The sequence below is a fragment of a genome, unplaced genomic scaffold (genome assembly GCF_019419815.1).
Source record: "Pyrus x bretschneideri cultivar Hongxiangsu unplaced genomic scaffold, Pyrus_bretschneideri_v1 Contig53, whole genome shotgun sequence".
Taxonomy (NCBI): domain Eukaryota; kingdom Viridiplantae; phylum Streptophyta; class Magnoliopsida; order Rosales; family Rosaceae; genus Pyrus; species Pyrus x bretschneideri.
In genome coordinates, this window is record NW_025999791.1 from 1203269 (window position 1) to 1344391 (window position 141123).

At 36.3% G+C, this 141123-nt stretch overlaps 15 protein-coding genes, 1 non-coding gene and 1 pseudogene across 26 annotated transcripts; 11 read left to right on the forward strand and 6 right to left on the reverse strand.

The window, feature by feature from the left end:
- Window positions 1-644: 644 nt before the first annotated feature.
- On the forward strand, window positions 645-4230 carry LOC103959003 (zinc finger CCCH domain-containing protein 14). The gene is made up of 4 exons (XM_048570583.1): window positions 645-753; window positions 829-999; window positions 1571-1631; window positions 3248-4230. The coding sequence occupies exons 2-4, from the start codon at window positions 924-926 to the stop codon at window positions 4026-4028; spliced, it is 918 nt and encodes a 305-aa protein (XP_048426540.1). The 5' UTR covers window positions 645-753; window positions 829-923; the 3' UTR covers window positions 4029-4230.
- Window positions 4231-7839: 3609 nt separating this feature from the next.
- LOC103958993 (late embryogenesis abundant protein 46) lies at window positions 7840-8855 on the reverse strand. The gene is made up of 2 exons (XM_009371320.3): window positions 8654-8855; window positions 7840-8442 (listed from the first exon to the last, which is right to left on the reverse strand). Exons 1-2 carry the CDS (start codon window positions 8759-8761, stop codon window positions 8038-8040), a joined length of 513 nt encoding a protein of 170 aa, XP_009369595.2. The 5' UTR covers window positions 8762-8855; the 3' UTR covers window positions 7840-8037.
- Window positions 8856-20236: 11381 nt separating this feature from the next.
- LOC103958977 (delta(12)-fatty-acid desaturase FAD2) lies at window positions 20237-23880 on the forward strand. Of its 2 annotated transcripts, XM_048570514.1 has the most exons (3): window positions 20283-20397; window positions 20525-20661; window positions 22583-23880. In XM_048570514.1, the coding sequence occupies exon 3, from the start codon at window positions 22594-22596 to the stop codon at window positions 23740-23742; it is 1149 nt and encodes a 382-aa protein (XP_048426471.1). In that variant the 5' UTR covers window positions 20283-20397; window positions 20525-20661; window positions 22583-22593; the 3' UTR covers window positions 23743-23880. The 2 variants fall into 2 exon arrangements, with proteins under 2 accessions (XP_009369579.2, XP_048426471.1); XM_009371304.3 differs by lacking the exon at window positions 20525-20661 and having other exon boundaries at window positions 20237-20397.
- An 8249-nt stretch (window positions 23881-32129) lies between these two features.
- On the forward strand, window positions 32130-33064 carry LOC103959508 (VQ motif-containing protein 17). Its single transcript, XM_009371860.3, has one exon. The coding sequence runs from the start codon at window positions 32390-32392 to the stop codon at window positions 32921-32923; it is 534 nt and encodes a 177-aa protein (XP_009370135.2). The 5' UTR covers window positions 32130-32389; the 3' UTR covers window positions 32924-33064.
- Window positions 33065-37177: 4113 nt separating this feature from the next.
- LOC103958967 (probable plastid-lipid-associated protein 13, chloroplastic) lies at window positions 37178-42129 on the reverse strand. 2 transcript variants are annotated; one of them, XR_007253221.1, is made up of 8 exons: window positions 41787-42129; window positions 41277-41398; window positions 41109-41192; window positions 40869-40965; window positions 40052-40268; window positions 39606-39781; window positions 38483-38535; window positions 37339-37505 (listed from the first exon to the last, which is right to left on the reverse strand). XR_007253221.1 is itself a non-coding variant. In XM_048570541.1 (7 exons), the coding sequence occupies exons 1-7, from the start codon at window positions 42066-42068 to the stop codon at window positions 37419-37421; spliced, it is 942 nt and encodes a 313-aa protein (XP_048426498.1). In that variant the 5' UTR covers window positions 42069-42129; the 3' UTR covers window positions 37178-37418. The 2 variants fall into 2 exon arrangements, 1 of the variants encoding a protein (XP_048426498.1); XM_048570541.1 differs by lacking the exon at window positions 39606-39781 and having other exon boundaries at window positions 37178-37505.
- A 114-nt stretch (window positions 42130-42243) lies between these two features.
- Window positions 42244-42316, reverse strand: TRNAA-UGC. The gene has a single exon. It is a non-coding gene; the product is annotated as a tRNA-Ala (tRNA).
- An 18-nt stretch (window positions 42317-42334) lies between these two features.
- LOC103958951 (DNA polymerase delta small subunit) lies at window positions 42335-47459 on the forward strand. 2 transcript variants are annotated; one of them, XM_009371283.3, is made up of 15 exons: window positions 42335-42496; window positions 42753-42882; window positions 43343-43449; window positions 43529-43655; window positions 44125-44232; window positions 44820-44935; window positions 45024-45107; window positions 45372-45440; window positions 45523-45594; window positions 45682-45773; window positions 45884-46011; window positions 46223-46324; window positions 46460-46527; window positions 46671-46734; window positions 47152-47459. In XM_009371283.3, the coding sequence occupies exons 1-14, from the start codon at window positions 42431-42433 to the stop codon at window positions 46728-46730; spliced, it is 1329 nt and encodes a 442-aa protein (XP_009369558.2). In that variant the 5' UTR covers window positions 42335-42430; the 3' UTR covers window positions 46731-46734; window positions 47152-47459. The 2 variants fall into 2 exon arrangements, with proteins under 2 accessions (XP_009369558.2, XP_009369552.2); XM_009371277.3 differs by having other exon boundaries at window positions 47171-47459.
- Window positions 47460-48431: 972 nt separating this feature from the next.
- On the forward strand, window positions 48432-50216 carry LOC103958940. Its single transcript, XM_009371265.3, has 2 exons — window positions 48432-48912; window positions 49943-50216. The coding sequence occupies exons 1-2, from the start codon at window positions 48544-48546 to the stop codon at window positions 50030-50032; spliced, it is 459 nt and encodes a 152-aa protein (XP_009369540.2). The 5' UTR covers window positions 48432-48543; the 3' UTR covers window positions 50033-50216.
- Window positions 50217-54509: 4293 nt separating this feature from the next.
- LOC103958931 (probable protein phosphatase 2C 68) lies at window positions 54510-57629 on the forward strand. The gene is made up of 4 exons (XM_009371253.3): window positions 54510-55179; window positions 56052-56416; window positions 56576-56812; window positions 56919-57629. Exons 1-4 carry the CDS (start codon window positions 54879-54881, stop codon window positions 57159-57161), a joined length of 1146 nt encoding a protein of 381 aa, XP_009369528.2. The 5' UTR covers window positions 54510-54878; the 3' UTR covers window positions 57162-57629.
- A 2458-nt stretch (window positions 57630-60087) lies between these two features.
- On the reverse strand, window positions 60088-62942 carry LOC125470871 (actin-like). The gene is made up of 5 exons (XM_048570608.1): window positions 62857-62942; window positions 62257-62329; window positions 61753-62146; window positions 60588-61201; window positions 60088-60431 (listed from the first exon to the last, which is right to left on the reverse strand). The coding sequence occupies exons 2-5, from the start codon at window positions 62314-62316 to the stop codon at window positions 60366-60368; spliced, it is 1134 nt and encodes a 377-aa protein (XP_048426565.1). The 5' UTR covers window positions 62317-62329; window positions 62857-62942; the 3' UTR covers window positions 60088-60365.
- A 4817-nt stretch (window positions 62943-67759) lies between these two features.
- LOC103958912 lies at window positions 67760-72297 on the forward strand. Of its 2 annotated transcripts, none has more exons than XM_009371235.3 (6): window positions 67760-68031; window positions 69785-69877; window positions 70696-70825; window positions 71172-71451; window positions 71559-71613; window positions 72003-72297. In XM_009371235.3, the coding sequence occupies exons 1-6, from the start codon at window positions 67909-67911 to the stop codon at window positions 72078-72080; spliced, it is 759 nt and encodes a 252-aa protein (XP_009369510.2). In that variant the 5' UTR covers window positions 67760-67908; the 3' UTR covers window positions 72081-72297. The 2 variants fall into 2 exon arrangements, with proteins under 2 accessions (XP_009369510.2, XP_048426424.1); XM_048570467.1 differs by lacking the exon at window positions 67760-68031 and adding an exon at window positions 68156-68777.
- A 1140-nt stretch (window positions 72298-73437) lies between these two features.
- On the forward strand, window positions 73438-77588 carry LOC103958904 (nudix hydrolase 23, chloroplastic). Of its 3 annotated transcripts, none has more exons than XM_018650286.2 (8): window positions 73444-73889; window positions 74575-74706; window positions 76025-76101; window positions 76251-76386; window positions 76489-76629; window positions 76718-76776; window positions 76993-77060; window positions 77279-77588. In XM_018650286.2, the coding sequence occupies exons 1-7, from the start codon at window positions 73602-73604 to the stop codon at window positions 77051-77053; spliced, it is 894 nt and encodes a 297-aa protein (XP_018505802.2). In that variant the 5' UTR covers window positions 73444-73601; the 3' UTR covers window positions 77054-77060; window positions 77279-77588. The 3 variants fall into 3 exon arrangements, 2 of the variants coding, with proteins under 2 accessions (XP_018505802.2, XP_048426562.1); XM_048570605.1 differs by having other exon boundaries at window positions 77285-77588; XR_007253236.1 differs by lacking the exon at window positions 77279-77588 and having other exon boundaries at window positions 73438-73889; window positions 76538-76629; window positions 76993-77272.
- A 1056-nt stretch (window positions 77589-78644) lies between these two features.
- Window positions 78645-98309, forward strand: LOC125470866 (metal tolerance protein C2-like). 5 transcript variants are annotated; one of them, XM_048570579.1, is made up of 10 exons: window positions 78645-79209; window positions 79304-79412; window positions 79513-79552; window positions 80065-80141; window positions 80822-80910; window positions 81578-81647; window positions 81910-81943; window positions 82047-82190; window positions 82280-82369; window positions 82481-82770. In XM_048570579.1, exons 1-10 carry the CDS (start codon window positions 78792-78794, stop codon window positions 82580-82582), a joined length of 1173 nt encoding a protein of 390 aa, XP_048426536.1. In that variant the 5' UTR covers window positions 78645-78791; the 3' UTR covers window positions 82583-82770. The 5 variants fall into 5 exon arrangements, 3 of the variants coding, with proteins under 3 accessions (XP_048426536.1, XP_048426537.1, XP_048426535.1); XM_048570580.1 differs by lacking the exon at window positions 82481-82770 and adding an exon at window positions 98259-98309 and having other exon boundaries at window positions 78647-79209; window positions 81905-81943; window positions 82040-82190; XM_048570578.1 differs by having other exon boundaries at window positions 78653-79209; window positions 81905-81943; window positions 82040-82190.
- LOC103959501 (probable L-type lectin-domain containing receptor kinase S.5) lies at window positions 85369-87965 on the reverse strand. Its single transcript, XM_048570577.1, has one exon. It carries the CDS (start codon window positions 87784-87786, stop codon window positions 85786-85788), a length of 2001 nt encoding a protein of 666 aa, XP_048426534.1. The 5' UTR covers window positions 87787-87965; the 3' UTR covers window positions 85369-85785.
- On the forward strand, window positions 89076-91741 carry LOC103958879 (annotated as a pseudogene).
- An 8458-nt stretch (window positions 98310-106767) lies between the features above and the next one.
- LOC125470815 (probable L-type lectin-domain containing receptor kinase S.5) lies at window positions 106768-109424 on the reverse strand. The gene has a single exon (XM_048570471.1). The coding sequence runs from the start codon at window positions 108935-108937 to the stop codon at window positions 106955-106957; it is 1983 nt and encodes a 660-aa protein (XP_048426428.1). The 5' UTR covers window positions 108938-109424; the 3' UTR covers window positions 106768-106954.
- An 18472-nt stretch (window positions 109425-127896) lies between these two features.
- LOC103959475 (disease resistance RPP13-like protein 4) lies at window positions 127897-130524 on the forward strand. Its single transcript, XM_048570472.1, has one exon. It carries the CDS (start codon window positions 128350-128352, stop codon window positions 130306-130308), a length of 1959 nt encoding a protein of 652 aa, XP_048426429.1. The 5' UTR covers window positions 127897-128349; the 3' UTR covers window positions 130309-130524.
- The last annotated feature ends 10599 nt before the right edge of the window (window positions 130525-141123 follow it).

Sequence of the window (141123 nt, forward strand, 5' to 3'; positions counted from 1 at the left end):
TATTCGTAAGTCATACATGAAAAGAATTAGACAAATTCAAAACCATTAAGACATTTATTTGAAGTGAAGAAAATAGATGAATACGGCTCTAAAAATAACCGTGAAACCTTAATCCAATGATCATATAATTTTAGATTGTGTGATTTTTTATAGACATGATATTTAAAGGAAGACTTAAAAGATAGAGAGTTCGGATTGTGAAAATACATTACAAAATATGTCCCACAAAAATGTGTGTAAAATTTTTTGTAAAACAAATGGCGTCACAGATCCGTTCCATATATATATATATATATATATATTTAATGTTTTTACGTTATTAACTTGTTATACATTACCAATCTGTTTTATCATCTGTCAAAAACAAACCAGGAAAGGACTTGAATTTCATTAACCAAAATTCAGTGAATTTGTTTTAGATTTTTGTAAGTAATAAAATTAGAAAATGGGTAAGTAATTATCTTACTGCAAACCCAGCATATTGGCGGCAACAAGCGGAACCCTATTTTCGTTTTTTTTTTTTTTTCAAATTACTAAATATTTATTAAAAAATATTATCATGTACGAATATTTATTATGGTAATTTCTTGATATTTTAATAAAATAAAAATAAATAGTTAATAATATAATAAATAATATCCCAAAGCTCTGGACTTTCCCACTCTCATATTCGAAGCCGCTTTTTTTTTTTTTTTTTAATCCCTCCAGCAGCTGCTGTTCTTCCTCTTCCACTTCCAGAACCTTTCTTCTAAGGTTAGGGTTTGGGCTAGGGTTTTCCTTTCTGTGTCCCTTCTTCTCTAATCCTCTCTCTCGGGTTTTCTGTAGCAGGAATCTAGGGATTCTTTCATTGTTTCTGTGCTCTCTTGGTCGTCGTTTTGTGGTGGGTTGGATTCGTTTCGGATCTCGATCTGCGTTCTGGAATAATGGATAGTCGTAAAAGAGGTCGACATGAAGGTGGCGGCTTTCACTCTAATGGCGGCTTCAAGAAGAACAAGCAAGGTTCGCTCTTTGCTTTCTCACACTCTGTTTCTTGTGAATCTGGGGAATTCACTGTTTTTTTTCGTTAGTTTTATCTTCTTCTTTTTTGTTGTAGTTTTCCTACTATTTTTTTTCCATTTTCTGTTTGGTTGCTGAGAAAGTTTATGAAGCTTGAAATTCCCTTAGCTGCATAAAGATTCCTCATTCTTTTTTGCAATTTGGGTTTATTGGATGTGGAATGTATTTCAAATATCTATGATGTGTTTCTTAAATCTTGGTAATTTCTGAATTTTTATATTTTTGGTAGTTTGTGTTCTTTCATAATGACCCTAAGTTTGTGTCCTTCAAATGAAGTTGCTTTCGATGTGCTTGATAAAACACAGAATAATCGTCTTGAATTTGATGGTTAATGTATTTAAATAAAATCATGTTGTACTTGGATTATTTGGACTAGGATTATACAGGTGACTAATTTTAATCTTTCTATCGCTTTGGTTCAAACTTTTAAATGATTTTGAGATGCTCTACAACAATTGGATTAAGGATCAGGAGAAAATGTAACTGAGAGAAAGTAATTAATGTTTTGTAACAGAATTGGAGTCCTTTTCAACTGGTGTAGGAAGCAAATCGAAGCCATGCACCAAATTTTTCAGGTTCAAATCTTTCTCATCGAAGTAAATATCATGAAATTTATCTTATCAATTTTAAGGCCGTGGTACGATTTTATAAAATTTCAACTTATAGTTGTTACAAAATGAAATCTTATAATTGCACTAATGAACTGGGAGTTCATAGTTGTTATACAGGTACACACTTTGCTTTGGTCGAATGAAGTTGACAAATTCCGTGTAACAGAAAACTGATTTATTTATGAATTACATGGATAATCATTCACTAGACCACATTTCGCCCTAATGAAATATAATGAGATTGAGCATTGCATGTAAATTATCTGCACTGTACCTTGTAGCTCAATTAATGTTCTCGTTTTATCTCAAACATTGGTAAGATATAATTGAATGGTACATTTTCTGGATTTTTGTAAAAAATTTAAGCTGTCAATTAATGTTCTCGTTTTATCTCAAACATTGGTAAGATATAATTGAATGGTACATTTTCTGGATTTTTGTAAAAAATTTAAGCTGTCAATTAATGTTCTCGTTTTATCTCAAACATTGGTAAGATATAATTGAATGGTACATTTTCTGGATTTTTGTAAAAAATTTAAGCTGTTGTACCGTGCAACTCAGATATCACAACTTGCGCTGACCCATTTTTGCTAAATTGTGAGTTAATTGCCCATACCTTTTGTTTAAGCTCTTGATCACAACATTGGATAGATATGAAGATGTTTTCTTCTTATCGCATAGAAAACTTAGCTCATAAATAACATATTTCAGTCACAATGATATGAGGCACCTGTCCAATGAAAAAAAAAAAAACTTTTGATATTAGCTCCAAATATTATTTTGTAGTGGAGAGGCTTTTCTTTCTTTTTCCTTCTTTTGTCTTCATCTTTGTGTCTTTACAATGGGAATGGAGGGAAGATTGATTGGGGTTCTCTACAATCTTACAGAATCTCGGGTCTTTTGTTAGTGACTATCTTTTTTTCAGTTATAGGTACTGAGTTTGAATTACATGATTCTTGCAAATTGTATATATTCTGAAACGCTTTATAATCTTAGCCGTTTAAATAATACTCAAGGAATCTAGGAACCAAATTTTGAAATCAAAATGAGCCAACTATGAAAATTTGAGCACCTAAATAGCTTATGGGTTCCTGCAAATCAGTAATGTTTAGATTACAGGAGTCTTTGTAACACTTATAATGGGTTTGTGATCAGTTGCTTTACCATATCTTATTGTACTAAGATCTATAATTCATCTTATAATCTATATATATATATATGTGTGTGTGTGTGTGTTCCTGAAATTTTCTTGTTTGAATTTAGATTGAATTGCATTCTCAATTCGATGTCATTGGTATCAGGTTTATGGATTTGTGATTTTTGTGCAAATGGAGGGATGTGATTTGTCTGGTTAACTATTTTCTGTAATCTAAAACTTTTTATGAAATTCATCTTTACCTGTACAGTGATACTCTGTCAGTCCTTGACAATGCTAGGAGGAACTGTAGACTGTTCAACCTTATTACTTTGCTTCAAATTGAGTGAACACTGTCGGCCTGAGCTTCCATGTTTGTTTGTAGATAAAAGTTATTAATTGTTCGTAGTTATCTGAGTAGAGAACTCTATGATTCTGGTTGCAGCACTGCTGGATGTCCTTTTGGTGAGAGTTGCCATTTCCTGCACTACGTTCCTGGAGGTTACAATGCCGTAGCTAAAATGATGAATCTGGCGCCTGCTCCTCCACCACCTAGGAACATTCCTGGCCCACCATCCCATTCCAATGGATCCAATTCATCTGGAGTTAAATCACGCATGTGCAGTAAATATAATTCTCCTGAAGGCTGCAAATTTGGTGACAAATGTCATTTTGCTCATGGTGAGTGGGAACTCGGCAAGCCTCTTGCTCAGTCCCACGATGATCCACGTGCCATGGGACCTGGTCCAGGCCGTATGGGTAATTGGATGGAGCCACACCTGGCAGGCCCTGCATCTAGCTTTGGTGCCTCATCTACAGCAAAAATCAGTGTGGATGCTTCACATGCAGGAGCCATAATTGGGAAGGGTGGTGTGCATTCGAAGCAGATTTGTCTCCAGACAGGAGCGAAGCTTTCAATCCGGGACCATGAGTCAAATCCCAATCTCAGGAACATTGAACTTGAGGGGACCTTTGAACAGATTCAGCAAGCTAGTGCCATGGTAAGCGAGCTAATTGCGACTGTTTCAACCTCTGGCCCTGGAAAGGCTCCAGGAGCAGGAGGAGGAGGAGGAGGAGGAGGAGGAGGAGGCCGAGGAGCCCCAGCCCCTCCCAGAAGTAACTATAAGACGAAACTATGTGATAATTTTACCAAAGGGACTTGCACATTTGGAGAAAGATGTCACTTTGCACACGGGGCTGCTGAATTGCGGAAGTCTGGAGTGTGAGTGCTCTTTTTGAATATTTTTTCTTGCAGTCAGAATCGTGTTCCAGTGGGAGAGCTGTTTTGATTTGTCGATGTGCAATACCACCCAGATGAATTTACAGATAATGATATCTGAGGTTTTTGTAGGCATAAACGTTACTTTCTGAATATATGTCTTATGTGCTTGACATTTTCCTTGTGTTAAAAACTGGGTTAAAGGAACATTTTTATTTTGTTGCTCCAAAAATGTTAATAATTTTGATGAGATTTGAAGGTGGTGATATGATTTTACCCGTGTAATTCATTGGCTTGGAAAGTGAAAGACAAGCTTTGCTTGCAAAGCAAGCCAGTAAACTGCTGAATTAGCCATTACAAAAGAGCTAGAGGGGGAAACGTGGAATGAACGCGGCTTGCATCACGGAATCAGAAAGTTACGTAATTCTTTTTTCTTTTGATTTATTCAATCTATTCGGTTTAAAAAAAAAAATAATAATAATTATAACCTAGCTCAATAGTCTTAGGTGTCAGGTGTGAGTGGAGATTGGCAACAAGATCAGGAATCTGGACGGCAGAAGCTGTACAACTCTAACTTTTGTATACTAAATGAATTATTACCATTGGTTCAATGTAAAGTAAGGAAGAGAATAAAAACTCTTTATAAGAATAAATACTCTTTCATTGTCTCCACCATCATGAAGTTGACGTAAGTCTCGCAAATTTCATCCTGTAAAGATCTCAGAGACGAGCCAACTGTTTGGTATTATAAAACCAATATTTCTCTCCAACTTGTCGGATCTTCTCCGGATTTTTTAGTGTAAATTGTGAGAATTCATGAATCGTGTCCGTTCATCGTATATCGTGCTGTCATTTTTGGTCAGGTAATGTTTGTGTTTAATTTTAAATAAAAATATTTAAAATAATTTTTGACCGCACGATGTACGATAAATGGACATGATTCACGGATTCCTAGAATTCTCATAAAGAGGATCCGGCGAAGATCCGAATTCCTTACCACATATCAAGCACAACATGTGTGAGAGTGTTATCACAAAAAAGTATGTTGCAACTAGTAGTCTAGTAGGGAATTGGATCCGCTCCGAACCTTAGTGTCCGAAACCTAGGGATCAATTCACCTGGGCCACACAAATTCAATCCAACAGTCCCCATGAATTCATTTTTCTGGCCCACCACACAAAACCAACGGCTTTGATTTCTTTTACACACTAATCTGTAGCCCAGATGATTTGATCTCTAGGCTCCGAACATTAAGGTCTGGAGCGGATCCAATTTAGTTTAGCAGTGGAACCATTTAATTTATTAACATTTGTTAATTGTACAATTAAAGATATAAAATTCAAACTCTCTCTAACAACCAAGGACACAGTCTATGTGAAAGTTGTTGGAAAATATTAGTATTTTGGTTTATTTGAATGTTTGGTTTTCTGGTCTTAGCCCGTTAGCATTAAGGTTTTGATTTCTTACCTTTTAGGATTATGGTTAGTTTATTATAAATAGCATGTTTGTTATTCAGTCGAGAACAAGTTAGTCACAATGTAATATCTTAGGGTTTTGTAGCCGTTTCGGCATTCTTTGTTTGTTTAATAATATTCTTATTATTTTGTAGTTGTGTTTGTTTCACACTTTGATATTCAAATAAAGTCTTGTGTGCTCTTAAAGCACTACCGATAAAAAAAAAATTAAATAGGTGAGACAAGCGCCTATTAAGCAAATGAATGGCTATTCTCGCACATCACTTTCCCATAGTTTGTGTCACATCCCAGTCCGCCAAGATATTGTCCATTTTGGACCACGCCCTCACGAATTTATTCTTGGGTTTCGGCACGAGAACTTCCCAGAGGATCATTCATCCTAGGACTGCTCTTGCTCAAACTCACTTAATTTCGGAGTTCTTATGGGATCCGAAGCCAGTAAGTTCTCAAAATGCGTCTTGCAATGGGAGGTGAGCATGCACATATAAGGCATAGATGATCCTTTCCCTTGGGCGATATAGGATCTTAGAGCTTGTACCGCTTATTATAGAACCCACTATTTCAACTACTAAAAATACGCAACTTAATACTACGGTTTAGTGGTATTCCTCTTCAGTAAGTGAAAGGTCTTAGGTTCAATTTTTGCCAAAATCATATTTGAACCACATTATTGTTAACTATTGTGAGGCTAAACTCACCCCCTTCATTTTAGTATAGAATATCATTTGTTAAAATAAAATAAAATAAAATAAAAGTACACAAAAACCCACACAATCTCACCAGCGAGTCCAAGTTGAAATTTCAATCATATCAACTTTCCACCAATCTTATTATAAAATGAGAAAATGCTAAGAAACTATTTTAAAATGATACTTTTTATAATTTTTTCGCAACTTCATATTTTTAACATAATTTTCTTATTAACATTATAAAATAATGAGGTGGTGAAAATTTCATATAGGTTCCTATTTTCAGAAAGCCTTCTTATCATTTCTTTGATAAAAAAGCTCATCCGAATACACATTTATAATAGCTTTTTGTATTATTAAGATAAGGACATGTAAAAAATAGTCACATGTCTTTGTATTACTGACACAAATACCACGATAGCGCTATAACGTGTTTCTAACCTAATCGAATTATAATGTCAAACTTGAGGGTTTAGACATTTTTTTTTTTTTAAATGTTAATCATGAAATTTTGTTTCAAAATATCTGATTGCCAACCTGAAAAGATATTCGGCCAGTGTTGAAAGTAGACAAGAGAATATAAATGGAGGGAGAGAAACATGATCCAGAGCCCGACCGGTTGGTGTCATATCCGACTTTAGGAACCTATCAGAATATAAAGCATGCGCATTACAACAGGATACCTCAAAAGTTTTCCCAATTAATCTGATTTTTCTAAGGGCCATAAGTTAGCTAGATCTGAATATTTAAGCTTCTTGTCGGAGGGAGTTCATGCAGGACACGATTTCCATTTGAGTTTGTGGTTGGTGGGAGCTCCATCAAGAGTTTTATAATTTGAAATCGCTCAAAGCAGAAAGAAAGTAAACTTCTTTTGGTTTCATGACCTTACGTTGTGAAAAGCAATTAGTTAGATGATCGTATTCATAGTTTGTCTCGTCTAATTTGTTTAAGTTTTTTTTACTCATTATGTGTGTATGTTGTGCAAAGCAATTAGTTTGATGATCATATTCATAGTTTGTCTCGTCTAATTTCTGGTTTAAGTCTTTTTCACTTATTATGTGTGTGTTTTGTGATCTTTATCATTAATTAACACGTATTAAATTTATAACAACAGTTAAAATAATTTTTTTTTGTGAATTTTATTATTAATTGACACACGAATTAAGTTTATAACATAGTTAAAAGAATTAAATGTCTATTAATATAGAGACCACAAAATTAGCGCAAAACATTTGAACTTGTCTAAATCCTTCCAATCCAAGATTATAGAAATATCTCTCTTTAATTTTTTCAAACAAATAATATTATTGTAAAGAAACTAATTATACACTGATAAGAGGACTAGACTCATCTCACAATGAACTAGCAATAATGTAGTTCAAATTCTCTTTTAACGAAAATCAAACCTAAAACCACTTATTTACAAGTAAAAGAAATACAACTGAACTCGAATCTAAAACCTCTTATTCACCATTAAAAAAAAATACCACTAGTAGTAAATGACATATAATATCTCTCCGTTTATATTGGAATTTTTATTTATTATCCAATTATAAAATAATAATGAACCATAATTAGCCACATAGTCGGGCAGAGATCCAATCTACTACCCACACAATCTAAATCTAAAAAGTCATTGGGGTCCAAATATTATATAATGGTGCCAAATTTTATTCAATTCAAACTTACAAATATGAAGAAAAAGCAATTTCAACTCAACCCATTAAAGCCATTAAAAAAATAACCATAAAAACACGGCCTATTACATAATGACCCCCAAAAGAAAGGGTCCACACACGGCCGAACTCAAAGCCCACACCATGGCCAATAACTTGAAAATAAAGGGTCCGGCTCAACTGTAGGTCCCACCAGTCCCATAATTGGTTGCATTCCCACCTACGTTAGTATTATGGCCTGTTGTCCTACCCGTACCCGTGTTGGTCCCAATAGGGTGCGCCTCCGCCACCACACCCTCCGTCACTTGGCCCGCGGGCTGCCCGGTGCCGTGACCGGGAAGTGCGGACATCTGGTGAGTTCCAGTCGGCTGCCCTGCGGCCCCAGTAGTGGAATACGTGCGGGTCCCAGTGCCAGTTTTACCGGTTGCAGTATAGCCGGTAGACACTGCCACATCCCGCCTAGCCGCCGCGTTTTGCTCCATCGCTTCACGCTTGTTGACCTCGGCCTCGACGATTCTCTCCTCTTTCTTTCGGGCCGCCATGTCCTTTTCAACTGGGTCACTGGACTTCATCTTCTCCACCTACGCAAAACCACATCATCTTACAAAAAAAATAAAAAACAATAAAAAGTAACGCGTTGAGTGACTTCCAATCTTCGCGGCTGATGCAGATTTTTTCTCGATATTATGTTCAAATCCCATGGTAGCGAAGAAAGTGATTCACTTAAAAGTTAAAAAACTCGTTAAAACAAGGAAAAAATTACTACATGGCAGAGGTTATAATATATATAACCTTTTCTTGCACGGTGGCCTTGGTCTTTTCCATGCCAGACGTGGCAGAGGCTGCTACGTTAGCAGCTGCTTCTTTCATTGACTCCATCGTGTTCTTCCCACTCTGCATTTTCACTCTCTTCTTTCCTTTTTCTTAGAAATTCTTATATGTAGCAGCTGCTTGATATGACTGTTGAGGAGTTCTGGGTTACGACGCGTGTAGTAAGTACTAGAGAGCTGAGGTGGAGCTGGAGAAAAGTATCACGGTTTCTGTGTGGACACGTGTGCACACGTGTCGGATAGGCGCTGACAGTGTGTGTGATGCAGCAGTTTTGGAAGTTTGGTCAGTTACGTGGCGAAGAGGTGACGGGAGTAGATTAATAACGCGTTGCCTTTGGTGTATGAACGTCGGTATGGAGCGACTGCTGTCCGGATTTTATTTATTTATCTTCTTCTTTTTGTTGAAACGACTGGGTTTTATACTGTTATTGGATGCTGTAGAATTGTCAGAGAAACGGAGCATTGATCAACTTTCAACAATATTGATATTATCTTTAATTTGCTAATTATAACACAATCCATCAAATATATTTTATCATAAAAATTTTTAATATTAATTAAAATACGATAATTCTATTTAAATTGTTTTTCTTCTTTCCCTATAGCGGATGTGAGATTTAACAGATGCTCCAAGAGCGTCGCCGACATGTTTATTTCTTTTTCTTTAATGCAAAACTTATGAGAAATGTTGACATTTTTGCACTAGCTTTCACATGTTATTAATTTCTACCTAAAAAGATTAAAGGTCTTGTTTTTGTATAAGATATGATGTGTCATTTGAAGATGTAAAAATGTCCAACTACAGAGGTTGCTACCAGTGTCCAAAATTTATATTGTTAAACTTGTATATATTTTTAAAGTTTGGAAGAGTCGAATCGTATTAAACGCGATTATTTTAAACAAATTACGGACTTTGGGACATGTTCCGGTTGTTTGGTAGCCTCCAGTGCATCAATCATCCGAAACAATAAGGCAAAAGGATTAAATTTGACATGCTAAGTAAGACATAGAACATAATAATTGACTAGCTTGATTTTTTTTGTTTTTTGTTTTTATGGATGTAGGAAAATATTTTTTTTTGAAGATGCAGATATAGTAAAAATGCCTTTGATTCGTCATATGACGCTTAAGATTGCGGAGCATGCGCACAAAGAGTTTAGAAATAAGTTAAAAAAAAAAGTATTATACTAAAAGAGCAGAAGAGGTGCGCAGTCAACCTCCTCCTGATATGATTCCTGCCCAGTGGGATGATTTGTTGACATATTGGGATAGAGACAAAACAAGGGTAAACCTTACATGATTTATTTCGTTATAACTTTAAATTTGCCTAATATAATCCTTTTTTTTTTTTTTTCAGGAGGTTGCTGAAAAAAATAATATTAATTGGGGATTGAAATCAATGAACCATACTACTGGTACAAAATCCTTTGCAAGAGTGCGGGAAGAATATGTATGGATTGTACATTTTGAAGAAATGATTAATTTTAAATCATCTATAGTTATAAATTTTTATATTTAGTATGAGGTTTGCTTAAAATTGTTTGTATGAAATTTTATTTTTGATAAAGCGGAAGAAGCATGGGAAAGAAGCAGATCCTGTAACCTTTTTTTGTGAATGTCATACACGAAAAGATAAAACATGGATTGATGAAACATCATAGCGTACGGGGGTAATTGATTTTTTTGTGTTAGTATTTCATTTTATTAATTTTTATTATCTATAACTTATTTTTCTGTTTTACAATTGAATTTTTGTTTTTAAAAATTGTAATGCAAGGCAACAATGGAGAGCAATCTACAAAACGTTGATTAAGTTGGGCCAGGAAGATAATGAAGATCTTAGGACCCAAGTTTATGTTGATACAATGGGTCATTAGAGGCATAATAGAGTCAGAGGATACAGTCATGGTGTGACTCCTGATATGGTGTCCTATGCATCTTCTTCATCTTCTACATCAATTTCCTCCAGGAGATCATCTATGAGTTGAATGGCATTGCTGATGACTCAAAATAATGAGTTGAAAATGAGGGACGAAAATAATAATAAACGGATTTCGGACCTAGAGAACAAGCAAAATCAGTTGTTTGCGTGGTTTTTTCCAAAGATTTCAGCCACAACCACCGTATAGCCCGGGAACTTAACAGTCAGGCCAGAGTCAGCCTCCTCAACAGTCAAGCCAAAGTTAGCCTCCCCCTGCATATCCGTATGCTGGCCATAATCAGCAACCTCCATATCCTATGTATCCGATGCCTGCGCAGCCCATGACATACATGCAGCAGCCGCCTTATCAAGTGCCATTATATCGACCTGAGATGGCTACTCCTAATGGATTTTGTCCTAAAGTTCCAGCTGGGGGGTTTTCTGGAATGCTTGCGGGTGTTGGATTTGATGTGGACTTGTCAAGGATTTTTGGATCAGATAGAGGATCTCAAGGAGAAGGTTCTCAAGCAGAAGGATATGGACGACGTTCAGGCGCAGATTCGGTTGGGTAGTTTATTTGGTTCATTTTCTTGTCGGCTAAATATGACACTTAAATCGTTCTATCTTTTTGTTTTTTTTTATGTTATGTTTGTAATGTCGGATTTAGTGTTTCTTACGATGGATGACTTTTTGTATTTTATATGGAATGTTAGATGTACAGTACTTGTATGTTTTGGCACTACTGTTCTTGTTATTTATTTTCATTAATGTTTATTTAGATCTTGAAATTTATTATTTTGATTATATAATTTATTTTAGTTGGAATTAATTAAAATTGCATGCAGTTGTCCATCTATTTTTATTATTATTAACAAAGATAGTGTCGGTTAAGACCGTTACTAGATTTCATATTTTATTTATTTAATTGTTATCTAATGTCGGTTTAAGGGATATTTTATTTATTTAATTTTATTACAATGTCGATTAAAAGCGACAGTAGGTTGTATATTTTACAATTAAATTGCTGATGCACGTCGCTTTAAACCGACGTTAAATTTACTGTCGCTTTAAACCGACGCTGTGTAGTGGCGGATTAAGCCCACAAACCGACATTGAAGCCCTTTCGTGACGCTAGCAATAATGTCGCTATTCCAATGCGACATTACATTGTTTTATGTCAGATTTGCGCCAAATTTCCGACATAAATTTGATTTCTCGTCGGTTTTTCCTCCGCTGGTGATAGCATATATTGTAGTAGTGTAAGCTCTATATACCTAAAGGCCATCTTTAGTCAAAGAGTTATATATGCTACTTTTAGCTCGAAATATTTTAAAGCATGTCTTTATCAAGAAGCCTGTATGTATTCTAGTTAGTTAGCTGAACTGCTAGCTTTCACTCGGTCTACATTTAGCCACCTGAAAATCATTTTGTGGAGCATACTTTGGTTTCCTATCTCTTTATATCTCTCTAAATTTAATAAACTATTTAGGCGCGTTTGTTTGCCTTCATGAAGTTGAAGGAAATTTTTTGTAGATTAAAAGCATTTGAGCATACAACCATACATAATAACTCTTCAAGTAAGCTACTACCAAAAAAAGTTGTACATGACTTTCAGAGCAATGAATGGTGAATCACGACTCTTTAAAATTAAAACGAGGAGAGATACCCTTGAAGCTCATCATTGCGTTCACAAGCTGGTTATCACCCAGGTGGAGGGTCTTCAAGTTCTCTCCAAGCTCCTTGGATGCTTCCTTGTGGTTGATATTCTCTCCTTAAATTTTTACTCTTTTGTTTTTCCTTTGCTCCTTGAGGATTTGAGGAAAGAATTTGCAAAGGTTGCAAGGTTGTAAGCCCCTAAGTCCATCTCCAACCAAAGGAGGGCCAGAGGGTTCGTTTTAGCCCTCTGGCCCTCTAAGAAATTAATATTTTAGTGAACAGTGCATGAGCATATTCCTTAGGCCATCTCCAAACCAAAGGCTGGCCAAATGACTCGTTTTAGCCCTATAGCCCTCTAAGAAATTAATATTTTAATGAACAGTGCAAAGTCATATTTCTTAGGCCATCTCCAACCGAAGGCTGGCTAGAGGGCTCGTTTTAGCCCTTTGGCCCTCCAAGATATTAATATTTTATTGAACAGTATAGGGCCATATTTGTCTCCATCTCCAACTGAGAGCCAAAGGGCCAAACATAATTCATTATTTAAAAACTACAACTTAAATTCAAATTCAAATCCAACGGCTAAGTACTGTAAAAAACTACAACATAATTTATTATTTTAAAACAACAACTTAAATTAAATTCAAATTTTGTAAAATAGAAGTTATAGGAAAAAAATATAATTTAGAAAAAATATAAAACAAATTTTGTAAAATAAAAGTTATAGAAAAAAATTGTGTAAAAAAAAAAAAATTTCAAAAATAACGGCTAGCTAAAGCTAGAATTTCTGGCCCAACCCGGGGCAGGCTGGATTGGACCAGCCCTCTAGCCTTTTGGCCCTTTCAGATTCCGTAGAGCCCACGAGCACTCTGGCCTAGCCTTTAGTTAGAGACGATTTTCGGGTTATTTTCGGCCCTCTAGACCTTTCGGTTGGAGATGGCCTTACCATCTCCAACTGAGGACCAAAAGGCCATATGACTCGTTTTAGCCCTGCCCTAAAAAACTATCTCTAACCGAGGGTCAAATGGCCATAAGGTCAAACATAATTTATTATTTAAATTTAAAAGCTACAACAATTTAAATTTAAAAACTACAACTTATATTTAAAAACTACAACTAAATTTTAAAAACTACAACAACTTAAATTTAAAAACTACAACAATTTAAATTTAAAAACTACAACAACTTAAATTTAATATCTAAAATCATCATTATCTTCATCATATGCCATTGCATGAGTATAGTCGGAGGTACACACCTGCTGCTGAGTCATAATTTTTTTTTCCTATCAAAATAGGCCTTACTCATTGGAGTGTAATTCGAAGTGTTCCTTTCCATGTTCTTATCATCCATCTCTTATTGTATTTGTTTGGCCCGTTCTTCATGCCAACGGTTCATTTTTTTCGCGACAAAGGCATTTTGCTCCACCATTAATCACAATGAGACCTCCACTTCCTGTTGAGCGGTGTAATTATCATTTGCCTTGCCCTTTTCCTTCAACCTTCAGGCCCTGTTTCGTCCCATAACCCTAGGTATGGAACCTTCACCCGAAGACGGATTTTCTACTCTTATTTGTTGAATGGTAGGAGATCCATCTTCATCCATATCTACAACCGATGATGCAGTTCTAAACACCGGCGTAGGACCTACTTTATGTTGAGATGGATCTTCAAATAACACCCACCCCTTACAAATTTCTCAACAACCATGAAACTGAAAGGGTTTCGAGCTACCCTCCATATACAATTCCTCCGCTTTGCGTACCTAGAAAATATAACTACAAAAAATTAAAGGAAATTAATGTATGAAATTAAATGTAACGTAATTAAATATTTAAAATAAATTGTGAAAACACTTACTTCGTCGTAGTAATTAGCGCCGCTTTCACGTCTACTTGCTGCTGCTAACAGTGCTTGATGCCACTTGTTCAAACTTGGATGAAGATGTTTCTTCCATCTTGAAGAATAACTCTTGTGGTTTTGGGTATTCGGTGAAGTGATGTCTTCGTAGAACTCTAAGTATTTTTTGGACACACGAGTCCAAACACCTTCACTTGTCTGAGAACTCCCCCTCACACTATCTTTCGAGACCCATCTATAAGCCCTGCAAAGAGCTTCATCTTCGTTTCTGGTCCAAGCCCTACCTTTCATTGTAAATGAGGCCATTTGAAAATTATTGAAAAAATTGAAGGAAAGATTATTGGAAGAGGTAAGAAAATATGAGAATTGAAATGGTGTAGGAATGGTGAAAATTTTGTGACAAATGGTGCATGAATGGCTTAGGTATTTATAGGAAAAATTGAGAATTTTTTTAAATTTTTTAAACAAAATTTTGGCCCAAAAAAAAAAGAAAATTCAAACACAACGGTAACTAACGTCAGCTAGCTATTGGAGTTCAAATTTTAGCTCCGCCCAGGGTAGGTTGGTTGGCTCATTTGGGTCGCCCAGTTGGCCTTTTGGTCTTTTTTTTGTCGAGTGGGGCCCATGAGCCCTCTAGCCTAACCTTCGGTTGGAGACGATTTTCAGGTTATTTTTGGCCCTCTGGCCCTCTAAACCATTCGGTTAGAGATGGTCTAAGTATCCATGCCAAGGATGAGGTGTGAAGAGAAAATGGAATGAGGATGATGAAGGATTGCTAGCTAATCTTCAGCCAAGTGGCCGGTAATAGATAGAGAGTGGGAGATTTGTGCCTCCAAACTTTCTCTTAAAAGAACCCTAATGGAGGAAAAAATATAAAGTCACTTTTCTACCTCCCTTCATTTGAGAAAGGAGGAATTGAAGTGGGAAAGAGGGATATGCAAGCCGTTGAAAAGAAAGCTCGAGCACGGAGTTGGTGATGGAGTTGAGGCATGGATTTGGAGTCCATGAAAGCTTCCCAGGTTCAAGGGGAATTAAGTAAGGGGTGAATAGGAAGGGGGAAACACAGGCCTTACCGAAAAGAAAAGCTTGAGCGCGAAGTTAGAGATGGAGGTAAGACCTGAATTTGGAGACCATGAAACTTCCCAGGTTGAAGGGGAATTGAAGATGGGCGAAGTTAGCGCAGGTGGAATCGCCGAGCCATGTGCGCCAGACATTGCATGGTTTGAGTTTGCAGGCAAGCTTGTATCCATAACTATTGTCCCTGATTAGAGCCATTTAGGAAAGAGAGAGAGGGATGTACGACTTGAATGTTGTGTAAATACCTAAGGGGTACCTAAGTGTAATTGTTAGTGGACATGGGTTACCTTCATACTATACGACACATACTTATTGCTGATAGGGGATAAACTTGGTGTTATTTTAGATGCGGGAAGGTTAAAATAAGGAAGCAACATTTAATTAAGAAAAGTAATTAGAGAATTGGTAATTCACGAGTTAAAAAATTATTTGTTGCTACCATATCCCAAAACTGAATGTTTTGAACTTTTTCAGGCTATTCGGATTAGCGTTACTTTTGTTGAAGTGTCAATTTAGGACCCGCAATTTATAGATTTGGAAAAATCGACGAGATCTGCAAGACACCATATCCCAATTAAATTTGGGTGAATTATATCGTTTAATGTGTTTAATTAGGTTTTAATATTTTAATATTTTTTATTTATATTTTGTTGTTTGTTTAGTTCCTTTTCTATTTGGATTCTTCGGGTTTCCTGGGTTAAGTTACAATATAAATAGATCATCTTGACCTTAGGTTTGTAATCTTATGATATTATTAATCAACATTCGAGAGCTTTTTCTCAAATTTCTGGTGTTCCAAAATCCTATCCAAGAGTGGTTGTTCGTGATCCCTTGACCCAAAACAAAATAAAATAAAATGCTAGGTAGACCAACTTTCTTATTGACTAAATTATTATTAAGTGTTGATTAACGTATTTATTTTTTATGAATGACACATCATATATTTTACAAATTTAATTTAAAAAGTTGGTTTACCTAGCATTGCTCAGTACAAATTAGAGAAAAATAACTTATATTAAATAAGTACAAATTTATGGATTGGAGCATCAAGTTGCTGTTGAACCGGGGATGCTGTGGTTATTGTATTCTTGTTTTCAGGAAATCTTTAAGGGAATGGATCCCTATTTTTTTATTTATTATAAAAGTGGGGATTAGTTGTGGGATCCATACTACATCAAACTTTAACAATCCAAACCGTCTATTTTTCAAATTGCACATCATAGATCATCCTCGCAAAATATTGGCCAAATCAGAAATGTTTAAGACATCTAATTGAGTTCAAAGAAATTAACGAATACTTCATTATATAAGAAATAATGAAATTTTATCTTGATAATTAAATAGGCAAATGGTTTCAGATTGAATTGAATTTTTGCAATGATAATCTATTAATTGAGACTTACAAAATAAACTGTTCGGATCGTTGAAGTTTGATGTGGAGTGAGCCCCACACCTAATCCTTATTTTTTGAAAAAAAAATGGGGATCACTTTGCGTAAAGGGCTTTCTTGTTTTCATATGTAGGTGTTAAATGCAAGATTAAATTGTCTGCACTTAAAATTGGTGTAGTATTTATGTGACCCCAATCGACTGACACAAATTAAGTACATAATAACAAAGTTAAGAAAAATTAAATATAAAAACATGTATTAGTCAATAAGTGGAGTCACATAGTGTGAGTTTGTTGTACCAGACTATTTCGAACTAAACTAGCTTTAAGGACTAAATTGGATTGGATTGATATGAACTAAATAGGATAAGAATATTGAAACGTTTGGTATAGTATTAGACTAAGCTATCAACTAAATTATTTTGGAGAATCAAATAATTTTTAGTCATTTTTTTTCTTATTTTTTCCTTTCCACATTTTTTTTCTTCTTATTTTTACTTTCCACACACACACACACATATGAATTATCAATCCCATATGTTTCAGGCGGCCTAGCAAAGAACTGGTAGTGAAGGACTTAGTTTGGCCTGAGTTCGACTTAGTCCCATTAAACTTAATCCTTGTTCCAACCAAACACGGATTAGAAATCCCAACTAAGCTAATTCAATCCAGTGAAGCTTAGGCCATCTCCAATTGAGGGCTGGCCAGATGATTCGTTTTAGCCCTCTGGTCCTCAAAGAAATTAATATTTAACGAACAATACATGGCCATATTTGCCTCCGTCTCCAACCGAGGGTCAAAGGGCCATAGGGCTCGTTTTAGCCTTGTCACAAAAAACGGTCTCCAACCGAGGGCTAAAGAGCCATAGGGTCAAACATAATTTATTATTTAAAAACTACAACTTAAATTCAAATCCAACGACTAAGCGACGTCAACTAGCCGTTGGATTTGAAATTTTCTTTTGATATAAATAGGGTGGATATTGGGCTATAATTCACACAACTTTGAATTCAATCTATTTCAATTCAATCTCTTTCAATTCAAGTTTGCAATGAATTCTAGCTTTGGATCTTATTTGGATTCCAAATGGGGGTCCTCATCCAATTCCAAATTGGAAGCAAAATGGGCGCAAATGAGACGAGAAGATGAGGAGTCTGATGAAGCAGTTCAAGTAAGGCGCAACAAACAAAACAGAGCAGCAGCCATGGCTGCGGCCATGGTGTGTCAGCCAATTGATGAACAACCTCAATGGGGTGGCTCTATTGCTGGTCGCTCTTACAAACCACGAAACAGAGCGATGTCACATGCAATTGGATGAACAACTACTTCAACCCCAACTTGGTGTACACAGAAGAGGATTTCAGACGTCGCTTCCGGATGAGGTATCATGTCTTCGAGCGTTTACTTCGTGATGTCTAGCAGGTCAATCCATACTTTCAACAGAAGCGGGATAAAGCAGGCCGCCCTGGTTTCTCACATCATCAGAAGGTTACTGTTGCACTCCGAATGATGGCCTATGGCTCCCCAGCTGATTCGATGGATGAAACCCATAGTATGTCTAAATCTACATGCCTTGATACTCTTGAACAATTATGTGACACAATTGTTTAGGTTTATAAAGACAAGTACCTCTGCGAGCCAAATCAAGAATATCTGAATCGGCTCATTTGCAAAGTTGAAGACCGTGGGTTTTTGGGCATGATAGGGTCATTAGACTGCATGCATTGGGATTGGAAGAACTGTCCCACCAGATCGCAAAGAGGCTTTAGCGGAAGGTCGGGAAAGCCAACTGTTGTGTTAAAGGCGGTTGCCTCATCTGACACATGGATTTGGCATGCTTTCTTTGGAGTTCCTGGATCCCAAAATGACATTATAGTTCTTGGGCGTTCACCACTCTTCAATAACTTGACGGAAGGTAAAGCACCTCAACTTGACTACTACATCAACAACTGTCAATACAATATGGGGTATTACTTGACATATGACATCTACCCAAAGTGAGCGACACTTGTCCAAGCAATTCCAAACCCTAGGAATGACGCAGAAAAGTTGTTTACCTTACACCAAGAGGCATACCGAAAAGATGTTGAATGAGCTTTCAGTATTCTACAAGCACGGTGGAAGATCATTAGCGAACCGGCAAGAGGGTGGAGTTAGAAAATTTAGACTCCATCATGATGTCTTACATCATATTACACAATATGATAGTGGAGGATGAGTGAGATGGGTATATTGATGGAGAGTCCGATGACGACCAAGAAGATCCAAATAGGTCAAGAATGGCTCGTGCAAAAATATATGATGGGCCTAATTTGCCTTTCAATCCAAGAACTGGTAGTATATGAGGCGCTATAGAATGATACGTTCTTGTGTCACAAACAAGTAGGCGTTTAAGTTTTATGTTGTTAAATGTTTTTAAAAATATTGTAGAATTTGTATGTTGGTTAATTTTATTTAATGTTGTTTCATGTTACTTAATTTAATTTAGGGAGTTTTAATGAAAAACCCACGATATTGTTCACTTTAAAGAAAAACCACATTTTTACACTAAAAAATCAAACCTGGTACTATTCACTTTACCTTTTATTTTGTCCTTATCGTTAAAACTCAAAGTTTTCAAGCATTTTTCATTAATTTTCCTTTTAATTTAATGTTGTATAATGACTTAGGAAGTTATACGAAAAAAAAAATAATTTAAAAAAAATGAAATAAATTTTGTGAAATAGAAGTTGTAGGGAAAAAATAGAATTTAAAATAAAATGAAAGAAATTTTATGAAATAGAAGTTATAAAAAAAATTTTGTAAATAAAAAAAAAATAAAACTGTTAAAAAAAAATAATCAAATGCAACGGCTAGCTGACGTCAGTTAGTCGTTGCATTTGAATTTTAGCTTAAGAATTACTGTCGGTTATAACTGACAAGAATAATGATTTTTCTGGCCAGCCTCGGGCTGGCTGGTTGGTTGCATGCAGTCAGTCCTTCAACCCTTTCAGATTCCGTGGAACCCCCTCAAATTTTAAGAACCATATAATCTAGTTCTCGATTGAAAATGATTTTCGAACTATTTTCGATCTTCTAACTCTCTAAATCCTTTAGTTAGAGATGAGCTTAGCGAGCGAAAACAAACACCACCGAGTCGAGATATTTTAAGTCACCTGCATCACTGACATTGCCCACTAGTCGAGGCCACTGTTACAAGACATTCAAAATTTAAAATTTTCGGTCAAAAACGACTTCCGCTTTGTATTAATGAACTTCAAAGGGGGTTGTTTTCGTGATTAAAAAAGCTCACAATGCCCACGATGGTCCCACTCGCACGTGAAACCGTCAGAACTTAATTTTATTTTGTTTTCTAAGTGAACAGATTCCCTAGATATTTTTCACATAGCATAGGTAGAACATCCCATCGTCACCGTTGAAAGTACTAGAAAAAACTCCTTCCCTCATCAAAATCAACGGCCACGATCGCAGATAAAAATCTGTTAATTTTTAGTGTCGACAACTGTAAAAATCAGTTACTAGCCTGAGGCAGAGCATGGATAGAGTCACGCAAAGCGAGCAAAAGTAACTAAAAGGATCCAATAATCGGCGGCCACGTGTTCACAGATGAAACAGTCCGAACCTAAAACTGAAGCCTCTGAGCTTATATAGTCGTGTCCGCAGGGCTTGTAATCACTTCAAACGGGCCGGAGATTCCTGATCGAACAGGAGGCCCCGAGAGAGATAAAGCAAGAGAGAGAGAGAGAGAGAGAGAGAGAGAGAGAGAGAGAGGGTGTGAGAAGGTAGAAGAGCCTCTCGTTTCAGGTACTTTCCATCGCTTGTTGTTTTTTTTTTTTTTTTTTTTTTTTTTTTTCTGATACATTTTGCTTCTGGTATGAATTTCTGAGATTTTTACTTGCATTTTGCGTTTTGTGATCGAATGTGATTGGAGATATGTATGCTTGAGCTCCGTTTTCTTCTTCAATGGCGTAATCTAGGTTGGATCTAGCCGTTAATGGCGAAAATATTCTGACCGTTCGTTTCTCCTGAGATTCAGATCCTCCTCTGTTCAATCGATTTTTCTTTCCGGTATGGACGGCTAAGATTTTTTGAGCATTGATTCAAAAATATTAAAATCCCTTTGATTCGTTCGGTTATTTTTTTTTTATAAAGTAATTGAGATTTTCGGAATCCGATCCGGGTCATCCGAGCCTGACAGTCTGGATCTTTTGTCGCGTTCTTTGATTTGGTCCTTCCATGGCGCCCACATGAACTCTCGCTATTTCATTATTACATTTTTTTTTCATTTAATAAATTACAAATATCAGGAGAGCTTTTGGCACAACGGAAAGATTATTCTTATTTACGGAATTTTTGCAAGGCTGAGAAGTCTGATTAGCTTGGATCGACTTTATAATAATTTTCTTATAAATAAATATTATTTGTTGAGCCGGACTCAATTTTTTTAGAATTATGATTCTCTCCTGTTTCTCTTTCATCTCTTCCTTTCATGTTCTTTTATATTATTTTTCTCTTATTATAAAAATTAATATAAGATATTAACGTGATTTAATGTGATTTTTCAAATAAGAGAGGACACGAGAGGAGGGAAATAAAGAGGTAGAAAATCCTACTCGGTTTTTTAATGCCATGCGGCTCGTTTATTTTCCTGCATGCTTTTTCTGGCCCTTCCGTCTTCGTTCCGCCTGCAACGCCGCGTTTGACAATTCGTTAAATGGGTTGCGACCGAGTCCCGGCATGTATGCACGTTTTCTGACAAGCTTTAGTTTTATTTGCTGTAAATTTGGAAAAGGTGGGCGGCTTTTGGGTTGAAAATTAGGAAAAAAACCAACGAAAAACACGATGTATTGCAACAGTTTTTTGGGGAATGCTCTGAAAACGATGTGGTTTTAGCAATTTAAAATTGGTTGGCAACAAAACAATCTGGGTATTTTTGGTAATTGACAAGGCGAATGAGGTATAATTAGTCAAAATCAAAGCCTACTTGTAAAAGCGAATTATGCTTAGAAGATGGGTTCTCTGTGGTAATGGTCTTTTTTTATTAATTTAAAATTTCAAACTTTCTCACGTTTTATATATAGATTAAGATTATTATTTAATTAATCGTGTTTAAGGGTCGGCCACGATATTGGGAAGGGAATCAAATACATTTTCCGCAGGTTACGTGTACTTGATTTTGTTCAAAGATTTTTCGTTTGAATTCCTTGTCAATTGTAAGCTTTGATATTTTCTAGTATGGTGGATTGCTTTCAGGCGCACCAGCTTTGTTCCTTATGAATTTGATTAATTAAAGATGTGGGTCCTAATCACAACCGAACAATTCAAAAAGTGCTTTTGTATATAGTCTAATTTTCCCTTTTATTAACAGTGCGTTGTTGTTTTAAGTTTTGAATGTTGCATTTCCACAAGTGATTCCTGTTGCAATGATGCTTAAGGAGACAGAAGAAGTGCTCAAATAGTGATTAAACCTATAACAAGAAAACGAAATATGCGTTTTTCAGTATCTATATACCAAAAAATAGATGAAGTTATCGTTTTGGATTATGTGTTTGGTTCGTTTGAATTGGTTTAATGTGGCAGTCAAATTGCCAATTACGACTTAGTCAAGGAGTTTAAGCCCTCCGGAACTTGTATCAACTTGTTGGTCTTGCCGTCTCCGTCTTTGCTACTGAGAAACGATTTTGTCGTGGGTTTCTTACTGTTCTTCAAGTTGTAACGTTGGATTTTTTTTAATATTCCACCAGCCTGTCAACGTTTGTTTTGGTCCGTCTACTTTCGTGTTCAAATTTTGAGTGGTTGTCCTGTTAGGCTTCAAACTGCAATATCTTATAAATCTTGATTGGTTGGTCATATTTTTTCACGTAACTTTTGTTTTGTCGTCTTGTTTTTTGTATTATTAACTTTCAAGTGCTTAAAGGGAGGAATATTTGAGATCTGAAATTTGTAATTTTACATTATATTCAGTCGTTTCAATCTTTGTTCTTGGCAGATTTCGGAACAATGGGTGCCGGTGGAAGAATGGTTGCGCCCCCTGTGCTCAAAAATGCGGATGCTGACACCCACAAGAGAGTTCCGTACTCTAAGCCTCCGTTCAGCCTCGGTGAGGTCAAGAAAGCCATCCCACCTCATTGTTTTCAGCGCTCTGTTATCCGCTCCTTCTCCTATGTCTTTTATGACCTCACCATTGCCTTCATCCTTTACTACATTGCTTCCACCTACATTCAGAATCTCTCTCAACCTCTCTCCTTCTTGGCATGGCCGATTTTTTGGTATGTTCAGGGCTGTGTTCTCACCGGTGTTTGGGTCATAGCACATGAGTGCGGTCACCATGCTTTCAGTGATTATCAATGGCTGGATGACACTGTTGGTCTGATCCTCCACTCTTGCCTCCTTGTCCCCTACTTCTCATGGAAGTATAGCCATCGCCGCCACCATTCCAACACAGGTTCCCTTGAGCGAGATGAAGTCTTTGTCCCCAAGCAGAAGTTCGAAATTGGATGGTATGCCAAATATCTCAACAACCCACCAGGCAGATTCCTCACACTCCTCATCCAACTCACTCTAGGCTGGCCTTTGTATCTTGCGTTCAATGTTTCTGGAAGGCCCTACAAAGGATTTGCTTGCCACTTTCATCCGTATGGGCCAATCTACTCTGATCGCGAACGATTGCAGATATTTGTGTCCGATGCTGGCGTTCTTGCTGTCTTCTATGGGCTTTACCGTCTTGCCGCTGCAAAGGGGCTTGCTTGGGTTATATGCTTCTACGGAGGTCCTCTAATGGTGGTGAATGGATTTTTGGTACTGATCACGTACTTGCAGCACACCCACCCTGCATTGCCGCACTATGATTCTTCTGAATGGGACTGGTTTAGGGGAGCTTTGGCCACCGTTGACAGAGACTACGGAATCCTGAACAAGGTTTTCCACAACATCACAGACACTCACGTTGCGCACCATTTGTTCTCAACCATGCCGCACTATCACGCAATGGAGGCGACCAAGGCAATCAAGCCGATATTGGGCGAGTACTATCAGTTCGACGGGACTCCGGTTTACAAGGCAATGTTTAGGGAAGCGAAGGAGTGTATCTACGTCGAGCCCGATGAGGGTGCCAAGAAAGGTGTCTTCTGGTACAGGAAAAAGCTGTGATTCTGAAAGTTGCCGAAGTCGGTGAGTGTTTTGGGAGTTTTAGTTCTTTGTAATGGATCTGAGGTTCCCTTAAATTATGTTGTAGGTGTCTTGGTTTTTTGGAACTACTTAATATTAATTGAAGTGCTTTTTCAATAATTTTTGCATCTCTAGTTATCGTTGAAATTGAAACACAAGGGTGATCTCTGTTGTGTTCTTTTCTCTTAAGCACAAAGCATGCAAAGTGCTTAACCTAAAAGCCAAATCCAAAACGAATCTGCGTTGCCTGATTCAAAGTAAATTCTAAATTAGGCTGTCCCTGGAGGATGGCTCTCTCTTAAGCACAAAGCCTGCAAAGTTCTTAATCTAAAAGCCTAAGCCAAAACATAAGAAGCTTGCCCAAATTAGGCTGCCACTGAAGGGTGGCTGTTTTGGAGCATTTGAGAGTTAAACATCCAGATTTTTTTCTGTTCGACAAATTTTTTTATTTTTTTTATTTTTTGGGACAAAGTAACTTCACTACCAACAAACATAAAACATAATTATATAAAGAGGCCCAAATATGTTCACCAAAAAGAAGGGCCTAAATACAAGATAAGCACACAACCAAAAATGAACCCCAAAAGTACAATTTTGAGCCCAAATCAGAAAGAAAAAAATAATAAAAAAAAACACACCGTAGAAGGTTGTTTGTAGCCGACGCTGCAAACCAAGACCCCAACAACCGCTTGAAATCAAGCCAAGCAACGCCCCAGAAGTGGAAGAACAGAAGACTCGATCATCCTCCAAAGAGCACCCAACAAGTTGCAGCCACCAATCCAAGGACCAAACTAAGGAAGCCCGCAAGAAGCAACCCACGAGTAACAGTGCCAAAGAGGGCACACATATGGAACGAGGTGGTGTGAACACCCAAGCCAGAGTTCTACGTACTTTCCGAGATAATTGTGAAAATTCTTCGAGAAGATTAGTGGTTGCAAAAATAAAAGGAGGGATCGAGGAGAATTGGAAAGGGGAATATTAAAGTGAAGAAATATGTAAGGAGCTTGTAATCCAAGTTGCTTCGGAGTATTGTCTGCATTCAAGGCCATGAGTTCATTCTCTCCCTTCCCATATCAAGACATTCAATAGCAAGTGCCATCAACAGACATGAAAAAAGAGGAAGCAAAGCCTTGAAGGCTGGACTTGGTGGGTAAATATTGTGATTAAGAGAACCAAAAAAAATGTTCAAGCCCAACAAGGAAAACTAAAAACGAAACTGAGTGGGTTAGTTCGGGCAGCTGAATGTTCTAGGGCTGTTATCGTTAAAAATAAGCTTCAAACACAAGCCCGACCCATTGATTTGCATAACTAAGGACCTGTTGGAAGTGAATTTGAACTTCTGGAGAATCACCTATTACGTGCTTTTTTCAGAGAAGTGATTATAGCCCTCTTGAAATCACATTTAGACCAAGCTCTATCTGTTTTGCTAGTCTAGAACGGGCCTTAATTCATTCTCTATATTTCCACTTTCCAAACGATAAGCACCAATATAGTCCCTCACAATATTGCATATCAGTTACTTTTGTCTAAGTGTAGTAATTGACGCAAGGAGTTTATAATTTAGTTGCCTAAAAGCATTTAGGCTTGCACACCGAGTTTCCACATTTGATTCCCCCTCAAACTGTAATTTGTATGAAAAGAAAGTAGTAAGTGATAAGTGAAATTTCAAGGCCTTGTTTTGGAATGCTTCGATAAGCACTGCTTTTATTAGAACTATATGAATTTTGATTAAAATGTCAAATATTTCTTGAAAGCGCTTCTCGAAAAGCAATTTTCTAGATAATGCTTCATTGGAAAACAATAAAAATTTGTTATATATTTAACCCAACAATCATTTTACCTGTTTTAGTCCAATAATGTTATTATTACCATCTTATTATAAATTATACTACATATAGTGTACCACATGATGTGACAGCTGAGGTGTACATCTTAACGGTAATTTGTATTTATTTTATTAATATTTTTTTCTTAAACCCTTCTTTCACGTTCCCTGTGAAACAGATGATAATTAGGTGGCATAGCAGAACAATCACCATGTGATCGCCGAAGGAGGGGGTGGAAGCACCATCATGTCATCATGTGGTTATACAGTGGAGGATGATGATATTGGAGAGAGTAGGGAGGAAAAGCCAAGACAAATGGAACATTCTCATCTACTGAGTTACAAATACTATCAATCAAAACAGGAAACGCTAGTAGAAAATAAGAAAAGAATTTCTAATTCTTAAAACAAATCAACATCAAATCTCAATGAGTCCCTGTTTGTTCACACACGTTAGTTAATTAGTTATTACTTGTTATTAATTAAGTCGTATAATTAAGTTGGTAGCATACACAGGGGGGATGCTGCCATGCATGTCAAGGATTTGCCTTGACGAGAACATTTGGGTAATCCTGCAGGACCGCAAATCGACCATGAAAGCAACTGATAACAGACATGCAAAGGTTTACTGTTTGAATGCAATACTTCTCTACTGAAGCAGTCGACGACCTTTGACACACGGCATATAAAAAGGAAACGGTAAAAGTAAAATTATATTAAAATCTCAAGTGAGTTGTTGAAAATGTAGGCAGTTACGTAGGACTTGATTTGCTGCTGCAAATGTTTGACAGATAATATAAAAACATGCCATGAACTGTTCTCTAAAAGTAACTGATTAGATATTGTTGATCGTTAACCATTGAGATTTGAGAAAATCTTGCGTGGGTCAGTAATATACGAACTATATGACTAATTATACATTACATGGCGCATGCATGCTCACGTAGCCTTAGTAGGGGGTTTGGATTTTCTCTAATAACTTATTGGCCTAAATCTTTTGATTTGTTGGTCATGTTTTATTTTATATAGATACGCGCGCTAAAATTATTATTTTTTCCCTGATTATGCTATAAAAACCTAGGGCTTCAGTCAAATTACCTTGGTAGGAAGTACATACTCGTATTTAATTATGTCGGTTGTTTTTTTTTGTTTTTTCTAATTTGATAGCTAGAAATAAAAAGAGATATACATACATATAAGAAGAAAAGAGAAGATGTGTAGTTATTATTTCCGTACCTTATGTAGTAATTAGCTTATGGGGCTAGAGACGTAAGGAAAGAAAAAAAAAAAGTGTGTAGTCATCATTTCCCGTATGAATATGATATTAGCGGAGATAAGAAAATTATCAGTCCAGTAGTAGTACCATAGACACTACACTCTCAAAATGCATGCAGTAATTCAGATGGAATCGTCAGATTCATACTCATGATCACATGGAACAACTTTATTTCAAATTTAATGTATACATATACAGGCTGTTTGGACTGAATTTTGCATTGGGCCTATTCGATGCCCAATTTGCTCAGTTTTGTCGTGGATCCAAGAAGCCCTCCTTCACACACTAACGATGGCAACTCAGCCGGTTTTTTTACAGAAGGAAGATGCTTTCAGATGACAGTTTGGTAGTTTCACAGGGATAAAGTTGAGAACTTATTCTCTGATAGTGGTCACATCAGCAACTGGGATCAGAGAGGAATGATCTAAGAGGAAAAGCTTAAACTCGAAGGAAAGCTTGTTCTATAAAGGCAACATAAAGGTAGAAGACAAGAACATTCAATTCAACATACATAAAGACTTCAAAGCTCTGCAACCTACTTTTTAGAAAATCTTTATTAAACAAAATAAAAGAGTGAATTCTTTCACTTTCTTCCGTGGAATTAGTTAACAAGGTCTTGCATCTTTCTATATCTCCCGAAAATAATCTCCCACTAAGAATCATTTTTGTTGGATCGCATTATAACGAATTCTGTGGGAGTTTTTAGGAAATACATTTAATTTTTATTAAATTAATGAAATTTATAAGACAAGAAAAGATAATAACTACTAATACGAATAATAAAATGATGGATTATCGTATGTGTGTGTGTATATATATTATGTAGAAACATGTAGAAAGATGAATAGGTCCATTTATTTATATATTTATTATATTTTATTAATTAATATATATTTAACTTACTTACCGTCTTTTCTTTCTCATATAACTTGTTTTACATTCTGTCTAACGTTTACATGAGAATTGCAAACTGAGGTGAAATGAGATTCGATTAATTTGTGATTATCACTTGATATAACAAAAATAAAATATATGAAGGCCTTAGTAACAAGGCACAGAAAAGAACTTAATATATATTTATTCCTATGGTACAGTCTTTTAATAAAAAAATTGATTTACTTATGGCACAAATTAACGATCTAACAATAACAACATACAAATCGTTCCGTTCGTCTAAGCCAACGATGGCACACTAGGAAAAAAAAAAAAAAAAACAAAAACCTAACTCATTTGAAAGAGCCTAAAATCCTACTCAAGGCTTCAAAGAGCATTTTTTTATACGATCTTTGAACAAGATCATCCAGCTAAGCTTACAAGAGAAGAGGGATGTTGTGCAACCCAAGTTCTAATTTTACCTAAGACTAAATTGTAGCAAAGGTCCTTGATTGATACCATAAGTTTATTTTTCGTCTTTAAATTCTACTAATAATTTGTCTCGTCCTCAAATTATGTCACTTTGTTGCACCAGTAGTCATTTTCAGTAACTCTGTCAACTCATCTGTTAAGTTGAGGGGATAAAATAAGAATTTTATAAAAAAATAAGAAAATAATTTTTTTTTAAAGAGAAATACCTGGCTCTTCAAGGATTGAGGAAGAACTCCTTAAAATAATTTTTTGCAGAGATGATCTTTACATAGTGATTTATAATACGAACGGTTTTTTGTTAAAAAAAAAAACAAAATATGAACGGTTTCGATCATAAGTAAGAAATTTGGTGAATAGGCCACAAAGTATTTTGAAGAGAAACTCCTCCTTAACTTTACGAAGTCAAACTAATTATAAAGAATTTACAATAGTTGAGATAAAAAAATTCTAATTGCTCCATTTTTCTCATGTTATTATTTTGTTTTCATCTTTGGATAAAATACCCATCTTACCCCTTAACTTCATAGAAAATTTGACGGAATTATGAAAGGGACACACGTGCAACACATTACAAAATTCAAAGACGAGAACAATTATTAAAAAGTTCATAGACCAAAACTAAACTTATGGTATAGTTTAAGGACTTCTGCTATAATTTAACCTATTATCTAATTAAGAAGGATGTCAAGATTTTATTAAAATAAATAAAAACAAAAAACAAAAAAAAAAGTTCAAAATTCAAAAAAGTGGCCTCGCACTCTTTCTCGTTGGATTGGCTCCCACTTCGGAGCCACAGCACGCACGTCGCCACGTGGCAGTTGAGATTGAGTCTTCGCTGTGAGTGAAAAGATGCCATCACATAATATCGTACCATATCATGCATATGAGTTGGGCCGTGGGCCGGCCCAAGCCGGCACGCACGAGACTCGTGTGCTCTCCCCGATGACGCAAACACCATCATCATGGATTCAAGGGTGTCAGTTCATCACGTGCACATCCGACGGTTATTATTCGCCGAATCAAAACCGGAAGATCTTTCACCCGTACACTCAAATATCGAATAAATAGTATTACATAAAATATTTTATCTGCCGGCTATCAAATTATTTAAGAAAAACTAATGAAAAAAATTTGAAAATTTTGAGTTTTAATAATAAGGATAAAATAAAAGGTAAAGTGAATAGTACCAGGTTTGACTTTTTAATGTAAAAATATGGTTTTTCGTTAAAGTGAACAGTACCGTGAGATTTTCATTAAAACTCCCAATTATTTATCATGCTCTCCACCCGGAAAAAAAAAAAAAAAGAAGCTCTAATTAAATTCCTAATTTCTTTTATTGTACAAATTATTAATCTTTGATGAATGGGAGATCTCTCATGCATCTTGTTGATGCATATACTAAAAAACTGTGCAGTTTGATTTATAGACACGAGAATGTGTGTTTAGTGTCAGTTTTATACAACAATGTTATTCTACGAATAGAGCATAGAGACTTAAAAAAAAAGTGTTTCTGCCTAAAAACTTTTTTCTGCTTTACATGTGGTGCAGTATTCTAGTATAATAGGTTATTGAATTTCTATCATGCGTTCCCAGGTTCGAAACTCTCTCTCCTTTGAATTATTGTAATAATTTTAAAATCTTTCCCTTCTAACGGTAAGATTAAAAAGTAAAACACCATTTAAGGGTTGCGTTCTCATTGGCATGACTTCCTTTCCCTGCATGCATGAACGTGTAAAAAGGTCAAAAAGTTTAAGCAGTTGAACAAATTGTTCTGCAAGCAGTCATCCGCCACCGAGCAAAATTCTAACCTAAACATTTTGTTTATATGCCATGCATTCATGCATACCTTCTAGTAGCATTATCAACATTTCTTAGCAGGATGATTTATCGAATATGAATCTCGTATTCTTGAGCAAAACAAAAGAGATTTTATATGATGAATACTAAATCCTACAACGAATCATATGCCTATTTTGTTTTGTTACAGTAAAACGAGACCTCTGTTAAGAAAATACTGCTAATTAATGTATTTAGGCCTATCCTAATCTCACTTATGCCTAGTTACAAAATTCTACCGAATGTTTTCATTTGTCCATTACATGCTATTATATCGTTTTGCTTTCTTCATTTTATACATGATGCCTAGTGCGAGACCCATTCTTAAATCCAGTGCAAAGACACAGTCAATATAATTATCTTATGAATTTGTAAGATAATTAAGAGTTAAACAAATGAGTTTGTTTGGGTTTTGCCTAAGTGTTTGGGATCGAAAGCTCCGTAAGTGAGTAGTGACAATACTTAGAACCGGCCATGCATGGTAGGTACTCTCTGTACGTGTAGCTATGAGGTGAAAGCATATTGACAAAATTAATGGTTAAGAGATTGACATCCATGTCGGTTTTGCAATTTAGCAAGTGAGATATACCGCATGCATCCGTACAAGTTTGCTTTTATATACATAACTATGAAAGATAATTAGATTCTCTTACGTAAATAATCTTCCATTGTTTAAGTACTCAACTTAATTAGACCAATATTTAACAACGTCCATGTTATTACTGGTTCATATCGATAGTTTTGTAATATAACATAACTCACTATTCATGGGTAGATTGATCTGAATACGATGGAATAGTACTGTTGCCCTTATCAAAATAGATATCGTCTCAAAATTAATAAGTTTAATTATTGTCAAACTTAACTTTTGGATGAGGTAGCTTTCAAAATTAACATGGTCTTTCCTTAGTGACATGCATGATTTGAAGTCGTGATATGTGCTTACCCTCCTAGGTTACAGTTAACTGCATTTAAAGAAAATGCAGATATATATGTAGTCGATATGCTATAGGTATGCTGTCTTTATTGTTGATACTATGGATATCGATGTTGTGAAGTTAAAGTTGTCAATATATGGTCGTATAGAAGAACTGTATATACATACACACACATACTAGTATACACAGCTAATTGAATTATTTTCTTCGATTCTACCCAGCTACAGGCATCATGCACTCGACTATTGCCGCGTGCTTTGCTGGATTGTACACAGTTTATTTAGATTACTTTAACCTAAAAAATGTGGTTGCTCGTCGGTTTGCTTCTCATAGCAAGTTTTAGATCTTGTTGAATTTGTATTGGCCTGAAACGCGGGATTAGGTACCGCTGTCGTACGCTTGTGCAAGCCATGAACCGGCCATGACTTTGTTTTTCTTCTACCTACACGTACGGTTTTGTGTAATGATCCATATATAATCCATGCATAATGACATATTACCCATATGGAGATGGAGAGGATAAGTGAACTTTTTCCTCATAAAAAGTTTGTAGATACAGAGATTGGTCATTAGTATTACGATCTAGTGTTATTAGATATACACATACTTCTTAAAAAGAACCACTCCGACTACATTAATTTTCTTATTTTGTGGCCCTTGCATCTTCTTATTGGTTATCACTATTATTAGCTTGTTACATTACCACACTAGACCAAACTAGACTATGCCAAATGCGTTAAATGTGAATTTTATAAAGTATATCAGTTTTGTATATTTAAATAGCGTATTAAGTGATTCAACCCTAATTAACAAACTACATGCATTACAATTTTGCAATTGACATTTTTTTTTGGACAAATGATAGAACAATCTACACAAACTTTATTTTACGGGGGAGGGCGATTCAAACACAAGACCGTTGGCTTATTAATTACAAGTTGAAAGGAAAATTGGGATGATTTGGGGCATGTCATGTATGATAAAGATACATCATACAACTTTGCACATCGTCTACCAAAACATAACATACATATAATATACACATACAAATTATAATGAAATCCCAATTGGAAAAGAGGGGACCAATGAGTTCCATTAATCTCTCCATTGACTCTTAACGTTTTGCCACACAAGGATTCATCCAACCCCTCCCTCCAAAAGCCAGCCTTTTTCTCCCATCTTGTTCTTTTTCTTAGTTTTTTTCCATTTGTCCTCCCAATTTAAATTAATGACAACTAACCACCCCTTCTATTATTCTTTTCCCCTTACATATAAACCTCACCTTCACCACAATTCTGAACAAATATTACACCAACTTCCTCAATCCCCCTATCTCTCCCAAAGGACCCAGACCCCTCTCTTTCTTGTTTCTCTCTCTAGATATTTCCCATGGAGGAGGCTCAGACACTAACCAAGAAGCAAACTTTCTGCTTAAATATGCCAGAAGCACTTGCAATCCACAGACACTCACAAACAATATCAAAACCAAAGCCCAAAATCCGAATTATTCACATATATGCCCCAGAGATTATCAAGACTGACGTGGCAAACTTCAGGGAGCTGGTTCAGAGACTCACCGGAAAACCATCGGAAAACGGCGGCTGCAGCAACAGGAGGAACAACAAGAAAAACCCAACAAGTATACCCAACAGAGAAGAACCGAAACCCAGCAAAAAGAATGCATTGATCATGGCTGACAAGATGAGAGCTGGGTGCAAGGGATTTGTGGACCAATCGAGAGAAAGAATTAAGGGAGAAGAAGGGCTGATGTGGAATGCAGAAAAATCTGGTGGGTTTCTTGAGAGATTTGCAGATTTGGAGGGGTTTATTCAGGAATTTGGTGGTGAATTTCCTTTGCTGCCTACTATGGATGCTCCAAATTCTCACCTCCTTCATGGCTTTGAAGGAACCCAACTTGTCTAGAAGGTCAAAAAAATTAATATTTTCTGTGTAATTCAAGAAAAATCTCTGGTTTTCATTAGAGTAGTCTGAAACATTTTGTTTAATTTTCTTGGGATTTTAGAGGGTTTTAACTTAATTCTAGTGAAATTACTTGTCTATTCATCTGTCTTTGCATTTTTCTAATTTTGCTGATGTTCTTATCTCTCTCTATTAATTTCTTGTGTAAAGATTATAATATTACTTTAATAAATAATTTATTTGTTTTTTAGTTTTTAATTGAATAATTAATATTTAACCTTTTGGATGTGGGAGTTGCTACTTGTCGTATGTATGTGGGGTCCACCTGTTTGTCTGGATGGAGTGGACAATTAGGGTTTGGTAAAACCAGGACTTAAAAAGATTACCAAAGAAAAAAAAAAAAAAAAAAAAAACCAGGACTTAAAAATAGGAACGAGTTGAAAGGAAAACTATGGGTTTTAGTAACGGAATTGTTATAAGCATTTCGAAAATATTATCTTACATTTTAAACTTTCTATATTAGAAAAAAAAAATACATTTGATAAAAGTGTAGAATAAAAATTTTAAAGTATCAATAACATTTTCTTTTTGATAAACGTAATACTTTTCTTGCAAGAATCTTGTTGCAACTAATTAATTAATTATGATTAGCACAAGTCGTCTTTTGGAAATTAATTGCAGATGCACGCTCCTCCTAAGTTTAGTTACACTTAGACTTAGTCCTTCTCAGAAACTTCCAATTCTTTTATTGCCCATATGAAATTAAACACATTTCTTGATTCTGCATAACCCACTTGTTCCTCATCATAAATAAATAAATAAATATATATATATATACATATATGTATGTATGTATATATTACTTGATTTAATACACACGTCTGCCTAGTTGGTTAGTGATTAATAACTTGAAACCCATAAAATAGAGTAAGAGAAAAGTAGCGATGAGGGATGATTTAGATTAGGGCTTCATACCAAAAATCTCGAACCGATAATTTCGGTAGATGAATAAAATAACCGAACCCGAATTGATTTTTTCGGTTTATTTAAAATTGGGAGCACGGAAAAAAAAATTCAGTATTTGGTAGGTTAATTTAGGTAAACTGATCTTTGCATGTACCTTGGGCCAGCGCCGTAATCCACCGTCCCAAGACGCTAGCCATTTCTCCAAATCTGGCGCCGATTCCCGTCTGAGGCAGCTGGTATCCCTAGCCCTAAAATCAAATTCGAAATATCACCAGAAATCCCTAATCTTAGCAAAATCTTACCTTGAACGCCGGAGAGAGCACACATATGTGAGGTCGACGACGAGATGATAAAGTAGTTGGTGGTGGGGAATGACGCTGGAGAGGGTAAACAGAGAGGGTCGAAAGGATATAAAGAGAGAAGGTCGAAGGTGGTGTAGTGTGGCCAAAGAAGTTGCAAAATGAGTCGACAGAAAGAGAAGCACCCAACAAGGAGAGAGTTGATTCTAAACAGAGCTTTAAGATTCAATCTCAAGGAAATCCAACAATTAATATTAATTCATTTAATAAAAGAAACTTTAACGAAAAGTTCCGGGTACTGTTTACTTAAAAAAAAAAATTATATTTTTACATTAAAAAATCATTCCTGATACTATTCATTTTACCTTTTATTTTGTTATTTTCGTTAAAACTCAAAGTTTTCAAACCATTTTCATTAATTTTTCTTTTAATAAGAGCATTGTCGGTTTGGTTTGGTGTAGTTTTATCCAACAAACCCTTCATGGATTCCGAATACCATACTAAAATTTTCAGCAAGTCTCGGTTTTGATTACCTAACGGTTCGGGAGTACGAGTTTAGTTTTTATGGGGACAAGTTCAGTACGTTCGGATTGGATTCATTTTTCATTTTTCACCGTAATTTAGATGATTATGTTTATCTATTTTCTAATACTATTTTATATAAATATCCCATCTGCAAGTGTACGGACAATGTACATATGTCCTTATCGTAGGAAAAGGTGCATGCTTCCTTCTTAGGGCTTCCCCAAAATGTTATTTGATTAGAACTGTCTATATTCCAAGTCATTCTTCAAATGTTATAAAAAAAAATAAAAAATAGAATGTCTTTATGTATATAAATACTTACTGTAGATTAATCTGTTTTATGCCTATTTTCTAACGTTATTGTATATAATGTCTCATATGTAATTATACGGACAACCCTTGTGTATATATGTATGGGTTATGGATTTATCGACCTACTCTATGTCAACAATGTCCTTATTAAAAGAAGTGGCAAATTGTTTGGCCAAATTGGCCTTTATGTTTTGTTAAAGTTTCTTTGGATTGAGACCTTCTTAATGTTATCTCAAATGTCTTCATTGATATTTAATAAAATTGCTAATGCTATCATTTTCGTCTACATAAAAAGTTGCACAATTTATTATTATGGCTACTCCAAAATGCATTTATTTGACCGCAAACATTTGTATTTTAAGTCATCCTTCAATGTTGTTCCTAACTAGAAAAATCCTTCATTAATCTACTCTTCCACCCGCTTAGTGTTGATAATATACTTTATTCAAAAAAATATCCTCTGTATACGAACCAGTTTGATCGTCTATAATTGTGCGAGTGAACACATTTGGTTAGATAAACTTAAATTATAAGAACTAAAATAAAAAATAAAAAAATTTAAAAAAAAAAAACCCAATTTCACAGTTTATATTAATAGTTGACTTAAGACACAGCGGTGGAAAGTCAAGTTTTTGTTGAATTTATTATTTGCAAATAATTAAGATGGCGGTGGGACTGGGATTACTCAAGGCACCATTTGTGCCTCTGACGATGCTTTAATGTGTCATCACACAACGACCGTACACCAAGGGTCAACCATTAAACATATTTCCAAAATTTGTAAGCAGATAGAGAGCATTTACGACAAGTTCTTGTGTTCGATTTCTCTCTTTGCTAATTGTTATGTGGTTGTGGGAGAGGTAGAGTCAAACACAAGACCTCCGCGAGTGTAAGGATGAATTCTCTTGATGGTTGAGCAGCAAGCCCCGTTAACTTCACTTAAGTAGTTCAGAGTATTTACTGTTACAACTGAATAAGATGCTCAATTCTCACTAATCCCATATAAATTTGTTTATGCGATTTTGTTACCTCTAATTTTTATCTTATATTCTTCCGGTAATGTATTAGACCGGATTCAGAAGTAGAATCATGGAAAACCGAGGCAGTGGTAACATGGGGAGGCTTCAAACCCTAATGAACGGTTTAAAATCGATATCTAGTGGAAGGTGTTACAAGCCTACATCCTCATACCACAGACTTTTTGGCCGAAATGGTCCTTAAAATTGTTAGAACTCCTAATTCCGGTCCTTGAGATTTAAATTGATGAAAGTGATTACTGAGATTCCCCATCATCGATCATTATGGTTATTCTATGAAAAAACTCTGTTCAATTAAAGAAATCACCAATTCAAGTGGAAGGATTGATTTGACAAAAATATCTTCAATTTAATAGAAAATTTTCACAAAATGATCAAAATAATTGACGACGAACAATCTAAACAACCACTTCTATCAATTTTAAATCTCAGAGACCAGAGTCAGAAGTTATGCCAATCTCAGAGGCCATTTCAACTAAAAAGCCTACCACTAATCAAGCAGAATCATATTTGAATGCATATTTCCGAGTATACGGTATAGGAAGAAAATATCATACCATCCTATAGAAATTGATTTGAAGTTGAAGCTACACCACATATTATACACCTCCAAGGTTCCTTAAGTTTTAAGTCAATTCCGTAAGGATTAGAAAAAAAATTCTCATCACCAGGCCAAGGAAAACCAAACAGACTAATCAAACCAAAAAGAAAAAAGGAAGCGATTTTCACTCTCCTTTATCCTCTGCACCGTCCGCGGGTTTCTAGTCACAAGATTGAATAAATTAACGGTGGATTAAGGTGCAGAAACAAGTAGAGGAGTGCACGAGGAGTAAAACGGGAGCGTGAAAATCATTTTCCGAATTAAATATTGGAATGCCCTTCCGGGTGATGTAAGGTCAAGGCTGAGAGGCTGAGAGGCTGCGAGCCTTGATGTGAAATTAGCAAGACAGCAGAGAGCCCATCTTAGTCAAACAACGTGGTGCAATTTAGTCAAACATTCTCACACTTGACAGCAACCTTAATTTAGCAAATATAATCCCACTTCTTATCCAGTTAATCTCTAATTAGTAATTAATCACACACAACTAAAAATAAAACACATTAAAAATGCTCAAGACTTCCAGAGGACAACAAACCCGAACCCAACTCAAAGTTTGGTTCATTGACTTGACTTTTAGTATTTTACAAAGACGGAAACATTTCAACTAATTTTAATATTTTCATCGCCGATTATTTGGAAGAATTTCGGGACATAAAACGGAAATAGTAAGAGAGGAAGTGGTAAATATAGAACTTTTTTTTTAACTCAAATATGTGGAAAAAGTAGAAAAGTTGAGTTATCTTACATAAAAGCACCTTTTAGCTTTCATACTCTATGACGCTTTCTTCCAGCGGAGACTCCAACCTTGTAAGAACTTCAGGAACTCCAGCAGCATCTCGTATTATCTGTACCAAACCCAGTTAAAGAACTCAAAACGTGATAACATATAACGTGCTACACAGCAACTTCAATATATCGAACATTAAAATGATCTTATATGGTGATTACGAGTGAAAATGTTTCTAATGCACATACATTACTCACAGACCAAATACTTTACCACCTACAATTAAAAGTAACGAACAGCGTCTCACATATAGCCCCTAACGTATGCATCACTCCTCTCACTGTCAACCGTATGAGCAAAGCTTTTGGATGAGGTAAACCACTCAAAATTCAAATGTCTAAGTTTGACTCTACAAAACTTGTGTGCGGGGTTTGTGAAAATAGTGTTCAATCGTTCGTCTGTTGATGCAGACTTTAACAGTCAGAAAATCTTACATGCTAAGTAAGATTTATTTATAGCAATATCCAGAGATAGTTCTATAATAAAACAGCACAGACTAATGAAATTAGTCAAGGTCGTTATCTAGTGTCTAGTGAAAACAGTGGATTCTGAATACAAAAAAAAAAAATAAATAAAAACAGCATACATGATGCATTTATAAGTTTCACCCTCTTTACGAATGTATTTTAAAATTTAGAAAACTTTCTACCACACACATGAAAATGCATCAGATTAAATATTTTTGGAAAAACATGAGGACTCTCAGTTCTTTCCCATGGCAAGGAAAGGAAAATTTATTGCAGTTGCTACCAAGAAAAGGGAAATAACTTCATCTTCCTCTACAAATTAACTTCCTCATGCGAGATGTTTTCCCATTAATTTAGCTATATTTTAAAACTATTTAAAACATAAATGAACCACCTGTTTTAAGTTTCACCAAGTTTTGATATGTCAAACTAAGCAGATTAATTATTTTTTTGTAGCCCTGCAATTCTCTTAATCATAGTGAGATAGGGGTCATATTTTTACGAAGTAAAACGCATGTGAAACAAATTGAAACTGAACCACAAGATTAATACGCAGTATAATGCTTACAAGTATCTCCGAATCAAGATAGGAGATCATGAAGAGTCTCTCAAAAGCTCCAGCTGCATGCACAAAGTAAATGATCAGCATGGATTCATAATAAGAACTGGGTGAACATGGAGAGAAATCAGTATGGGATGAGGGTAGAAAGTTATGCTTTAATTTATCATCTTGGATAGAGCATTAGCAGGGAGCAGCACATACTAACACAAATAACACGTGAGCACATAACCACTTAATATGGAGCTAGGTTAGCATATAGGCAAAAAATGAGATAAGGCAAAACTGGGCGAGGGTTATCGGATTGAGCTTTAGCAAGGTGCAACATATGCTACTACAAAATTGAATGAGGGTTATTGGATCCATTTTTTTTGTTTTTGAAACTAACAAGTACTAAGCAATTTCACTACATTCATCATTTTAAAACTAAAAATTGGATCCAAGAAGGATACCAAACATCCCCTTAATATTCTGGATTCTAGACTGCAAACAGATCAAGCATATTCAGCAGTTGATGCCACAATGTTTGAATCTCAGTCAAAAGATTTATTCTCTGGTTATGGCCATGCTTTAGAGCACCTTAGTATTTAGGACAACCAACAAAAAAATTCTAACTGACAGAGAGTAACATGAGAGACTTACATTTACAGATAGAAAAATCTCCTTCAAGATATCGTACCACTACCCATAGTCACCATCAATGACTGCCCCTTCAGACTTAGGTATTTATCATTTTGAGAAGGAAGAAGAAGCAGCTCATCTTTCAAGGAAAGCAAATGTTTTATAGCTCTCTTAATTCCACCTAAATTCAATTAACAGGGAAATAAAGGGAAAACTTCTACTGTAAAAGGAAAGATTAACTATGGTCTAGTGGTATTCCTCCTCACTTGTAAGTGAGAGGTCTTAGGTTAGATTCTCGCCAAAGGAGAGTTTGAATCACATTATTGCTAGCCTAATGTGAGGCTTAGCCCACTCCCCCACCCCTAGTGTAGATAATATTGTTTGTTCAAAAGAAAAAAAAAATTGTATATATATAAAAAAATGAAATAAATTAAAAGACTTAAAGAACAGCAACAACATTTTCAGAAATTTTAAGGTAGGCATATGACGTTTGATCAAGTGCTAACAGTACCTCACAGAAGACTATTGGCACCCTTGGATTTACAGAAAGGAGACGTAACGGCTGATTAACATGCAGGGAGGGTTAGGATTCATAGGATAAAAGAACTCCCCAGCATCTTAGCATCTTTATCCCAAATAGTCAGTTTCCAACGTTCATATACTGTCTTAGTAAATACTAAATAGTACCTGACCACAAAAGAGCACATATTCTTCTGACTATGGCTTGATTGAAGTGATTCAAATTTCATAGACTGCAAAGAAATTCGCAAGCATCTTCTATCCCAATAGTTGGTTATCCATAATTTAATATACAAGTACTGTTTCATTGTGTATTACAAGCCCAAATCATGGCAGATATTATTCTGACAACACGTTTAAAGGAGTTTACTGGAGCTTGAGACTCAACCATGCAATTAAGATAAAGAAATAACTGGCTCAGAAAAGCATCACACTCACTTAAAGGAACTTTCAGCCCGCTGGAAAAGGCATCCCTAATAGGCAGAGGAAGTTGTTGCACTATGTTTACGGCCTGACCAAGTGCACCTTTTAGCTGGTCTGGTATTGCCTCTTCAATTACTTTTGGTGTCTCAAGAACCCCCTCAACATATTCCTCTTTCATTCGAACTGGTCCCTCCACAGTTAACTTGGTTGACAAAGTAAACTTGCCTTCTATCTGCACAGCACCAGCGCGAGTTTCATAGTGAATGCTCAGATTAAAAAATTATATCAGAATGCAAACAGAACAGACAAATAGAAGAAATGATAGGTAACATCATATCTAAATCAAAAGTATGGCTTCACTATTTCTTATCTTAGAAAATACTAGCAGACTAAAACCTTTACTTCTTTCTCCCTCCCTTTCTCACTTTCATTTGTATCTAACAACCATATTACATGAATTTAATTAGATGGGCTATTTGCTACTATTCCTAAGTTTCCAGGAAAAAGGATGAAAACAAGTTGAAAAATTTGGTTTACAGAGATCTACTGGCTGCTCTTGTGATGTGGTACCTCAACAAATTACACATGCAAGCCAAGGTTCTGGTGCAAACACAACCAACTTGCCCTAACCAAACACTGTTGTTATAGCATAAACCAACTTGCCTTAATCAAACGCTGTTGTTATAGCATAAATATGATTCATGTCAGTTCAATGTCCTTAAAATTGTGCTAGAGCTGTGATTTCACATGGATATGTGACAAGTGCGGTATTTACCCTCATATAATTGGACATATACAATGGACTGAGGACTTTTAAAGTAAAAATATATACCGAGTTCAACACTTTCAATTTTGCTGTAATCTTTGCATTCTCATCCTTGAGGACCACCTCCATTTTTGTCAAACTAGCCAAAGTTGAAGGAAACCTCCTGCGGCAATAGAAACATTGCTTAAATGCATCAATACAGTAAGCTACCTTTTAATTCAAACTTCAAATTAATTACATATAAAAACCCAGAAAAATTTCTAGACCAACCAAACAATGAAATAGATAAACGTGTGCAGCACTTACTCAAACAAAAATCTGGCAGCAAATAGACGTGGGCTTCCAGATCCAAACCACTCGAAATTCCATCGACCTTCCAAAAAAGGCGACCTGGGTAGCTGAACAAACCATTGAACATCTCATCCAAACCAAAAAGAAAAGGTGTTGTAATGCATTGTTCAGATATGCGCTTACGTTGTAGGACGTTGTGTTGGATTGACTCGTTCCAAAGCAGTTATCCTCTCATTCACATCAATCCGCTCCATGTCTGTTGTCTTCCCTGTGACTAACGCCTCAAAACCCCCAGCATCCTTAAACTGAAACAAAAGGTTTTCACATTAACTTTTTGACAGAGAAATTCTACAACAAGACCTTTTACTTTTAATACAAAAGGTTCTTAAAAATTAAAATCAACATCACACAATGAACTAGAAAATTTGATCGAAAACGAGAGTTTAATTGTTACTATATAGGTCTCATGAGTTTCATTCCTATAAAATAGTGGGACGCACATACGAAACTCAGTAATCCCGATCATTTTGAACCTGAATGCATCAGCACACTTGTAATTTGAAAATAGCAACCAAATAGTGCCTTACAATTGCCATGACTCTCATTACAACTTCCTAAACAACCAATTAGTGCAAAAAGCTAACTATTTCTCTTCTAATTAACAGAATTCTATGTAAAATTGCACAGGCTCACAGCGAGAAGCAGCGATTCTTTGGCGGAAAGCCTCTCCATTTCCTTAGCATACGCAGCAGAAGCGCCGGGCACGGCCTGCTGAACCATCGCTCGGCACACGGACCGCCGGAGCCGAATCATCCCCACTCCGGAACATTTCCGGCGGCACTGCGGCGACCGGCCAACGGGGACCAGCGAAGTGGCAGCGGTCGAAGAGAAGGACGACGACGGCGGTGAAGACGGAGACGAACAGCGCGAGGCAATCGAAGAAACGGCAGAGAGGTGGCTCTGCACGGACGCCATTGGAGAGAGGGAAACCCTAGGGAGAGAGCTGAGAGAGGAGAAGTGTAGTGGCGTTGAATAGTCTGATGCTACAGTGAGAGGCGTGGTTGAAGTGTGCGAGGGAAGCTCGCGTGCGTCCGAGGGAGGGGTACTTTCGTCATTGGATAAATACGAGGTTGACAAAAAAAGTGAAATTTGGAGATGCGGGGTATCGAACCCCGTACCTCTCGCATGCAAAGCGAGCGCTCTACCATGTGAGCTACATCCCCATCTTCACTTTTCGATATGATATTAGCAGATTTATCGAGAATAATCAGTGTTTAGTTTGCCCTACTTAGCTTCGGCCGGTGAAATTCTCTGCTGCTCTTTCTTATTTTCCCGCCATGGAAGCCATGGAAATCGATTCGGAGAAGAACCTCCACAGAAAGCATTGCGCCTACACCTTGCTGGTCTATACTCTCTCTCTCTCTGTCAAGAAATTTTACTTCTTACATCAACTTGTTTGTTTGCCGAGAAAGTATAAATTTTTTCTTGCTCATTCCGAAAGTTCAGTTCTTTTTCTAGGGTTTCTCAGCAACCGTTCCCAAATTACGAGCCACAACTGACATTTTCTGAGCAACTATCATGAAATTACTTCTTGATTCAAAGTTTGTTTATTGGGCTTTTATTTTCTTTGAGATTATGTGTTAATTAACTTAATTGTAGGACGAGAGGTTTGAGATTCAGAAGGAAATGTACAGGGGTCAACAGTACAGCCAAATATACTTCGCCCGTCTACATATGATGAGGACGCTCCTCTATTCACTTGTCCCTAACTGGAAACCCTATTTGCCAGGTTCTCAATTTTTTTTATTTACTTCAGCATTTTCTAAATTTTAGATTTCGTTTTCTTGTTAAATGGCGTTCTCGACGGAGTTGATAGCACATTGCCCGTAAATTTGTCTTTGAATTGGCTACCTGTGGAAGATAATCGGCTTTGTATAAATTAATTTAAAGTTTCAATCTTTTGCATCGATTGTCATGTTATTTTTTTATTTTTTTTAAATTTTTTTTATGATATCTGCATATCAAAATCTCTTCTTACTGAAATAGGGGTTTGCAGAAAGTTATAATTTTGATAGGAAGAATGGGGGTCAACTGTTCGTACGTGTCATTTGGTTAGAATGAAGGCAGGATTTTCTTTTGGCTACTTGTTGGGATTTTTTTTTCATTTATGTTAAGTGTGAAGTATCAGTGTTTTGTCTTTCTGTTAAAATCGCAATCTGAAATATTGGGTGTTCTGTATGGTGTTGTAGTTTGCACAGTTTTGGAATTGGAAAGGGACAAGGAATGCATCGTTGTTGGAACCCTCTACAAGGACATGAAACTCAAGCCTTGTGTCCTTGATGAGTACTCTAAGACGGTAGTGTACTTGTGCAATGTTAATTACTAAGTTCTGAGATTTTCTACTTTACTTGTTTATAATACTGTAAATTTTACAGAGAACTGTGACACCACTTGTCAAGCCTCATAATTTTGTGCACCCGGATGACCATCTGATTTTGGAAGATGAAAGTGGAAGAGTTAAGCTTTCTGGGAATGTGCTTTCACCTACTGTGTATGTAACAGGTCTGTGTAAAAAGATACTACAACAAAGAAAAATAGTTACTTGAACTGTTTTGATTATGGTCGGGAAGAGTCCAAATTGCTTAACATTCTACTATGAATCAATATATTTGAAGCATGGTAATGTAGGATAGGAATAGCTAGGAACATAGAAGATATCCAGAGTCACTCTTGCCTTCAGCATCAAACCAAAGCTGTATTGGAGTCACTTCCACCAATGGTGTATCCATTCCTTTTTTGAAAATTAGCCCTTTTTATAGGCTAATTGGTAAATGAATATGGAAAGGTCCACATAGTTAGAAATTCTAAAGACTAATATATGACACTTAATGCATTATTTTTATAACATACAGGGACTCAAAGGAATGAACGGTAAATGTGTAAACTGCATAAGAAACTTGAAATACTCTAATTTCTTAATTTCCGACTTGGCTTCTGTATCACGGCTCATTCTACATTAACATGTTGGTAGGGACTGTTGTTGGTTTACATGGAAAGGAGACTGATGCCGGTGACTTCTTAGTCCTAGATGTCCTTGAAGCTGGCTTACCACCCCAGATAGAATTGCCACTGAAATCAAGTATAATCTTTGAATTTTCTCCCTCTCTTTTTACTTTGCAAATTTTCTTCTTTGCAGAAATGTTTGTGCTTGGCCATTTGTTTCTTTAGACTTTCACCTTATTGTTTAATATTATTATAGAAGGGTCTAATAACTTTTGGAATCTAAACCAATTCATGCAAGTTGAATACGACAAACTGTTGCAGAGATTGAAAGAGAGTAATGCTAGAATTATAATATAGGTGAGAAATGTACATTTGAAAAAACGTCGAATTTATGCAAAAGTATGTTCGACAATTTTAGCTATAAAAAAATATGTTTAAGGGGGAGCTAAATTCACAGAAAGTGCAACTTAAAACCTTTGCTTGTTAAGTGGAGAGTCTTGGCTTTTAGTCCCCTTTATACTTGTTCAAGTTTTCTCAGTTCTAGGAAGTTACAATGCCATTTTCATTACAAGTAAAAAGGAAAAAGGAAGTTACTGTTTATATTTCTATTTTTTATACAATGTTTGTCTTGTATTTAGTTTCTCATTTCCTCTAGTATTCTTGTTCTTCCACTATTACCTTTACCTCAACCATTTTATACTAATTTTAATTTGTTTGACACAGGAGAAGGCAAATATGTTGTTTTTGTATCTGGACTTCGTGTTGGAAGCAGCTCTTTAAACCCTCTGCAGTTTCAGCTTCTTGTTGATCATATAACAGGACATTTAGGAGATGAGAAGGTTTGTGCCGTCTTATCCTTCATTATTGTGTGCTGTGCATTATATATAAAAGTGTCTTAACATGCTAACTTTGTATAACATTGAATAGGAACAAGGTATTGCAGCACAAATAGTTCATGTTGTAATTGCTGGAAATTCTATTGAGGTTCCTCGTGGACTTCTTAATGGACAGGTAAACCATTTAGATCTTTCTGATAATAAGGATGAATATGATTGTTTAACTTTAATGATTTCTTATAAACTGTTGGTGGAGAGGGCAATGTGAACAAATATAGTTTTGAAGTTTTTTAATCTTCATTGAAATAATAAAATGGAAACCTAAACCTTTTGTAGTTTAGTTTCTTAAGATTTTAATTGAGATGCCTGATAGGTTTATTTGCTACAAGCAAAACTTAGCAGTTTTCTTTTTAATAGTCGTTTTGTTCATTGTTGCTAGAATTTAGCGTTAAAGGACCAATCAAGGTTGTCTGAGCCAATTAAGGAGTTGGATATATTGTTGACTCAGGTTTGTTTAGTCATTTAATTAATCAATATACCTCATCTTTGCTCGCATCATGAACCACACTGCTTTAATCTACATATTCTAGATTGCTGCAGGTTTGCCTTTGGATATAATGCCTGGTCTCGATGACCCTGCTAATTTTGCCTTGCCACAGCAGGTTTGATCTATGTCCGTGAAAGTATATATATATCAACTATTCCGTGCTCAGCAGGTTTGTTTTTTGCTGATATGCTTTTCCTTTCAGCCTTTGAACAGATGCCTTTTCCCTGGATCATCGGCTTATAACACGTTTAGATCATGTACCAATCCTCATTGCTTTGATCTTGACGATGTCAGGTAAAATAAAATTGTAGATCTAATTTGACTTTGGCATTGTTGATCAAAATTTCTGTTTTGGCAATTCTTGTGGAGTAATTATTTTGACGTACTGGTATTGTGGTTTTCAGGTTTCTTGGAACATCGGGCCAAAATATAGATGATCTTGATAAGTATTCAGAAGCAAAGGATAAACTTGATTTTATTGAAAGGACATTGAAGTGGAGGCATCTGGCACCAACAGCACCTAATACTCTTGGTATGAATTATATCTTTTACTTGTGTAGTTTTGTTGGTCATCCAAATCAATTTGCTATGTTAAAGTGGTTGTCTGGTTTGGAAATTTCAGCTTGGCTGAAATTTGTCTCCAATTTGAGAATAAACAATGAAAATAATTAAGACAATCTTTTGTAATTTTGATCTTCCCATGAGTTTTTGTTTGAGTTTCTCCTGTTATTGTTATGTTTCAGGGTGTTATCCTTTCACGGACAGGGATCCATTCCTGATCGAGAGTTGTCCTCATGTTTACTTTGTTGGTAATCAGGATAAATATGATAGTCGCTTAGTAAAGGGTATTTTCTTGTAACTTCAGTAATCATTTAATAAAAATATTTTTCATGCCAAAAATGGATTTTTTTTATTTTTTATTTTTTATTTTTTATTTTTTATGTTCATCACTTGAATGGTCTACAAACTTCCAATTGCAGGATCTGAAGGGCAGATGGTAAGACTCATTAGCATTCCTAAATTCTGTGAGACGGGAATTGCTGTTGTGGTAAGCTGTTTGATATTTGAGCATGCTGAGAACTTCTCGAGGAATAAATTTTGATGTCTTCATGATGTTAGACGAGTTTTTGCGTACATCTGTTGGATAATTTCTCACATTCATGCTTATGTCGGTGTTTCCCAATTATACAGTTAAACTTGGGGAATCTTGAATGCCATACGCTCAGTTTTGGGACTCAATTCAGCTCATAACGAGGTATGGAGTTCATCAATTACAGTTCTGACTTCTTCGTAATTTGCCTCCGGTCAATGTTTTCTTTACAAGTGATAATCAAAGGAGATGTATAAGTATATTTTATCAAACTTTCAGTTTAGATTAGAAAGAAGGCTTTTCCTGTAAGATCAAGTTATAAAAACTCTGAAAGAACGCAAAATTATGATGCTTTATGGCACAACATGCTAATTGATTTTAGTTGAAATATCTGGAAGTAATGTCATAGAAGCACTGATAACTCAAAACTCGTTTCGATGGATTTTTAACTCATCCAACTTGCTTGAAAGAAGTCTATACTATTGATGTGTTGTCGAGATGTTGTCATGTACGGAATTTCTTGAACATATGGAAATGCATGTCCCAAAACCAACATTAAGATGCTTACTGAAATTTTCTCAGTTAAAATTCGAAATTTCAGACATCCGAAGACATCCTCTAACAGCGTTTGTGAAGATCCATTGAAAAGAAATCCGAATGGATGGAATATGCGGAGCCAGAGTGTGTATTTGTTTCTTATTGTAACATTTGCTTGTTGAATATCTTATATATGTTCTACAAATGGCTTTTGGTGTAATCTTTATGGTATTTATTTTCAAGTAGGCTTTCAAGTTCCAAACGTGGGATGTAAATTTTATCAACTGATACAATTTTTGACGATGTGGTGTTAAACATTATTCAGGCATTAGATTTCTTTAGTTACTTCTCTATCTTCATTGTGCAAATGATTTCACTGTACAAACGTCATAATTTAAACAGTTCATTCTCTTTATCAATCTCTAGAAAATTTCATTTGGTTTAGAAACAGTTAATATTTTGCTCCTAGTTCCTTCTTCCATAATCTGAGCTTGGAGAAGGAAGAGATAAGATGGCCCTGTGGAGAATGTGGTCAAAAATCTATTTTAGAGTCATATCACAACGACTGAATTGATTATCTTAATGCATTTAGATACTAAATTACGTAGTATAAAAGATTTTCAAAATCTTCACAAGCCTCCCTTAGTTATATGAATCAAACAAGGTGATGGTTGATCACGAGGATGTTATTTGTTAACCTAAACGAAAGTTGATTTGTTCGACACATGGATGGTTAAACAATTTTCAAATTAAATATATTTTTCTAGAGACGATCTTTAGATAAGGATAAAGAAAATCGGTTGGTACTATAAGATTTGTACAATAAAATAATGACGCAACTTCATCTAAAGAAAAACGGCACTTTACCTGCAGAGTCAACTACTATTCCTTAAAAAGAGAAGGGGCATTTTGTCTGAAAAATTATAATTTTGTGGTCCAAGGGGTTGAACAAGTTCATTCCAGGGGGCGAGAGTGGTACAAAAATTGGTTTAAACTCAAACAGAACTATCAAAACGACAGGTTGTGGCCTAATTTCTCACCAAACCCAGATTATTACCGTTGCTTGGTCCCAAACCCGGAATCAGATCCAACTTTCTCTTCGCCACATCCTCCGCATCCGCAACAACACTGCAAATGCATGTCAGGATTGAACGTGGGATTTTTGTCGTGGAAATATATATCTCATCAGATAATAACATACATACACTGCACCTCCAGGCTCCTCTTTGTCTCTTATAACGGCTATATTTCCCTCACTCCCCCAATTATTCAAATAATAATAATTCACTAACTCTAACGGTCCATTTCCATTTTCTCACACATACAGTGTACGTACATTATTAATCACCAAATTACGCCAACCCAAAAACATACATTATAATCCACATTGCAATTTTGCATGCTCTCTCTCTCTCTCTCTAATTTTACAAATTTACAATGGAATCTCTCACTACTGGAACCCCTACTACTTGTTCTAGTGTTCAACATGTGACCAAGAAGTCTTCAGACGAGCTGCTGAGGAAATTTGCTGATTCCGGGGACGAGGCCGATGCCTCGGCGAGGAAACAGCTGGCGGTGAGGATGTCGAAGCGCCGGAAAAGAAGCCGGTTGAACGGGGAAGGGGATCATCAGTGCGATAGTCCGTCGAACGGGAGGAGTACTGGATTGGTGGAGAGGAGGTCTCTGCTTCCTGCTGGGACTAAAAACAAGGCGTTGTTTAGGAAAATTGGGATTCATGGCGGCAGGGCTTCACACCTCAGGGCGACGGATATCAGGAACAAGTCCCTCTTCGGTTCAATTCGCAAGGTTAGATTTTTTATTTTTTATTTATTATTTATTACATTACATGAAATGTTTATTTTTATAAAATATGTGTCGAGATACAATCTACAGAGGAGAAAAAGATCCCGAACTCGGGATCTCAGGTGCAGGCGCAAATGCTTTTTAAGAGATCAGTTTATAATTATTTGTTTAATCTGTTGAACATAGTGCTCAAAGAGCCCCAACATTTCATAAAATAAATCAAAAATTAACTATTAGAAAACGTTTTCGAGACTTGTAGCTCAAGTAATTAAGAGTATTGAAAAGAATAGCGACATACAAAGTTACCATGGGTTGTAACTCAAATCAAACCTTGTAGCCCACCCAAACTAAACTTAGTAGCATTAAACTCATTAGGAATTCTCTATATTAGTAACGGATTAGGTAGCCCGCCCAATTGAAAATTTCTGGCCCTGTCCTTGTTGCACACTCACTTACATACGAGATTTTGAGGTCTTCCATTGATTATCCTTTCTCCAATATCGCTTGTGAAAAACTAATACGCCATTACTCCTTTTGCTCTAAATCGTAAACCCTAAGCCCGAAATAATACTGCATCAGTTCTTTTGTGATCTGAGGCTCATCTGTGGATTGTCCACTAGGGTTTAGGGTTGCAGCAACTCTGTGTTGCAGCGTTTTGGACCTGTTGGTAGAGCTGTCACTAGCTTGGTCCAATCTGCCAGCTAACCAAATTTTATTGGTACTGAGAGGGTAAACTTAGTGTTAATTTTCATTGATTGATAAGAGAAATTTGTATTGGTACTGAAACACAAATCACGAGAGTATTTTTTTTCACGTGTTATAATTAGATTAGACCTATAGTTGATATGTTCTACTTCTAGAGTAGATCAATACAAAAATAACTCTGGTCGTTTTTTGAGTAAAATAAACAATACACAGTTGATGAAGATTTGTGAATATTTTTAATACATTGTTTATTACAAGTGGAAATGAAAAGTCAACTTATATTGATGTTACTGGTTTTTCTGTGTGTTGTGATGATGTTATTGTGCAGACATGGAGAAGGACCATTGAAGGAGCTTCAAAGGTTTTCATGGAAAAGCATTACAATAGGCACAAGCGTTTGATCAATGACATTGTCTAGCTCAACACACAAACACTCTCTTACTTCAAATTTCAGAAATTTCTATGTTGAAACCCCAAATTTTTGCATCAAACTTGTATTCTTCATTCTTTTTCTAATTTATTATTTATGTATAAGGAATTGTAAGTGCTTTTGTTGTTAGATTATCAGTCGGAGCTATTAATCTAATCGTCCATTTTCTGAATGTGTCATTTAAAATCCTACTTCTTTTTTGTTTTTGTTTTTTTTTTTTTTTAACATTTCCGGTTGTTTTTTGTTATTAGGATAGGTGAATTATTCTAAATCCATCCCTCGAAAGAACCAGACATGATAATTTTTCATCATCCAGCTCGCACGAATCAAACAGGAATCAAATGGATCCATATAAAAATAAAAATCAATATGTTATTCATAGCCACACATATATGAATGATTCTATGTAAGAAAACAGATTTCCTTTTTCGCGTCCATTTTCAGAATGTGTCGTTTAAAATCATTGTCTATTAGTATAAATATGCTTCACAAATTTTACTCGTTTGGTATGTGGTTTTAGTTTCCTGACACAATCAGGTCAGTCTAGTTTCAACCCAAATAACTAGTCGACCCAAATCATTTTCGATAAAGCCAACACTCAATCCGAACTGTGTCCACCCCTGCTAGTAAAATTCTCCACCTCCTCTATATGGCAAAAATGGAGTTTCCAACCCAATTTGTTAGCCAAATAAAAGAGCAGCACTTGGACATGTGACATTGGCCACAAGGAGACAGCATAACCGTCTGATGGGATTGATGGAGTCAAATATGATCCCATCCGTGGCAAGGCAGATTGTCTGGCCTCCTGTTTGGATGTCTTTTCCATCTTCTTCTATTTATGCGGTCACGGTTAAGTTAACATTTTATATTCCAATTGTTTTTTGTCTTATTATCTCTATAAAAAAATTAATATAAAATATTAACATGATTTAACCGTGATCGTACAAAATAGGAAATGATGGAAATGACACATAAACAGGAGGGCGGACAATCTGCCTCCCATCCGTGGCAACTGCATCATCTTTTAATTTGCAACTGTACCATCATCCATCCCATGAATGCCTCCTTGTGTTGTAATGGGGATTCATCGTCTTTCTAGATTATGTTAGACACAGAGAGAGAGATGGAGAGGCAGCAGGCAACCTGAACAGTGAATGCTGTGACAGAAAGGCAAAAGCCAGGGTTGCTCACATGCGACATGTGTTTTCAGACCCTTTAATTTTTTTTAGTTTCTTGGAAAGCAACGTGCCGATGCCGTCCCTCCTACCTCTGCTGCATTTCCTCCGTTCATAATAAAAGGACAAAAGGGTTTTTGATAAACTTTACATTTCATGGTTACACCGACCCACATCACTCACACGTGTTCTCTAGGTTTGGATCTGATATCATCGTCTGATATGACCGAATATATTTGTCCACAAAAGTCTACTCAAATAAATATATAGAGGAAGTCGGAAGAGATTTTCATTTTTTTTTTAATAGGGATTAGTTGTGGAATCCATAACACATCGAACTTTAAAGATTTGAACCGTCTATTTTTCAAGTTGTACCTCATAGATCATTCTTGCAAAATATTAGCTAATCGAAAATATTTAAGATATCTAATTGGGTTCAAAGAAATTAACGAATACTTTGTTATATAAGAAACAATGAAATTTTATCTTGGTAATTAAATAGACAAATGGTTTTAAATTGAATTGAATTTTTGCAAGGATGATCTATGAAAATAGACAATTCGGATCGTTGAAATTCCATGTAGAGTGGGCTCCTTAACTAGAGAGAGATTTCATTTTTCTCAAAAAATAGGGATTAGTTGTGGGGACTAAACCACATCGACTTTAACTATCCGAACAGTTTATTTTATAAGTCTCGATTCATAGATTATCCTTACAAAAATTCAATTCAATCCGAAACCGTTTGCCGATTTGATTGTTAAGATAAAATTTCAATGTTTTTTAGACCATAATGTTCGTCAATTTCTTTGAACTCAATTAAATGCCTCAAATATTTCTGATTTGGCTAATATTTTGCAAAGATAATTTATGATGTGCAACTTGAAAAATAAGTGGTTTAGATCGTTGAAGTTCAATGTAGTGTGAACATCACCACTAATCCCCATTTAAAAAAAATATGGAGATCCCTTTCTTTAAAGATTATTAACAGAGAGCACACACTTTGTGTGTGAACAACCGTCCAACTCCTCTCACGTTCTCCTCAAGCGCAACCGCTTCAGTTCATTCAAACTATCCAAAAAAACATCATGATTTCACTTACCTGTATGAAAAAATGATGGTGGGATAATTTCTCTTAATAAGTGCGTATTTTTATCTTATGTAAATATTTTGATACAAAATTACTATTTTGCCCTCCTTATGTAAATATTGTGGATCAAAACTGAGGGCAAAATAGAAAAAAAAGGTAAAAAGTTCAAAAGATACAAAATTACTATTTTACCCTCCTCATGTCAAGATTGTGTATTCAAAAGTGAGGGCAAAATTGGAAAAAAAAAAATAAGGCAAAAAGTTGACAAACCCTCTTCTCTTAATAGAATAGATAGATATATATAATCATATATATTTAAGTTAAAAAAAATAATAATTGTGACTAGTTTGAAATAGTTGGATATAATTGGAGAAGATAAGTGGTATGGCTTATTGTTATTAGATGCATAAATTTTATAAAGTTGTAAAGAAAAAAAAAAAAGGTTTGCGCTTGCATTGCACATTCCACATTGCACATGATGAGGGATATAATATATTTCAATTTGTATGAATCTAAAGACATTACAATGCTAAAAGGAAGCTTCATACAATCTCTTTATTAAAGTTTAAGGTCAACAGGCAATCTGCTCCACCCAATTTATAATATTGTAAGGAAAAGAAAAAAAAATCACACTTTTGAAATTTATTGTGGCTAATCGATTGTACTCTCTTTAACGATTGTTTAAAAGTTCTTTTAAAATAACTGAAAGCGTTTTTGAAAAAAATATTTTGGATTCCAAAAGCACTTACAGTTTTACTAAATATTGGTTTCAAAAATATTTTTATCAAAAGTGCATTTAACTATTTTAAAAATACTTCTAAACGAACTATACAAGAGTTGATCATGAATAGAAAGTGGGGTTGTAAAAACTTTTGATGTTCTAACAATTTCATCTTCTAGTTTGACATAAATTTTTATAATTATTAAAATCTATCACGGAATTTCTTTTTGTCATATTGGAGGGTTTTAAATTCTATATCTAGTACACTCTTACTCATCAAAATATCCGCCCTTACCACTAGGCTAACCCCAGTAGCTTGTAAAAAATTTGTATGACAAAGCAAAATTGAATTTTTTAAACTACTCTAATTAGAATTTAAGTATAAAGAGACTTTACACTGCTACAATTAACTAGCATAACCCGTCTTAGCTCCTTATAGAGTACTTTTATTTTCACAGTGCGCGTGAAGAGCGGTTCTAATTGCACACTTCACATTGCTCAATGCCCCCATTACATTTTAAATTCATATTACTAAATGAGGTCGTCATCACTAAAAGCCTTCAGTCATTTTTTAATTTCAAAAAGAAATTAGAGAGAAATTTAGAAAAAGACATTTTTTTTTTTTTGAACAAATAGAAAAGGACAATTTGTTGTCGGGGAGATGAATCATGTGAGTGGTGAGACCCCACGAAAAAAATATATTTTAAATTCTAGCCAAAAAAAAAAAAAAAAGGAAAGAAAACAATTTGAAAACAAAGTTTTGCCAAATCCGCGGGCCGGTTATCATCCCAGTGTAGTGGCATACCTGTGGTTTAATCACTACACCAATGGCATTTACGTCAGTTTACAAACACCAATCGAAAAAACCCAAAAAAATGGGAAATTTGCGTAGATACCACCTGAATTTTCAAAGGTGTGTAAATTTGCAACCGAGAGGAACAGTTTGTCAATTACCCACTTAGACTTTAAGTTTGGTGCTAACTTACCAGTTCAATCTATTTTTGTTAACATTCCGTCAACTCAATGTATCACTTTTCAAATTTTAAAATTCTTCACCTTTGCGATTGGCTTTCACTTCAGAATCTCTCTAATCTGATCTCCCTCAAATTTTCGTTTTATAAGAATTTGCGACCCTAAATGCACGATCCGATTCTCGAAGCTCGGACTTTTCAACCCTATTTGACCCTCCATCGCAACTCCTCTTAATCAGCTCCCCCTCCCACACAGTGCAACTGCTGACTCCATGTGCCCTTGAACCTCCATGGGAGCCCATATCACCTCCTTCTCCCACATCATATCTCTCTCTGTTTCGTCCGCAACTTTTTATTTTCTAAATTTCTATTAGTTTTTTATTTCTTTGTTTTGAATAAACAAACATGCCCTTGAATTTATCCGTAAGTTTGACGGAATCAAACGGATGTGGTAGATTAACATCAATGCTAAAGTCTAGGTGGGTAATTGTCAAAAAAATTTCTTTAGGTGGGTAATGTATACACCCTGAAACTTCAGGTGGTATTTGCGCAAATTCCTAAAAAAAAAAAGGAAAAAAGAAAGAAAAAATAGAGTGCCTCTCACACGCTTTCGTCAACTTTCCCTTTCCACCCCGCAAGACCTCTCTCTCTGCACACCCAGGACAAAGGAAGACTGGAAAAACCCAGACCCTTTGAGCCTTTTGTCAACAACCCCTTTTGGATTTCTAATCCAAACCTCCAAAATCTTCCCAAATTTTGAACCTTTATCAACGCGACCCCAAATCTTTAATTTTCTCAAAGAACACCAGAAATCCACGAAAGGGTTGTCGGATTACAGAGAAAAGTATCAGTTGTTGGGGTTGTTGTTGGGAAATGAGGGATGTTTTCGTGGCTGGCAAGGATAGCGTGTACGTGTTGGAAGCCATTGAGGAGATATGCCCGTATGAACAAGGATGATGTCGAGGACTCGTCGTTGGAGGACCCTTTGCTGTGGTGCAGAAGCCTCGACAGGCACAGCTATGGAGAATTCTCCTTCGCTGTCGTGCAGGCCAATGAAGTTATTGAGGATCACAGCCAAGTGGAGACCGGCCGTGACGCCACCTTCGTCGGTGTATATGACGGACATGGTGGACCTGATGCTTCTCGCTTCATTAATGACCATCTCTTTCTTCATCTCATGAGTGAGTGAGCCATATCTTGGTTTTTGGATTTTTGTTCTTTATTGGGATTGTTGTCTTTCTTGTTTTGATTCGAACGATATTCTAATTTAATCTAAATACGGAGATTTGAACTTGTATGCATACCACTCTAGTCAACTTTGCGTGCGTAGGGAGTGCTTTTTTCTTGGGATTGTTGGAAATGTGCGTTTTGATGGATTGTTTGTGATTTGTGGATTTGTGTGTTTTTATAAAGGAGTGGTCTTGTTTTCTTTTTATGCTTCTTTTAATTTTGAATGTGAAGTGTGTGTATATTTGATGGTCAATTGGTTTCAAGCAGCATCTTGGTTTTTTCTCTTTTGAGTAAATTTTTTCTTCTTTTTTTTTCTTTTGGCCTAATCTGTATCCTAGACTCACCTTGTCAGTTGGGTTTGCCTTGATGGTGCCGAAATATACATCGCGATGTTATTTGCAGAAGTTTAATTTATTTATCTTAAAGAAAAGGCGGAAGAAAGAATCCGTTCCATTAATGGACTCATCAAAGGTTGAGCTATGTTGTTCATCTATTTTGTTCTGCGTAGTTGGAGTAGAGTTGAATGTTCAATCTGAAATTTGAAAATTTGTTTCTTTAATGCGGTTTAATATATCTTTCTCTACCGGTGTATGCAAAGAAATTTTTTGTTTCTTTGATGCATTGCCTCTTCCACTCCAGAGTCGAAGACTATTTTTGGTATCCCAGTAGCGAGAGCCTTTTAGTTATGTGCGATTGCCGCGCTTCTGTTGGAATACTGCTTATTTTTTGTATTCTAGGCTTCAGCCTCCAATTGCAATTGTTGCATACAGCAAGTACTTTTGGATTTTTAGAATTCCAACTGATTTAAGTGTTTTTGTGACAGGACATGCTCGAGAAAAGGGAACCATATCTGAAGATATCCTTAGAAGTGCCTTTTCTTCAACTGAGGATGGGTTCCTTACTCTTGTGCGTAGGACATGTGGAATAAAGCCATTAATGGCTGCAATTGGGTCTTGTTGTCTGGTTGGAGTTATCTGGAGGGGGACATTGTATGTTGCTAATCTAGGAGACTCCCGAGCAGTCATTGGTTCTGTAGGTAGATCGAATAAGATAGGTGCCGAACAGCTAAATAGGGAGCACAATGCAAGTATGGAGGAGGTTAGACAAGAACTCAGGTCTTTGCATCCAGATGATTCACATATCGTAGTTATGAAGCAGGGAGTTTGGCGTATCAAAGGCATCATACAGGTTTACTCACTTTCTGTCTCTTTAACTGAAGATATTTGATGTACTTTTTCAACTTCGTTCTGGGAAGGATGCCCACTTTATTGAAATGAGATAATCATTGACAAGTTATTAGTAATTACTTAAATTTCTGCTTTTGTGTGTTTCCTTGCTTGCTATCAGGTATCTAGATCTATCGGTGATGCATACTTAAAGAGACCAGAGTTTTCGCTTGATCCTACATTTCCGAGGTTCCACCTTCCTGAACCTCTTGGCCGACCTGTGCTAACAGCAGAACCATCTGTATGTGCTAGAGTTCTACAGCCCAATGATAAATTTGTAATATTCGCATCTGATGGGCTATGGGAGCACATGACAAATCAGGAAGCTGTGGAGATTGTACACAATAATCCTCGAGCAGTATGTTTTTTATTTGAATGCCTCTTTGGTCCTTTTTCCCCGTTACTATCTAGATACCAATTGTTCTTTCTTCTCTTTTTTTCTTTTTTTTTCCACAAATTGTCAGGGAATTGCGAAAAGACTTCTTAAAACAGCTCTGAGTGAGGCAGCTAGGAAAAGGGAGATGGGACACGATGACCTTAAGAAGGTTGAAAAGGGAGTTAGGCGGTTCTTTCACGATGACATTACGATTGTTGTCATTTTTATAGATCATGATTTACTGGGGAAGAACCAACCCGCGCCTGAGCTGTCAGTAAGAGGGTTCATTGACACTGTTGGACCGTCAAGGTTTAACATGTTCAAGGATTGACATAAATGTGAAGTCGGTATGGCACCCAGTAACTTCATTGACTGAGCCTGGTCTTAAGCAACCGGTATCAGTAAGTTTTATTCTCCTTAAACAATTTTCTAACATTGGCTTGTTTTCTTCTAGTGTTTTATCTTTGCTCCATTTGACTTTTCTTATATAAACCCATTTCTTTCCGTAAAACTATGCGCCCTCGGCAAAGATTATGGATAAGCTGCAGATTTTTTTCAGGGTTCATAAGTTGGAGTCTGTATACACCCAAAAGCTTTGCAATGTATTTCGTTTTAATAAATCCGTTCCTGTTACGCCTTATAAATTACTGTTAGTGTTTTGAGAATGTGGAGCTAGTGAAGTGACTTGAAACCTTATTGGTCCTCAAGTTGGTGGAAAACCAGTGGTGTAATTCCGAACTGCAGAATTCTTATGCTATCTTCTTTTACAATGCAAAGCCATTATTTTGAAGTCTTTCAATTTGTTGTGATCTCTTTTGTTCTTGTTTGCTTTATCAGAAAGAATGATTACTTGGGTTGCAAGTCAAGATATCTATATCGTTTATTTTGTTGGTTACCATCATTGGGTATTCAACCACTGCCACCATGAAAGTGTCGCCCACCTTTTGGCGGCTCCAAGTTGGTGACTTGAACCTCACCATGGGGAAAAAATTACATATTTCTCTGTCTGGCGTCACTGGCCCCCTCTTCCTATTGCTCATCACGTAGGGGGGGGCAATCACTACCATGAATTCGAGGCCTCACCATTGGCCATGACATAAAGACAGCAACAGAGATTAACAAAAGCTAATAAGAAATTGGAAACTTTTTGTGCACTTAATTTGATTCTCGCTTTCGTAATTGTCTTTTACAATGTATTTAAAATGTTTTCTTTCTTTTACTTAATTCGCCATAATCTAGAGATTTATCAAAAAAAACTATCATACATGAAAGAAGTTAAAAGTAAAAGCAAAAGCAGTTGTCAATTCTACAAATCTTCAAGCAAATCTCTACTGATGTTAATCTCGTACCACTAAATTTAATTCTAATAAAAAAACATTCAAAGTTAAAGAATTACCTGCACTTCCATGGTTCATTATTTTTTTCACTACTCTCTCTCTACTTCTTCTGAACTCTGGAGAGAGGCATGGCTTGAGAGAACGCCAACGACAGTGAGCATTGGGAAAAGTGGTAGCAAAATTGACGACAAAACACGAGAAAATTGAGCTTTCAGCCTTGTTATAATAAAATTCAATTGTCAAAAAATCTAGTGGTGCAGTTGATTACAATGAGCAGGCTTCTTCAAAAGAATTTCATGTTGGTGAAGAATTCATATTACTTACAAACATGATGATAATTTTGTTACGTTAGTCACTGAACAAGTGGTTTATGACCATTGCATTTCACCACACTTGCCCGGTTCGATTACCATAGCTTTACCACCTTAACTTTTAATAAACCAAACACCTCCTATGTCCTATGTTATTTGCGCCTTAACAGCACCCTAGGCAAGGGTGTTTTGACGTTTCTTATATAAACTCATTTCTTTCCGTAAAACTATGCACCCTAGGCAAAGGTTATGGGTAAGCTTCAGATTTTTTTCTGGGTTCATAAGTTGGAGTCTGTATACACCCAAAAGCTGTGCAATGTGTTTCGTTTCAATAAATTTGTTTTGTTACGCCTTTTTAGTTACTGTTAGTGTTTTAAGAATGTCGAGCTGGTGAAGTACGTGAAACCCTATTGGTCCTCAGGTAGGTGGAAAACCAGTGTTGTAGTTCTGAAATGCAGAATTCTTATCCTATCTTCTTTTACAATGCAAAGCCATTGTTTTGAAGTCTTTCAATTTGTTGTGTTCTCTTTTGTTCTTGTTTGCTTTATCAGAAAGAATGATTACTTGGGTTGCAAGTCCAGACATCTATATCGTATACTTTGTTGGCTACCATCATTGGGTATTGAACTATGCCCACCATAAAGTGCCACCCACCTTTTGGCGGCTCCAAGTTGGTGACTCGAACCTCACTATGGGAAAAAATTACAAATTTCTCTGTCCTGTGTCACTGGTCCCCTCTTCCTACGGCTCATCACATAGAGCGGGGCAATCACTACCATGAATTCGAGGCCTCGCCATTGGGAGAAATGCTTCTTTATCTGGTGTCATTGGCCCCCTCTTCCTACCCCTCTTGTCACGGCCAGTGACACCAAGGCAGGGACCTTTCTCTTGAAAATCAGGCAAAAAGTCAACAAGTCTTGTCTTTGGCCATGACATAAAGATAGCAACAAAGATTAACAAAAGGCTGATAAGAAATTGGAAGCTTTTTACGCACCAAATTCAATTCTCACTTTCGTAATTGTTGCTTACAATATTTTTAAAATGTTTCCTCTCTTTTACATAATTCATCATAATCTAGAGATTTATCGAAAAAGTCACCATACATGAAAGAAGAAGTTGAAAGTAAAAGCAAATCTTCAAGCAAATATTTACTGATGTTAATCTCGTATTACTAAATTTAATTCTAATAAAAAAAAGCGTTCAGTGGGTATCAGGAAAAGTGATAGGAAAATTGCTGACAAAACGCAAGAAAATTGAGCTTTCGGTCTCGTTATAATAAAATTCAATAGTCAAAAAATCTAGTGGCGCAGTTGATTACAATGAGTGGGCTTCATCAAAAGAATTTCTTGTCGGCGAAGAATTCATATTACTTACAAACATGACGACAATTTTGTTACGTTAGTCACTGAACAAGTGGTTTACGACCATTGCATTTCACCACACTTGCCCCATTCGATTACCATAGCTTTACCACCTTAACTTTTAATAAACCGAACACCTCCTATGTCCTATGTTATTTGCGCCTTAACAGTAAAAATTCTCAGACAATGTCAGCTTGCACTGTCAACTCCTGTATTGGCAAATCATGGTACAAAGTAGAAACCAAAAGGAGCAGTGACGGGGATTCTTGATTTCAACCAAACCAAATCGGTAACAATACATAATTTCTCTACAACAACACAGTAGTAATGAAAAAATTGAATCTTAATCATAATTTGCTCGCCTCCATGCTCATGTCCCAACATAACAAACACAGAGAAATCGACATGAATGAAATTCGAAAATGAATAGAAAAAGAAATTCTGCAACCACTTAAATAGAAGAAGCCTTTCTGTAATACAAAATCTGTTATGTATAAATTCTTTGTCCACCGCTTGCTTTGCGCGATTAGAAGCATTTCCTGTGAACAATTGAGGGACCAGACTCATCGTACTCTGCCTTTGCAATCCACATCTGCACTCAGAAATAGAAATATCGTTCAGTATAAATACGTTAAGTTACCAAGTGAATTGCCGCATCAGTATTCTGACAGAGAAGAAAAGGAACAAAAGGAGGTGTTTTAGCTGTTTTCGGTTGAAAAGACACGCACACACATACACGACACATTACCTGTTGGAAGGTGCTGAGGGATGCCAAAATGGAGCCTCCGATCCAGACACTGTATTTCCTCTCCGGCGGTGCTACAACCTTAATCTTCATGCTACTTGGAGCCAAGGCTGTAATCTCCTTGCTCATCCTATCAGCAATTCCAGGGAACATAGTGGAGCCTCCACTGAGGACAATATTTCCATAGAGGTCCTTCCTAATATCAACATCACACTTCATAATAGAGTTGTATGTCGTTTCATGGATACCAGCAGCTTCCATTCCAATCATGGATGGCTGGAAGAGGACTTCAGGGCAGCGGAATCTTTCAGCTCCAATGGTGATTACTTGCCCATCAGGTAGCTCATAACTCTTCTCCACGGATGAGCTGGTCTTTGATGTCTCTAGCTCTTGTTCATAGTCGAGAGCAATATAGGCCAATTTCTCCTTCATGTCCCTCACAATTTCCCGCTCAGCAGTAGTGGTGAAAGAGTAACCACGTTCAGTCAAAATTTTCATGAGAGCATCTGTAAGATCACGACCCGCCAGGTCCAAACGAAGGATGGCATGTGGGAGGGCATACCCTTCATAAATTGGAACTGTGTGGCTCACACCATCTCCTGAGTCGAGAACAATACCTAAACAGAAAAACATCCATGACTGCATTAGAATGCAAGTTTTACCACTATCTTTGAGACTCTAAAAACCAACATTGTTTTTTCTTTCAAGAATTTTAGAGCAGTAGTTTCACAAATATCATCTGTTACTAACTTACTCCTTAGCATAAATAATGAACCTTGGCACAGAGATATTTTGTTCCCTAAGCAAAACCATGAATACAATCGTGCAATAGATTAAGGGAATGGAATTTAGATGATATATTTGATAGACTGCTCGAACGGGTTGCCCATCAGAGAGCAACACATGACGTAGAAGAGCTCATGTTCTGAGCATGCATTCGATTCTTTTTTTCATTATAAGGACATTTTAATAATGAGGTGCATATAGTTGTCCGCACTTTTAATATAGCAAACATAAAAAGATAAAACGTTTGATTACTTCACCTGTATTTCTTCTTCTATGAGATCCAACGGAACTATTTTTGGTTCCAAAACATTTCTGATAATGATGATAATACATGATGCATCATACAGAGAAAACATATCAATTACTCAATTGAATTGCTCACCAGTTGTACGTCCACTAGCATATAGGGAAAGGACAGCCTGAATTGCAACGTACATAGCCGGGGTGTTGAACGTCTCAAACATAATTTGAGTCATTTTTTCACGATTTGCCTTGGGGTTAAGGGGTGCTTCTGTCAGGAGGACTGGATGCTCTTCTGGAGCCACACGGAGCTCATTGTAGAATGTGTGATGCCAGATCTTCTCCATGTCATCCCAATTGCTAACAATACCGTGCTCAATTGGATATTTCAAGGTCAAGATACCTCTCTTTGATTGAGCCTCATCCCCTACATAGGCATCCTTTTGGCCCATACCAACCATCACACCAGTGTGACGAGGGCGACCTACAATGCTGGGAAATACAGCCCTTGGAGCATCATCTCCGGCAAATCCTGCCTGCATCACCAAGATCAGCTCAAACATTCAGTATTTAAAAAAGCTCTCCATAAATTTAAAAGAGAAAGCCATCACAGGATCATAAAAGAATGGTGTTCCGGGACATGTACCTTGACCATTCCAGTACCATTGTCACAAACAAGGGGCTGGATGTCTTCGGAATCTGCCATTTTCTATTGCTTTCTGCAGAAAGAAACCAAATAATTGGATCAAATTATTGTAAAACAATAGTTCATCCCTCAGATCAGATTCATTTGCATCCACAAATGCTGGCAATTTAAAAATGATGGGAAATCAACATATCGAAATCAGCATCAAACAATGACATAAACAGCACCATCGTTGCCACATTCCTTTATTCCATAAAAGCAATCAAGTTGTGCAGACTATCACAGAAACACGAAAAATTGAAAGGCAATATCAATCCAATGCCTAACCAAGTTTGTGAACCTAAACCCACCACGGATACCAAACTACAAACACATAACATGCCTTCCCAAATCACAAATGCCGGTAATATTCCAGATGATCAAGCAAAACCCATCAATTTTTTCAAGAACCATATTCAACTTCGAATCCCCATTCTCGTAGTTTAAATTAGATTAGAATATCGCTTGAATAAACGAAAATGAAGCAAAACCCAGATCAAAATCCATCAAACGAAACGAAATCAATGCAAAAAACAAAGGGAAAATGAAAAAAGGTTGTACCTTTGAATGGAAATGGAAGAAACTGTTTGGGTTGTGTGTTTCTTTTCTCTCTCTTTGTTAAGAGACTGGCTGAGGTACCCGCCCTCTTTGTTTTAAAAAAGGAAGCTCTCCCAAATGAAATTCACCTTAAATGAACCCCAAATTCGCCATCGTCAGATCCTGACCGTCGGTTGGGAATATCTGATCAACGGACCCCATGACAAGTCACGTTGATGGTGGAAACAGCTGGCATCGCTTTCGGTCTTTGTGATTGTGAGGACGGATGTGCCCCTGCCATTACTGGTAATGGCCCACCTGTCCTTTGGTTTTGTTACCAAGGGTATATTGGGAATCATGGTTAATTTCATAACCCCCTTTCCTAAATTAATTACTAAAATCGTTACTTATTTATTTCTTTTTAAATTTGAATCACTAACAAATCGAATATAGTATATTAATAAGATTTTTTTAGGACCTAGCTTTGGTAATTGTAGTTTTATTCAAAAAAGTTTAACATGATTTTGTCCTTCAAATTTCAAATGGTATCTCGAATTGTGTTGTTGTATGTTATATGTCTTGTTAATCGTAACTATGTTGATGTGGGTTAAACTATTGTGAGAGCTTCATTAGTAGATATTCGTTTTGAGGTGTGACACCTAAGTGGCGAGCACTTCCTTCAATTGCAACATAGATTGAAGAGGATTTATGTTTAATATCATGCATCTTTTTTCTGTTCATAGAAAGATCACATCTGCTCTAGTTTATTTGGTTATGCCACTATGCCCAAGGCAATAAAACATCTGCAATATTTTAATAAAGTAAATAAGTACACTTACAAAAAGATCAAACCATACATCATTAGTTTGTTGCTAATTATCTCAATATGAACAACTATTGGTTAGGTATAGTAACAATTTGTAGAGTACAAGTATGGCATAAGTCAGTTGATCATACAAAAAAGGGAATTGTTATTGGCACTCCAAAAATCTCATTCTACACTCCAAACTTTATATATTTGGAAAGAAAAATACACTTGTGAGGAGTGTATAATGAGATTTTTGGAGTACCAATAACATTTCCCTACAAAAAAAAATGTTATCAGTGATTGGAGAAAAATTTCAGGCTCGTATTCCACATGACATATTCTGAGTTCAATTTCTGGAAATTAGGTGAATTACACGATAATGTTAAAGAAGGTTAAAATGATTCTATTAGTCTTTTTGGACTTCCAAAATATTGAATTGCCGCATCTGATCTTTTTTTTGGAGAAAAAAGAAATAAAAAGACGGCAAATAGGTACTACCAAACTTAGTTTCCAGGAATACCCTTGTACTTGTATGGTTGTCAAATTATAAAGGAGAGGAGGGCAAATTGGTCATGCAAAAGAGAGCGTTTTATTCAGCCAAATAGGATGCCCGTTGAATCGCTTTATCCAAGTGGGTGGGAGGTATGTGGGGTTGGGTGGCAGTAATCATACATGGGACGGTGCGTTTTTGCGAAAACAGCATATTGCCAACTCAGCAATTCAGTTTCCAACTGATGGGAGATCATGTCGGCGTGGTGTGTTCCCGTGCGGCCGCTTCCACGGACGCTCGCTCGTTTCGCCTATCTTATCGCTCCTCCTCGCTTAACGGAAACGTGGAGTTCGTCAACGGCTAAACTAACGGCGGATCAAACACATGTAATAAGACTCTCTCTTAACGGAAACGTGAAACGCGTAACTACCGGCGAAGCTCACAACGTGGTTACACATCTTTGAGCCAGTCTTCTAAAAAGGAAGATCTTTTCCAGATTCATTTTGTGAGGATTCATGTTCATCATACATTGTGCAATCAGTTTTCGTCAGTACTATTTATATTTAATTTTAAATATAAAAAATGATTTATGATTGCACGATACATAATAAATGGCTAAGATGTGAGAATCTTTAAGATCTCACAATTTGAATCCAAATGGGTTCCAAATCATTCTACAAAAGTTTTTTTTTTTCCTTTTAAAATTTCCTAAACATTCTTTAGTTTTCTTTTTAAATTTTATAATCCAATTAATCCTTTTAATAATTTATGAGTAATCCAATGAATCTTTAATGGATTGCGAAGGGTGTTAGCACAATGGATGTTAGAGAATTAATTTTATATACAACGCAAAGTTATCATCATAATAATTGATTACTTGACCAACATGTAAATAGTTAATTGTAGCTGTAATGTTACAACGAATAACAATTGGATACTAAATTTTATTGTCAAATGAAAAACGGTGGAGTAATCAAAGAGCAAGAAATGACTAATATTGCCTCATTTAGTTATTGACTATGTTTGCTTAAGAAATGGGGAGGAAACAACGCATTCGACGAAGTGGTTGAGTGACAACAAGTTCGTAATAAAATAAGAAGCAATGTAATGATATGGAATTCAAATTTATTTGAGAATGATTATTTATCTCGTCTTTGTGAAAGAAATTTACGATCTAACAGTCGAGAAATAGCATCGTTAATTGGTAATTAACATCAGAGCTGAGAATTACCCCATTGTCATATGATGAGTTAAGAGGTATACTTTTTGGTATAGTGATGTATGATAAAGGCATTGTTTAGTTGGAAATGGGATCTAATTGCACATCTTTATCCATGTGAAGAACATCTTTTGGAGCTGGCTATCATGGCTACTTTGGTCCCGCATGTACGCTACAGAAACTATTTTCATTTTAACAGTCTTCTTTTGGGCATGGCCACCTAGACACCTACTCATCAAACTATGTAATGCATCAATGCATGTCATGGGTCAAGTTCATTAAGAGGAGGTATGCTTTCTTTATTTAGAAAATTTTCTTTTCATACATTCCCTACTTATTTTGTTTCGCTATTTTTTGATTGAGGATCCTCTTCGGGTTCTCTTTGTGAGGATCTTGAGAATCCTCCAATTACATTCATTCATTATATATTGTGTGATTATAAATCATTGTAAATCTTTTTACTTAAAATAAATATAAATAATACCCGAAGAAAACTGATCGCACGATGTACGATGAACATATGTGATTAGAGAATCTCCAGGATCCTCACAAAGACGATCCGAAAAGGATCCTCATTCTTATTTTTCTTTTTGTTTTTGAAAAATTCATGGGTCCACATATTAGATAAATTAAAAGTATCCAACTTCCCCTTAAACTTCAATCCAAATGTCTAAGTGAACATTAGGATAGTGACATGTTGGCCGACATTTGGAAAGTGAAGAAGCCATTTGATAAATGATGACATAATAACACAAAAATTAAGGACAATTCTCTCAATAATTCGATAAAACTCCCTGATTTATAGGGTAGTTACTCTTATTCACACGTAAAAACAATACAATTTCGTTCATGATCCTAAAAAGGACACACCTAATAGGTCTCTAACCCTCATGAATTCAAGTTCAGAGCGTCATCATACCTCCTCTTATGTTTCTCAATTTGGTATAATTTAAGTTTGGATAATTTTGATATTTTACGTGTTAGATTTTTTTATTATTTTATGTTTGTTTAGAGTTTTTTTTTTTTTAGTACATCGATAATTTTACACTAAAGGGAGGGGGAGTTCGGCTAAGCCACACAAGGAGCAACCTAATTTGATATCGAATTTGCCATTCATGAGATTCAAACTTAAGACCTTTTACTTCAAAGTGAAGAGGAATACCACCAAACAGTAAGTCATGACAAGTTTGGTCCTTCCGTTATGTAGCAATCTCGGCAATTTATAGCTTTAAGATCTTTATGCATACACCTTATCTTTTTAAACTAATTAAGAATCACAGTTTGCAATAAGTTTTCCTTCTTTTTACATCCTTAATTGGTAACATGACATCATAGCGTATTCGATCACTCGTTGTGCATTCAGTTCGTCTCTTGTTTGGTTTGTGTATCACTTCTTTTAATCTCCTTCATTTCTCCTTTGGTTTGGTTTGGTTTGGTTTCTCTAGTTATGATATATGGAAAGTTGTCAATTTTATTTATTTGTTTTCGTCTTGATTTGGCATCCGCTTCTATTTGTCTTCCTTTTTTTTCGGTCAATCTGTTTGTGTTAAGTTTATTTGTAGTTTGTTCTTTATCACGTGGCAAGTTTTATGCGGCTAATAGTGTCACTCAACATGATCCCTAACAAGTTAGGCCTTACCCAAAGTGTTCTTCAAAGAGGCAGCAGTGTTAAGCGCATACAAGTAGTTCAGAGGGACCCAATTTTTATCCTTCTATATATTTCAAATGCACATGTTGAATTTCCTAACAACAAATTAATAAAAAAAATTTAGTTTAGATATCACAATTCATTTAAAAAGGGTAATTAGAGCCTACAATTATTATATTAACATATCATTGTTTCCTAACAATAACAAATTAAATTGTATATTACCTTTTTCCCACAAACACAAGTGGATTCTCTTATCTCTTTAGCAATCATGCACCTTTTTTTCACGAATGAACCTTAAACCATAACTTCATGGCAGATGAAGCAACAAATTATTTAGTAAGATTATTGATTAGTTGAAGTGAGATGTTGACGTTGATTAAGTGGGGATTTTATTTGTCAAAATTTGACATGGTTACGTTGTCCAAAAAAATTTATTAGAAGGCTAGGAGGCCCCTTTATATCATTCCCACATGGCCCTAAATTGTCAAAGACGACACTTGTTGTATTTTGGAAAAATTAACAATTTGGTGTATTTTAAATATATTTTTGGTATTTTATATATCAAGGTTTGCAATTGTAACATATTAAAAGGTTATATCTTTGCAAGATGTACTTCTTTCGTTTGGCAACTGTAGAAGCCTAATGGGTTTAGGTCCGGTGGGCCTGGAAACGCCCCGAAGAAAAATCGGATGGACGAGGGGCAGCCCCTCCCCGCCCCGCCACGTTGCCAACCCAATAAGATCGGTAGACATTGAAATGCCGACCCATAATCCTACCGAATAACGTTTGCGAACAATAATTACATCGGCGTAGCGTAAGCGTAGGTTCAGGGCCTTGGGCTTCACCTCTGCTTCTTCCTTTTTGATGAGCTGCCTCTGCCTTTCTGCGACAATCATATTTCAAGCAAAATGAACACCGCCATGAAAGCGGCTCTCACAATCTCCAATCCCAACTGCTGCATTTATGTGAGGGCCGCCCTCTTTCATTCCACCCCTGTCTTGGATCGTAAGCGACGATCCTACTCGGAACCTGTAATTCTCTCTCTCTCTTTCTATATATATATATATATGTATATATTCATCAGCTATGTGTATATGTTTCTGGGTCAATGTCCATTTTGTTTAATTTTGATAATTTCTGCTAAAGTTTGAAACTTTTGGTGATTTGGGTTATTGGGGATGCCCACTATGTGTTGATATAAGATAATTAAGAATCCGGAAAAATTGGTAATTTTGGTTTTTTTTTTCTTTGTTACGCTTAATGTTTGCCTTTTGCTTCTGTGCTTGGTTTGGCTGTGAAAACTTGGTGGAAGTGAGAAATCGATGGAATTTTGTGGGTTATGTTACATTTTGTTCTTGGGATTTGATAAAAGAAAGAATTTTGTTATCGTTGTCTGAAAAAAATGCGTAGTTGGAACTTCTGAGCTGAAGTTGATGGATTGAAATTTGAGTTTCCTCACCAATTAGGCAGTGCATTGCAGTAAAAATTCAAGCTTTCGAACGATAAACTAGGCCACAACTGTCTCCTATTGCATCCTGCAGGGTACTCACTTTTAATTGTTTGGAAATTATGAGAATTTTAACCCTGAATGCAAAAGGACCCTTGAAATGCTGTTCAGAATTTAGTAAGGTTCAATGAGATGCTATTCATCACTTGAAGGGCTGTAGAAACGCATAAGAACTCATGTATGGAAATTGAAATGAGATGTCGTATATTTTCTCTGGAACTGATAGGAACGTTGGTTCAAGGAGTTGACCCTTATCATCTCGACATATGTGTGTGTTGCATTTCTACCTTTTCTTGAAAAGTCAATGGCAATTCAAATTGTTATATTCTATCGTCATCCATCTTCTCTACTCATATTCAGTCCATATTTTGGGAATATTCCTTGCATAGTATTCTTTTATGAGTATCTAAACCATACCAATTATGTGCTGTATTTTCATCCCTGATTCTGGTTTTTGCCACTAAATATATATCTCCAAACTTGTTTGCAAATTATTGAATTTGGAAATGAGTCCATAGACATTAGCTTTTAACAAATGATTGGAAAATGTTACAGATTGAAAGCTGTCCTTATATCTTTGCTGCAATATAAAGAGAGAACACACATTACTTTAAGGATGGATAGTGTTAACAGCACACTGTAACACTCCCCCCTTTCTAGCCCACATAGCAGCCCAGGCTGAGCATACACATGCCTCAATCCTCTGCCCAGTCAGTAAAGTAAATTCGCGTAATAGTTTTTAAAATTACTTCCGTGTCCAGTACTCTTCTCAATTATGTGGAAAAAACAGGTACTTTTGGAACCAAACGTATTACATATGTATGTGTTATACCATTAGAGTATTTTAGGAACTATACTCCTCTGAAAAATAAATAAATAGGCGTCTTTGCCATAATGCTTAGCCTGCACAGGGTTAGGTCAAAGTGTTAAAACAATTTCAAGCATATGTTTTCTTTTCTCGTTGTCTAGTAAGTGGCCAGTTTGTGGCACGAAGAAGGACCATGTAATCGTCCTTAGGTTGTAGCTTTGTTAATTTTGTCTATTTTTCTGCATTTCAATTTTTATTTTATGTTAACCAAATGAATTTATTCAAAGTTCTGTTTCCATCTAATGTGATGCTGTACATTTCTTTACTGCACTAGATATGTAGGATGTGTCAAATTTTTTTGTTCATTTGCATTCTTTGTTTCCTTATCCCCATTCTTTCTCCTTTTGAGTCATAAGACCTTATATTCTATTTCTTAATTCTGACAGTGAATGCATCTTTTTATTTGCAGAGATTTAACAACTATGGAAGAAGGTCCAGAAGGTTCCATGGAAAGCAAACTTTAACGCGCAATGTCAATGCTTATGCAGATTTCTTATTTCAGGTTCTCCATTCTTGTTGTAATTTGTTTCATATTATATTATGAAATAGGTGCTTGTCATCACATTTAACTTTCACCTGTTAATAATCTTCTGCCGGAAATTTCCAAATGCTATGTTTAGATGAGGGACCTTAAACTTGAAGTACCAAGGAACTTTATACCAATTGTTGTTATAAATGCACTACAAGAACACTACCAATGAATTACTCAAGCACTACAAAGCTACCACTAAAACACTACTGATTACAACAAAGACACTAAATAAATGACTTTCAAATGTATTGCATCTAGTCATTTTCCAGTCCTCCTATCAAATTTCGGTAAAATAAAAAAAATGTCCCTCGATATCAAATTTTTATTTTGCATTCCTAACATATTTTACCTATATTCCATGGGACGTTAAAGTCCGTTGTGTGGATGATTCTTAAAGTTTCAGGAAAGAGCACTGTCTTTTTTAACCTTTTTCGCCTTTTTCCTTTGTAAAATACTTACACAGAAATGAATTTCACTGATATAGAACACCTTCTCTTGGTTTCCCACTTTTGATGATTATGATTTCCAGCAACAGCCTGTTTTTTTTTAGCAGTGTCTTCTTATATTGTCGAATGACTTTCTTTTTTATCCTAATAATGGTTTGATATATTTCTCTTTCTCATGGATTCCTCATCTTTGTACTTTTGTTGGCACTTTTAATTTATGCATGGGTGAACTTTTGAACTTTTTATCGTCATTCTATTTTGTTCTGTTTCAAATTTTTTAATTATCTTGGAATTATATATCTTTTTTTTTAATCGCAATTGTATATCTTTTGAATGTTGCAGAGTTGGCAGAATGAGTATGATGATGAGGAGCCATCTTCAAGCAGAGGCACCTCATGGTTTAAAAAGCAATATTCTGCCAAGGGGTCCAAAAAGAAGGCAGGCAATCAAGGAGCCTGGAAATACGGAAGAAGTAAGAAAGTAGTTATGCAGAAAAGGACATGTAGTAGATCTTGTTAAATTAGATATATGACCGGCGCATCTGTTAACCCGGGTCAGGGTGGGCGTGTATTTTAGTTGCTTCATTCAGGAAATATTCTGCCCGTATTCTTGGTAGAATTTTCATTGGAGCCTTTCTTGTGGGCTCAAGTGTTCCCTTTGTTCAACAGAGATCATTGGGTGTAAGTCTGCGGTATATAGTTTTACCTTTTGAGCATAAATTGTGCATTAGGGCACCTTACATATTCCTTGCATGATTGATGTTTGTCCTGATTTTTTTTAGTTCATTTTCATACGATCTCAGTCCGTCGCCATTTCAGGTGATTTCCGGTTTTGTGAAGAAGATGAAGACGTGGAGACCATTTTCCGATCCATGTTTGGTGGAAACAAATTTTATTATTGGTCATTCATTAATGAAGAGAATTCACAGTGGAGGAGCTCTAGTAATTACTCTAACTATGGGAGGTCTTGGAATTGGAGACATAACAATAAGGAAGAGTATCAATATGAATCTGAGCCTGAGAATATGGAGTCAGATGAAAGGTTGGCCCTCGGGTTGCGTGCTTCGGGTCCTCTAACACTTGATGATGTCAAGAATGCGTGAGTTCTTTTAGCTGGGTTGCATTTTTACTTCTCAATCACTCTTGTCCACTCATATATTACTATTCTTTATCATCTCACCCAAATCCTACGTTTAACAATTTCAGGTATCGAATCTGTGCGCTGAAATGGCATCCAGATCGTCACCAGGGTTCTTCCAAGGTAATATGATCTAACCGATCTTTGACACAGAATGCCATGAGTAGTAAAGTAAGAGTAATTTCGCTTATCATATTTAGGACGAGAAAATCATAGTATTTTTACCGGACTGTGAAGTGGTAAATCATTCACAGGTACTATACTACTATTTACCTAATATTTCCCAGCAAAGCTACACGTTGACGAAGCAATTGTAAGTGTTTACTGTATTCCGAGACCTGGGTCATTTACTATAAGTGGAATTGAATATCCGTTGCAAGTGGTTAAGATGATCCAACGCCTGGAAATAAATTGAGCACCAGTCGCTCAGGCGGCCTATTTTGCAATTTTAGCAGACTCGTATACACAAATCTAGTTGTACAGAGACTGATGATTAGGTTACATTGTTGCAGGCAGCTGCAGAGGAAAAGTTCAAGCTTTGCAGCGCAGCATATCAATCATTGTACTGTAAACTGGCTGCGGTGGGATGATGCTTCAAGCCGGCTTATTTAGTGTAACCAGAGGTAGCTAGAAGATGTAACATTTCATCACATTTTTATTAAAGTTTGTAGTTTTAAGCCGATTACTAGTCAAGTCAAGTTAATAGTTTTTTAGCCGGTTTACGTTGTACCGCATGTACAAAATGAAATTTACAACAAATATTTTATTTTCAACTTGATATCAGAGAATAATTTGTTCTTGATTGAACTATGTTGTGAGCGCTTCCCACGCACATGCCATGAACCAGGGTTCTTGGGTAAGCAAAGATAAAGTTTGCTTATTAGACTGCCAAAACAAGAGGCAACCACCACAACACAACATTGGAAGCTAAGCCTCAGCCTCAGGCAATGGTGGTGGGAGAAGAGCAGCAATGGTGGTTGACTTGCCAATCGTAGTTTTTTGAGCAAAAGAGAATTTGGGGGAGTGGGCTAAAGGCTAAGCCTCACAATGGGTTAATAGTAATGTAGTTTAAATTCATATTTGATGAGAATCAAATTTAAAACTTATTGACAAAAGAGTAATAACACTATACCGTAGTACTAAGTGAACTTGTCAATTGCAATTAGTTCACAAAACAAATAGCATTTTAAAAGGAAAAAAAAGCCTGATGTTAATTAAAGTTGACTTCCCAATCGTAAGACCATCTCCAACTGAAAGGTCTAGAGGGCCGAAATAGCTCGAAAACCGTCTCCAACTGAGGGTTAGGTCAAAGGGCTTGTGGGCCTCACTGGACAAAAAAGGGCCAAATGGCCAACCGGCTGGCCCAACTCAACTAGCCAGCCTGGGGCTGGCTAGAATTTTCATTATTTCTATCGATTATATTCGATAACATTGTACTTATTCCTATTCGTTATAGCCGACATGAATGGTAGGCTTTTTTCTTTTCTTTACAAAATTTTTAATTTGTTTTTTTAAATTCTATTTTTTTCCTATAAATTCCTAAGCCATTATACAACATTAAATTAAATTAAGTAACATGAAACAACATTAAATAATATTAAATTTAACTAATAAATTATGTTTGGCCCTATGACCCGTTGGCTGTCGGTTGGAGACGGTTTTTTGTGACAGGGCTAAAATGAGCCCTATGGTCATTTGACTCTTGGTTGGAGACGGAGGCAAATATGATCCTTAAAATATTAATATCTTTGAGGATCAGAGGGCTACGGTTGGAGACGGTTTTTTGTGATAGGGCTAAAATGAGCCCTATGGCCCTTTGACCCTCGATTGAAGATGAGGGGCAAATATAATTCTGTACTGTTATTAATATTAATATCTTGCCAGATTAGAGTATTATGGTTAGAGATAGCCTAAATAGTTCATAAAACAAAAAAGCCTGATATAAGAAAAAAATGAAAAATAAAAAGCATATTGATACTGTTGTTGTAACTCTGGTTTCAGAAACCAGCGTCTGTATAATTTTTTTGGGGTTGATTGAGTCTATCGGGTTTTGATAATCTTCTGGGTCAAAAAATTCAGGAGAAACATATATATGTGTGTGTATATATATAATGCTAAAGAACAGACAGATCTTGGGTTGTTCATCGGGCTTCGTTTCTCATCGCTGGAAGCCATATTCTGCTACAGGTGGTAGCCTCTCCTTCCTTTCTATCTCCACCTGCTCCAACCCATCATTATCTTATTCCTTTTCTTCTTCGTCATCAACGTTGTTGTCCACAACTACCACCACTTGGTCCTCTTCCACTCGCCGCCCTCGTTTTGGAGCTTTCAGCATGTCCTCAGCTCCTTCTGGGTCCAACCCAGATGGCCCTTCGTCTTCAGTTACGGTTCAGTCTGCTGTAAGCCTCTGTTTTCTTTTTCTCTTTTTTTTTTTTTTCCCTTTTTGTAATGATGGGTTTGATATGGATTTTTGGGAATTGGATGTTCAATTTATTTGGTGGGTTCTAGAGAAATTTGGTTGCTTTTGATGCTGGCGTTGTGGTTTTTTTTTTTTTTTTGTTAAATATTGAAAATTTGAAGTTAAAGCACTTGTTTGTATCTAGTTTATAATTGAGGACAGATTTGGTTGACCTCTTAATTTGAGTATATTGAGTAATTAGAAGTTTCTTTAGGCATCCCTTTATCATTTGTTGTATTTGCAAGCAAAATTGGTGGACAAAGGCATAGCTTGAACTCATAAGGACAACGTATTGTACCAAGTAAATAAGTCATGGAATCAAAGTGGGGTGAGTAGTACATTTCAGATTGATTAAAGATTGCAGCTTTTTCATTTGCGTGCTTGCGTATCTTTAACAAGTCATCATCTATGTTTTCTACGATAAGTACTCGATGTTATACATTATAGATTACCACCCATATTGAGAGTTTCGTGTAGTCATCATCTGTGTTTTCTATGATAAGTAGACGATGTTATACATTACAGATTATAACCCATATTGAGGGTTTTGTGTTTACTTGTCTACATTTTCTTTTCATTGGTTATTTCATATCTTCTTTACAAATTTAGTTTCTATTACTGTGAAGGGCAATGCTCGTAAGATTAATTTCTGCCAGTCGTGTGGTGGTCCAACAAAGTATGAGATACCCGATGGTGAGGAGAAGATAAGAGCTATATGCACAGTTTGTGAGAGGATTGCCTATGAGAACCCAAAAATGGTATGCTATTCAAGTTAGAGTTTGTTTTCCAGTTCAAATTATTGATTTGTGCTGTGCATGTGCCAATCCATGAAAAAATGATTCAAAGTTTTTCAATATAATGTAGGTTATAACATGAGTTTGAAACTTTGAGTATTAGTCGAAATATACTGAATTCTTTCCTTTAGTTGTTAGTACATCATCAGTCTGTTTATTAAGATTTACATTGGGTAAGTACATAGCAATTTAGCAATCTCATACATAATATCTTGTAGATTATTGTCTTTCCTTTGTATGACAGTATGAAGTTTTCATTGTTAGTCTAAAATGTATGATATCCATAGATGTAGTATTTATGACAAATGGGCAACTTTGATATTTGTCCCAATTCCAGCCAGGTGTTCCTCTCACTTACGCTTCAAATCTAGATCACATGATGCTTCCAAACTGGCATTAGTTGTATATTCTTTTTTCCTTTTGTAACTCTGCAACGTTTGGGATAATTTTTCACGTTACTGTAGGAGTTTTTGTTGATTCCAAAATCTGATTTTGATGGTAATGAAAAATAAGTTTAACTATGTTATTTCTTCACCTGTTGTTTTAGACTCAAACCAGATTGGATACTCGAAAGGCTACCCTGGTTCGTTTCTTCACAATAGTGCTGTCTAATAGATTTTCTATGCATGTGTGCCTTCGCATACTGACACACCTGTTCACTCTGACAAACATTTATTTATTTGTAAGAGTAAATTGGAGGTTGGTCCAACCCCCATCTCGCAGCCTCACCCAATCCTAAACCCTAACCCCCACCTTGAGCCTCGTCCCGCAGCCCCATTGGCCAGACTCTGAAAGCCAACTTGGCTTCGCTCCATGAAATCATATTGTTGACCAGTTGATGCATTTTGGTCAAAACGGTGTTAAAAGTGATATCTGGAACTTGCCTCCTCCCAATGTGAGAGTTGAGGACCAATGCTCCACGGTTATTTAAATTCAGATACAATTTGTTCAAGAACCAGTTCTCCAATTTCCTCTAATTGTAACTCTGCTTCTACTATTCAGTATTCACCAGTTTGTCCTGCTCACTTTTTCCTCTTTTCATCAACTGGAGTCAGTTTCTATAATTGTAAATCTGGAATAAATGCTATGGTCGAATTTGGAAAGGAGGAAGCTTTACAAATATTATGTGCTCAGGATTTGATTTTGAAGTTCCAGAGCCTATGGACACAGGATTTTGATTGTCTACATTTGGTCCTCCTTATGATATGTACTATGCATATTAGGAGTAATTGTTTTATTTCAAATGTGATTAATTTACATGTTGTTCAACTGATGCTTACAGGTTGTAGGTTGTCTGATTGAGCATGATAACAAGGTCCTACTTTGCAAAAGGAAGATTCAACCATCATATGGCCTTTGGTATGTTTGTTAATGGATAAAGTTTGTATTTGGGAAGGGTCACCTGGCTAGTCGTAATGTCTCAGCAACTGGGGTAGTAGATTTCATTGTGTTGAATGTACTATCTTGTATCTTTGATGTATATTTAATTGTTTGGTGTTGTCATTTAGGACTCTTCCTGCAGGTTACATGGAAATTGGGGAATCAGCTGCAGAAGGAGCCATCAGGGAAACTTGGGAAGAAGCATGTGCAGAAGTGGAAGTGGTGTCACCTTTTTCTCAATTGGACATCCCACTAATTGGCCAGGTAAGCGAGAAATCTTTAGTTTACCTTTTTTCTTCAAGATAAACAAATTCATGTACAGTTGATAAATATGTATTTGTGCTTGCGTTGTGTTTTTCGGAGCAGACTTATGTAATTTTCTTAGCAAGGCTCAAGACACCCCACTTTTCACCAGGTCCAGAATCATCAGAATGCCAGCTTTTTGCCCTTGATGAGATACCTTTTGATTCTCTGTCATTTTCGTCAATGGTTGTTACCTTAAAATTGGTATGGACGTCTTTCAGATGCTAACATCTATTCAATTTCTTGTAGAAATTTATCTTACGTCACAGTTTCTTATCTCTTTTGGCTGCAGTATATTGAAGACGTAAAGGCCGGAAAGCTCAATTTCCACTATGGTACCATTAATAAAAGGTAGGTTCAGTTTGTATGATCTTCCAATTACAAAAGAATAGTTGAACTCCCATACTGGAATGAGTGCAATTTCTGCTGTTTTAATGATCAAAATAATTCAACCACTTCTAGATTTGAATTATTCCGTTGTCAAGTTCTTCAAATTTGATTTCTGTTGAATGTTTCCAGTATCGAATATATTCTAAATGATACTACACGCTTGGTGTTTGTTTTCAGGCCCGGCACAAGTCCTTCTGACATTCACGCGTATACTTTAGATTATCATCTACAGTCATGACAAGATGGTGAGTGTCATAATATCTTTATCGTTTGGCATTCCCTTCCCCACCTACAAGTGTGATGTTTGTGCCACCAATTCATGGAGTAACGGGTCAGTCCGTTCCATTTATACATAAATTATAGATCCGAGCCATGTATTAAAATTTTCCAGCATCTACAATGCCCTTAAGTCTTAATCTATATGTTTGTTTAAGCTTTGTTATCTAATCTTGTTGCTTGCCAGTTGCAGAACCCAGTTGGTGTCTGAAAATTGGAGTTGAAACTTTTAAGCGCATCGGTGACGCAGGGAGTGTATCTTCGTAGAAAAATGGAGCCGGTATATCTTCTCCAACCTCAGAACCCGCTGTACCGATCGAAATTTGATGTTGGCTCTACTACTTGGCACTCTGCATAATGTCAAATTATTCAGCCGTACTGTCAGTAGATGTGCATATTTCTGGAGCTGTCTCAAAATGCCCACTTCTCCTGTAGAGAACCAGACTGTGTAAAGCTTGAACAGAGATTCAAAAACTAATGAATTTTTTTTCTCTCCATCTGATGTTTATGTTGGAACAAAGATTTCTTATTTTCCGGTGATAATTAATATTCCTCTTTGAAGAATTTTTGGGTACTCAGGCCATCTCCAACCGAAAGGGCTTAGCAAAGCCCTGTCTAGAATTATAGCCCTGCAACAAATTATTTTGTTAATGAACAATGTCAGGTTATACTCATGTACTATCTCTAACCGAAGGGGTTAAATATAACCCCTCTTAATAATTTATTAGTTTTAATTTATACTTTAAATTTATTGGCAATTTAGTTAAATTATTGTTGGATTTTTTCAAATATAGCCGTTGAATTTAAATGAATTATTGCAACATACGAGTTGAGTTCCAAAAAAGAGCTAAGAGGGGGGGGGGGTGTTTTATATTTTGGCTTTTGAACCTTTAACCCTCTCCATTGGAGATTGTGGTGTAAGGTTCACTCATACATATGTTATGATGTGGGCAAACAATACATTAATTTGAGAAATTGACACTGTACGAGCGTAGAAGGGATACCAATGTAAGCCCTTGAAGAACAACGTTTTGGAATCCTGAAAATTTTGGGAGCAAACCAAAAAGTTTATTTGAATAATTCTTGAATGATGATTACAATAGCAGCCATAAGGCTTAACTCGACCCTTGGGAGGTTCAGGGGAGTTTTAGGGAACTCAAGAAGTAAACTAGACGTAAAACAAAAAAAATTCTTTGATTTTATCTACCAACTATACTAAATTAGATTTGTGGTATCTAGTTATCTACCATATCAGCATATATAAAAATTGGGATGGAAATACATATTGATGTGCGACATCCATTTTTAGGGACTACAATATTGATCGATTTTTAATTTCAAAAATTATTTTGATGAAGTGAGTTAACTTCAGAGATTATTTGTGATAAAAACTTAAAATTTCATTAAAATTTACGACGGAAAACCAGGTGGGCATAGCAGCACTAAAAAGAACCACAATAAAAATCGTCTGATTCTCAAATGTACTCCGTTGATCCGAAATCAGACGGCAGGCAAATTCCACAAAAACGGGACCCCACATTTTTGAACAAGTCGTGTTCTTCAGCCTGGAGCTCCGTTTACTTGACTCTCAGTCTTCTCCTGTCCCTCATATTAGGGGTTTCTAAGCAAGTATGAATCTCAGACTTCGATCCTTTCAATCCAAACCCTAACTATTCAAATCAGATTTCCCATCAGTCTTCATGGACAAATCCAATTCCTTCAAAGCCTCTCAGAATCCATGGAGCGCCGACTTCGGACTCGGCGCCACCGATCGAAGATTGGCATTTTCCCGCCAAGCCTCGTTCCAGCCGCACCGCGAACCTCCGCACACGCCGGTCTCCATCAATCTCAACGACTCCGAGGCGACGCCGTTTCTCTCCCGGAGCGTGTCCAGCATCGACGTTCCGCCGGGGGCGTATCTGACGGAGGAAAGCGACAAGATTTTCGGGGGCCGGAGCGTTTCTGCCGAGAAGTTGTCGGTTTTGGTGGTTTTTGAATCGGTGTTTCGGATATTAAGGTCCGGAAACCGGTATATGAAGAGGTTGTTCTTGTTGATTTCGCTTAATGTCGCGTATTCGACAGTGGAGTTATTTATTGGACTCTTCACTGGACGTATAGGTTCGAAAAAAATCACTGATTACCTAAATTTATATGAAATTTTCGATGTTATCGTTCGAAATTTGGTTGAATTGTTTTTTTGGTTTGTTTTCAGGTTTGGTGTCTGATTCTTTTCATTTAAGTTTTGGTTGTGGCTTATTAACGTTTTCGTTATTCGCTATGGCGGCTTCTCGAAAGAAACCGGATGAAATTTACACTTACGGGTAAGATTGTTAGTAAGATGAGTTGGAAGATTAATGTCTTTGGGCATAATTTGGTTTGAGAATGATGTGTGTAATGAGTTCCTTTTATTCTGTAAATCAGGTATAAAAGGCTACAAGTTCTGTCTGCTTTTACCAATGCTGTAAGTATTTCACATTTCCCGTATCATGGCATATCATGGCAATTTGCAGCCTTTCGTAGTAAATTAGAAAGCTTTCTTTATGCATTTTAAGATATGTAGTTTCTCTATTTTTAGGTGACGATGTTTGCGTAGAGCATTAGTATTTTGAAACACTTTGATTCTATTACTTTTGTGTCTTGTTAAACATTACTTGTGTCTGGCGGAATTCTTGGCACCGGGAACAATCCATATTGTTAAAAACTCAAATTTTTGTGAATTTTTAGTACAGATTTTCTTGGTTGCAATCCAAATGCCTTTGTTTTATTCGGTTATAGACATTTTTAGATGTTGCCTTTCTGATGATGTATATATGTTTTCGCTTTTACATCTCTTATGTAGCTCAACTTGTTGCATTGGATGAGATTGCCATCCCTTTTCTTTTTATTTGATCGTAACTATTGAATTATTTCCTTCCATGTTTCTGCTTGGCTAATATATGGACTTTGTTTTGATTCTGCTGCACATGTAGACAGCTGTTTCTTTTGTTTATGTCATTCTCCTTGGCTGTCGAAGCACTTCATGCTTTCATACAGGATGAATCTGAACACAAGTAAGTTGGTTATGCAAACTACAATGATCTGACATTCAACAATTCAGGGTCCTTTTCCAATGATTGTGTCATTTGAACTTAAATTTTCTTCATATTATGTATTTTGCCATATACACTTTTCACTTCCGGGATCACTATTTCATTTGCCTTCTTTCATTGTTGTTCCAAAATATGTTATATATATTTATATTATTTCATGTGTCTTCAGATGGTTGTCTTTGTGGTCTATTATTATATGTGCTAGGCATCATGCATGTGAGAAATCCCCTAGGCTAGTGTGGTTCATTGACTTGCTAAGACATTACTGTTGAAGACTAATTCTGAGAAAGTTCATTTTGGTGTAACATTAAAGTGTAATTCTAATATTGTCTTCAGTAAGCTTTGTAGTTTAAAGCTCTGCTGTATCTTTACCAAATTTTTTGTAGGTCACATGTTTAATAAGTATCTCTGACTTAAAATGGGCAGTTAGCAAGGGTATCAGATGATTTTATTTGAAAGTGATCTCATGATTTGGTACATAGTAGATACTTATGTATTTTTCAAATAAATTGGACCTGGATTTCCACTGGTCTATTCATCATTAGGCAAACTACTGTGGTAGAAAATTTTTGGTTACTTGTTTTTGTGGTTGTAGTTTTTATTCTGATGGATTTTGTCTTCTGCCAATTATCTGGTTGTAGGCATTACTTGATTGTTTCGGCTGTGACAAATCTACTGGTGAACCTTATTGGTGTTTGGTTCTTCAGAAATTATGCTCGTGTAAATCTTGGTAAGTTTTCAGCTGTATTTTATGTTTTGGCATTGAGACCATTTGTGATTGACTTGACCGTCTATGAAATTCACCATGGTATTTGTTTTTGGGACTTCCCCTTAACTACTGAAAAATTCCCCAGGGTTAGTCTAATTAGAATATTTGCCACTGCTCTTTTGCATTCTTTTAAAAGTTCAGGATAGTGGAGTTAGTATATAACTTGGTGTGCAACTTAGTTAACTTGGCATCAAAGGCCAGAGAAATCATTCTGGTTTTTGCCGTAACCTAAATATTTACAGTAATACACGATCAGTTGAAAGATTTTGGCCTACAATCGGAAAGTAAAGTTTTCCATGACACATTGGAATGGTGCGGTCACGTTCCTTACACATACATTAGCCTCATGATATGTTGTATTTTCTGGAGACCACTGGTATTGGTGTATCCATCAGTGTTCCGTTTAGCCTTTATTATCTTTGTGCATCCTAATTAAGTGACTTCAGATCATCACAAAACAAATATAGAGGCTATTGGTAAATGTGTGGGATATGATTAATTTATGCACACTGTATCAATGTCTCATGCCCCTTTTAAGGGCTTTACTTCTGTGTATGAGCATTGGGAATGATATTTTTTGGTTTCCATCCTTTACTTCTGTTTTATGTGGTGCACATATGTTATGCAGTTTACAGACATGCAGAAGATATGAACAATCACTCTGTTTGTCTGCATGTTCTTGCAGATTCAATTCGCAGGTACAATATGCTTCCTCTCGTTATCTCTTTTTGTGAATACATGTAACAACAGAAATATTGTCTTCCCAGTCTGTCTGGCAGCATAAGATGATTATATTGCCAGACACTGAATCTAGACAGTTAAATCAGTTTATTCTTATTAGAATTCTGTTCCAGAATCGGTCTGCCAACATAAGTCGAGCGAGACCCTATGTAACTATATATATTTATCATGTGAACTTCTATCTGAAGCTGGTATATGGAAATTTGTTTCCCAGTGCAGGGTTGATATTGGCATCCTGGTTTCTGTCAATTGGGTGCGTAAATAATGCTTGATTTTCTGTCTATTTTTCTTCTATTTTGTTTGCCTTGTTTTTTGTTTCCCATTTTGAGATTCGTCTTCAACTATGTAGGGTTCAGAATGCAGAGGTTTTGTGTTTCGGATTAGTGTCAGTTGCAGTTTTTATGCTCGTAATGCCACTATTTAGAGCGAGTGGTGGTATTCTACTCCAAATGGCACCACCGAATGTTCCACCTTCAGCATTGAGCAAATGCTGGCGACAGGTGGTATATATTTATTGAAATATGGCGCAATACTAATGTTTTGTTAGTAATGGAGTTATTGATGTTTGATTGACAATATATTTCGTCAGATTACTGCCTGTGAAGATGTTTCTGAAGTTTCACAAGCGCGGTTTTGGGAACTGGTTCCTGGTCACGTTGTTGGGTCGCTCTCAGTACAGGTAACAATTATTGTAAATCAACTTCTGTACTACGTGCATTTTGATGCAGTCAATTGTCGATGAGGATATTCCACCTTTAGAGGGTCTGATTTTAGTCGATGATGGTAACAGGTAAAAAAGGGGATAGATGATCGCCCCGTTCTTCGATATGTTCACGGTTTGTACCATGATTTGGGAATACAGGACTTGACAGTGCAAGCTGACAGTGTTTGAGAAATTTTTGTTCGGCTTTCTGCGTTGTTTGGTAGTTGGTGAAGATGGCATTGGATCCGAGTCTAAGATTTAGATTTGTTCTAACTTTTTTCATTTGAAGCCATGGTGTAACCAGTGGGTGAAAAAAAAAAAAGTCTAATATAATTATACATTTATAATCAAATACATTTATGTTTTAACGACCTGAATTTTTTTCCTGGGTCTGCATTTGACATTCAGTTAAATGACGGTAGATACAACATGAAACCACAAACACTAAACGGTAACAGCCGACCCAATTATCAAAAAACTAAGAGCATCTCTAGTGGAGTCTTTAAATATGAACAATCACCGTATAAAAGGGTGTAAACAAATACAGGGGCAAATTGAATCTCCAATGGATTGGAAAGTGAGTCTATAGAGACTTATTGGATGCATATTGGATAGGGACAATCTTGAGTTGAAAATGGGGCTCACAATTTTAATGGAAGCTTTTAATGCTTTTAATTAATTAAAAAAAATGTCAACATTCACAAAAAAATGTGCACCTAATCAAAGTATAACATAAAATCATAAAAAAAAAATATTAACATTAGCAAAAAATATGCACCTAATCAAATTATAACATAGAAGCATGAAAACTTCAAATTTAGAGATTCTACTATGAGGTCCTTCAATAAGTACTAAAAAATGGTGGTGGAAGTCCCTAAATAGGGATTCCATTGGAAACGCTTTCAGAGTGTCCTTTTAGTTGAGCTTAGTGACATTGCTTCTTCAAAAGGAGAACCTGATGGTGTGGTTGGAGGAGAGGGGATTGGAATTGAGATTGAATTTTCTGGTTTGGGGGCATTGATCTTGATTTGAATCTTTTGTTTTGGCTTGGCAGTGATCAGGTTCAGCGCAAGAAACATATTAGGTGCCTGTTATTTTAAAAGTTAAGGTGGTAAAGCCAACGAATTGGATAGGGCAAGTGATGATGAAATGCTATTGTCATATTGTACTTGTTCAGTGATTAAAGTCACAAAATTCTTGTCATGTTTGTAATTAAATATGAACAAGCTTGGATAGGGCAAGTAACTAAATATGCAATGCCCTGTCACTCAGTACTACGGTCTGATGATATATCTCTTCGCTTAAAACTGACAAACTTGATGGTGTGGATGGAGGAGAGGGGATTGGAATTGAGATTGAATTTTCTGGTTTGGGGCATTGATCTCGGTTTTAATCTTTTGTCCGGTTTGGCAGTGATTAGGTTCAGCACAACAAGGAGATTGTTATTAGCACTTCAAAAATCTCATTATACACTCCTCACAAGTGTATTTTTCTTTTTAATTATAGAAAGTTTGAAGTGTCAAATGAGATTTTTAGAATGCTAATAACAATTCCCCGCAACTAATATATTAGGTGCCTGTTATTTTAAAGGTTAAGGTGGTAAAGCCAACGAATTGGATAGGGCAAGTAATGGTGAAATGCAATTGTCATATTGTACTTGTTTAGTGACTAAAGTTTCAAAATCCTTGTCATGTTTGTAATTAAATATGAACAAGCTTCGATAGGGCAAGTAATTAAATATGTAGGGGTGGGCACGGTACGATTCAGTGTGGTTAAACCGTAATTTTTTGTGGTGAGGTTCGGTGCGGTTTTGAAGCCAAAACCGAAATGAAACCAAACCGTTTGGTTTGGTTTAGTACGGTTTCAAACGGTTTCGGTTTAGTTTTGAGAAAAAAATGTATAATTTAAAATATACACCTATTTATGCATAAGACCGTCAAACCTGCATGACATCTCTACCCCTAATAGACCACTCTCCTCAGATTTAGCTTATAATTCTTGGGTGGTACGTTCTACTTCTAGCCATTTGGACTTAGTTGTGATCTTATGACAAATCTTGCCAAGTATTTTCCAACAGTAGTAATTAGTGGAAGGAGTAGAGATAAGGCAATGATTAAGTCATCAATATAAACTTGAGAAAATTTGAAATGTTCATCAATAAACACTGTATTGCACATAAAAGAATTTTCTCATCTAATTTGGTTCTACAGGTAAAAGGATTTGTACAGTTAAGTAATGTATATTATGCCAGAAGCCATGGGATGGATATAATGGTCCCACCAAGGCCACTAAAGCCTTGCGATGGCAAGAACCACACTACAACCATGGATAAAAAGGTCAGCCAGGTCGCATGCAGAGATGCAAGCAGCCAGGTCGCATGCAGAGATGCAAGCAGTGAGTTCAGGGTACTGATGTTGATTGTGGAAGAGATGAAGATGAGTTTTGAGAGAGAGAGATGAAGATGGGTTTTAAGAAAGAGAGAGACAGACAGATGCAAGCAGTGAGTTTAGGGCACCAATGTCGAATAATGGTGCAAAATTGGATGACTAGTCTAGTTGAACTAATTAAAACATAACATTCAATATATGGTGTGGTTTCAGTTTTGGTTTCGGTGCGGTTTTGAAAACCCAAAACCGAAACCAAACCGTTTTCTTTGCTACGGTTCTATTTTGAAATCGCAACCATTTCAAAATCGCAAAACCAAATTGTTCGGTACGGTTCGATTCGATTCATGTTTCGGTTTTGGTTTTCGGTTCCAAGTGCCCACCCCTATAAATATGCAATGCCCTGCCACTCAGTACTATGGTCTGATGATATATCTCTTTGCTTAAAAGTGAGATATCTTGGGTTCGAATATCGTGGATGGTGAATTCAATACCAAATTATGTTGACCATTGTGTGGTTTAGCCGAACTACCTCTCCCCTAATGTAAAAATATTGATGCACTAGAAAAAAAAAAAAAAAAAAAAAAAGAAAGAAGCAATACCCTGAAATAAATAAAATGCAAAATAGAGATAATTAATGTAGCATTGTCTGCAGCCTGCAGGGAAAGTAGCCCTTGGCTTTTCCTAAGCGGAATTTTTTTTAGTACAACGATATACACTAGGAGAGAGGGAGTTCGGTTAAGTCATACAATGATCAACCTAATTTGGTATCGAATTCGTCATCCACGAGATCGTACCAAAAACCTCTCACTTCCTAAGCGGATTTATTACAAGACCTAAGCGTAAAGCAGAGGGGTTATGAGTGAATCAAGTGCTTCGGTAAAACTTCTATCCTAATTAACTTGCGTGATACGATACAAATGAACACGCATAACATATACACATACATTATTTCTTACATTTCCAGAAGACAAAGGCTTCTCTTGATTTCTGATCTGGCTATATTAGTCATCTTCCGCTGAGTTCTGTGTGTGCAGTCAGTTGACCTCCAGCCACATTAGATTCTGTATCGTCTTTGAACGATGGAGGCATGGCCGGCCACACAAAAGCAGGTCGTTCTTGGGGCAAAGCTGGCAGATGAGCTTCCCTTGTAAGAACCATAAGGACGGTTCTCATAGACGGCCTCTCATGTGGATTAGGGTGGCAACACGTTAACCCCAACATCAGCACGCATGCCATATCATCCTCGTCGATGTCTCCATCCATTCTTGAGTCAACAGCTTCAAGGATCCTTCCTCTTCTATAAAGATCCCACAGCCAATACACTATGCTGTTGTTGTAGTTGTTCTGTTCGTTTTGATTACCAGGCCTTCGTCCACAGACAACTTCTAGCATAAGAACCCCAAATGCATAAACATCCGTCTCAACAGTTGCCCTTCCAGTTAGAAATGTCTCCGGAGCCATGTAGCCTGGCGTTCCTGCAATCTCATTTGTGGAGTGGTGAGTCAAGTTACTTTGCTGAATGGTACGTGCGAGCCCAAAGTCTCCCAGCCTCGCGATGAAATCTGAGTCCAGCATGATATTGCTGGCTTTGATGTCTCTGTGAAGCACTCTCTTCTCACATCCATTGTGAAGATAATCTAGCGCCTGAGCAACTCCAAATATTATGCTGCGCCTTCTTTCCCAGCTCAGTGTTGGTTTGCCCATCTCCGTGCCAACACTCTCGTCCCTGTATACAAATCTGTCTAGGCTTCCATTTGGCATGAACTCATAGACGATAAGAAGCTCATGGCTTTCGTAGCACCATCCAATTAGTTTGACCAGATTTTTGTGACGAAGGCTGCCGATTGTGGTGACTTCTGCTATGAATTCTTGCTTGCCTTGATGCGAATTCTTTGAGACTCGCTTGACTGCTATCTCTTTATCTCCCAGGAGTCCCTTATAGACGGTTCCAAAGCCACCTTTTCCGAGCTTGTTCTTGGGATTGAATCTGCCTGTTGCTCTTTGAAGTTCTTTCAGTTTGAATTTTGTTGGAGCCATGGAAGTTGTTTGGATCTCATCTTGAATCCTCGGAAGCACATCCTCGTTTTCACCTCGCCTTGTCCAGAAGAAGTAACAAGAAACTCCAGTTACCAAAAGTAGTACTACTACTGGGACCAGAATCCAAACCCACAGCAGGTTTGAATCTTCATCTATATGCGAAGAGTTGAACTCCCACGACAGGATGCAATTTAGCTGAGTGTTACTGCCCGTGGAAGCTGAGAATCCAACATAGACCTCCTGCGAAAGATAGGTTGAGAGATCGAGAGTGTGAGACAAAACCGGAGCATTCTCCATTCCTTCCGTAGTTTCATTGGTCTGGGAAACAAAGACGGTGATGTTCTGGTTGGCATACTCAATTCTCACTGTGTAATTCGTTCCGCTTGATAGATTAACACCATAGCCAAGCAAAGGCACTTGTTGAATCGAGTAAACGCTGTTTACGTCCAACCCCACATGGTTGTCATCCACATCTTCTGCGTAGCTCTTTCTTGTGTCGAATTCTACTGCCACTATTTTAGCTTCAGCAGATCCGTTTGACGCTGCATTTACAATTCCAAGCCATTCACCTGTGCTGTTCTCCGGAAGAGCGGAGCTTTCGGTTAAGATAAAGGCCAAGCCTTCACCACCTGGGTTGGTTTGCGGAGCGATGTTAAGTACAAAGGTAGAATTGAAAGAAGCTGTGCTGCGATCGGCGCCTTTGCCTTTCCCCCAAAGTTTGAATGGTTTTTTATACAAAAACCTTCCAGCTTTGTTCACGATGGAGGCCCCCCTAACATCATGAGTCACTTGGACGGCGTTTAAAGCTATATTTGAGTTGTTGAATACAAAATCCTCATCATCAACGTTGTCTCGAAATGTGGGATAGCTAAAATTCAAGCTTCGTGCTGGATTAACAGCACACAAGTGCAAGAGGGCCAGTAGGAGGACTGCAGACCTTCGTATCAAAGAAACTTGCATCCTACTCATGAAGGTTTTTCGGTACAGAGTTCGAGAGATCGAAAGAAATCCAAGGTAGAAGGTGAGGGTTAATTTCAAGGTTCAAGTAGGAGGAGGACACAGTTTTGCAATATATTTAAGCTAATTGAGGGCAGAGTCTGATGGCTTGTATTAGAAGGAAAAGTCGATCGATTCGAATAAACGGATTTAGAATTGTATTGTGTTCATATTATTCAGCATCATGATGGTTACTTGAGGATTGAAAAGTCAACAAAACTGGGGTTATTGAATTCCTTTTTTATACTTCTAAACCTGTTTTTTCTCCTAACGAAATTTGCATGGAAAGTTCACTCACAAGGAAGAAACCGAAAAAAAAGAAAATTTAGGAGGAAAAAGTAAAGTCAAGATGGATGTTAAAATACTTTAATATAAAATACATTCATGAAAGTCAGTTTGAGCACAAGAAACGAATAAAACATGTTATTATTTATAAATGTTTGAACCTGATAAAAAAAAATACTAAATAAAACAAAATTTTTATTAGTTTGAGCACAAGAAACTAAAAAAAGATATTATACATGCATGTTTGAACTTGATAAAACAATACTAATAAAACAAAATTTTCAAACTGGGCCCACATCAGCCCACTCCCTCTTCCAATTTCTATAACAAAAATATTATTTTTATCTATGTACCATTATTTGTACCATTTTTTTAATATAAATAGAATTCACATTTGTTTGTGGATAGAGATGATACAAATGATAGTAAATTAATGAAATAGAATGTACCAATATAAGTTTAAAAAATGGATTAGTGAAAAGATTGAATGAATTTTTAATAAAAAATGGTACATTTTATATTTCAAAAAGGCATATTTTTCATATAACAAATTGGTATATTTAAGAATGGGTGCATATAAGATTATACAAACTTATTGTAGTTTTATTTATATTTTGGAAATGTTTGAATTGAAAATTAATTAGGAATTTAATAAGGGTGTGAGTATTAAAACTCTAAATCAATTACTAATTTTTATTATAAAAATGATGTAACTTACATGTAATTCATTAAAAAATAATGTAACTTACTGATAATATCTTAACCAATAAACATTAAAAACTAGAGACCATATAATAATTTTTTCCTATTTTTATTATACACAACTTAAGTGGTAAATGTGGCATTTCCACCGTTTCCACCTTCAGCGCCACCGGCACCAAATTGAGAGAGAGAGTGAAATTTGGGAGAATGAGAGGCCACCGAATTTGTGAGTTGTGCCTAGTTGTAGGAGGTACTTCAACACACGAAACACACAGATGAACGTTGCACTTCCAACAACTGAATCGCATCCTTGGATGGATTTTAGCACAGTCCTCCGCAGCAGTTATCGCCCCATTCTCCGTCGAGTATGAGGGTGTGTTCAAGAGCCTCGGGTGTAAGAGTTTGGAAGAGTAAAGCGACACTTGCACAACCATAAGCGAATCCCCAGCATGCTGTCCATATGAGACGGTTTTGAGAGGAGTGTGAGTCAAATGAATGAAGCCAGTTTCTAGGTAATTCAGAAAAAAGTCATAAAATTGCGGTTAATGAATTCATTTTTTATACTTCTCTAACCTGTTTTTCTCCTAACGAAATCTACAAGGAAGGTTCACTGCCAACTGACGTGATCAGGAAGAAAATTAAGAAATATAAAATCCTCTTCTCATAGATTATTCCGTTGATTCAATTTGGAAATTCTTGAATTTTGTAGTATTCTCATGCAAGTTAAGGTCTTTCCACGGGAAATTCCTAGAAAATATAAAGTTAATTAGTTCCAATATTAAATTTAGGTCTGGTAGCACATGTCCGTCTTCACTGTGCAGATTAAATAGAATTGGTCACTCTGTATAAAAAATAATAGGTCGGCCACATTTCCTTTAGGCAGAACGATTTCTTGCGAGCAAGAGTAAGTGGACTTAAGTTACAAGATCATTGACAATGTGTGTGTGTGTATATTATATGCCCATTTAACCATGTCAAACTTCAAATATCCAAACTGTTTATTTTTTAAGTTGCATCTCATAGACCAAGCTTTGCAAAATATTAGCCAAATCGAACATGTTTGAGGCATCAAATTGAGTTTGTTTTCAGGTTTGGGGTCGGATTCTTTTTAGTTAAGTTTTGGTTGTGGCTTATTAACATTTTCGTTATTCGCTATGGCTGCTTCTCGAAGAAACCGGATGAAATTTACACTTACGGGTAAGATTATTAGTAAGATGAGTTGGAATATTAATGTCTTTGGGCATAATTTGGATTGAGAATAATGTGTGTAATGAGTTCCTTCTATTCTGTAAATCAGGTATAAAAGGCTAAAAGTTCTGTCTGCTTTTACCAATGCTGTAAGTATTTCACATTTCCCATTTCATGGCAATTTACAGCCTTTCGTAGTAAATTAGGAAGCTTTCTTTATGCATTTTAAGATATGTAGTTTCTCTATTTTTAGGCGACGATGTTTGCGTAGAGCATTAGTATTTTGAAACACTTTGATTCTTTTACTTTTGGTGTCTTGTGCAACATTACTTGTGTCTTGCAACATCTTGGCACTGGAAACAGTCCGTATTGTTGAAAACTCAAATTTAATTATGGGAATTTTTAGTACAGATTTTCTTGGGAAACTTGCAATCCAAATGCCTTTGTTTTATTCTATTAGGTCGTGTCCATATACACTTTTAGATGTTGCCTTTCTGATGATGTATATATGTTTTCACTTTTACATCTTTTATGTGTCTCAACTTGTTGCATTGGATGAGATTTCCCTCCCTTTTCTTTTTATTTGATCGTAACTATTGAATTAGTTCCTTCTATGTTTCTGCTTGGCTAATATACGGACTTTGTTTTAATTCTGCTGCACATGTAGACAGCTGTTTCTTTTGTTTATGTCATTCCCCATGGCCGTCGATGCACTTCATGCTTTCATACAGGATGAATCTGCACTCAAGTAAGTTGGTTATGCAAACTGCAATGATCTGACATTTGACAATTCAAGGTCCTTTTCCAATGATTGTGTCAGTTGAACTCGACGTTTCCTCATATTATGTATTTTGGCATATACACAGTTCGCTTCTGGAATCACTATTTCATTTGCTTTCATTTTTGTTCCAAAACGTTTCATATATTTATATTATTTCATGCGTCTTCAGATGGTTGTCTTTGTGGTCTATTTTTACATGTGCTAGGCATCATGCATGTGAGAAATCTTCTAGCGTGGTTCATTGACTTGCTAAGAAATTGCTATTGAAGACTAATTCTGAGAAAGTTCAGTTTGGTGTAACATTAAGGTATAGTTCTAAAATTGTCTTCAGTAAGCTTTGTAGTATAAAGCTCTGCTGTATCTTTACCAAATTTTTTGTAGGTTCACATGTTTAATAAGTATCTCCGACTTAAACTGGGCAGTCAGCATGGGTATCAGATAATGATTTTATTTTAAAGTGATCTTATGATTTTAAAGTGATACTTATGTATTTATCAAATAAATTGGACCGGGATTTCCACTGGTCTATTCATCATTAGGCAAACTACTGTGGTAGAAAGTTTTTGGTTCCTGCTTTTGTGGTCGTCGTTTTTATTCTGATGGATTTTGTTGTCTGCCAATTATCTGGTTGTAGGCAGTACTTGATTGTTTCGGCTGTGACAAACCTACGGTGAACCTTATTGGTGTTTGGTTCTTCAGAAATTATGCTCGTGTAAATCTTCGTAAATTTTCGGCTGTATATTATGTTTTGGTATTGAGAACCATGTTTTGGTATTGTGAACCATTTGTGATTGACTTGACCGTCTATGAAATTCACCATGGTATTTGTTCCCTTAAACTACCAAAAAAATTGCCCAGAGTTAGTCTAATTATAAAGTTTGTCACTGCTCTTTTGCATTCTTTTGGGAGTTTCTTCAAGATGATTTGCATAGTTTACATGCTGAACAGCTTTCTTGCCATGACAGTCTGTAGTTATGTGCCCAAACTTATCACAAATATGACATTTAGGCTTTCCATTAAACCAACACTCACCAAAATAAAGTTTATCATAGGATTTGCAATAATTTTTAGCTGTATCAGTAGCTGGTGCAGACTTTCCTTGTTGATATGTAGGCCTATTATCTCACTTTTTCCCTTTATTCTTCCAATTTTTCTATGGCTTGAAGTTCTAGTTTGCATTATATTTGTTCTGTTTTGGGAGTAACACTCAAACTAGCAAATGCCTTTTCATTTTGATTCTTAGAATGTCTCTCAATCCTTTGCTCATACCCTTTTAGAGTAGCAATCGCATCTTGAACATCTATAGTCTCCAAATCCTCAGTATTCTCTATTACAGACACAATACTATCATAGGACTTAGGCAAAATTATAAATAACTTCTGCACAATTCTTTGATTACCAATATCTTCACCATAACTTTTCATCTGAATAACTAATTCAAGCAATTGAACAAGATATATAGAAAATGATTCATGCTCACCCATTCGAGTGTATTCAAAATCACGCCTTAAGCCTTGAAGTTTTACAGATCTTACCTGTTTGTCTCCCACAAACTCTTGCTTCAACATATTCCAAGCCTCATTTGCCATTTATAGTGTAGCAATCCTTGGAAAGATCTGATCAGAGACTGCACTCTGAATAATGCCAAGTGCCTTCACATCTTTGGCTATATTATCCCTTAACAGCTTGCTCTCGTTCGCAGTAAGTTCATCCTCCTTCTTACTGGGCCAACGAAGCCTTTCTCAACCATATCCCAAAGCTTATGGGATCGAAATATGGTCTTCATTCGTATGCCAGTAATCAAAGTTTTCCCCATTGAAAACTGGTGCACAAAGATCTGCACCACTCAATCCAGCCATGTTAGACTTGTTATCGAGTAACCCAGAAAACTCAGAAACTTCAAATTCCTTCGTATTGAAACTTGATTTAGCTCACAATCCTCCAGTACCTTGATTCACAGATTCACGCCCAGATTTGGAAAGAACTTGGCCTTAAGGCCATGTTAGAATATGTTTGTTTTGATGATTAATGAAAAATAGTGTGTATGAGTCCTGCACAGAAGATGCACGTTGCTTGAAGATGAAGAAATGAGAGAGAGCTAAGAATTTTTGGATTTCATTTCAGTTTTCACACCGAACTTTTGTGAAGCATATTACCGTTACAACCATATAGGAGAGAGAGTGAGAGTTTTTCTTTCTTACATCAAGCAAATCTAGCCCTTCATTCATCTAGAGATAGTTACATGTGGCAAGATTAGTTACTTAACTAAATGAATCTAAGATGCGCACTTGGACTGTGATCCAAGGGCTTACATTTAATCGAAAAATAAAACAACTTTAAGAGCTTATTCAGCCATTCCATTCTTGCAAAACACTTATGCACCAACACTTCATTCTAAGTATTTGGCTGCCTTTACTCCAAGTGCATTTATGAGATATTCAAATCAATCTCGAGCAAGTGCTTTGGTAAATATATCTGCCAATTGTTCATTTGTCTTGCAATACATCAAATCAATTGTTCTATCTTGCAATGCATCTATGATAAAATGAAACCTTCTGTTGATATGCCTAGTTTTCTAGTGAAACATAAGGCTTTTAGTCATGGCTATAGCTGAATTATTGTTACAAAGTAGTGGTGTAGCATCAACTTGCTCTTCTCCAAAGTATGCTAACACAAACCTCAACCAAATGGCTTAAGCAGTGGCTTCTGTAGCACTAACATACTCAGCCTCTGCAGTGGATAAAGCCACTCTTTGTTGTTTGACTGATGTCCAAGAGAACACCCCAAATCCAAAACTGAAAGCATAACCAGAGGTAATGCTCATGTCATCCTCACTCCCTGCCCAATCACTGTCATAGTAGCTAGTTAGCATTGCAGATTTTCCCTTTTCATACTTAATTCCATAGTCTAGAGTTCCTTGAATGTATCTCAGAACTTTCTTTGTTGTTCCCATTTGTTTCTAGTGGGATTATGCATATATCTTGCCAATAAACATGTTGCAAACATCACAACATGTCTTCTTGTAGTTAATATAACAAACTGCCAACAATCTTCATATACAAACTTTTATTAGCACATTCACTTCCATTAGATTTGCACAGTTTCTCATTAACTGCAAGTGGAGTAGCCACTAACTTACAATCCTTGAGCCCAAATTTCTCCAGTAATGCCTTTGCATATTTCTTCTGGTTTATAAAGATACTCTTCTCAGTTTGAATCACTCCCAAACTAAGAAAATGATGCAAAAGGCGCAAATTAGTCATGTCATACTGTTTCATCATTTCTACTTTGAATTCTTCAATCGTAGCTTTAGAACTACCAGTATAAATGATATCATTCACATATAATAAGACAATTAAAATACCTGCATCAGTGGATTTAATGTATAGAGTAGCTTTACTTGGACTTCTCTTGAAACCAGATTTGTTGAAATAGGTGTTAATTTCATCATACCAAGCTTTGGGAGCTTGCTTTAATCAATACAACGATTTCTTCAACATGTAAAATTTGTCTTCGTAACCACTGATCACAAAACCCAAGGGCTGATCCATATACACTTCTTCATGTAGAACATTATTTAAGAATGCAAACTTAACATCTAGTTGGAATAATTTCCAACCCTTTTGAGCTGGCAATACAATCAAGGTCCTAATGGTATCCAATCTAGCAACAGGTGCAAAAGTTTCATTAAAATTGACACATGCTTTTAAGAATAGCCTTTAGCTACTAGTCTTGCTTTATTCTTTTGCACAGATCCCTCTAAGTTCAACTTTGTCTTGTAAGCCTATTTCACCCCAATAACTGGCTTATCAAATGGTTTATTAACTAAATCCCAAGTACAATTCTTCTTTGTCATTTCAATGTTAGCACTCATTGCTTGCTACCATGATTCATCCTTTGCTGCTTCTTCAAAGCACCTAGGTTCAATTATGTAGAGATTACATCTTTCATATACTTCATTCAAACTTCTGAACTTGAGAGAAGTGTGATCATACTCATGTGGACTTGTGTCTCCATGTTCAATGACATTACTTGCAGGAGAACCAAGTTCATCATTGCTTATATCATGAGATTCTTCTGGTGTAAACTGTATTATTTTAGATTCAACTATGCTCCCTTCTTTTCCATATGTTTCTTCAGCATTATTAGCACCAATTAAGACTTCCATGATCTTTGCAGTCCCATTCTTCCAATCCCAGATAGCATCCTCATTGAAAGTCGTATTCCTGGATATTATCACCTTTCCAGTTTCAAGATTATAAAGTCTATAACCCTTCTCACAATTTTCATATCCCAAAAATATACATTTGTAGCTGGTTTCAGCCAACTTTTGTCTTAGCTGATGTGGAATGTCAGCATAGCACAGAGATCCAAATAACTTCATATGCTTAATCTCACACTTGCTTCCACTATAGTTTTCAAAAGGAGTTTTCCTTTCCTAAGACTTAGTAAGACACCTGTTCAAAATGTACACTGCGGTGTTGACAACTTTTGCCCAAAATTCAAGGGGAATGCACTTCTCAATCATCATGCATTTAGCCATTTCAATTATGGTTATATTCTTCCTTTCTGCTATACCATTTTGTTGTGGTGAATATGCCACAGTCAATTGCCTTTCTAACCTTAAGCTTTCACAGAACTGTGTGAATTCAAGTGATGTGAATTCACCACACCTATCACTTCTTAATTTCTTTAACTTGTAACCACTTTGTAATTCCACAGTAGCTTTGAACTTCTAGAACACATTGAATGTTTTAGACTTGTTTCTCATAAAATAAATCCAGCATATTTTAGTACAATCATCTATAAAAGTGAGAAAGTATCTATTCCCAGCATTTGTAGAGGTTTGCATAGGTCCACATACGTTTGAATGGACCAATTCTAGTGGAAATGATGCTCTCTAAGTAGCTTCCCTTGGGAATGCATCCTTGCTATGCTTGCCAAGTGCACATCTTTCATAAATAACTCTAGCATACTTCAATTTTGGCATACCAATAACCATTTCTTGCTCTTGCAATTGTTTCAATGAATTCACATTTAAGTGACCCAATCTCCTATGCTAAATCTCTGCAGGCTGACACACATTAGCTCTCATTACAATTTGAGTTCCTAATTGCAGGTTCAGAGGAAAGCTTATGTTGCCTTTCATTGGAACCTTTACCACTAGATTAGTGAGAGAACTATCTTCATAGACTTCAACTTTATTCCTTCCAAAGATAAGAAAGTAGCCATGCTCCATCATCTGTCCCACACTTAGAAGATTTTCCTTTAAACCAGACACCAACATCACTTCTCTTATATATCTTTTCCCTAGTTTTGTTTACACCACTAAGTTTCCTTTGCCAACTACATCCACCAGTTGCCTTGTGCCTATCTCAACCTTGGCAGTCACTCTTTTATCAATGTCAACCAACAAATCTTCTCTACTTGTCATATGGTTTCTGCAACCACTATTTACATACCACATATTCTCAAGTTTCTTCATAGTAGCAACATGACAAGCATAAAACATAGTGGGAGTTCTTCAACATGATTTGAATAGTGTACATGCTGAACAACTTTCTTGCCATGACAATTTTTAGCTATATGCCCAAACTTATCACAAATATGACATTTAGGCTTTCCCTTAAACCAACACTCACCAAAATGAAATTTATTGCAGTGTTTGCAAGAATGTTTAGCTGTATTAGTAGCTGGTGCAGACTTTCCTTATTGATATGTAGGCCTATTGTCCCACTTTTCCTTTTATTCTTCCAATTTTTTTGTGGCTTGAAGTTCTAATTTGCATTATACTTGTTCTGTTTGGGAGTAACACTCAAACTAGCAAATGCCTTTTCATTCTGATTCTCAGAACGTCTCTTAATCCTTTACTCATACCCTTTTAGAGTAGCAATCACATCTTGAACATCTACAATCTCCAAATCCTTAGTATTCTCTATTATAGACATAATACTATCATAGGACTTAGGCAAACTTAGCAATAACTTCTGCAAAATTCTTTGATTACCAATATTTTCACCATAACTTTTCATCTGAATAACTAATTCATGTAATCGAACAAGATACACATAAAATGATTCATGCTCACCTATTCAACTGTATTCAAAATCATGCCTTAAGTCTTGAAGTTTCACAAATCTTACTTGTTTGTCTCCCACAAACTCTTGCTTCAACACACTCTAGGCCTCTTTCGCCGTTTATAGTGTAGTAATCCTAGGAAAGATTTGATCAGAGACTGCACTCTGAATAATGCCAACGGCCTTCGCATCTTTGACTATATTCTCCCTTAACAGCTTGCTTTCATTCGCAGTATGTTCATCCTCTTTCTTTGCTGGACCATCGAAGCCTTTCTCAACCATATCCCAGAACTCATGGGATTGAAATATGGTCTTCATTCGTATATGCTAGTAATCAAAGTTTTCCCCATTGAAAATTGGTGCACGAAGATCTGCATCACTCGATCCGACCATGTTAGACTTGTTATCATGTAACCCAGAAAACTTAGAAACTTAAATTTCCTTTGTATCGAAGCTCGATTCAGCTCACGGTTCTTCAGTACCTTGATTCATAGATTCACGCCCATATTTTGAAAGAACCTAGCTCTGAGACCATGTTAAAATGTGTTTGTTTTGATGATTAATGAAAAATAGTGTGTATGAGTCCTGCACAAAAGATGCATGTTGCTCGAAGATGAAGAAATGAGAGAGAGAGCGCTAAGAATTCTTGGATTCCATTTCAGCTTTCACACCAAACTTTTGTGAAGCATATTACCGTTACAACCATATAGGAGAGAGAGTGAGAGTTTCTCTTTTTACATCAAACAAATCTAGCCCTTCATTCATCTATTCTACGAGATAACTACATGTGGCAAAATAAGTCACTTAGCTAAATGAATCTGAGATGCACACTTGGACTGTGATCCAAGGGCTTACATTTAATCGAAAAATAAAACAACTGTAAGAGCTTATTCAGCCATTCCATTCTTGCAAAACACTTATGCACCAACATTGATTTTTGCTTTCCATTTGAGATGTTCTTTTAACTATGTAGGGTTTAGAATGCAGAGGTGTTGTGTTTCAGATTAATTTCAGTTGTAGTTTTTATGCTCGTAATGCCACTATTTAGAATGAGTGGTGGTATTCCACTCCAAATTGCACCACCGAATGGTCCACCTTCAACATTGAGCAAATGCTGGTGACAGGTGGAGTATATTTATTGAAGTATGGTACAATATTATTGTTTTGTTAGTAATGGAATTATTGATGTTTGATTGACAATATATTTCGTCAAATTACTGCCTGTGAAAATGTTTCTGAAGTTTCACAAGCACGGTTTGGGAATTGGTTCCTGGTCATGTTGTTGGGTCACTCTCAGTATAGGTAACAATTATTGTAAATTAACTTCTATACTAAGTGCATGTTGATGCATTCAATTGTTGATAAGGATATTCTACCTCTAGTGGGTTTGATTTGGTCGATGATGGTAATAGGTAAAGAAGGGGATAGATGATCGCCTCTTTCTTTGATATGTTCATGGTTTGTACCATGATTTGGGAATGCAGGACTTGACAGTGCAAGCTAACAATGTCTGAGAATTTTTGTTCGGGTTTTTGCATCTGTTTTTTTTTTTTTTTTTTTTTTTTTTTCATTTGAAGCCATGGTATTTCTAGTGGGTGAAAAAAATGTCCAATATAATTACACGAGAGAGGAATTTAATTGGATCCCATTTGTGTCATTGTAATTAAATATTTTTCTCGTTTATTGAAGGAAAATAATTGTGTTGGCAAAGGAGTTTTACGATTTTGTTCATGTTTCATTAGTTTGCATTTTGTTGTTATGTCTGATCTCATATTAAAAATCAAATAAATAATATATTACAAACAACTAGAATTAATGAAACATAGTACAAATTCATTTATAATCAATCCGAAGAAAATAAATTCAACTATTGCTAATACAAATTCATTCACAACTTTTACATTCAACCTGAATTTTTTTTTTTTTTTTTTTTGAATCTGCATTTGATATTCAGTTAAACAACGATGGTAGATAAAATATGAAACATCAAACACTAAAATCATGAGACCGGTAACGGCTGAGCTAGGCATCAAAAGGAGAACCTGATGGTGAGTGTGGAGTCAAAAATAATCAAGAAAAATATAGAGGTGACACATGGATTCTAGGGTGAAAATGACAAAATTACCCTCGAGGAACATCGGAACTCCTACGCGCGAGCAGTGGATAACCATCCCTCAATCAAGTCAAAAGTGCCCAAAATATGTATTTATTCAAAACCTATTTCATCCATCCTCATCAAATATCCTCCACAAGGTAACCCCCAAGTCTTTCCTTTCAAATTATATTAATTAGCTAATTAATTGATTTATTATTCAATTAATTTATTAATTAGCTACAAATCATGAATCTCACCTAAAAAGCCATCCAAGTGGCCGGTCCATCTCCTCCCAAAGGGGCCGGCCACACCTCTATATAAACACTCTCATTTTCTCCAAAACTCAATTCCAACTCTCTTGCAAAATTCTCTAAGTTCTCCAAACACTTTTCCCTCAAAATTCTAACTTTGGCATCGGAGGTTCTTCGGCCAAAGCCCCCCATTCATCGTGGGCGTGTGAGGCTCTTGGCTTTGACCTAAGTTGTTACTTGTTTTGTAGGTGCAATTTTGTCCAAGAGGAAGAAGACAGAAATTTGCATCCACAATGAGGATGGAGAAGAAGAGGGGATTGGACTTGAGATTGAATTTTCTAGTTTGGGGCATTGATCTTGATTTTAATCTATTGCCTGGTTTGGTAGTGATCAGGTTCAGCACAGATAACATAGTAGTTGTCTGGTATGTTAAAAGTTAAGGTGGCAAAGCCACCGTAATCAGATAGGGCAAGTGATGGTGAAATGTAATGATTGTAATCTACTTCTCCAGTCACTAATGTCAAAAAATCGTCTTCATGTTTGTAGTTAAGTACGAATTCATGGCCGACGTGAAATTCTTTTGATGAAGCCCACTCGTATTAACAACGCCACTAGAACTCTACCCTTCATCCCCACCAACTGTATAAACGGTAGCGGAACAAGCACCAAAGAAAAGCATCGTGATGATGAAACTAGGCAATAGTATTTCTTAGAGCCATGACTATCCTATAAACAATAAACAAGCAAGTATCGAGTACATTTTACTGTGAGTAAGCTTTAGAAATAGGAATGTAAATATTGTGTAAATATTAGAGTCTTTTATTAGGAAGGATATCTCTTGTGTCCTTTTTTAGTTTTCCTTTGAGAACAAGGATTGTATATATTATCTACTTAATTATGCAATACATGAAAAATTAAGCCATAAAATTTTATTTGGCATCAGATCCTTATTGTCGTAACCTTAAACCGGAAAATAATTTATGTACCATGCCGCTACTGCAAGGGTAGTGCTTGCTGCCTTGCTGTGAACTGTGTGTCCCCATCGTGTGCCTTGTTTCTGCTATTTGCAGGAAATCATTGGCCGTGAATCAAGATGACCCGTGTCAAAGACTCATGGCTGAAGTTGGATGGGGGTCTATGTACGACCACCGACAATTCAGTTATAAGGCTTGTAGTGATACATAATGATGCTTCAAACGTACCGAATACCGTAAAACTCAATGGATCAAATTATCCTCTTTGGTCCAAAGTATTGGAGATGTGTATTGTTGGGCGTGGTAATAAAGGGTTCATGACATGGAGTATTAAGGATCCCAAGGAAGGCAGTGTCGAGTATGAAACTTGGGAGACTATGAATGCAATTGTGAAATGGTAGTTGATTAATTCCAAGGATCCTACCATCATGGGGTTTTTCATCCATCTTCATACCGCTAAAGAAGTATGGGAACAAGTTGCTCGAACGTATTATGATGGGTCTGATATCTCTCAAATTTATGAGTTGAAGGTAAAGTCATTCTGACTTCGACAAGAAGGGCGGCCTATTGATGTATACTATGCTAATCTCAAGGCTATCTGACAATAATTGGATCAAAGAAGACCAATCAAGATGGAATGTGCTATTGACTTGAAGATACTTCGAGAGATCCAACTGGATTGTGTGTATGCTTTTCTAGCAGGACTCGATGATATCTTTAATAAGGTACATATATTTTGAGAATTCAACCTTTACCATCCGTTGAGGAAGTGTTTTCTGTTGTTAGGCGGGAAGGACAACGCCATGCTACTATGATGGGAAGTAGTGTCGTTGAGAATCAAGGAGGAACACCCCACGTGGCTATGGTATCACGACTACCATCTTCTGGCCGGTCCTATAGCTCATCTTCATCAATAAATTCTCACCCATTTACTCAAGAAAATAAAGATGATTTGAAATGTACTTTTTGTGGGCAAACTCGTCATATGGAAGATACATGTTTTAAAAAACACAGACTACTTGAATGGTTCTCGGAATTGAAGAAAAAATTACATGCAAATGAGCGTGCTACTAATGGGGCTAGTGGGAGTCGTGCATCCATAGCCGCTGCAACACCTTGTAAAAAGGAGGTCGTGTATACTCAAGGGGATTTGGGTCAAACTTTGTTGACTAAGACCAATCCTAGTAAATCCTCGTCCAATACAGGTACTGTTGGATGTGTTCTTTTAGCGTTCGGTACTCAGCACCATACATGTTGGATTCTAGACTCTAGTGCAACAGATCATATGACATTCGATAAAAAGTTATCTACATGTATGACAATGACTCATCAAAAGTGTGTAGCAACAGCGAATGGCACCACTGTCGTGGTGACTGGGGCGGCACGGTGGACATTACACCGTCCCTCTTTTTTCACCACTGTTTGCTTGTTTCGTAGTTGTCTTATCATTTATTATCTATTCCCTAAGTTACTGAGCAATTGGATAGTGTTGTACTTATGTATCCGTTTTTTTGTTTACTTCAAGATATTCAGACTAAGGAGATAATTGGGCGTGGCACTAAGAGAGAAGGGTTGTATTACGTGGATGACGTCATTCATGGCAGAGCTAATACAGTTCAAGCATCATGTACTAGTAATCTGTAAGAAGTTTGGTTGTTGCATCGTTGGTTAGGACATGCTTCTTTTAGTTATTTAAGGCGTATGTTGCCTAGTTTGTTTCATGAAATAAAAGAATCAGACTTATATTGTGAAGTATGTATTCTTGCTAAGAGCCATCCTGCTTCATTTTTTCCTAGTATAAATAAAAGATTGCTTCCATTTGAGCTTGTGCATTCAGATGTTTGGGGGCCTTCGCCCGTTAATACCGTTTCAGGGGTTAAGTGGTTTGTTACATTTGTTGATGATTGCACTTGTATGACATGGGTATATATGTTGAAACATAAAAGTGATTTTAGTATGATTATTCGGTCTTTCTCTCAGATGGTGGCTATACAATATTCCTCTATTATTAAGGTTCTTCGTTTTGATAACGGGGGTGAATATGTTAAATCTGAACTATCTTATTTTTTTCCATGATCAAGGAATCCTCCATGAGACAACTTGTCTTCATACCCCACAACAAAATGGGGTTGTTGAGAGAAAAAATCGTCATATTTTGGAAACTGCTCATGCATTGCTTATTGGTGCATCCGTACCTAAGAGTTTTTTGCCGGACGTTGTCACTTATGCAGTGTATGTCATTAATCGCATGCCATCACGGGTTGTAGAAATTAGAATTCCGTACTTCACTCTAAGTATTAACGAAACATGTTCTTGTTGTCTCTACCAACACTTTTACTCCTTGGGTGTTTGGATGTGTTGCTTATGTTCATATCCACAAGATTCATCGTAGTAAATTGGATCCTTGTGCTCTTCGATATGTCTTTGTTGGATATGCATCCTAACATAAAGGTTATAAGTGTTATCACCCTGAAACTCGCCACATGTATGTAACCATGGATGTGACTTTCTTTGAATCGAAATATTTTTATACTCCAGTATCATCACCTTCCAATCACAAGGGAAGTATGATATATGTGATCTTGATGGTGATTTTGGGTGGTTGGATGTACAAGACGTAATTGCTTCAGAGGGAGTGCACCATGATATTGACGGTGACGTGCTGGGTGATGTAACAGAGTCTCAGTCCCCTCCTGCCAAAACTGCTGCAGGTGGTTGGCCATTGATTGCTGAAGAAGGGTATGCCGAAAGTCCTTGTGCTGGTGTTTAGCCATCCACTGTCAAAGCTGAGCTAGCTTCACCGTAGGCTTTTGTCGAAACTAACAACCTTGAGACTTGTGCCGAAGATGTTTTCCCCCTCTCTCTAGCTCGATAGTGTCGTCGTCCAATACGTCTTCTCTGAATATCCCTGAGGTAAGTGCTAGTGATGCTTATATAACTAGTGATGTTATAAGTACATATAAGTTGCCACCACGGCAAAATCGTGGTGTACCCCCTGATAGGTTTTCTCCGAAAGGAAAAGTGAAGTATCCAATAGCCAATTATGTGTCATGTCAAAATCTTTCACTTGAATGTCAATCTTGGGTGAACAATGTGGAGTCAATTCAAGTACCAACTCGAGTAGAGGATGCTTTGAAGAATCGAGAATGGGCTGAAGCAATGGATGAAAAGATGATGGCACGGCAGAAAAATAATACATGGGAAGTAGTGGAGCTGTCGAAAGGAGAAAAACCAGTTGGGTGCCGATGGGTTTTTACAGTTAAATACAAGGCTGACGGATCACTCGACAGGTACAAAGCAAGGTTGGTAGCAAAAGGATATACTCAAACGTATGATGTTGAATATCAGGAAACTTTTTCTCTTGTAGCTAAGATGAATACGATACGAGTTCTTATCTCATTAGCTGCAATTTTGGATTGGCCATTGAAACAATTTGATGTAAAAAATGCGTTTCTTCATGGGCATCTGAAGGAGGAAGTGTACATGAATTTTCCTCCAAGATATAATACTAGAGGAAAAACGAGAGTGTGCCAATTGTGGAAGTCACTTTATGGGCTTAAGCAGTCACCATGTGCATGGTTTGAGATATTCACTCAGGCCATGAGGAAGAATGGGTATTATCAAAGTCATTTTGATCATACTCTATTGTGAAATGGAGAAACGGTAAAGTAAGAGCCTTAATTATTTATGTGGATGATATGATAATAATAGGTGATGATTTAGATGAGATTGTCAAACTGGAAAAAAAAACCTTGCTGCCGAGTTTGAGATGAAGAGTTTGGGTGATTTAAAGTATTTTCTTGGAGTTGAGGTTGCTTGTTCATCCAAAGGTAGTCTCAATGAAAATATGTTCTAGATTTGTTAAAGGAAACATGTATGCTTGGGTGTAAACCTATGGATACTCCTATTATGGAGAAACATCACTTGGGAATTTATTCGAATCAAGAACCAATAGATAAAGGCAGATATCAGAGACTGGTAGGAAGACTAATTTATTTAGCTCATACCCGTCTGGATATAGCCTATGTAATGAGTGTGGTGAGTCAATTTATGCACTCATCAAGTGTGGATCATATGGCTGCTGTTATGCGGATTTTAGCTTATTTAAAGTCGGCCCCGGGGAAAGGAATTTTGTATAAAAATTCTGATCATCTAAAAATTGATGGGTTTACTGATACTGATTGGCCATGTGATGTGACTGATAGGCGTTCTACTTCTGGATACTTTACGTTCGTTAGTGGAAATTTAGTTATTTGGAGGAGCAAGAAACAAAAGGTAGTGTCTAGGTCTTATGCAGAGGCCGAATTTAGGGTATGGTGCATGAAGTGTGTGAAGTTCTTTGGTTATGTAAGTTGCTTTGGGGTCTTGACTTCAAACCGAAAGAGGCTACAAATTTGTACCATGACAATAAGTCAGCACGAGAGATTGCAGAGAACCTGGCATAGCATGACAGAACGAAGCATGTGGAGGTTGATCGACACTTCATTAAGGAAAAGCTTGAGAAGAAGATTGTGTCAATACCGTTTGTGAATTCGGGAGAACAACTTGCGGATATTCTCACTCATGCCGTGTGTAGTAGGTTTTTTGGTGACTCACTTGTCAAGTTGGGCATGCGTGACATCTATGCTCCAACTTGAGGGCTAGTGTTGCAGTGAGTAAGCTTTTGAAATAGGAATGTAAATATTGTGTAAATATTAGAGTCCTTTATTAGGAAGGATATCTCTTGAGTCCTTTTTTAGTTTTCCTTTGAGAACAAGGATTGTATGTATTATATACTCAATTATGCAATACATGAAAAATTAAGTTGTAAAATTCTATTGTACATAGACAAAATTAAAACACCAAGTGAAGTGAATTGGGAGTGGAAGAATGAAGAAAGCCGATAGATAGCAGGAAAGTAGTAAAGTGAGTGAAAATTTGATGAAAGGCAGTAATGCCTCACCATGCGTATGTATAGATATAGATATACGCAATTAGATATAGCGTGCGTTCTAAGTAATTAGTATCCCGAACGGAAAATGATACCAAATCCAGTTGAAAAAATGGTTTTCCAAAATCAGATAAGAAAATGCATGGTTTTCGAATCCGAATTACTAGTATCAATTCTATATAAGAATTATAGACTTTTTTTACGATTCTATTTTATTGGAACAAGGCCGAAAGACCAACTTTCTGGCGTTTTGTCCGCAATTTTGCTAACACTTTTCCCGATGGTGACTGCCGCCCGCCATCCTTTCGAGTGATGCCTCCCTCCGGAGTTCAGAGAGAGAGAGAGAGAGTGCAGTGGGAAAGGTGAAAACCATGGAAGTGCAGGTAATTAGTAGAAAGGGAAAAAACAGTATCTCCCTGCCTTCTTTCAGTTTGAATTTCTTTCGAGCCTCAGCCATGGAAGTGCAGGTAATTCTTTACTTTCAATTTAGTTACCGTGCAAGCAATTCTTTACTTGCAAATAAAATATAAAAAAAAAGACATAGGCTGCGTTTGGTACAGCTTCTAGGGGCACCAAGGTGTTGGGTAAAAATGTTCTCTCCAACTAAATTTTACATGCATTTTTACTTTTGGTTTCTTTCTTACTACCATCAAGTAATTTACATTCGGTTTCTTACAACTACCAAGTAATATCTTGCTGAATTTTTACCTTCTGCATAGTTCATTATTCCGTATTTTATCAGTTCATCTTGTACTGTTTAAATGCTAATTGAACGATGTAACTTTTGTCCCCGAGGATAATCTAAATCTGCAGTGTTGGTGCCTACCTTCCTGGTCGTTCGTTTTTTATCAGTCAATCGTTCCACTGTAATTGTAGCCAGTTTGGGATGAATTTTAGTTTAATGTACGGGCTTTTAGGCTTTTAGCATCCTTGAAACCAGATGAGGTGTCCGGGATAGCTTAATAAGTTTCGATCTCATTGCACTTCAATGGCAGGCTGAAAATTTCGTTGGTGTTTGTGTTTGTACACTTGCGGTATATGGATTTTTTTTATTTCATGTAAAATTGTCTTAATCTCATAATCTTTTATGCAGCCTTCAACCAAGAATTTGCTTTTTAATTTTGTATGCCTTCTTGGTTATACATGTTAATCTCTCATCAGGTGAAGTGCTTGCGTTCTCATAGAATAGTACGCCACGATTTGAACCCTGATAACTTTTCTTTTCTGAGCATTCACTTTGAACCATGTTATCGTGTTGTATTGTACTACATCAATTTAGAGGTAACTCTAAAAATATGAGGAAGGTTTTCGAAGCTGCCTTCGGAAACCTACATGTGCTTTGCAACAGAGCTCAGATATGTGTTCCTCCCTTTTTGCATGGATCAAGTTTCTTATATATGCCATGCATGCGAAGGTTGATTAGTTTCCTGTTAAAATTTAGTTCTCGTGTTATACTTTAATCAGATTAACATAGTTTAAATGACTTTGATTGCGCTGAGATAACATAACCACGAAACTCCAGCGAATTCTAAGCCTGTAGAGTTCGATACGGCAGGAAGAAATGCAATGCCCTGAAATAAAATGAAAAAGAGTTATAATTAGTGTAGCATTGTCTGCAGCCTGCAGGGAAAGGAGCCCTTGGCTTCTCCTAAGCGGATATAATTACAAGAACGAAGCGTAAAGCAGAGGGGTTTTGGGTAAATCAAGTGCTTCGGTAAAACTTGTATGACTAATTAACTTGCGTGATACGATACAAATGAACAAGCATAACACATACACACTATTTATTTCTGTTACAGATTTACACTTCCAGAAGACCAAGGATTTTCTTGATTTCTTATCAGGCTATATTAATTAGTCATCTTCCGCTGAGGTCTGTGAGTGGAGTCATTTGACCTTCAACCACATTAGATTCTGTATCGTCTTTGAATGATGGAGGCATGGCTGGCCACACAAAAGCAGGTCGTTCTTGGGGCAAAGCTGGCGGATCATCTTCCCTTGTAAGAACCATAAGGACAGTTCTCATAGATGGCCTCTCATGTGGGTTAGGGTGGCAACACGATAACCCCAACATCAGCACGCATGCCATATCATCCTCATTGATGTCTCCATCCATTCTTGAGTCAACAGCTTCAAGGATCCTTCCTCTGCTATAAAGATCCCACAGCCAATACACTATGCTGTTGTTGTAGTTGTTCTGTTCGTTTTGATTACCAGGCCTTCGTCCACAGACAACTTCTAGCATAAGAACACCAAATGCATAAACATCCGTCTCAATGGTAGCCCTTCCAGTAAGAAATGTCTCCGGAGCCATGTAGCCTGGCGTTCCTGCAATCTCATTAGTGGAGTGGTGAGTCAAGTTACTTTGCTGAATGGTACGCGCGAGCCCAAAGTCTCTCAGCCTCGCGATAAAATCTGAGTCCAACATGATATTGCTGGCTTTGATGTCTCTGTGAAGCACTCTCTTCTCACATCCATTGTGAAGATAATCTAGCGCCTGAGCAACTCCAAATATTATGCGGCGCCTTCTTTCCCAGCTCAGTGTTGGTTTGCCCATCTCCGTGCCAACACTCTCGTCCCTGTATATAAATCTGTCTAGGCTTCCATTTGGCATGAACTCATAAACGATAAGAAGCTCATGGCTTTCGTAGCACCATCCAATTAGTTTGACCAGATTTTTGTGACGAAGGCTGCCGATTGTGGTGACTTCTGCTATGAATTCTTGCTTGCCTTGACGCGAATTCTTTGAGACTCGCTTGACTGCTATCTCTTTATCTCCCAGGAGTCCCTTATAGACGGTTCCAAAGCCACCTTTTCCGAGCTTGTTCTTGGGATTGAATCTGCCTGTTGCTCTTTGAAGTTCTTTCAGTTTGAATTTTGTTGGAGCCATGGAAGTTGTTTGGATCTCATCTTGAATCCTCGGAAGCACATCCTCGTTTTCACCTCGCCTTGTCCAGAAGAAGTAACAAGAAACTCCAGTTACCAAAAGTAGTACTACTACCGGGACCATAATCCAAACCCACAGCAGGTTTGAATCTTCATCTACATGCGAAGAGTTGAACTCCCACGACCGGATGCAATTTAGCTGAGTGTTATTGCCCGTGGAAGCTGAGAATCCGACATAGACCTCCTGTGAAAGATAGGCAGAGAGATTTAGAGTGTAAGACAAAACTGGAGCATTCTCCATTCCTTCAGCAGTTTCATTGGTCTGGGAAACAAAGACGGTGATGTTCTGGTTGGCATACTCAATTCTCACTGTGTAATTCGTTCCGATTGATAGATTAACACCATGGCCAAGCAAAGGCACTTGTTGAATCGAGTAAACGCTGTTTACGTCCAACCCCACATGGTTGTCATCCACATCTTCTGCGTAGCTCTTTCTTGTGTCGAATTCTACTGCAACTATTTTAGCTTTAACAGATCCGTTTGACGTTGCATTTACAATTCCAAGCCATTCACCCTCGCTGTGCTCCGGAAGAGTGGGGCTTTCAGTTAAGATAAAGGCCAAGCCTTCACCACCTGGATTGGTTTTGGGATCGATTTTAAGTACAAAGGTAGAATTGAAAGAAGCTTTGCCTTTCCCCCAAAGTTTGAATCGTTTTTTATACAAAAACCTTCCAGCTTGGTTCATGATCAAGGCCGCGTTACTAACATCAGGAGTTACCTGGACGGCGTTTAAAAATATACGAGAGTTTTCGAATAGAAAATACTCATCATCAACGTGGTCTCGAAATGTGGGATAGCTAAAACTCAAGCTTCCTGCTGGATTAACAGCACACAAGTGCAAGAGGGCTAGTAGGACTGCAGACCTTCGCATCGAAGAAACTTGCATCCTACTCATGAAGGTTTTTTGGTACAGAGTTCGAGAGATCGAAAGAAATCCAAGGAAGAAGGTGAGGGTTAATTTCAAAGTTCAAGTAGGAGGACACAGTTTTGCAATATATTTAAGCTAATTGAGGTCAATTTAATTACCTGTATTAGAAGGAGACGTCGATCGATTCGAACAGAGGGAGAGAATTGTATTTTGCTTACATTATTTAGCACCATGATGGTTACTTGAGGATTGAAAAGTCAACAAAACCGGGGTAACTGAATTCTTTTTTTTTTTATACTTCTAAACCTGTTTTTTATCCTAACGAAATTTACAAGGAATGTTCACTCACAAGGAAGAAAGTGAAAAAAAAAAAAAACAAAATTAAGAGGAAAAAGAAAAGTCAAGATGAATCTTAATCATGTACATGTAACAGGAGAAAGACTTATATGTACCAGGACGTCATCATGATGGTGAATTTATTTCTTGTAAGTTGCTTTCTTGTAATAGACAAACAACTAGACAAAGTACTCATACTCATGATCATTTGATTTAGCAGCACACAATCTCCACTTTGTTGGTTAAAACATACTTAGTCATCATGTGATATGGTCAGAGAAATAGAGTAATCCGGCCCGATGCTTTCCCCTCTTGTTTTTTCACCTCTTTTTATGATTTTTGTTTGTCAAAGTGAAACAGTAGATTTGTGTGAATGGGTGTTAACGAGTGACCTGTTAATTTAACAATTTGAGTTTGAATGACCTATTAGCTTAAAGTATAGATGCCAGACATTGAGTATGGTTCAATTTCTCAGTTCAGTTTGGGTCGAAATACGCTAGTAACCTATAATATCATTCGTCAAAGAATTAGCATAAACAATACAATTTTCAATTCTACTTGTTTTAAATTTATTAAAGAATATACTTATTTTAGGAAAATGTTATTAGCACTCCAAAAATCTCATTCTACACTCCCTTACAAGTATTTTTCTTTCTAATTATAGAAAGTTTGGAATGTCAAATGAACTTTTTGGAGTGTTAATAACTATTTCCTTATTATATTGTGAACATATTGTAATTATACATTTTAGAATTATATTTTGTAGTTATCATCAAAAGATGAAAGCACATCAAAAGTAAGTAATTTTCTTGATTGTTTACCCAAAATAATATAAAATGTTCTTAATTGATAAAACCAATGTTCCATTCTTATATTATAAACTATTTTTTCATATTGATAATAGCAATCTTATATTTTAATATAATTTTTTTGGATGTCAGTTTGAGCACAAGAAACCAATAAAACATGTTATTATTAATACATGTTTAACCTGGTAACAAAATCCAAATAAAACAAAATTTTCAAATTGGGCCCACATCAACCCACCAACATTCTTATAATATAAAGTATTTTTCATATTGATAAAACTAACGTTGTCTTTTAAGATAAAATATTTTCATGGATAAGTTTGCAAGAAACTAAAAACACATATCGTTTATACATGTTTGAACATGATAAAAAAAATACTAAATAAAACAAAATTTTCAAATTGGGCCCACATCAACCCACTCCCTCTTCCGATTCCTATAACAAAAATATTATTCTTACCACTTATTTGTACTATCATTTGTAATATCTCTATAATAAAAATAGGACTCACATGCGTTGGCAAGCCCCCTACATCTAGTAGAGAGATGATACAACTACGTGGTAAATGTAGCATTTCTACCGTTTCCACTTTCAGCGTCACCACCACCAAATTGAGAGAGAGATCAAATTGCGAGAATGAGAGACTACTGAATTTACAACCGAATCGCCACCGTATCGATACGATGGTACTGGTATCGAATTCGAATAGTGAAAGATCGTATCCAACAACTATTGCGTAAAAGATTGAGTTTACGTGATTCATTGACTTAAATGTTTAGAATGAACCCAACCCAAACACATAAAAACTAGGGAAATACCCAAAATTATGACAGTTTCTTAATCTTGTGACAGAAATAGGACATTTCAAATATGCACACGGTATGCACACGCAATCCACAACAATCGGAGAGAAAAATGATTTTTCCCACACTTTGAAATGACCAAATTTTTGTCTCATATAAATGGGCTATCTAGAAATTTCAGCTCTCATTTCTCATTTTGTAGAGAGAAACAGAGAGGAAGGAGAAAATCTATCTCCCCCAATTCTAGTTCAAAGAAGCCTAATACACCCATCTTCTTCATCTAAGAGCTCTCTCTTTCTCTCTCTCTCCTCTCTCTCTCTACACTTCAAATATGCACAAGAGCTCTCTCTCTAACCCACTCATCTTCTTTGATTTTTACCTTTTCATTCGTAGGTTTTGTGAAATGGGTTTACTTAATTTTGCTTTTTGATTGATAGATTTTTGGAGTTGAAGTGATTGGTTTGGTGTTTCTTAGAGGAAACTCAAATCCTTCAATTTTTATTTTTTATTTTTTATCATTTCTCTAATTTATATGTTGGTTTTCATTTATTCTGTCTTCTCCCTCCCTCTGCTCCCTCTTTTGATCCAAATTTATAAGCACTAAAATAAGGTTTGGCTTTTGCTGCAATTAAATGAAAAAACTTATTAAAAGTCAATTGCCTTTTGGAGAAGAGAAAATTTGAGGGAAAAGAGAGGAATCAGATTGGAAAGAAGGAAAATAGAAGGATATGGACGAAATTGTTTCATGTACTTGTTCGCTCTCATCGTATTAAGCTCGCTCATACACTGTATGTACATAACATGCATCGGACATGCACATAACATGCACATGTTATGCTCACATATCTGAGCTCAACCCAAAAACCCATAGCTCACAGTTCTCTATTTGAAATTAGAAAAATGACGCAATCAGATAAATGACCCTAAACTTTATATGAAGAATCAAAGATTTGATAATTTCAATTTGGTATCAAATTTGATTGGGTTCAAATATTTCAAGGATTTGAAAAAATTGCAGTTTGAATGGGCACATAAGAACCCAACTGAATCAAAGGAAATTGTTTCAAGAACTTGTTCGCTTTTTTCGTATTTGCCGGGTCTGCCTCTAAATCAAAGAAAAAGTAGCAAACTACATTAATGTGAAGAGTATCAAAGATGTAAATACGCATCATCTACACATAATACACTATATGCACACCACATGCACATAATATGTACAATACATGCACATGATATGCACAGAACGAGAAAAACTTTAACAGCAACGTATTGGTATAATGGATATAATTAAAACATAATTGTTATGTATATAAGGTTACAGTGATATCTTGAAAAGTCATGTTACATATATTAACCACCGCTTAACCGTGCACATGGAAAACATGATACTTGTTGTCGTTATTTCAAGGACATGCATAACCTTAACGTCCTCTAAGTTTTTTCTTAATTTTGTGTTTCACTGAGGACAACTAGGTTGTGGTCATACTCGCTAAATTATGAGGCACAACATACGTGCATCATAACTAGTGAACATTCCCACTTCTCATATTAAGATGTAGTCATGCACACCATATGCAAACCACATGCACATTAAGGAAAAATTTTCACAAATTTCTATAATTGAACACTTGAACCAAAAATTGTTCCATCCCCGTCTCATAGCACGTCAAAACTTGAAATTTATTCCACAACCCATACACCCTAACATGAAACACTAACCCTAATTTAACTTCTAAGTATTAATTCATCTTACAAACAACTCATTTATTCCATAAATCATTGATGAAGGAACTTGGAACTAAACACCCTACCTTACTATGCATGCCAAAGCTTCAAGCGCAGAAAAAACTAGAACTTTCCGGCCAAAATAGAAAATATGGTACAAAACCCAGCTTACTCTTCTCACCTCTCTCTCGCTTCCCTTTCTTCGAAATAAGAGGTATGAGGTGAACCTAAAGCCTAACTCACTCTTCGAAATCGGAGCTCAGAGATATAAGGAAAGGAGAGAGAGAGAGAGAGAGAGAGAGAGAGTAGAGAAAGAATCATAAAATGGGAGACAGAAAGTGAGGAATAGCCCGTTTATATGAGGGTATTTTAATAATTTCGGTTTTGTGCATGGTGTGCATTGCCGATTTGTTCTATTTCTGTCCCCAAATTAAGAAATTGTCCCATTTTAGTATATTTCCCTAAAAACTAACCCGTTTACAAGTCTACTTGATTGAGTGAACATAAAATAAGAAAAAAAAAATTGCTATGAAGTAAGAATTCAATGCCAATAAATAAATAAGTTAGGTGCCTTGGCCTTGGCTACAAGAAACTTGAGATTTAATGAAAAGAAATAGGCAGAATTATGAGCACAATATCCTTCCTACTGAATCATTATACTACACACACACACACATATACCTGAAGAAGCCATGAAAAATAGTATGAATGCACTGAAGAGAATACTAACAGAAGGTCTTCTACTCACACAACCCTTATGTCCAATACTAGTGATAGTCTAGTGATTGAGTGAATGTATATTTGATGAGTAGGGACATTCATATTTATAGAGTATATTCCTAACGTGATCCCAACTATCAAGGGATTAGTGAATGTATGACGTTCCCCTAATCCCTTAATTCTAGGAGATCAGTTGTTGACATGGCCATGACTTCTAATTGGTTTAAACCTATGTTTAGGTATCCTTATCATGATACGTGTAAGTTCAAAACCTAACATTCTCCCACTTTTGAACTTCCACTTATCATGTTCATTGTCCAACACATTAAACCAATCCCTTAAGTGATCACTTGAGTCATGTCAACCATACAGTAACTCATATCTACCAAGAATAGCTTCAAAGAGTTGAACTCCAGAAAATTCATACTTCGTAATTTGTACTAACACTCTGAGATCATATCCCCCAAAACTACTCATGCATGATATTAACAGAGCAAACAAACATATTTAACATATCTACTATTTACACTCCCACTGATTAAACCAAACATCATTATCAAGCTTTTATTTGGCTCCAATGATAAGCCTTTTACAATAACCAGCATATTAACCTCGTTTTGATTAGTAACTCATCATTTCAAACACTGCATATATACATATATATTTGTACATACACACAATAACTGAAACAATCATCTTGAATTCATTGTTTAAAAAAAAAACATATGAATACAATAATCCATGCTTATTCAAATTTTCATGAAAAATAGAAAATTGTTGAAAGAAAATAACCTTCATGCATGTGTCACAAAAGCATCAAAAGACTCCACAACACCTGTGCATGTTACATGGTCTTTAAACACTCTAACTCCAAGTGGTTTTGTGAGAGGATCTGCCATCATTTCTGAGGTATTAATGTGCTTAACGGAAACTATCCCAGCCTTCACCTATTCTTTCACTGACTGATACTTTACATCCATCAACCTCACTGCATAGGACTTCTTATTGTTTTTGGAGAAGAACACCACTGCCTTATTGTCACAGAAAATGACAATAAGAACCACTGCCTAGAAGCTTGTTTCAACCCATAAATTGACTTCCTCAGTTTACACACCTTTTGTTCGTGCCCTATTTCAACAAATCTAGGTGGTTGGACCATGTAAATCTCCTTATCTAGGACTCCATTAAGGAATGCAGTTTTCATGTCCATTTGGTGGAGCTCTAGATTGTAGTGAGCAACTATAGCAGGGTTGATTCTAAGATAATCCTTTGAAGAAACTGGTGAGAATGTATTGGATTAATCCAATCCTTCCCTCTGAGTATACCCCTTGGCAACTAGTCTTGCCTTATGCCTCTCAAACTTTCCTTTCGAATCTTTCTTCGTTTTGTATTCCTATCTGCACCCAATGAGTTTCATGGACTCATTTGCTTTTATCAAGACCCCCACTTCATTCAAATACATGGAGTCAATTTCCTCTTGCATAGCTATTTTTCACTGTTCACCTTTTTCACTTGCCATTGCTTGCTTAAAGGTGACTAAATCAATCTCTATACCCTCCTCGTGTTCAATTTTATCTCTATTAGCTTGTTGAAACTCAAGTAAATCATCATCAGCCTTGTCTAGTTTCTCAACATCTCCCACATGAACAAGAAAATCTCCAGAAATTAGTGACTTTCTTGTACATTGAGGCTGCCTACTTATCGCAGGGACCACTATTGCTTGCATGGCAGTTGTACCATGATTTTCATCTCCATTATGTTGCATGGTGGAGATTTGTGTATTGTTGCTGCTTAATGCATGCTGTAAGTCAGTAACCCCACTAAAATCACTTTAAGAAAAATCTTCATACACTTGGTTTTGTGTGTTAAGAGTTGCAAAATCAATTTTGGTTGATAACTTTGGGGAAGTTGTTGTCACAGCTTCTTATTCTTCTTCTTCTTCCAAAACAAAATCACGAGCCTCATTTCCATTTGATTCTTCCACTTAAATAAACCTTGCATTATTAGTTTCAAATATTCTCGTATGTAGGGTTGAAGGATAAAACTTGTACCATTTTGATCTCTCTGGAAAACCAATAAAGCTGCAACTTATAGTCTTAGGTTCAAGTTTCTTTGTCTCTGGATTGTACATTTTTGTTACTGCCTTGCAACCCCATATGTGAAGATGATTCAAACTAGGCTTTCTTGAAGTCCAAAGTTCAAATGGAGTCTTGTGCACGGACTTACTTGGAACTCTGTTGGAGATATAATTTGCCATTTTAAGCGCCTCACACCATAGAAACATAGGAAGATCAATCATACTCATCATGCATCTCACCATTTCAATCAAAGTCCTATTTTTTCTCTCGGCTACACCATTTTGTTATGGTGTTCTGGGAGTGGTATATTGTACTTGAATCCCATTTTCTTCCAAGAACATAGACATTAGACCCTTTTGTTGACCTTTCTTTGTGTACCTGCTATAATATTCCCCTTCACGGTCCTATCTCAAGTTAATTGTCTTTTCAAGATGTTTTTCCACTTCATTTTTGAAAGTTTTAAAGCAATCAAACACTTGATTTTTCTCAGATATAAGATATATACATATCCATAACTAGAAAAATCATCAATGAAAGACACAGAGTAGGCATTTTTGCAGATTGCTTGTGTGGGGAAAGGTCCACAAACATCTAAGTGGACGACTTCTAAGAGGTTAAGACTTCTTGTTGAACTAGTCTTCTTTGTGTTTGTTATTTTCCCTTTCCAACAGCCGATACAATTTTGCATATCATTAAAATCCAAGGTTGGGAGCATTTGTTCTTTAACTAGAATTTCTAACTTTTCTTGTTAATATGTCCAAGCCTCCTATGCTAAAGCATAGAAAACCCTTCATCATTCAGAGACCTTTTCAAAGACAAATTTGATTCCACCGCCAAACATTTTGTATTTAGCATTACTTGACAATTCAACCTCCAAAGATCATTGTCTAAAAAACAAATACCAAGCGAAAGATTCATATTATTTTTCTTGTAAATCCTTACACTTTCATCATCTCCCACAAAAACATAACCGTCTTTTACAAGCTTTGATGCAGAAATTAAACTTCTAGTTAACCTAGGAAAATAAAGAACATCTAGCAACTCTTAAACGAAACCACTTGACAACTTGAGCTTTAGGGTGCCTACTGCCTCCACAACTACTTTATTCTCATCCCCAACATGGACTTCGTAGACTTCATTTCTTGAAATTTCCCTTCTTGTGAATCCCTGCAAGGAATTGATAATATGCTCTGAACAACTAGTGTCAAACCACCAAGAATCTGAAGGGACTTCAACAAGATTAACATTAACACAAACAAAAACATTTTCAATTTTATTACCTTTCTTAGGTGCTCATTTCTTTCGTTTATCACAATCCCTCTTTAGGTGACCAAATTATTTGCAAAAGTAGCATTTAACATTTTGAATGTTGCCTTTAAAACCGTGAGATCCCTTAGAGGATGAGGGAGTGTCATTTCCAGTAGCATGAGAATATATAGCTTACCAGATGTCGAGATAGTCTTCCTCGCAGTTTCAGCCCTTATAAAATTCACTGCTTCATTTGACACATTTTTTATCCCGCTTTCCTCTTGGACACATATGGAAATGAGATCGTTCAGGCTACCACTTATCCTTTTGTGTGTTGTATGATGTCTTCAGTTGTTCATAAGTGTCTGGGAGGGAATTAAGGGCCATGTGAACAACAAAAGCATCATCAATGGGGACCTCCATATCCATGAGCTTTGCAACAACCTCCACTAGCTTCAGGATGTGCTCTTTGACAGTGCCTTTCCTATCATATTTCAAAGTTGTCAAGGTACTCATGAGATTCCCCATTTCTCCCTTCTCTGAAACCGAATTTGGCCTCAATTGCTTCCAGAAAATCCTTTGCTTTGTTAGTTGCAGGAATGCCTCATCTAACAGCTTCACCAACAGTGCCATGCGATTTGCTTTCTCCCATTTTTCAAATTTCAACCTTGTTCAACGGTGCTATTGTCATCTAGTGCTTGTGGCCATCTTCCCTTAATGCAAATATCGTAGTCCATTAGTCCTAGGATGATCTCTACGTCCTGTCTCCATTTTTTTGTAATTTCCCCCACTTAGAGGCTCGATAGAGGAAAAATTCGTTGAAATGGGATTCACTAAAGAAGCCATGAAGACAGACGTTAGAAAAACAATGAGGTAGGGAAAAGCACAATAAGATACAACACCTTTGGGTGAGGAATGTTTACTGCAAAAACTTAATCCATGTATAGCCATTTAGTTGTCACGCCCTGATCCCAACATTCATCCAGGATCGACACGTGACGCCACGTGTCGATCCTGGATGAATATCAAGATCGGGGCGTGACAAGTTTTAATGGTATTAGAGCTTAGGTATTAGATTCTAGTACCTTTACCTTAGAGTTCGGAAGACCTTTGGGTAGCTAAGAAGAGACTCTACATGAACGGTTGACCTTGTTGGTTTTATGTGTTGCTTATGTGGCATTGCTCCTGATTGGTAGATTCGTTGTATTGAGTAGATGTGTTGTAATAAGTTGCTTATAATATGAGGTGCTGTCTTTGAATATGGTTCATGTGTTGACTAAGTTATTCAGTTGAACTCCTTTTGGAGTATTAGATTGTTATTCATTATATTGTAGTTGGAATGTCTTTCATTTAAAGTATGGATATGGATGATTGTGAATTGATTCGTACTTTTATGGTTAACTTATTGTTAGAAGTGGCATTGCTCTTGTATAAAGATTAGTGATGTTGCCGGGCTTGAGTGACGATGTCATTCTTGTGAATGGAAGTTAGAAAGTGTCGAACTTGATGCTAACTAAATTTGAGAACAGTTTGGAAGCGTAGATAGTATAGAAAATTTCGGGGATGAAATTTTTATAAGGGGGAAAGGATGTGAACTTCCGTCTCCGGATTTCACTATTTAAATATTGTATTTCGTATTTTGTAGTCACGTTGCGTCTATATTTACGGTATAGAATTTTTTTTTTGTTAAGTAAAATGATGAAAATGCCCATGTTGGACTATGTGGAATCCTACGTATTGGATCTTTTTGTGTTTCGTTACACCTGTTAGCAAATATGGATAGTACTTGTTGCTACTAACGCGTAAGAGCAAGTAAATAGGACATCCCCTTTTCGTTGGATGCCGTTCCGTGCCGCCAAATTATGCCTTGCAAAAGTATGGCTGCCCAAATTCCACAGAATCAGAAAGTTTACTGCTGTAAGTTCTTCTTCTGTCTTTGTTTATATTTCTTCAATTTGATAGCCGAGTGTTGTTGTGGTGAATAATTTGATCATGTATTTTGCACACTCTTCTTCTGTTCATAATTGGGAGAAGGTGTGGTCCTTTAGTTTGGTTAATTTCAGTGATTTGCAGCACAGTTGTTCTTTGTTGTCTGAATGCTTTCTGCGAAGGAAAATGAAAAATAATTTCATGAACCATTGTTAAACTAATGATTATTATGGTTATGTGGAAGGATTACTGTCTTATCGGATGCATATTTATAGGTCTTTTAGGTTCGATCTACACCTTTGCTTAATGATTTATGGCAGTGTTTAGGTGAGTATGCATGCCGTCTCTAGTACATTGCTTTGCTTGTATTGTGCATCGGCTAACCTGATCCAGAGTATCCACTAGTTAAGCAGCATTTTGATGCCTAAACTTTATGCCTATAAATGCTGTTTTCTTTTAATCATCAAATGCTTCTTGAGACTGGCTATAATAAATCAAATAATCGATCTTCTACGGAGCGAGTTCTATGTATGGTTCTTGATTTTGCCTCAATTTGATAGTGAACTGTTTTAGTTGTTGTCCTGGATTTTGTTTTCTTGTGTCTTTTAATTTATAAACATCGAATTTGTCATCTGTTTGAGTGTAGACTTCGTTTTCTGGTCCCCAGCCATGTTTGAAGTAAGGTGATTTAGCTTATGGTTCTAGTAATATTTGTTTCAGTGCATTAATGTAATGTTGATGGTGGGGAATCGATATTTAAAGTCTCATAATGTGAAATTGTTTCTCTTCATACTTAGTACAATTTTGCTAGAGTTGTTTGTATACATTTAGTCAGATGTGGTCCAGATTTTGTCTTTGTAATGACAGTGAATAGCCATGGTTTTTATATGAATGGTAGTGAATAGCCATTGTTGATGAACACAATAATTCCATCTCATTGGTATAACATTATCAGACCTTTTTGCATATGTTTGAAGTTGAACGAATACTTATATGTATGTAGAATATTGAAGGGATGAAATTGTTTTTTTTATTTACCGTATACATATGTTTATGCGTGCATATTCAAAGGAACTTACTTATATCCCTGGAAATATATATACATCAACTGTTAAAGCTTTTATATACAGGTACATCTATATTTATAAAAGAAAGCATCTTCACTTATTTTCTATAAGTGTATTCATTTAAATGTTACATTTATTTTGATCATGTTAATTCAAGTTAACCAAAATAGTATTTGGATCTCATAGTGTGAATTAGTAGTTCCAAGTAATCTAATTAAGACTAGAGTTGAAAGTGATGTATTTAGTAATTGCATATACTTGAGAATAGGAGTTGATCGAGGTGGTGGGTTCTTGTAGTAATAATTTGAAACAATGCTTTGGAACCTAGATGGGAAATACAGAAATGGATAGTGTATGTACTCATGTTGTAAATCATAAGTGTGGAGGTAGGAGATATCGTGTGTGTTAGTCTAATTGCACCATGTAGCAGTGGTACACGGATGGTCCTGCTTGGTATATCCGCGTTGGGGGACTATACGTATTTCAGGGGTGATCATGCTTGGTATATCCGCATTGGGTGATCACTACCTGCACAATGAGATTATGCTATGGTTTTGCTTGGTATATTCGCGTTGGGGGACCATACGTATTCTAGGAGTGATCATGCTTGGTATATCCACGTTGGGTGATCACTACCTAGAGCTATATGATACAGTCCTGCTTGGTATATCCATCTTGGGGGACTGTTAGGGGTGATCATGCTTGGTATATCTGCATTGGGTGATCACTGCCTACGTTATTAGACTATGCATATGGTTTTGCTTGGTACTTCTGCGTTGGCGGACTATATGCATTCTAGGAGTGATCATGCTTGGTATATCTGCATTGGGTGATCACTACCTAGAGTTAGGATGTGGTCTTGCTTGGTATATCCATGTTGGGGGACCATACGTATTTCAGGGGTGATCATGCTTGGTATATCCGCGTTGGGTGATCACTACCTGCGTACTTGGTACATTCCGATAGGCGATTATATTTTGGGTTGGATTTCATTGAGTGGTCCGAAATCCCTACTCTTACTCATTTCCATAAAGTTAGTTTAACCCTAGATTCGAGTGAGTAAGACTTGCTCACAGTAGGCGTTATATTTATAAATTAGAATTATTATGTTATTACTTGGAATCCAGGCAAGGAATTATGTAGAATTCCTTTATTAAATTGCGTGCATTGATATTTGATCTTGTTGACTGATTAACGTAATTAAATGTTAATATCGTGCCTCCTTGATTCATGGAATTGGTTACTTGAAGTGATTGCGGAATGATATTGGATATGATTGTTATTAATACAATTGGATTCGTTGATCAATGTGACTAGAGGATACTTTTGTGCTTAGTTGATTCTTTGATATATTACATGCTATGAATTGTGATATTATGTTGAAACATAGTGATTTATATAATGGATGAAATAGAAACCTTGATTGTCATGTGGATTCATTGTGTAGCTTGAATCGAATAATTCATGCTTGTCAAGTCCAAATGATTGATTGAGGAATGTTATGCTTTTCTGCTTGAACGTACTGTGATAAACGTCGAAGTGTAGTGAATGATGAACTACAAATGGCTTGATCCCTATTTAGTGTACGTAGGCAGTCTAACGAGAAGGTTCGATGCAGCCATAAAGTATACGAAAAATTACTTTGTGATTTGATTCTTGAGTTGTGCTTTACCATATCCCAGAGGCAGGGTAAGTTAGGAATACGGGTATTTGGTGATATCACGTGTCGATCCTGGACAAATGTCAGGATCGGGGCGTGACATTAGTTATTTGTTAAAAATATTTCAAAACTCAGGTCTTCAGACAAGAATCAGAACTATAATTAACCGATCACCAAAAACTATGCCCTAATCCATTAATCAAACCATTCATACATTGTCTTCTTTAGAAGATCTTATATGCATGTTATGATTAAATGAACTACAAAATTCTCATGCTTCTGATTTCTCAGTTTAACATTTCAATATGAACCCATTTTGATGTGGTTCATACGATCAATCATTCTTAGAAAATAAATCCATATACGATCCTCCTTTATTCTCTAATCACTAAAGAACATTGTGAAGTATTGACATTTATAGACAATAAAAGCTTGAATCTTAGTGAGACTAAGTGGCTCTGATACCAAATGTTAGATTAAGCATTTAATCTCAAACTAAGATTACGATATGCAAATGAAGAAGCCATGAAAAATAGTATGAATGCATTGAAGAGAATATTAACAGAAGGTCTTTTACTCACACAGCCCTATGTCCAATAATATGGTCTAGTGATGGAGTGAACGTGTATCTGGTGAGCAAGGACGTTCGTATTTATAGAGTATATTCCTAACATGATCCCAGCTATCGTGGGATCATTTAATACCCATTAACTTGCACGTTCGAATGCGGTTATGTATAACGTTCCCATAATCCTTTAATTCTAGGAGATCAGTTGTTGACATGGCCATGACTCCTAATTGATATAAACCCACGTTTAGGTATTCTTTTCATGATACATGTAAGTACAAAACCTAACAGAAATATGTTTATTGTGGCTTTGTCCTCACAGACTCGGGCACTGCACTGCAAATGGAGATGACCACCGCCTTCAAGCTGTCCGAGTAGAGTAACTGAAGCTGGAGAGGAAGGAGGCGGTGGACATTAGAAAATTGCAGAGAAAACGCGTGGAAATCTATATTTCCACTACGTTGTAAAAAGAAATCCATATTTCCTACCAAGTAATATTGTAATTTGGAAACCTCATTTGATCCAAAAAAACAAGGAAACATTATTTGATCAGAATTTGGATTCTATTCCAATTGCGTTTGGGGCACGGCACTTACATGGCTGAGGCTCCAAAGAAATCATACTAAAACAAGGCGGGGAGTGTTTTTGCTCTTTCTACCAATTATCTGCACTTCCATGATTCCTTACCTTCTTCACCTCTCCCACTACTCTATCTCTCTGAACTCCAAAGGGAGGCATGGCTCGAGAGGACGGCGGGCGGCAGTGGCCATGGGGAAAATTGGTAGCAAAATAGCCGTCAAAACACAAGAAAATTGGGGTTTAGGCCTTGCTAAAATAAAATTCAATTGTAAAAAGAATCTATAATTCCTATATAGTATTCGCACTAGTACTGCTAGTAAATCGTAATTGGAATTCGAATTTGGAAACCATTTTTATCTGATTTTGGAAAACCATTTTTGAACTGGATTTGGATAACATTTTCCGTTCAGGATGCTAATAACCTACAATGAGTGCACTTCATCAAAAAATTTAATGTCAGCAACAATTCACATTTAATTACAAACATGACGAGGATTTTGTGACGTTAGTCATTGAACAAGTAGAATATAACCATTGCATTTCACCATCACTTGCCCTATTCAGTACGGTGGCTTTACCACCACAACTTTTAATATAACTGACACCCGCTACATTATTTGCGTTGAACAAAGTCACTGCCAAGTAGGCCTGGCAATTTCTGACACGACCCGATAACCCGACACGACACGACACGAAATTAACAGGTGTTTGGGTCGACACGATAACGAAACGGGTCGTTATCGGGTAACCCGATAAGCACCTGTTAAGATAACGGGTTGGTTCGGGTATACACGTGGGTAACACGATACACAATAAACAGAATATTATTTTTATAATTTTATAACCCTAAAAAAATACTATAATAATTATATACATTAATTTTACAATTTTATACCCCTAAAAATTATAATATATATATATATTAAATTAACTATAAAATTTATAATAATTATAATAATTATATATACTATAATAATTATACCCCCAAAATATTAAGTCTATCTATAATAATTATATATATATTAAATTTTATAAAAACTATAATAATTATTAATTAATAATTTAATATGCATGATGCATTGCATGATTTTGCATCCATTGAAATTTGATGTGATTTCTTTCCATTCAAATTTCAATAATCAATTTCTTGCCGTTGCCAACTTGCCGCCCTTTTTGAAAAAAAAAATGGAGGGAAAATGAAAATGTTAAGAAAAGTTGAAAATGAAACAAAAAAGTGAGGGAATTAGGGAAAGATGTTGGAGGGAAAAGTGAAAATGATAAGAAAAAGTTGAAAAGGAAACAAAAAAGAGAGGGAAAAATGAAAATTAATAGAAGTGGTGAGAATTTTTTTTTTTTTTTTTTTTTTTAAGTTATTAACTTTTTATCACACACATGACTGTCATGACATATCTCACTATTTTTATAATGACACACGTGACACGTGATGTATGTACTATTCTGTGTACCAGTCAATTATAATTTATACGTACAAAATAAATAGATTTAAATCTACTTAATAAAAATATATATACACACACACACACACACACACACACACACACAGGGAACTTGATTGATGGCATACGAATTCTCCAAAACTAATTTCAACGATCCAAACCGTCAAAATTGTTTGTATATGCTTGGAGATCACATCAGCAAAAAATCACAAAAAAAAAACATTCAGAGATCAAGTAACAGGACAAAGCTTTTCAACAGTTATAAACGAAAAATCACGATTTAACGGTTATTTTAACTCCGATTTTGATGATTTTTTATAACTACACTCCTTGACCCTATATGAATACAATGAATGAATTCGATCTTCAATTTAAAATATTTACACAAGTGGATACCACAAAATCTTATGTTATACTTAATAAAAGTATAAATAAACTCTAAGTGTTAGTCAATCTATCGTTTTACGAATTCTCCAAAACTAATTTCAACGATCCAAACCATCAAAATTGTTTGCATATGCTTGGAGATCACATCAGCAAAAAATCACAAAAAAAAAACATTCAAAGATCAAGTAACGGGACAAAGCTTTTCAACGGTTATAAACGAAAAATCACGATTTAACAGTTATTTTAACTCCGATTTTGATGATTTTTTATAACTACACTCCTTGACCCTATATGAATACAATGAATGAATTCGATCTTCAATTTAAAATATTTACACAAGTGGATACCACAAAATCTTATGTTATACTTAATAAAAGTATAAATAAACTCTAAGTGTTAGTCAATCTATCGTTTTACGAATTCTCCAAAACTAATTTCAACGATCCAAACCGTCAAAATTGTTTGTATATGCTTGGAGATCACATCAGCAAAAAATCACAAAAAAAAAAAACATTCAGAGATCAAGTAACGGGACAAAGCTTTTCAACGGTTATAAACGAAAAATCACGATTTAACGGTTATTTTAACTCCGATTTTGATGATTTTTTATAACTACACTCCTTGACCCTATATGAATACAATGAATGAATTCGATCTTCAATTTAAAATATTTACACAAGTGGATACCACAAAATCTTATGTTATACTTAATAAAAGTATAAATAAACTCTAAGTGTTAGTCAATCTATCGTTTTACGAATTCTCCAAAACTAATTTCAACGATCCAAACCGTCAAAATTGTTTGTATATGCTTGGAGATCACATCAGCAAAAAATCACAAAAAAAAAACATTCAAAGATCAAGTAACGGGACAAAGCTTTTCAACGGTTATAAACGAAAAATCACGATTTAACGGTTATTTTAACTCCGATTTTGATGATTTTTTATAACTACACTCCTTGATCCTATATGAATACAATGAATGAATTCGATCTTCAATTTAAAATATTTACACAAGTGGATACCACAAAATCTTATGTTATACTTAATAAAAGTATAAATAAACTCTAAGTGTTAGTCAATCTATCGTTTTACGAATTCTCCAAAACTAATTTCAACGATCCAAACCGTCAAAATTGTTTGTATATGCTTGGAGATCACATCAGCAAAAAATCACAAAAAAAAAACATTCAGAGATCAAGTAACGGGACAAAGCTTTTCAACGGTTATAAACGAAAAATCACGATTTAACGGTTATTTTAACTCCGATTTTGATGATTTTTTATAACTACACTCCTTGACCCTATATGAATACAATGAATGAATTCGATCTTCAATTTAAAATATTTACACAAGTGGATACCACAAAATCTTATGTTATACTTAATGAAAGTATAAATAAACTCTAAGTGTTAGTCAATCTATCGTTTTACGAATTCTCCAAAACTAATTTCAACGATCCAAACCGTCAAAATTGTTTGTATATGCTTGGAGATCACATCAGCAAAAAATCACAAAAAAAAACATTCAGAGATCAAGTAACCGGATAAAGCTTTTCGACGGTTATAAACGAAAAATCAAGATTTAACGGTTATTTTAACTCTGATTTTGATGAATTTTTACAGCTACACTCCTTGACCCTATATGAATACAAAGAATGAATTTGATCTTCAATTTAAAATATTTACACTAGTGGATGTGGATATCACAAAATCTTATGTTATAATTTATATACTTAATAAAAGTATGAATCAACTATAATATTAATAATTATATACATTAATTTAATAATTTTATATCCCTAAAAAGTAAAAACTATAATAATTATATAGATGTAGGTGTAAATTGAATACAATTTCATGATGATCGATGTAAATTGAAGATTTTGTAAATGGAGGTGTAAACTTTTGAGAAAGACTTACAATCTTAAAAACAAAAACTCTTTATCCTTGCACATTTAATATTTGTAATATATTAGTAGTGTATGTATTATTTTTTTTATTAGGCTTTTATTTTCGAGTGTAGATATAGTACTTGAACGAGAAATGTTTTAATGTTTTGAAGTAATATTTATGTGGCAATGTGTGGTATGTGCAAATTTAAAAAAAATATATTTTTTTCTTAACGGGTCATAATGAATCATAACGGGTCGGGTCACTTTACCCGTTGGGTAAAGTGACACGACCTGTTAAGGACCCGTTAAGATAACGGGTGTGACACGACACGACCCGTTAAGATAACAGGTGTTGCACGAAAACGACACGAACACGATAGACACGACCCGTTTGCCAGGCCTACTGCCAAGCTGGGCAAAAGACTAAAATCAAAATCGATGCCCCCGAACTAGAAAGTTCAATACTTGCTAGTCCAAGCCCTTCTCCTTCTCCATCATTGTCAAATAATTTGGTCACAAGTCTAAGCCGTTTACATATCTATCCTCGCCATCAGGTTCTCCGTGAAGCAAAGTCACCAAGCTCAACTCAAGGACCGCTCCAATTCTTAATTTTTTTAATTCTTCGGTCAGCTGCCACCGGTCTTGTTATTTTAGTGTGTGTGGTTTTGTATTTTATATACGTCGTTGTTTAAATGAATCTCAAATACAGACCGAAAAGAACTGTCTGGTCGTATAAATGTATTTTTATTGTAGACCAAATTTTAAAAGTTTTCAATGAATTTGTACTTATTGTTGAGGTTTAGTTCCGGGATATATATATATATATATATATATATATATTTTAACCAATCTGTCTGTTCAATCTCATCATGATAGTATGATACTACAAATCTCTAACAAATTATTACACAAATTAAGCAAATTATTGAAATGTCTCACATCGACTGTATCAATGACAAAAGAGGAGTTTAAATACCATAATCTCACTCCAACTAATACCGATGTTTTTTGTGATAAAACCCTACACTTGACAGATTGTGCAAGTGATAATTACCAAGTTGGGGACAATATCAGTGTTGTTGGAAGTGAACAGTATGACCTGTTTCTCTGATAATTTTACATGGTATCAAAGCCAGGGAGTGGGCCTGTACTGTAATGCCACGTGATGGGTGGGTCTCCTTGGCCTCTCGCAATGATGGTGGGTCACTTGGCCCCGTATGTAGGGTGAGTCCTCTTGGCTCTACGTGGTTGTCGATCTGTGGATTTTCCACATGTGATCCACTAATTGGGTCTCATGTGAGGGAGGCATATTGAGATGTCCCACATCTACCGTATCAATGACAAAAGAAGAGTTTAAATACCATAATCTCACTCCAACTAATACTGAGACCTTTTGTGATAAAACCTCACACCTAAGGCCTTTTGTGATAAAACCTGACACCTGACGGATTGTGCAGGTGGTAATTACCAAGTTGGGGACAATATCGATATTGTTGAAAGTGGATAGCATGACCCGTCTTCTTGATAATTCTGCACAAATTACACAAGAAAACAATATAGCTTAACTTTTTTTTTCATCACCTTGTAAAAACCTCTAAGTCTAACAATCAGAAAATGACAACCATAAGCACCAAATAAACATTTGAATTTTAACCATAAAAAAAGAAACAATCGTGCACAAAACAAGAGATCACCCTGCTTAAATGTTTAATCTCTTTTGAGTAGTACTATTTATTTTTTATTTTTTATTTTTTATTTTAGAGAATAATAAAAAATTAGGTGAGTCAAGCTAAGTATAAGGCTTGAACTACAACAATAAAAACCTTATTCTCTAAATCCGCAAGCGAAAAGAAAGAATCAAGACCCAGGATTGGTCCCTCCAATTCCTTTTTTTTTTTTTTTTTTTTTCTCTTTTTCTTTTTCCTTTTGTTTAGTTGGAATTGATCTTTGGCGTACAACCCAAATAATTTGGATTCCTCCTCCATTTTTTTAAAGTTTTTGGTACCTGGCGTAGTGTTTGGGAAAAGAGACTTGTACTGCTGACGATTAGAAATTTGTATATAAAAGCACTGGTAAGCTAACCTTGTCAGCACAAACATTTTATTTTAATTATTTTCTTGCTTTTTCTGTATTGTTGCTATAAGCTTAGGATTTTGTTTGCTTTCTTGAAGCACGTCCATGTCTACTCCCAATTCCTCTGAAAATCCCAATGAAATCTTGTCCCTCGAGAGAATCAGAGAAACCATCATTCCCTCTCTCCTTGCCGAATTCTCCTGGGCCATAGTCTATCTCTCCGCCAGCCACTCTGAAATGGCCAATCAATTTGAAAAATTACCCAAAGACCTCACTTACATCCAGCATGCATTTACAGGACTCAAGAACTTTGAGGAAAGCGCAAGTAATCTTTTCAAGATCCTCCAACAGGCTCAACACAGCCTCCGCCACCTATTGTATCAGCAGTCAACGCGATCCCACATCCTTGACTCACAAGCTAAGCAATTTCAGCCCAAACTGCAGGTGCTCAACGAGACCATCATCAAGCTGAAACTCCTACTTCCATCCCCACATAAACTTTTGTTGAGTAAGGAAAAGTCTTTGTTGTCTACTGGCATTGAGTCCCATCATCCCAACAAAGTGCTTGACAAATTGTCTGGCTTACACTTCAGTAAGGTGTTTGAAGAAAGCCCGGCTTATAAAGAATTTCAGGTTGTTTATAACAGTCTTCGTGTTACTACGAAGCTCTGTTTGTTGTGTTTTGCCGTGTTTCCTGTGAATGAGGTTGTAAAGAAGAGGGTTTTGATACAATGGTGGGTTGGAGAAGGGTTTGTGAATCCTCCGGTTGGTGGCAAAGAGACGGTTCTGGAAATTGCTGATGGTATATTTGAAGAATTAACAAAGAAGGGCTGCGTTGAACCTGTTAATAAGAAACGGAGACCTTCCGTGGTGCATGGTTTTAAAATGAATCCTATTATTCGTTCTGCGGTGATTGTTATTGCCAAAGAAGTGGGATTCTTTGGTTTTGACAATAAGGGGAACCCCACAACCGAATTTTCATGGTCTCGACGTGCGTGTTTGGTGAATGGTTCTCAGCATCTGATGCAGGTAAGAGCTCATGGCGATCCAGAAAACCTGCAGACGATATTCAATGTTAATGAGTCCTATCCAGATTTTTCCAAAGTGGAGTGGTCCAAGTTGAGGAATGTGAATGTTCTTTATCTTGGAAGGTGGCACAACAGAGCTAAGCATCACATTGAAGTAGATGACACTGAATTCTTCCACGGATTGCAGTATATGGTAAAGTTGATATTCTTCAGTCTACGAGGTATATCGAGGATCATGGAGCTTCCTGATTCTGTATGCAAGCTTGTTAGTTTGAGGATCTTGGATCTCAGTGCCTGTCACAACTTAGAGGTACTTCCGGAAAGAATAGGCTTGCTTAAGAATCTCACACACTTGGATATGTCCGAGTGTCACTTGCTAGAGCGTATGCCTAAGGGGATTGCCTTGCTCTCAGAACTTCAAGTTCTTAAAGGATTCATAATTCGCGAATATCATAAGAATGATACTCCATGTACTCTTCAGGATTTGTCAGCATTGCAGAAGTTGAGGAAATTGACAATCAGCACTAGCAGGGAAGATTTTCCCAGCAAACAAGAGCTAATTGATTTCCAACATCTTAAATCACTTCGAAAGCTGACAATAGTGTGGGGAGGGTTATCCATCCAAGCCAATGCTGCACCAGAGCTGGGAGAACCAACTGGGACCAAAACTCATATTCAGGAAAATCGAGAATATTTTGAGGAACTTGAGAAGATGGACCTTCAGTGCTATCCTAGGATGACAGCACCTAGCTGGTTGGTGCCCGGTAGGCCTAAGAGCCTAAAAAAGCTCTACGTTAGAGGAGGGCCGCTTCGAAATCTAGGTCATGCGGAGGAGAATGACAAGTGGACAGTTGAGATATTACGTCTGAAGTTCTTGAGTGAATTAAAGATGGACTGGAATAAACTGCAGATGTCATTTCCACATTTAACATATGTGGAGAAATTTAGATGCCCTAGGCTCACTTTCGTCCCATGTGATGAGAGTGGAGTTTGGCTGAAACCGCGAAATGGAACAAATGAAATCATCTCGGCGTGAGTGTGATGCATTCAAACAGTTAAACTGAAGGTTCACTAGATTGATTGAAGTATATCGTCAATTTTTTCCCCCTAATGCTATGCTCTCTTTTTGCCTTTTTCTTTGGAAAGTGAATTTAGTTCTGTTTATTGAAATTTAATGTTGCTCCAAAGTTGAATGTGGATTGTATTCAAGCTATTGAGAAATTACCTCTGTGTAAATATTGTCATGGGAATCTATAAAACTATAGACACTTTGATGCTTACTCGTCTCTGCAAAGACGATTCATGTCAATTCGAGTTTACAAATATGCACTAGAAAGAGTGGACAATGTTTCAAACTTCTTTGGACTTCCATATTTGTAGTCCAACTTAATAAGAAACTGGAACCAGGGTTTCTGCTTTGATCCGCGCAGAAGAATGATTGAAGTAAAACTAATTGGATGTAAGAAAGGAGGGATGGAACCAGGGTTTCTGCTTTTTTCAGTTACTGTTGTTGTTTCCTACATATTCATGTTCTCGTGCATAACTTGGCATCTTTGTTTTTCTTCTGCAGAGTTGTTGCGATCAGCAAAGAAGGGATTTGCAGATCTAATTTTAGCAGCTCTTACGATTCGATAGTGCTGTCAACTTCTTCTGGCATTGTGGAACAGGAATAAAGCGAGGAATTACTTGGCAATGCAGACAAGTGAGTGACGAGGCTGCCAAAGGTGCTTATAGAATCTTGCCAAACAAAAGCCAAAGGTGATTTACCTGTACAATTATTTAGATGATGCCTTCCTTTTCATACCGCTGTTATCATCTACGTTACGGACACGGATATGACGACACGCGACTCGTTGACACAACAAATCTCAAAAAATAGAACACGAACACGACTAAGGGTATGGCAATAAAATGTAATAAAATTATAATAAATGTTACATATATTAAAAATAATACTTCAAATTTATAATTAAACATGAATGTATAAAAATCTGTAATAAATAAAGATTCCTGTGATAAAGCCTCTAAATGAAATATGCTTACCTCTATGTTTAATTAAGCATATACCCTCCATGGAGAGAGAAACAAATAAACGGAACAAAAAAATAATAACATCATTTATATTTATCTTTACTAATCTTTACTAATTAATAAAACATTCATTATCAACCAAAAATTTATGAAATTACCATTTTAACCCTCTAATTAATACAGAACATGAATAAGAAATATGGGACAGAAATGTAATTTCACACAACCAAATTTTGCTATTTTTTTTTTCAAAACCTTACCTACATGTAATCCTAATATATCTCTAATTGTAAAAAAAAAAATAAAAAAATAAACTTCCTACTTCCATGTTCTCTATCACTCTCTTCCTCTCTCCTATTTCAAAAACAAAAATAAATTTTTTTTAATGAAAAATCAGCCTTTTATCTTTTTTGCCAAACATATGTTGTTCTGCTATCCAAATCAGCCCACACATAACCAATTAGGCTTTATCCTTTTTGCCAAACATATTTTGTTCTGCTATCCAAACCCATGTCTTCTCCCTCACTGAATTTCCTTTCATCCCATTATCCCCAGCAACCATCCTCTCCACCAACACCAAGTCTAACCCACCCATATTCAGCCCATCCACCCTCCAACCGGTGTCCACCCCGCAGTGAGAATGCCCCAAATGTTTCAATAATTCAAAAACTGCCTCAAAATATTTTTCAACCCGTGTTGGCGGCGTATCTGAGGCGTGTCCAACCCGTTGACCGGTGTCTTGACCGTATCTAACTCATGTAGGGGGTGTGTCAGCATGCCAAAGTGTCTGACACTCCAACACTTCGGGATTTTGGAGTGTCCGTGCAACCTAGGTTATCATCCTCCACTCGAACGTGTACCACTATGAATGTGACTTTCTTGGAGTTCGAGATGTATTATTCTTCATCTTCCTCCAACTCTTCTATTCAAGGGGAGACAACAAGTGAAGAGAAGAATTGGCCATCACATCCAGCAGCATCCACGACACTTCCAGCAACACCCATGACACTGCCAGTTGCAGAAGCCCGGCAACTTGAAACGACTGCAGACAGTGCAGTCCCTATTGTGAATCAAGATGTTGAAACTTCTTCCCCCCTCTCGTCTCCAAATATACTATCAATGGATGATCATACTCCTAAGAATATTCCTGAGGTAAGTCTCACTTCCCCTATTAATGTATCGAACAGTTCGAATTATCAATTACCTTATAGGTACAACCGAGGAAAACCACCTAACTGATACTCTCGGGATAAAGAAAAAGGGTCCAAATATCCCATTCCCAACTATGTGTTATCACATAAATTGTCGGAACCAGAAGAAAACTTTTATACAACAAATATTAGCGGATAGTGTTCCGAGCTCCGTGAAAGAAGCACTAACCGACATTAGGTGGACTAAGGCAATGGAAGGAGAGATGAGTGCACTTTAAGACCAAACTTGGGATTTAGTCCTATTGCCAAGAGGAAAAGAGAGAGTAGAGTGTAAGTAGGTGTATACGATGAAGTACAAAGCTTACAAGGTACGATTGGTCGCCAATGGTTATACTCAAACCTATGACATGACTATATAGAGACATTGGCCCGAGTAGCAAATATCAATACAATAAGGGTATTGCTTTCGTTGGCAGCAAACCTAAATTGGCCTTTACAACAATTTGATGTGAAGAACGCCTTCCTACATGAGAATCTTAAAGATGAGGTATATATGGATATTCCATGGGGTATTCATCACTTTCACAATTAGGAGTAGTATGTAAATTGAACAAGCCCTTGTATGGTCTAAAGTAATCATCTCGAGCGTGGTTTGGGAGATTTTGAATGGCCATGAGAAAATATGGGTTCAGGTAGAGCAACTCCGACCATACGATCTTTATAGAACATTAAATGGATAAGTTAACGACATTCATTATATATGTGGATGATATGATTGTTGTTGGTGCACAAAATTAGATTGACTTTGGAACAATGTAAAGTGTCAAAATGTGACTTTCGTAAGGTTGCTTCAGTCACCAAGTCTTAAATAATATGTAAAGACACAGAGATAGGAAGTAAACACAAGATGTACGTGGTTCACCCTAAGGTGGGCTACATCCATGAGGATAGATGAGTTCTCAATAATAATGTAGAGTTTACATGATACAAAGGTTACACATAATCATATTACTAAGTTCTAATAATTGGTTAAGTAGAATACCATCATTATAAATTAATTGTAGGAGAATGGTCTTGTTTTATAATTGTGGAGAGTCACACGCTTTCGTCTGCGGTTGGTGTGGGACTCTGGGACTTTAGGAGCTTTATTCTAATGTTAACACGTGTCGTGTTGTGATCAACCTCTTAGTTGGAGAGAAACTCTTAGTGCTTCAACAGATGTACCTCATCACAAATCCTTCCACCACTTGAGTCTCCATAGGTATAAAGTTGACTGGTGCTCAGTAGTTTTGGAATTGGTGAAGTATAGTACAAACAATTGTCACAGGTGATTATTAGAAAGAAATCTCGAAGTTGAAGGATTACTTGGCAACTGAGTTCGAAATGAAAGATCTTGGTGGACTTAAGTATTTTTTTGGTATTGAAGTGGCGAAATTGGGCATATTTATATCTCAAAAGAAATATGTTCTAGATTTGTTGACAGAAACAGGGATGCTCAATTGTAAACCTATTGATAATCCTATCATTCAAAACCATCACATTGCTATGTATCTTGATCAAAGTCCAAGCAATAAAGACTGTTATCAGAGGTTGGTTAGATAATTAATTTACTTATTCCATACTAGACCAAACATTCTTATGCAATGAGTGTTGGCAGCCAGTTTATGCACCCTCCAGGGTAGAGGCATCATGTTATCTAAGAATGGACACTTTAAAGTGGATGGTTATACTGATGCGAATTAGGGCAGGAAATATTATTGATAGGCAATCTACTTCAGGGTACTTTACGTTTGTGGAAAGCAGTTTAGTGACTTGCTGCCAGTAGGAAGCAAAAGGGGCTTTGTCAAGTGCAGAAGCAGAATATAGAGGTATGGCAAAAGAAGTATGTGAGTTACTGTGACTCCAGCGGTTACTTAAAGAACTTAGGTATCCACCAATGTCTGCATCAAATTTGTTTTGTGATAACAAAGCTGCCATTGATATTTCTCATAATCCAATTCAACACAATTGGATTAAAATGTTGAAGTGGATAGACATTTTATTAAGAAGTTAATTAGATGAGAATGTTATTCAATTTCTATTTGTGAAATTCGAAGATCAGCTGGCAGATATTTTAATAAAAGCAGTTGCATGTCAAGCGTTCTACAACTCACTCGACAAGTTGAGCATCAACAACATTTATGCACCAACTTGAGAGGGAGTGTTGGCATGAGTTGGTGATTGAGTTCACTACATGTGTAATTAGCGGGATTTGTTACCCGTTTGATTTCTTGTAATCAGGATAGGTTTTATTACTTATTCTTGCCTTGTAAGTCAAAGGTGTATTATAAATGTTTGCCTCCTTTGTGACAAGAATACAATCAGCAGAATTAAACCCAAAATTAACAGGAGGGTTTCTTTGTATATTTGGGAGAAAAATTAATCATCTCCAAGAAAAACGAGTTGTCCTTGACATTCTCTTTGTTGTTTTCCTGTGCTAAACTTGTTCTTGATGTTGATATGCCAAAGTATTTAGCAGCATAAAAAATAAATTAAGTGCAGCAAAATGCCCTTTATCAAGCATTGGACTGTGTGTGCCGGCCAAATACTGCTAAAAACAGTCCAATCGGTGTAGGAATCCTACTAATTGCAGCCAATGTTTTCAGAAATTAGGAGCTCCAGTTGCGGATATTTCAAGAAATTGTTGAGACCCCCAAGAACTTAAATTCATTGCAGAGAAAAACACTTTTTCAAGAAGCAAAAGCAGTGGCAATAATGGAAAATCAGAAGCTGAAGTTTCATCAGCCATGAACATCCATTGGAGCGTACCAATGATTCACCTTCCAAACAGAACAAAATCTGTGCAGGGTGCAAGCTCATGATACAGTCCGGTAAGAACTACTACAGCTGCCCAAGCTGCCCATTTTTCTTGCACCAAGTATGCTACAACATGCCCCGGAAAACGCGTCATCCGGCTTATCCAAGCCACTACTTGAACGTCCATCCAGCTCCTCCTTCAAGCACCAAAGGGGCCTTGAATTATCAGGCTTGTGGAGATCCCGTCGAGGGGTTTTACTATGAATGTGCCGATTGTGGCTTTTACTATCATAGCTTGTGCTCAGGCCTGCCCTTCTCCATTAAAACTTTATCCCACCCTCATGCATTGAAATTGTCATTTTCTCCACCGGTCGATTTGTGCTGTGATCTCTGCAATGAGCCTGGTTACGATCGATGGCTGTATAGGTGTCATATTGTGAGTTTGATTCTCATATATTATGTGCCATTTATAATATTCAACCAGACCTTGAACCTCCCCAAAATCCAATTCCACGGAGCAGCTATTCTTCAGGATCTTCTTTCGGGATCAATGTGGCAGAAAATTACAACAGTGAAGGAAATGAACTGTTGCATTTGGTAAGGCAGACAGTTTTTAAGGGTGACATTAAGTGCATTGGTGACGAAAAGGGTTTGAGTGCAGCAATAATTGGCTGGGATAAGAGATTGTATTCTCCAAAACAAGAGCTCAACGTTAGAATGAGCAAACTTCGAAATGTTGGATCATATCAAACGGATGCAGACATGGCCGTCACTTAATTGAATTTGAAAGATACAGCAACTTCTGTTCCTGAAGACATGACTTTGAGTCCAAGTTATCAATTCAGCGATGCATGTTTTTCGATAGATTTGTCTTACACACCTAATGGTCAGAAATTTCAAGCAAACAAGGAAGGTCCAAACCAAGGAACATTAAGCTACACCAATAGTACCATTGCCCCCAGCAAGGTTTTGACCAGCGCGAAACCAGAAAAGCAACCCGGTTATGTTAATGTATCAGGTACTAATTATTCCAATAAAATTGGACTGGAAAATAAGCTGAATGAAGCATTCTTGACTCGAAATGACACTCTTACAAGGAAGGAATCAGGCCCAAAGGATGAAGAGGAAAGCTAGTGCTAACATGGGGACCTTGACCATTGGAAATCAGAGTACTAAATCAGATATAGTAAGTCATAACGAATTTCATACCATCAATTGAGAAAGAAAAAAAAATCGTGATTCATTAAGAAATTTGGTTGAGAGTTAAATATTGGGATTCAGTTATAGGAATTACTATTGCTTATTAAACCCATGCTCCCAAAAGAGAGTTATCCAACTTATAGTTATTATGTTTGCAGGAAAGTAACAGCCCTTCCTGTTGGCTTAGTTGCTGCAATACAGGCTACGAAAGAGGTACCAACTAAGCTTTCAGGAGGCCAGAAGCATAAGAAAACTGGTCAGTTACCGAAATGTTTTTGTTCGACAGTATGATTTTACATGTGAAGAATTCATACATTTACTTCTACAAGAGGAACAGAAGTCGCATATATCATAAGGTTGTGACTCACAAATTGTGAGACGATCCTGTTTCGATTTCAATTTAAATGTTTGTCCATTGTTTCAAAACCATGCACGAGTTGAGAAAAACCTATTATTTCCCATTAATTCGCTTTAAGTCCAACTTACATCCAAAACACATCTTACAAAGAAAGGTGGTATCTGCACCTGCGCGCATAAGTCGCTAAATCTTTCCTCCCGAAGCCATGTGGTATAGGTTAGAAGTCAAGGTTATACCACAATATGTGTAAAGATTTTAAAGAGACAATTAACAGTGTCCCGTTATTATTTATACATATTATCACCACTTATGTAATCCAATAACTGTGGATTTTTATCATAAAAGACTTTTAAATAAGTTGTAAATTATTTTGCAGGATGACAAATGAGACATTTTATATTGTTCAACAATAGTACCACAAAACTGGTATGTGTACCATCAGGTCCACTACTCAATGGTAGTCAAGAAAATAGACAAGTGCATTTACCCATCCAATGTTGTCATCTTTGTACTGATGTGGATGGGATGATAAAACATAATTAACTCAAACAAAGTAGGACGGCAGTGATTATTGCATAAAACTTATTAGTTGGATGTACTCGCGCGCAGTACTATTTGACTATTGCATATATAGTCTGGTTTATGCAGGTTAGTTTTGATTGAAATTTCTAGTATTAATATGATAATGAATTTACATGTGTATTACATAATTTTTAAATATAAAAATTAGTAATTAATTTAGGGTTTAATACTCACACCTCTATTAAACTCCTAATTAATTTTCAATTCAAACATGTCCAAAATAATAAAATTAGATTAAGTTTGTAACTATTAGTTTTTTTTTTTTTTTTTTTTTTTTTTTTTTTTTTTTATAAAGATTCTCAAATTTTTAATCTTAAATGTACCCATTCATATTGTGGCAGCTCGTCCTTAATTTTACGATAATATAAATTTTAAAAGCATGAATTGACGAAAATGCCCTAGAGGCGAGATTATTGACTTTCGTTGACCGTCTTGCCGTGACACATGGTTCACTTTTAAGCCTTGGGAAGTCTCCTTGAAGGCTATGGGTACAAAGTTGTTGTCAGGTACCACAAATGAACTATCCGGATCCTTGTGGTATGTTACGTTATCCGTTCTATAAGTTTAGCATGATTGTAGTAGACACTTACCTTACTCATCTTTGTTAGAGTTGCATGTAACAACGCTTACACTTTTGGTATTGGGTATGACATCATTCGAGACGTGGTACAAAAAATTTTATAATATTCATGATGTTGTTTGAAAGGGTAGTGCGTGAGCACGGTTGAGGCTTTGATCATTCGTTGTATGTGTATTTCCCAATGGGGGGAATGATGGTAATATTGCACCATCGGGAATATGATGCTTGTTTTTCAGGACAATAATGAGTTGTCGATATTGCGGGCTACAGATTGTAGTATCAATAACTTATTTGTTAGATTTGTTAAGCAAGGGGACAATTAGCCCATTTACGTTTGTACGTTATATTTACCTAAATGATTTCATTTCTAGGCAAAACGCTTCACAAGGACTCTCGATGTTATGAGGCGAGTTCGACTCGACAACATTGTATATGAGTGGGTCTTTTCTTTGATATATATATATATATATATTGTTTAGTTTCCATATATACAATTATTAATAAATTCTCTACGTGATTGCCATGATTAAACTTACGTTTATAATAAATGCCTTATTGTTGGGAAATGATGAAATAATCCTATGGGATGCCTTAATTATATTTATGGTCATGAATAGTACGATATTGGCTAGAATTGTTGAATGGTTGTGGCATGATTATAATTATGTTATTTGCTCATCATTTGCTGCACCGGTGTTGGTACTCGCATGGGCCAAGACCAGTCTTTCATGTGTATGTGCAAATCACATTGAATGCTCACTTTGGATCCATTGTAGGTGCCAGTCCTATCGTACAGGTTGCAATAGGCAACTCCGACTCGTATGTGTTATGCATAGAGCCAGTCTTCATGTGATTGTAATACTAGAGCATATATCATTGTTACACCTAGTCTTGTTCATGTTAGAATGCCTCTGCATGAACTCACGTGTCAGCAATGTGTCGATGAGCACTCGTTACGATATGTTTGCTATTGCGAGATTATACGATTTACGGACGTCATGCACTTATTTATGAAATATTGTGCCGTATTGAATTCTTGAGATTTTGTAGGCTACGGTAGGTATTTTCTTACTACACATAGTATGTATATTTAGGAAACTATACTTGTTTTACGGCGAGGAGTTATAAAGTTTTTCATAAAGGTTTTTATAAAACTTTCAGGCCCACTCACTCTTATTTTTCGCCTCTCCAGGTTTTAGTAGTTGAACTTTCGTATCGACGAGGATTATTGGCAAATCTCATATTGGTGGCTACCTATGATGGTATAATCTTTATCCTACCTTACTGTATTTTACTTATGCTCTATCATCACGTGTGAAATTGGTTCATTTTTACTCACAACGCACTCTTACATTTAGGGACGTTAGGGTTTAAATTTATTCACATTTTTCCACATCACTATATTTTATGGCTTTGTCACCCTCCAGGTGTCAGCCAGCACAGCTTAATTTCGAAGTCCAAGTGGACATCCTGGGTTGGGGTGTGTCACATATAAGTTTTCAATTTTTTTAATCTTAAATGTACCAATTCTTAAATATACTAATTTTTTATATGTAAAATTTACCCTTTTTTTTTTAATATAAAAACCATTTGAATTTTTAAAACCATTTGTAAACTTATATGGGTACATTCTTTTTCATTGATTAAAGAATGTATCCATGTTAAGTTTGATCAAAGAAATTTACTAATGTTATTAAGTTTGATTTTTTTTTTCTTCTGTGGTTTTGAAGAATGTACCCATGTTTTGGTACAATAACTTACACACACACACACATATAATTTATATGTTATTATTTTTAATCCCACAATTAATTATGGGTTTTAATTAAAATCTCATTAATATAAATAATTACAAATTTTAATTTTTATTTTTTAATTTTAAAAATATAATAACTTACATTATTACATTAATGTTAGAAACTTCGATAAAAGACTAAAAACTAACAAGATTTCAATCAAATAATATTAATAATGAAGGACCGCATCCAAAATGTCTCTTAGCACAAACTACATGGGACTTGCATCAAGATTTGCATGCACATACCATCTCTATCAGCTCCAACTAAGTTTGTACAAAATTCCTAACACGAACTATCCAGATAACCTTATATATAAACAGTACTAAGATACTTTTTGTGGAAGGAGGAACTAAATGGACAGAGGAAGAGTTGGCAAGCTGGATGCTTACTCATTCACCATTTCAGTCAGTGTCACCGACTATATTACCGACACTGCCCCTAGGGCTGCTGTCGTGGCATTTGTTGCTGTTTGGCGTACGATTGTTGCGGTGTAAGAGAGTGACTTTCTAGACCTCTAGAGATATTATTGTGACATTCCAAGGCTATGTTAAAAAGTTGGTATCCTAAACCCTGTACAAGAGCACCTGCTTTGGTTGCTGAATTTCTCCAGCCTACATAGGTCGCAACATAAATGAGAGGTACTCCTTTTTCTTTGGTGGTTCATGACTGGACCGAAGTGAAGATAAAAGCTTTCAAGCTAGTAGCTAATGTACTTTATCTTTATTATTCCTTTTTTTTCCCTAATTCTGTTATAAATAACTATTGCAAAAGGAAAAAGATCATATTTCAAAGAAAGGGATTCCTCAGATCTTTTCTATCAAATTCAAAGATTCAGATCATTGAAATCAAATTTCAAAAATCTAGATTTCCGAACTTTATAGATTTGGTGAAAAGAATCTAGAGAGAATCTTTCCATATTTCACAACCATCACATAAGTGCAGTCGAAAAGGGACAATTTTTCTTTCATGGTACATGTTATTGTGTGGTTCAAAAAAATCAACAGTTAGATTTTACATATAAAGATCTCATAAATAGTAAATTACACAAAACTAGCTCAATTATTAAATTAACCACAGTTTCATACCTCATTTTTAAAACATTTCAATGTCATAATTTATCTTTGAATTTATTGCAATGTCATATCTTCCGTCAATTTATCTATCAATTCCTCCGTTAAATGCTATCTTGACTTGAGACGGATCCCATTTTCTATTAAAAAATTAATTAAATATTAAAAATAAAACTTTTTAAATATTTTTATAAAAAACCACCATACCCATTTCCCCTCAAAACCACCCTACACAATCCTTCGACGTCCTCCCGCCGTTGCTCTCCTCCCCTTCCCTTCACCTC

Bases quoted from the DNA above. Each gene is read 5' to 3' on its own strand.
- LOC103959003 (XM_048570583.1), top strand. From the start codon at position 924: ATGGATAGTCGTAAAAGAGGTCGACATGAAGGTGGCGGCTTTCACTCT. The intron at 1,000-1,570 runs GTTCGCTCTTTG...GTTTTGTAACAG, and splicing joins CTTCAAGAAGAACAAGCAAG to AATTGGAGTCCTTTTCAACT. The intron at 1,632-3,247 runs GTTCAAATCTTT...TTCTGGTTGCAG, and splicing joins CCATGCACCAAATTTTTCAG to CACTGCTGGATGTCCTTTTG.
- LOC103958993 (XM_009371320.3), bottom strand. From the start codon at position 8,761: ATGCAGAGTGGGAAGAACACGATGGAGTCAATGAAAGAAGCAGCTGCT. The intron at 8,443-8,653 runs GTTATATATATT...GGTTTTGCGTAG, and splicing joins AGGCCACCGTGCAAGAAAAG to GTGGAGAAGATGAAGTCCAG.
- LOC103958977 (XM_009371304.3), top strand. From the start codon at position 22,594: ATGGGTGCCGGTGGAAGAATGGTTGCGCCCCCTGTGCTCAAAAATGCG.
- LOC103959508 (XM_009371860.3), top strand. From the start codon at position 32,390: ATGGAGGAGGCTCAGACACTAACCAAGAAGCAAACTTTCTGCTTAAAT.
- LOC103958967 (XM_048570541.1), bottom strand. From the start codon at position 42,068: ATGGCGTCCGTGCAGAGCCACCTCTCTGCCGTTTCTTCGATTGCCTCG. The intron at 40,966-41,108 runs GTAAGTGCTGCA...CTATTGCCGCAG, and splicing joins GCTGCCAGATTTTTGTTTGA to GAGGTTTCCTTCAACTTTGG. The intron at 38,536-40,051 runs GTGAGTGTGATG...TTGTGCATGCAG, and splicing joins CGGGCTGAAAGTTCCTTTAA to CTGGAGCTTTTGAGAGACTC.
- LOC103958951 (XM_009371283.3), top strand. From the start codon at position 42,431: ATGGAAGCCATGGAAATCGATTCGGAGAAGAACCTCCACAGAAAGCAT. The intron at 42,883-43,342 runs GTTCTCAATTTT...ATGGTGTTGTAG, and splicing joins CTGGAAACCCTATTTGCCAG to TTTGCACAGTTTTGGAATTG. The intron at 43,450-43,528 runs GTAGTGTACTTG...TAAATTTTACAG, and splicing joins TTGATGAGTACTCTAAGACG to AGAACTGTGACACCACTTGT.
- LOC103958940 (XM_009371265.3), top strand. From the start codon at position 48,544: ATGGAATCTCTCACTACTGGAACCCCTACTACTTGTTCTAGTGTTCAA. The intron at 48,913-49,942 runs GTTAGATTTTTT...GTTATTGTGCAG, and splicing joins TCTTCGGTTCAATTCGCAAG to ACATGGAGAAGGACCATTGA.
- LOC103958931 (XM_009371253.3), top strand. From the start codon at position 54,879: ATGTTTTCGTGGCTGGCAAGGATAGCGTGTACGTGTTGGAAGCCATTG. The intron at 55,180-56,051 runs GTGAGTGAGCCA...TTTTTGTGACAG, and splicing joins TCTCTTTCTTCATCTCATGA to GACATGCTCGAGAAAAGGGA. The intron at 56,417-56,575 runs GTTTACTCACTT...GCTTGCTATCAG, and splicing joins GTATCAAAGGCATCATACAG to GTATCTAGATCTATCGGTGA.
- LOC125470871 (XM_048570608.1), bottom strand. From the start codon at position 62,316: ATGGCAGATTCCGAAGACATCCAGCCCCTTGTTTGTGACAATGGTACT. The intron at 62,147-62,256 runs GTACATGTCCCG...TTGGTGATGCAG, and splicing joins ATGGTACTGGAATGGTCAAG to GCAGGATTTGCCGGAGATGA. The intron at 60,432-60,587 runs GTAATGTGTCGT...TTCTGAGTGCAG, and splicing joins CCCTCAGCACCTTCCAACAG to ATGTGGATTGCAAAGGCAGA.
- LOC103958912 (XM_009371235.3), top strand. From the start codon at position 67,909: ATGAACACCGCCATGAAAGCGGCTCTCACAATCTCCAATCCCAACTGC. The intron at 71,452-71,558 runs GTGAGTTCTTTT...TAACAATTTCAG, and splicing joins CTTGATGATGTCAAGAATGC to GTATCGAATCTGTGCGCTGA. The intron at 71,614-72,002 runs GTAATATGATCT...ACATTGTTGCAG, and splicing joins GTCACCAGGGTTCTTCCAAG to GCAGCTGCAGAGGAAAAGTT.
- LOC103958904 (XM_018650286.2), top strand. From the start codon at position 73,602: ATGCTAAAGAACAGACAGATCTTGGGTTGTTCATCGGGCTTCGTTTCT. The intron at 74,707-76,024 runs GTATGCTATTCA...TGATGCTTACAG, and splicing joins CCTATGAGAACCCAAAAATG to GTTGTAGGTTGTCTGATTGA. The intron at 76,777-76,992 runs GTAGGTTCAGTT...GTTTGTTTTCAG, and splicing joins TATGGTACCATTAATAAAAG to GCCCGGCACAAGTCCTTCTG.
- LOC125470866 (XM_048570578.1), top strand. From the start codon at position 78,792: ATGGACAAATCCAATTCCTTCAAAGCCTCTCAGAATCCATGGAGCGCC. The intron at 79,553-80,064 runs GTAAGTATTTCA...ACATGTAGACAG, and splicing joins TGTCTGCTTTTACCAATGCT to CTGTTTCTTTTGTTTATGTC. The intron at 80,911-81,577 runs GTAAGTTTTCAG...TATGTTATGCAG, and splicing joins TTATGCTCGTGTAAATCTTG to TTTACAGACATGCAGAAGAT.
- LOC103959501 (XM_048570577.1), bottom strand. From the start codon at position 87,786: ATGAGTAGGATGCAAGTTTCTTTGATACGAAGGTCTGCAGTCCTCCTA.
- LOC125470815 (XM_048570471.1), bottom strand. From the start codon at position 108,937: ATGAGTAGGATGCAAGTTTCTTCGATGCGAAGGTCTGCAGTCCTACTA.
- LOC103959475 (XM_048570472.1), top strand. From the start codon at position 128,350: ATGTCTACTCCCAATTCCTCTGAAAATCCCAATGAAATCTTGTCCCTC.